General features: G+C 42.9%; 2 protein-coding genes across 2 annotated transcripts in view; both read left to right on the forward strand.

The window, feature by feature from the left end:
* Nucleotides 1-7,659: 7,659 nt before the first annotated feature.
* Nucleotides 7,660-87,179, forward strand: LOC106586282 (contactin-associated protein-like 5). Its single transcript, XM_014173412.2, has 24 exons — nt 7,660-7,890; nt 17,049-17,159; nt 23,381-23,574; nt 39,282-39,429; nt 41,327-41,530; nt 43,761-43,945; nt 44,068-44,211; nt 45,180-45,447; nt 46,274-46,417; nt 46,590-46,758; nt 55,087-55,193; nt 56,160-56,279; nt 57,511-57,711; nt 64,136-64,292; nt 64,775-64,902; nt 65,116-65,286; nt 65,967-66,185; nt 68,138-68,377; nt 69,917-70,141; nt 70,252-70,385; nt 71,389-71,476; nt 73,279-73,482; nt 85,084-85,158; nt 85,794-87,179. The coding sequence occupies exons 1-24, from the start codon at nt 7,806-7,808 to the stop codon at nt 86,027-86,029; spliced, it is 3,957 nt and encodes a 1,318-aa protein (XP_014028887.1). The 5' UTR covers nt 7,660-7,805; the 3' UTR covers nt 86,030-87,179.
* Nucleotides 87,180-143,923: 56,744 nt separating this feature from the next.
* Nucleotides 143,924-144,179, forward strand: part of LOC106586083 (leucine-rich repeat-containing protein 24-like) — a 633-nt gene continuing 377 nt past the window's right edge. The window contains exon 1 of the mRNA XM_014172945.1: nt 143,924-144,179. This exon is cut by the window's right edge and continues 377 nt beyond it. Within this exon, the coding sequence (XP_014028420.1) occupies nt 143,924-144,179 (256 nt within the window).

A 144,179-nucleotide genomic window follows, 5' to 3' on the forward strand; every position in this document is an offset into this window, starting at 1 on the left:
AAACATCTTCAAACTTTATTACATTGTAATCTGTTGGAGGAAAACGATTCCATCCGATGTCCATGAACTAATCCAATTTCCTCGAGAGGTAAATTCTTACCTTAGTAGTGGCTAACCTGGTCATTAGTTACTGAGAGCCAGCACAGGGGGATTGCAAATGTTCATAAACGCATGCCAAACATAAGTTTCTGCTTTTCAGACGTGGATCTTTGTTTGGGTGATTTGCCCATTTATTAGAAGAATAAATGGGAAACTGACGATCTTGTCCAACGCTGATTACTACTCCCTTTACAGAACAGAGCAAACTGGCCCTAACCAGAATAGAAAGAGGATTGGGAGGCCCCGATGCACAAATGAGCAAGAGAACAAGTACATTAGAGTGTCCAGTTTGAGAAACAGATGCCTCACAAGTCCTCAACTGGCAGCTTCATTAAATAGTAGCCGCAAAACACCAGTCTCAACGTCAACAGTGAAGAGGCGACTCCGGGATGCTGACCTTCTAGGCAGAGTTCCTCTGTCCAGGGTCTGTGTTCTTTTGCCCATCTTAATCTATTATTTTTATTGACCAGTCTGAGATATGGTTTTTACTTTGCAACTCTGCCTACAAGGCCAGCATCCCAGAGTCGCCTCTTCACTGTTGACGTTGAGACTGGTGAAGGTATCACGTTCATCTGTACAAACAATAGTACGCAAGTATAAACACCATGTGACCACGCAGCCGTCATACCGCTCAGGAAGGAGACGCGTTCTGTGTCCTAGAGATGAATGTACACTGGTGTGAAAAGTGCAAATCAATCCCAGAACAACAGCAAAGGAACTTGTCAAGAAGCTGGAGAAAACAGGTACTAAAGTATCTATATCCACAGTAAAACGAGTCCTATCTCGGCATAACCTGAAAGGCCGCTCAGCAAGGAAGAAGCCACTGCTCCAAAACCGCCATTAAAAAGCCAGACTACGGTTTGCAACTGCACATGGGGACAAAGAGTGTACTTTTTGGAGAAATGTCCTCTGGTCTGATGAAACAAAAATAGAACTGTTTGGCCATAATGACCATCATTATGTTTGTAGGAAAAAGGGGGAGGCTTGCAAGCCGAAGAACACCATCCCAACAGTGAAGCACGGGGTGGCAGCATCATGTTGTGGGTGTGCTTTGCTGCAGGAGGGACTGGTGCCCTCCACAAAATAGATGACGTCATGAGAGAGGAAAATATGTGGATATATTGAAGCAACATCTCAAGATATCAGTCAGGAAGTTTAAGCTTGGTTGCAAATGAGTCTTCTAAATGGACAATGACCCCAGGAATACTTCCAAAGTGGTGGCAAAATAGTCAAAGTCAAGGTATTGGAGTGGCCATCACAAAGCCCTGACCTCAATCCTACAGCAAATTTGTGGGCAGAACTGAAAAAGCGTGTGCGAGCAAGGAGGCCTACAAACCTGACTTCGTTACACCAGCTCTGTCTGGAGGAATGGACCAAAATTCACCCAACTTATTGTGGGAAGCTTGTGGAATGCTACCCGAAATGTTTTACCCAAGTTAAACAATTTAAAGGCAATGCTACCAAATGCTAATTGAGTGTATGTTAACTTCTGACCCACTGGGAATGTGATGAAAGAAATAAAAGCTGAAATAAATCATTCTCGCTACTATTATTCTGACATTTCACATTCTTAAAATAAAGTGGTGAGCCTAACTGACCTAAGACAGGGAATTCTTACTAGGATTAAATGTCAGGAATTGCGAAAAACTGAGTTTAAATGTATTTGGCTAAGATGTATGTAAACTTCCAAGTGTGTGTGTGTGTGTGTGTGTGTGTGTGTGTGTGTGTGTGTGTGTGTGTGTGTGTGTGTGTGTGTGTGTGTGTGTGTGTGTGTGTGTGTGTGTGTGTGTGTGTGTGTGTGTGTGTGTGTCACAGATCAGACACTAGAGGTCGACCGATTATGATTATTCAATGCCGATACCGATTATTGGAGGACCAAAAAAAGCAGATTTTTTAAATTTATTTGTAATAATGACAATTACAACAATACTGAATGAACACTTATTTTAACTTAATATAATACATCAATAAAATCAATTTAGCCTCAAATAAATAATGAAACATGTTCAATTTGGTTTAAATAACGCAAAAACAGTGTTGGAGAAGAAAGTAAAAGTGCAATATGTGCCATGTAAGAAAGTTAACGTTTAAGTTCCTTGCTCAGAACATGAGAACATATGAAAGCTGGTGGTTCCTTTTAACATGAGTCTTCAATATTTCCAGGTAAGAAGTTTTAGGTTGTAGTTATTATAGGACTATTTCTCTCTATACGATTTGTATTTCATATACCTTTGACTATTGGATGTTCTTATAGGCACTTTAGTATTGCCAGTGTAACAGTATAGCTTCCGTCCCTCTCCTCACTCCTACCTGTGCTCGAACCAGGAACACATCGACAACAGCCACCCTCGAAGCAGCGTTTCACATGCAGAGCAAACGGAACAACTACTCCAAGTCTCAGAGCGAGTGACGTTTGAAACGCTATTGGCGCGCACCCGCTAACTAGCTAGCCATTTCACATCGGTTACACCAGCCTAATCTTGGGAGTTGATAGGCTTGAAGTCATAAACAGCGCAATGCTTGAAGCACAGCGAGGAGCTGCTGGCAAAACGCACGAAAGTGCTGTTTGAATGAATGCTTACGAGCCTGCTGCTGCCTACCACCGCTCAGTCAGACTGCTCTATCAAATCATAGACTTAATTATAACATAATAACACACAGAAATACGAGCCTTTGGTCATTAATATGGTTGAATCCGGAAACTATCATCTCAAAAACAAAACGTTTTTCCTTTCAGTGAAATACGGAACCGTTCCATATTTTATCTAACGGGTGGCATCCCTAAGTCTAAATATTCCTATTACATTGCACAACCTTCAATGTTATGTCATAATTCCGCAAAATTCTGGCAAATTAGTTCGCAACGAGCCAGGCGGCCCAAACTGTTGCATATACCCTGACTCTGCGTGCAATGAACGCAAGAGAAGTGACACAATTTCACCTGGTTCATATTGCCTGCTAACCTGGATTTCTTTTAGCTAAATATGCAGGTATAAAAATATATAGTTTTGTGTATTGATTTTAAGAAAGGCATTGATGTTTATGGTTAGGTACAGTCGTGCAACAATTGTGCTTTTTTCACAAATGCGCTTTTGTTAAATCATCCCCTGTTTGGCGAAGTTGGCTGTCTTTGTTAGGAAGAAATAGTCTTCACAGTTCACAACGAGCCCGGTGGCCCAAACTACTGCATATACCCTGACTCTGTTTGCAAGAGAAATTACACATTTTCCCTAGTTAAAAGAAATTAATGTTAGCAGGCAATATTAACTAAATATGCAGGTTTAAAAATATATACTTGTGTATTGATGTTAAGAAAGGCATTGATGTTTATGGTTGGAGCAACGTGTACCTAAGCGATTATATGCAACGCAGGACAGGCTAGATAAACTAGTAATATCATCAACCATGTGTAGTTAACTAGTGATTATGATTGATTGATTGTTTTTTATAAGATAAGTTTAATGCTAGCTAGCAACTTATCTTGGCTTCTTACTGCATTCACGTAACAGGCAGACTTGGACTAGTTAACCGTAAGGTTGCAAGATTGAATCCCCGAGCTGACAAGGTAAAAATCTGTCGTTCTGCCCCTGAACAAGGCAGTTAACCCACCGTTCCTAGGCCGTCATTGAAAATAAGAATGTGTTCTTAACTGACTTGCCTAGTTAAATAAAGGTCTTAAAAAAATTATAATAATAATACTTTTTTTAAGCTAAAAAAAATACATTTCTTTTTTAAATCGGCGTCCAAAAATACCGATTTCCGATTGTTATGAAAACTTGAAATTGGGCCTAATTAATCGGCCATTCGGATTAATCGGCCGACCTCTATCAGACACGGACAGAGTAGGATTAGCTCAGTTTCAAAGGTGTTTATTAAAATAATAGTCCAAAAGCAAATAATAGGTCTCCCCCAAGAGACCATCTCCGGGATACCGTCTTCTGGGCTCCGGGTCTTGCTGTAACCTGTGGGGATCAAAAACTGAACTCCCTCATGTTACCTCTGGTACCGTCCCCAACTATACGGGAGTCCTTTCCTCCCCCAGTCTCTCTCCGGTGTGCTGCCTTTCTGGCAGCTTTATGGGACTTGTACAGCTGGTGAGCAATCAGCCCTTGATTACTCACCAATCCCCAATCAGCCCCAATTAGTCCTGCCGGATAGCCCGTCAAGACCTGACACGTCCAGCAGATGGAGCCATCGCCTCGTGATGTATTCTCCGTCTGTCACCAGGCCTCGACGAGTCTCCCCCTGGTGGCTGACCTGCTGTACGACACTAATTTAATGCATGCTTTTTTCTTCACATTTTCAAACAGTCCATTTATATTTTCCGACAGGGCTATACATTTGTTTTTTTCTCGCCTGAGTAGCCTCGTTTCACTGGCAAAATTAAAATTAAACATCTAGTGTTCAGCGAAATAACAACACAATGTCAAATACAGGTATTCAAGTCAAATAATTAACATCCAATCACATTAACCATTACTCTCTTGCGGGAATTCCACTAACAGTCCGTATGTAGCCAAATGTAGCTGCTGCTCATGTTGGTATCTGTACATGGCGCAAAAACCATGACAGGGAGACATAGTGGATTGGTAACGCGCGTGCAAGCACTCCTGGTGCTATTTGGGTACACTGCAGCATCCACCGAGAGGCTCTTGCTGCCAAGGGAATGCCTGACAGATTGAAAGATGTTTTGGACACTCCCGTGAAAATGGTTCACTTTGTTAAGCAAGGTCCCTGAACTCTCATGTATTTTCTGCACTATGCAATGATATGGGCAGCGAGCATGTAACGCTTTTACAACATACTGGTTATCAAGGAGCAAAGTATTGAAACGTTTTTTTGTATTGAGAGACGAGTTTAAAGTTTTCTTTACTGACAATAATTTGCACTTGTCTGACTGCTTGCATGACGACAAGTTTCTCTCATGACTGGCCTATCTGGGTGATGTTTTTCTCACCTGAATGATCTGAATCTAGGATTACAGGGACTCTCCGCAACTATATTCAATGTGGGGGACAGAATTGAGGCTATAATTAAGAAGTTGGAGCTCTTCTCTGTCTGCATTAACAGGGACAACACACAAGTCTTTCCATCATTGTAAGATTTTTTTGTGTGCAAATGAACTCAAGCTTACGGACAATGTCAGAAGTGATATAGCGAAGCACCTCAGTGAATTGGGTGGGCAAATCAGCAGGTACTTTCCCAAAACAGATGACACAATCAACTGGATTCATTATCCCTTTCATGCCTCGCCTCCAGTCCACTTACGGACATCTGAACAAGAGAGCCTGATCGAAATTGCAACAAGCGTTTCTGTGAAAATTGAATTTAATCAGAAGCCACTGCCAGATTTCTGGATTGTGGTGCGCTCAGAGTATCCTGCCTTGGCAAATCGTGATGTTAACTTCTTGTGGGACACTACCGTCCCATTTCGACAATTTCGGGTGAAATTACAGAGCGCAAAATTCAAATTAAATTACTATAAATATTAAACTTTCATGAAATCACAAGTGCAATACATCAAAATAAAGCTTAACTTGTTGTTAATCCAGCCGCCATGTCAGATTTCAAAAAGGCTTTACGGCGAAAGGAAACCATGCGATTATCTGAGGACAGCGCGCAGCACACAAATGCATAACAAATCATTTTCAACCAGGGAGTTGGGACACGAAAGTCAGAAATAGCGATATAATATATGCCTTACCTTTGAAGATCTTCTTCTGTTGGCACTCCAAAAGGTCCCAGTTACATAAAAAAAAGTATTTTGTTCGATAATGTCCTTCTTTATATCCATAAAAACTCAGTTTAGCTGGTGCGCTTCAGTCAATAATCCACTCGGTTTCCCTCCTTCAAAATGCATACAAAATGAATCCCAAACGTTACCAATAAACTTATCCAAACAAGTCAATCAACGTTTATAATCAAACAATAGGTACCCTAATACGCAAATAAACGATAAAATTTAAGACAGAGAATCGTTATTGTCTTTACCGGAGAAAAATACCAAAGAACGCACTCATTCACGAGCTTGGAAACACTACAGCCAAAATGGGAGCCACCTAGAAAAACTACAATTTCTGGCTTATTTTTCCAAAAACCAGCCTGAAACTCTTTCTAACGGCTGTTGACATCTAGTGGAAGCCATAGGAACTGCAACCGGGCATGATTTCCCCCTATTATAAAAGTGCCAGCCATTGAAATCAGTGGTCGGATGAATTTTTTTGGGGGGGAGGGTTTGTCCTCGGGGTTTTGCCTGCCATTTCAGTTCTGTTATACTCACAGACATTATCTTAACAGTTTTAGAAACTTTACCAATTATATGCACATCCTAGCTTCTGGGTCTGAGTAGCAGGCAGTTTACTTTGGGCACGCTTTTCATCCGGACGTCAAAATACCGCCCCCTATCCCAAAGAAGTTTAGACACTGATGCCCTTTGCAACCACGTACCTATGTGAGAGTGGATTCTCGGCCCTCACTAGCAGGAAAACTAAATACAGGCACAGACTGTGTGTGGAAAAGGATTTAAGACTGAGACACTCTCCAATACAACCCAACATTGCAGAGTTATGTGCATCCTTTCAAGCACACCCTTCTCAATAACCTGTGGTGAGTTATTCACAATTTTGAATGAACAAATAAGGTTTTATATTTAAGATAGTTAAATAAAGAGCAACATTATTGATTATTATTATATTATTATTTGTGCCCTGGTTCTATAAGAGCTCTTTGTCACTTCCCACGAGCCGGTTTGGGACAAAAACTCACACTCATTCTTATGTTAAATAAATGTATTGTGTGGCAGGCTTACAATGATGACAAAAAACAACATTTGAGAGTGTGCTAGCCCTAGTGCTAGAGGGGGTACACAGCTGGAGGTTGAATGTTTGAAGGGGTACGGGACTATAACAAGTTTGTAAATCACTGGACTAAATAATAACCCATGCCTGAAAACAGTGACCATCCACTGGAAGTGATGAAAGACCTGAGCTTATGAATGGGAAAGCTGGAAATAGCAGAAATACATTATGTTACCATGGTCTGTATCATGGTCTGTAATCAGAGCATCTAGGATGTTTAACATACAGCCTATCTGCTACCTGGAGGAGAGAGAATTATCCATAAAACTTAAATTCCTCCTAAATTCCTTAATGTAATTTCCTCATCTTATTTTACCATACACAGATATATTTTAAACGAATTGCATCAAAAACAATATTTTTTCCCCCTCATAGCCTCTTACATACATTTTAATGTTGACATACTCTTATCCAAATGAACATTCACTCATTTTGACTCCAGAGCCTCCTCCTGCTTGACAGTTTGTAGATGTCCAGCTACTTTGGTGCTGAAATGGTCTAGAGCGCAGCAAGAGGAGCGGCAAAACTAGTTACACTACTGTACAAAATCACTCACACACACGCACATACTTCAAGAAAAATACTAGAACGGCCATTACTTGAAACCAACTCATGAAATACTAGAGAGATATACGTTGAGAGAGGAGAGAAAGAGAAGGAGTGAGCGCGAGAGAGAGAGATTCTACGGGCTGAGCATCTATGAAGGACTGCTGATGGGGGAGTGGTTTACTTTTCCACTGGGCTTCAAACACACTGCATGATTCCGTCCGCGCTAGAGACACTTGAAGGCATCGCTTTCATGAGATTTACTCTCTTCCTACAACATAAGGATATATCACAGTAGGGAGAATGGAATTGCGAAAGCTGTCTCGGTTATATATCTTCATTGTCTGTCTTTTGAGTGTCTCCAGCTCTGCGTCCGCCGCCAGTCACTGTGAGTATCAGAAGTTGCTTACCAGTACCACTGGTTTTGGAAATGAAACCGCGCGCGCTTTGTGACACGCTTTTTGCTGTGTAGTCTTATGACTCATATGGATGAAAACATAGATGTATGCTGAAATGCCCGAAGAAGCAAAACCCTAGATAATAACGTTATAGCTATGTTTCTTTTTACAAGTAAATGTATAGGTGTAGGGCCGTGAGTTGCAAATATAACGTGATACATTGGATTCCTTTGTCAATTGTCTTTCTAGTGTAGCTTAAGATGACACTTTTTTGATTTGGCTACTGAAATATCAGTAAATTATATTCTATAACCTATTATTGCAGCATAATTAGCAGTAACATAATTTGGTGGAAATTATATTCACCCCTATTGTCATTCACAGCATCGTTGGCATTTGTTTCTCTCTCTGATATGTCGTATTAAATTAACATTCAATTGTCTTTGATTTGTTGTGCCAGCATCTGTTTAGTCCTGTTGTTTTGATGTTGTCGTCGCTAGTGGTCGTCCTTCCTCACCTGAGTTTTTAGGTGGAGGATAAGTGGTGTATTGTGCAAAATCGGTAAGGATTTGTTATAACTCCATATCAAACATGTTAAACAACTATATCATTGATTCGTGCATCATTCATTAAGTTATTGAAGGAAATTAACTGAAAATACTAATTGTTATCCAAAACATAGAATTGATGGGTGGCTTTGAGACCTGGTACCTGTGAGAAAGGCATAAAAGCAGTTTATTCTAGTGATGTAACCCAGTGAATTTAGCTAAACTGACAGCTAGATTATTAATTTATGACCTTCTTGTGGTCACTCAAATGTATCCAGTGATCAGAATTGACATGCTGCTCAGAGATGAAATGGCTAGATTCTCCTAGAGGACAAGCAAATGGTCGTTCTCATATTTACCTTTGAGAAACAAAAGGAGAAGCCCAATATCCATCATGGGTGGTTTGTGTGGCCCCTGTGTCAGGTGACAGAGATAATGGCAGCCACATCCTCCCAGAGGAGCATGTCCTCATGCTCCTAGGTCTAGTGTCCTATGAAGGCTACCGGATCCGTCTCTTGCAAACATTCATAATTGATACTGAACATCTACTAAATAACCTATTTCATCCAATGATTTCCAGCATATGCTGCTGGGCCCGTGGGCCTGTAATCTTAGTGCTATTCAAATGGTTCACAGTGAAATTCAGCAGGTGGTTGGACTTGCTTTATCATTTGCCTTATCTTATTTGTATAAAGGCCAAAGTGTGGTGCTTGAAAAGGAAAGTTTCCTGCTGGGAGTGAAATTATGATTTTGAATGTTGCCTTTGGATGAAAACAGAGGGGGCTTTCATTACCAGAGCTGTCTCTTGATATCACTCACTTCACCATGCCTCTGTGGGTGGAATATTGCTCCAGGTTTACAGTAATACTATCACAGCTACTATAGCCCACAATATTATCCACATACTTATATTACTAACAGTGTAAACAGTCACACGGACAACACCATACTATGTTTTATTTGCTTGGATTTTCCGTTCGGTTTCTGATTGTATTATCTTTTTGAGCAGACCTTTCAGAGTAAATTATATCCCATAGCAGAGGCACTTACTGAAGTACATTTGGTAAAGTACTGTACCATCCCACAATGCAGCAAAGATGACAGCATTATATTGACTATGCATGCGTGTGTAAAAGCAGTCCTGAGTCCACACCATATTCTACTTGCTGATTAATGCAAAGCAGGCACTCACTCAGTCTCTAGAATGAAAGGAACTCCTACTGTTGTAGAGATTCATAAAAGGGTGATGCATTCATCAAGAGATAAATGAGGCATAACACAGCAGTAGGGCGCTCCCACTTCCTCCAATGTGTAGATTGAATTCTCCAGTATTTGTATAATTTTTTTTTTTTAAATGTAAACCTTTATTTAACTAGTCAAGTCAGTATGGAGAAAGAGCTCAGCTAGCTAGAGCCTGGGAGATCCAAACCGCCATAGGCAATGAGTGTTCAAAAGTACATCACATGAATGGGTCGATGTACAGTGCATACTGTATGTAAGAACATGGAAAGGCCATGGGACACAGTAGAAGTAAAATTAGATGTTAGTCACTACACATATTATCCAATTAAATGTTTTCCCTTCTCGATAATGGTTCTGGATTTCCTTAGCATATCTGACTTCACGTAATGGTCCAATTATGGTAATTTATTAGACAGTATAGTGCTGTCATTACTGTTGCTGGTAGTGGATCAGAGATGGACAGCACACGTGCAGTTAAATATGGAAAGATAGACCAATATTATCTCCCCAGTGGTATGGTAGATGGCATACAGCAACACAGATTGACATTCAACAAAATATCCAAATGAAAGGGCACCCACTGATAAAGACAGCAGCATTTTATGAGCTACTCTGGTGATAGGGTTATTGAATGTGTGACTTGGGGCTGGTACACTCCTAAAGGCAACGGTACTCTCATCCATGTTCTGCTTTGTTCATTGTGTGGACCGACACACACAGCCAAGAATCACATAGACAATAAGAAGTCTATGAATCAGGTTGATTACAATAGATTTTCTTTTCAATACGCCTTTTTCATAGAGATTCCTACATGTTTCCCAGAAGTTAGAGTTCAATTACTACATGGTTAATTAAGTGAAACATGTTTCTCTGTCTTTTGTTCTATTTAGAGTGTGCATAGCTGGATGTGGATAGCTGGATGTGGATGGATGGGGCTGTTTTGCACTTCCTTTCATGTGTGACTTCGAGGAGCGTGTTGTTCATTTGAAATGCCAAGAAAAAAGACTGTGGTTCTTTCTAGGTGTTGGCGATCATCACATTAGAATGCAGTTCTTGGCAACCTCCGGCTTGTGCTATAGACGGGGGTTACGTTTGGTACAGGAGTCAACAGATAACTCACCCTTGAATGTAGCCTAATGTATTCAGAGATAGTATGGTCGAGGAGCATGCCTTGTTAAGCTAATGAATAAAGAAAGGGGTATGGCAGTATTAAACCAATGATATGTATGTATGTTGGAATATCTCCCTAGTTGTTGCTATGGTACACCCCATTATGTAAAAATATCTTTGTACGGTGTTGTTTTTTGCTCCCCAACAATACACTTGTGCTTGTTCATGTGATCGCCCCACGGCCACACATAATATACTGTATGTGCTGAATACTGTAGGGAGAATGAAGCCTATTTTATCACTGTAAATGTATTTAACCTTCATTTTGACAAGGAGTCAATGCTGAGACCAAGGTCTATTTTCCAGATGAGCCCTGTATAGCACCACAATACACTTCAAAATGCACATTCATATACACAATAAAATACATGTTATTATACACAACAATACACCAAAAAACAGAAGCATTTCTCAGTAAAAAGGTCCCCTAACAACTGTCGTAAATACACTAGAGGCACCAATTCCTCCAATTTAAAGTGTATTGTAGATCATTCCACACGTAAGGTCCAAGGAAATGATAGGCTAATTTACCTAACTCTCGAGACACCAAGGAGTCTCCAGAGTTAACCAACCTAGTGAACGGGTTTGATAACATGTCATTTTAAGTCTTAATAACAGTGATGTTAAGTAAGTTGGAAGTTTGAGGAGCAGGGCTTTGTAAACAAAAAGAGCGTAATGATGTGCTCTCCAGTCAACCTTTTGGTAAAGAATACAGTAATGACTAATAAAACTGTCTCCTGTGATAAAACGAAGGGCCCTATAAAAAACGTAATCCAAGGGTTTGAGAGTAGAGGCACTTTGATAAATAGTATCACCATAATAAAGAACAGGTAGAAGGGTTGACTGCCCAACCTGCTTCCTGTTGACTGGAGAGAGACAAGATCTATTTAAATAAAAAATTCAATTCTTAACAAGCTCAGTCATGTTTTTTTTAAACGATAAATCATTGTCAGTCAAAATACCAAGGTATTTTCATCTTGAATGCATCTCCAAAGTTTTTTTCCAGCCTGTGTGTTCACCTAAAATCATGTGAGCAGGATGTGCCACAATTGTATTATCTTAGGGTTGTTTATGATACATATATTTGGTCTGGACAGAGGAGAGCTAACTGCTTTTGCGCAATGCTAAAACCAAACCCTCCAAAAAACGAACAATATATGATATAAGGCTATTTAGAGCAATAATTTATTGCCCCCCCGGGAGAGGAAAAATCTATTTGATGAATGTGGCGCCAGTGGAGGCCTTTGCATTTCCAATCCTATCGCTCTCACACTGATGGTACACCATTCCCGATCTATAGAGTGCAATGAATATGCTACAAATAGCTGTATAGACCGTAAGTGCCATCTTCTGTTTATTTCTGGTGTTACTGGCAAAGGATTGCTAAGGATTACAAGTGACCACTTACTATTGACCGTGCCGATAAGAGAACACTGGTGCTATGCAGGGCTTTGACTGCAAAGTAGACCGAGCAGACAGGAAGCCCGGTTTAAACTTGGGAATACCGCCAGACATTTTCTGTCAGTAGCTATTACTCTGTAACTCCTCATTTCTGTGAGAAGGAATCTCATACACACAGTTTTCAATTGATGATCCAGGGCTTGATGATACAGGTGGATCGTGCAAACGTTTTGAGCAGGACTCATGATTGAGCCAGACAGGTAGCTATTGCAGCATAGCTTCCGTAACAAAATGACCAAATTAGGACAACTGGGTTTGGGAATTGATGTTCTGAAAGCCAACAGTCAAACATTTATCTAATCTGAAACCTGCTGTCTTTATTTTGACCATTTTGGACAGCTTTTAAATGTATTTCTCCAGAAAGTATTGTATGAGTTATTTCCCAGTTCTAATGAAGGTGAGCCTTCAACACTTAATCTGCATGTATTTAAATGTAAGCGGTCTTGGTGACATTTCCACAGGCAGGAGAGAGGATGGCCGTATCAGGCCCACCATCTGGGGCTGCTTGGATATAGAAGCCAAGCTGTCATTTTTGTCCAATGGGAGTCTCTCTTTTCCAATCTAGTATTCACCAGGGGCTAATGAGCCAGTAACCTCTGGTTTCTTTGCATAGTGACACACAGTGTTGGCTAATGGTGAGTTCAGTGTGGGGTAGTGTATCACACAGAGGTGACACAACCAGAAAGACTAATCAGAAAGGGATATGTATCAAAAGAGCAGCTACACCGCCATCTCTGCCAACTTGATGATGATATGAAAAATGAACAGAGTGGTTGACAATGCTTCACAGTATGTGTTACTTCTCCTTTGTGCATTGATTGAGAATTCTCACCAGCAGTGTAAAATCTCTTGAATTTATGAAGTGTGTGATGGTCATGTGATCGCTCGGTCTGTAAGTAAACCTAAACATATCAGCCTTCAGATCAGTTATCAACACTTTCTCTCTAAACTATGTTTTGCTGCTCACTCTATCAGACACATTATTGGAAATTAAGTGCTACAGTAGAGTGCTATGTTTCTCAATCACATGTATTGACCGGCACTTCCTCAAATTCAGCCTGCGTCTGTAGCTAATTGTCAACCGATACCTCAGCCATAGTCAATGTTTCTGCCTGAACAGAGATGAGATGGGACCAGTCTATAAATACATGTGAGGTATCGTATTCTGCTTTATCGATACTACCCGGAGGTATACATCCATTCTTTACTGGATCATGTCATTGTTCCTCTGGATCCTTTTGGAGTGATGCATCATGGGTAGACAGGGGGGTAGACGGTGCCTGCTGTGCCTAGCACACAGGAAGCTCATTTGAGCATCTTTGTCTTCTTCAAGTCTCTCCATATAGTTCCGTAGAGATAATAATGGATTTAGGATTTAAGGATCTTATTTGGATAGCCATTAGCTGTTGCAAAAGCAGTTTTTTTCTTCCATTTAGTCTCAGAATTTAAACAGCCCCACAACTTCTGCTCTGACCATGCTGCTAGTCATCGGCAGGTGTGCTGGGGCCTGAAACGGAGCTAAAAATATTCCAGCCGCATACGCTACAAAAGGCAGTTTGTTGGCGTAATTGAGCTTGATTTCTTTGTGGAGCGCTGTTTGTTTAGCACAAAGACTAGGAGAGGATGCTGGCTAATGAGCAGTGTGAGGGATGGAAGTCAACTCAGGGGCCTTTGTGTTGTAAAATGTTGTTGCACATTTTGAAGAGAGCAAGTTAGATGAAGTAGATTGGGTTTGGAAGTCGCGTTTGAGATCTACCAAAAAACTTGAATAAATATAGTGTGAAAAGCAGAATCAAGGGCAGTATTTTGTGGATTTGAATGAGCTAAATGTGGCCATCAAGTTTGACTAGATAATGTGGTTGTTTTTCCAAAACTGACAATAAAACTCACAAATTATGTTTGGTTTGGTACTCTAATTTGCAGTCATATTGATGTTGTCAACCTCAAAATAGCCTAACTTCCTTCCACTTGAATAGTCTTCCCACTAAATTAAGTATGGGTCATTGTGTTACATGACAAAAATATGTTCTTTATGGGCCTCGAGGAAGTGTATAGGCCAAGGAGAAAAAAGAGAGCTCACAGTGTGCATCTAAATGTGTTCACAGCCATCTATCTTATCATGCATCACTGCATGATGGCACACCTTGGGGAACAGAGGGAAGTGGAAGGGAGTGCAGGTTCTTTTATTTTTTTATCCCAAACACTATCACTGATAACCCCAGCTATGTTCTACTAGCCTGGAGGTGTCAAGATGTCTCTCACTGGTGTGGATACTAGAATCACGGTGTCGCTGTACCCTGTCAGGATCTACTGTACAAGCTATGAGTTTATAGAAAGGGCTGGTTCCTGGTTCAGCTTTCTTTTCCAACTTTGTTTGTGTTTGTTTCTGTTCATCTCTGTGTGTGTGTGTGTGTGTGTGTGTGTGTGTGTGTGTGTGTGTGTGTGTGTGTGTGTGTGTGTGTGTGTGTGTGTGTGTGTGTGTGTGTGTGTGTGTGTGTGTGTGTGTGTGTGTGTGTGTGTGTGTCTGCTTATGGGAGTGAGTGTTTAAGATTTAAGCCCAAGCACTTTGCATAGCGAGTGTGCCGTGGCATGATCGCATTCATAGCTAGGATAGATTTTCAATTATCCCAAGGCAAGGAGGCACTGAGCAGAGCAGTGCAGCTTTGCAGGCAAATCATCCTCTACCCATAATTCTTCCTGATTGACAGCCCAGCTATTGGCTCGGTGCCAAATAACTAGATGGAGGCTATAAACAGAAACACTGTTCATAAAACACACATTTTATAAGTGAGCTACCGTAATTGTCTTTGTATTCAGGGGCCTCTTAGAGTTATGTCCTTGCCGATTGCTTTACGTTATATGCTGCTGTGACATAAACATATTATTGGTGTACCCTTCCCACTGTACAAAGGTCTCATAGGTGTGTTAAGATTTGGTGTAACCATCAGATGAAATGGAGCAGGTACTTTTACAGAAGTGAAAGACTAACCTGACATTGATGAAGATGTTTGTGAGAAGGCTGTCAGGATCAAAGGTGCTTGCTTTGTTTCAAAGGGGTTGCATGATCCCCAGAGCCTGATGGATTGTGTGAGAGATAAAAAGAGATGGATAGATATAAATAGAAAGAGAGAGACAGAGTCATGCTTAGAGTGGTTAAGTAGTGGGCAGGGATGATTAAAACCTTTTACGACACTGGGCTAAATCAGAGTTGTAATGTATTACATGTTGAGGTTGCATCCGAATATTACACTTTATATACATCACAAAATAATGAAATATAACAAAACCATCTGACCAAGTTTATGAAATTAGGAAAAATAGGAATTACATTCCACCCATTAGGCCATTAGAGGTGATTTGGTCATTTGACTGCAGGAAATGGCTACAATGTAATATAAGGATTTTCACTAAACAGAAAACATATTTGCCACACAATGTTTAATAACATCAGGATAAAAATGTATATGTCCTTGTGAAATTATGGGATTTTTCTCAAAAGTTGGGCATCTGTGGCTATATTGCTGCATGTATATATCTGGTGTCTCTAAGCTGTTTTTTTATTATATCTATATCCTTTAAAAAAAAAAATGTATCCACTTGAGTCAATCTGTAAATCAACATTTAGAGACATCTGCTGGCAAGTGATATAAGTGCAGTCAATTCAGGTCTGCTGAAATGTGGTGGGCTGTCCTCAACGATACTTCCAAAGTGTCGCAAACAGGCTCCTGCTGTCATTTTCAACATGAAGTTGTTGTCTACCAGATGAATGTTCATTAGTTACTGCAGATGTTTCCAGGATAAATTCAACATGGAGTGGATGGCATCCAAAACAAAATGATGTAAAGAGAGAAATCGATGAATGAGTCACTGATGGAGAGAGTACTGTGATCATTGTAATCAAGCTGTTGCCAGTTATTTTTATGTCCTGAGATTCTCTTTAGCAGCCACACAGTGATGCTCCAGAAGCCACACAGTGATGCTCCAGAAGCCACACTGCTCAGTGGAAACGACAAAGGAGAGTTGTGGTGCAGTAGCTAGCTAAGTGAATGAGCTCCACCCCACTCACTGCTCTTATTGGGGCCCGGCAGGCAGGGCTGGATCAGTGGAAGATGAGGCCGACAAGTTCAGATCACTGACCTCTTAATCTCCTTCTGCCTGGTGGAAGTGATCTAATCTGATGGATTAGGAGGAACACTACTGACACTCGCACATGCACACACATGCACACACACACACACACACACACACACACACACACACACACACACACGCACACAAACACATAGGGCTGCCTAGGGTACTGTGGATTCTACTGTCCTCTTTTTAGGGGTCACTGCTTGAGTTAATGGACTGCTGGGGAGAGATGGGGAGAGATTTGTGGAGTGGTTAAGTGAGGCAGCCCCGCTATTTTAGCAATACTTGCGTTTAGACCCCATACTGTGCTGCGCTTGCAGACACAAACATAATTTTCCATAAAATTGCAAACAGACATCAATAAGTGATCATATATTTCACCTGGTTTCACCTGGTCAGTCTGTCATCCTAATGTTTTGTACACTCAGTGTATACAGTATATTATATATATATATGTATGTATTAATATTATTTTATTTTTTATTATGTATGTTTGACACCCCTGCTCTAGTAGATAATGATGGTGCTAAAGCTCTATATATTCTACCCAACCATGAACTTCATACAGCATACTCTCCTTTTTACTCTTACAGATATTTGTAATGGCCCATTGGTATCCATGCTACCCCCAGCTTCCTTAGAGAGCTCCTCACAGTCCTCTGTCAGTAACGCTCCACACTTTGCCAAGATCAACAGAAGAGATGGTGAGTTACAATGGAAAGTTATCTTTTTTTATTTAAAGTTTCTGAACAATGATGCTTTCTCTGTGACTGAGACTCTGGTTTAATATTCAGAACTCATCTGCTCCCATGGTGTTGAGTCCCAGCCCACAGCAGCTGAGTAATAAACATCTCTGTCGGAGCTGACCTGTTTCTTCTGCTTGATAACTGGGCGGCTTGTGGGGTCTGAATCTACTAATTGTACACAGCACCGCCATATCACACTTTCACATGAATGTTTGGATGTAGATACTGAGGTTATTATTCACCAGTGTATTTATCATATTAGTCCAAGGGCCATCCACCAAAAATGTTTTGTTCCGTGACCCAGGAAACAAAACGGCAAAATTTCAACAACATTATATAGATAATGTTATGAATATGAACACAGTGTGGTTCAAAACTTGTAAAAGTTGCACATTCATTTGTTATTGTTAACAAAAGTTATGATTTTTTTGCATCAAAATCATAGCGCATCTTGGGTAATTTGCTGCTATGGTTCACCTTCTTACCACTGGTGCACAGAACACAGATCTATTTGTGCGTTCGGTGTTTGCCCTTGCATAAGCTCAAGCAACAGGTTATCGGTCTTTGACTGATCCAGATGAACCCCGAAATGAGGAAATAGGTTTTAACCATGTTTTTCGTAGTTAATATAAGACATTTTAACAGTAGTATTTAGCCTACAAGGGCCATCATTTATTTTGTCTGTTAGCGAAACTAAAGACAGCAATGTTTGTTAGATAACACAGCTCTCAAAACATTCAAGGTACTGACAGCTACATCAGCGATGTTCTGGCATCTGAGACAAATTTATTTAGCACCTTTCAACAGCTTCTTATCTCGTATTATTTCCTCTGGTCCGGTACATACAGTATGTTGCTAACTGCAATTTTGGACAACAGAACGTGTGTAACAATTGTAACCAAGGTGTGACACTGCAACCTCATAATGTTGCTAGGGGAATTTACCCAAAATGTGCTATGATTTCAAAATCGTACTTTTGATTTATAATATTTCATTAATGTGCAACTTTTTTAAACGTTTTAACCACACAGTGTTCATATACATAAAATTATCTACGTAATGATGTTGAAACTTTGCAGTGTTTTTTCCCGGGTCACGAAATGCCTTTTCTGAAGCCTTTTTTGGTGGATGGCCCTTGGACTATATCAAGTACATTGATGCATTTCAAATAAAATAAATTGTTATTTGTCACATGCTTCATAAACAACAGGTGTACATTAACAGTGACACCACCACCTACGACAATGGATCAAATTCCAGTAGGCTACCAGAAACAACGGTGCCACAGAAGGGGCAGGCGGAGCGGCCTCCTGGTCAGGTTCCGTAGACGTGCACATCACTCACCACTTCTGAGTATACTACTCGCCAATGTCCAGTCTCTTGACAAAAAGGTAGACGAAATTCGAGCAAGGGTTGCATTCCAGAGAGACATCAGAGATTGTAACATTCTCTGTTTCATGGAAACATGGTTCTCTTAGGATATGTTGTCGGAATCGGTTCAGCATCCGGGCTTCTCCATGAATCGCGCCAACAGAGATAAACACCTCTCTGGGAAGAGGAAGTGCGGGGGTGTGTGCTTTATGATTAATGCCTCATGGTGTAATCATAACATCATACAGGAACTCAAGTCCTTCTGCTCACCGGACCTAGAATTCATTACAATCAAACGCCAGCCATTTTACCTACCAAGAGAATTCTCATCAGTTATAGTCACAGCTGTGTACATTACCCCTCAAGAGAACACCAAGACGGCCCTCAAGGAACTTCACTGGACTCTATGTAAACTGGAAACTATATATCCGGAGGCTACATTTATTGTAGCTGGGGATTTTAACAAAGCAAATTTGAGAACAAGGCTACCAAAATTATATCAGCATATTGATTGCACGACACGTAGGGCTAATGCTCTCTACCACTGCTACTCTAACTTCTGTTATGCATACAAAGCCCTATCCCCGCCCTCCCTTCGGAAATTCCGACCATGACACCATCTTGCTCGAACCGTCTTATAGGCAGAAACTCAAACAGGATGTACCAGTGACGAGAACCAGTCAACGCTGGTCTGACCAATCGGAAACCACGCAACAACATTGTTTTGATCACGTGGACAGGAATATGTTCCGGTCAGCCTCAGAGAACAACATTGACCTATACGCTGACTCTGTGAGTGCGTTTATAAAGAAGTGCATTGGAGATGTTGTACCCACTGTGACTATTAAAATGTACCCTAACCAGAAACCGTGGATGGATGGAGGCATTTGCGCAAAACTGAAAGCACGATCCCCTGCATTTAACCATGGAAAGAGGTCTCGAAATATGACTGAATATAAATAGTGTAGTTATTCCCTCCGCAAGGCAATCAAACAAGCGAAATGCCGGTACAGGGACAAGGTGGAGTCCCAATTCAATGGCTCAGACACGAAACGTATGTGGCAGGATCTAAAGACAATCACGGACTACAAAAACAAAAACAGCCACGTCACAGACACCGACGTCACGCTTCCAGACAAACTAAACACCTTCTTTGCCCCCTTTGAGGATAATACAGTGCCACCGTCGCGGCTCGCTAACAAAAACTGAGCCCCCCCCCCCGCTTCTTCTCTGTGGCTGACGTGAGTAAAACATTTAAACGTGTTAACCCTCGCAACGCTGCTGGCCCAGACGGCATCCCTAGCCGCGACCTCAGAGCATGCGCAGACCAGCTGACTGGTGTGTTTACAGACATATTCAATCGCTCACTATCCCAATCTGTTGTCCCCACATGCTTCAAGATGGCTACATTCTTCCTGTACCCAAGAAGGCAAAGATAACTGACCTAAATGACTACCGCCCCGTAGCACTCACTTCTGTCATCATGAAGTGCTTTGAGAGTCAAGGATCATATCACTGCCACCTTACCAGCCACCCTAGACCCACTTCAGTTTGCGTACCGCCCAAACAGGTCCACAGTTGACGCAATCGCCATCACACTGCACACTGCCCTATCCCATCTGGACAAAAAGAATACCTATGTAAGAATGCTGTTCATTGACTACAGTTCAGCATTCCACACCAAACTACCCTCCAAACTCATCATAAAAGCTCGAGACCCTGGGTCTCAACCCCGCCCTGTGCAACTGGGTCCTGGACTTTCTGACGGGCCGCCCCCAGATGGTGAAGGTAGGAAAGAACATCTCCACTTCGCTGACCCTCAACACTGGGGCGCCACAAGGGTGTGTGCTCAGTCCTCTCCTGTACTCCCTGTTCACCCCCTACTGCGTGGCCATGCACGCCACCAACTCAATCATCAAGTTTGCAGACGACACAACAGTAGTGGGCTAGATTACCAACAACAACGAGACAGCCTACAGGGAGGAGGTGTGGTGTCAGGATAACAACCTCTCACTCAACGTCAACAAAACAAAGGAGATGATCGTGGACTTCAGGAAACAGCAGAGGGAGCACCCCCCTATCCACATCGATTGGACAGCAGTGGAGAAGGTGGAAAATGTTAAGTTCCTCTGCGTACACATCACAGACAAACTGAAATGGTCAACCCACACAGACAGTGTGGTGAAGAAGGCGCAACATCACCTCTTCAACCTCAGGAGGCTGAAGAAATTTGGCATATCCCCCTAAACCCTGACAAACTTTAACAGATGCACAACTGCAAGGCTAACTGCAAGGGTGGTGCGGTCTGCACAACGCATCTCCGGGGGCAAACTACCTGCCCTCCAGGACACCTACAGCACTCGATGTCACAGGAAGGTAAAAAGATCATCAAGGACAAAAACCACCCGAGCCACTGCCTGTTCACACCGCTATCATCCACAAGGCCAGGTCAGTATAGGTGCATCAAAGCTGGGACCAAGAAATTGAAAAACAGTTTCTATCTCAAGGCCATCAGACTGCTAAACAGCAATCACTAACTCAGAGAGGCTGCTGCCTACATTGTGACCCAATCACTGGACACTTTAATAAATCGATCACTAGTCACTTTAAACAATGCCACTTTAAAAAATGCCACTTTATTAATGTTTACATGTCTTACATTACTCACATCACATGTATATACTGTATTTAATACCATCTACTGCACCTTGTCTATGCCGCTCGGCCATTGCTCATCCATATACTTATGTGTACATATTCTCATTCACCCCTTTAGATTTGTGTGTATTAGGTAGTTGTTGGGGAATTGTTAGATTACTTGTTAGAAATTACTGCACTGTCGGAACTAGAAGCACAAGCATTTCTCTACACTCGGATTAACATCTGCTAACCATGTGTATGTGACCAATACAATTTGATTTGATAATAAACCGTAGCAGCAGCGTGTCAAAAGAGCTAAATAACAAAAAGGGTAAATGCCGATAGTCCGGGTAGCTATTGGTTACCTATTTAACTAACTATTTAGCAGTCTTATGGCTTGGGGATAAAAGCTGTTCAGGGTCTTGTTGGTTCCATTCTTGGTGCATCGGTACCACTTGCCGTGCGGTGTCAGAGAAAACAGTCTATGAATAGGGTGGCTGGAGGGTTATTTAAACAAAATAGTGTTTTCACACTCCATTTCATACAGCATGATAGAAGGGGGTTATTAGACAGCATGATAGAAGGGGGTTATTAGACAGCATGATGGAAGGGGGTTATTACCGTAATTTCCGGACTATTAAGCGCACCTGAATATAAGCCGCACCCACTGAATTAAAAAATATATATAATTTTTAACATAAATAAGCCGCACATGTCTATAAGCCGCAGGTGCCTACCGGTACATTGAAACAAATTAACTTTACACAGGCTTTAACAAAACACGGCTTGTAACAAAAATAAATAAGCTTATACGAAACACGGCTTGTAACAAAAATAAATAAGCTTTTACGAAACACGGCTTGTAACAAAAATAAATAAGCTTTTACGAAACACGGCTTGTAACAAAAATAAATAGGCTTTAACGAAACACGGCTTGTAACAAAAAATGTAAAATTAGCAGTAAGCTTTAGTTGTCTTTTTGTCAATTCCTCACGCTACTGTTTCCAACATCTTATCATCGACTCATTAAGACCAAGCTCCCGTGCAGCAGCTCTATTTCCTTTTCCAACAGCCAGATCAATCGCCTTCAACTTGAAAGCTGCATCATATGCATTTCTCCGTGTCTTTGCCATGATGAGGGTGACAAAATTACTACCGTAATCAGAATGATGGGAAGTTTGAGAGCGCTCGATTTAATCTAAACAGTAAACAAAAAATGTTGTTTGACCTTAACCCGTTCGGCAATTTCATTGGTCTAATGAAAGCTTTCATGCCGCCAAAAAACTGAGCACGTCACAGAATGTGTTTTTTTGGAGAAAAAAAAATTGAAAGCGGGAAAAATCCATATATTAGCCGCGTCATTGTTTAAGCCGCGAGGTTCAAAGCCTGGGAAAAAAGTTGCGGCTTATAGTCCGGAATTTACGGTAGACAGCATGATAGAAGGAGGTTATTAGACAGCATGATAGAGGGGGTTATTAGACAGCATGAGAGAAGGGGGTTATTAGACAGCATGATAGAAGGGGGTTATTAGACAGCATGATAGAAGGAGGTTATTAGACAGCATGATAGAGTGGGTTATTAGACAGCATGAGAGAAGGGGGTTATTAGACAGCATGATAGAAGGGGGTTATTAGACAGCATGATAGAGGGGGTTATTAGACAGCATGATAGAAGGGGGTTATTAGACAGCATGATAGAAGGGGGTTATTAGACAGCATGATAGAAAGGGGTTATTAGACAGCATGAGAGAAGGGGGTTATTAGACAGCATGATAGAGGGGGGTTATTAGACAGCATGATAGAAGGGGGTTATTAGACAGCATGATAGAAGGGGGTTATTAGACAGCATGATAGAATGGGGGTTATTAGACAGCATGATAGAAAGGGGTTATTAGACAGCATGATAGAAGGGGGTTATTAGACAGCATGATAGAGGGCGTTAGTTAATATTCCACAGCAATCGAAAAACCTCACATACAGTATACAGAGGAGTCTAGCATTCACAGGATACTCCCCATGCAGACAGAAATGCAAGAATTCAGCATCAATTGCATGCAGGCAAGGCCTACAGGTTAAGGGTTACTGGACAAAACACCGACCACAATTCGATCCAAACTGTGCAGCGACAGAAAGCTAAAATATGATATTTTCTCTCTCTGGTCTCCCAAGGAGCGGGAGGCTGGTCTCCCCAGGTGACAGACAGCCAGCCGTGGCTGCAGCTGGACCTCAGGGACAGGATGGAGGTGACGGCCGTCGCCACACAGGGGCGCTACGGCAGCTCAGACTGGGTCAGCGGCTACCTGCTGCTGTTCAGTGACACAGGCCAAGCCTGGAAGCAGTACCGACAGGAGGACGGGGTGGGGGTGAGTTGCATCATACTGCAGATTTACTGTTGCCATTGTGAAGACTTCACTGATGTGCTATTCTGAGGTATTGCCTTGGCTTTAGCTCAATGGGCTAATACGGGTTTCAACCCAGTCAGTCACATCGATTTCAAAATAATAATCTAAGTTTTGACTTTTCTTTTCACTTGGCACACTAGGATGAGTGAGTAGCTGTGTATTGAGCTGTAACTCAGAGTAGGTCAGAGCTGCAAGGGTACACCTCATAAAATAAGACATTAGGTCCCTCTCTTGTACTTGAGTTAGTGTCCTCCACCTCTGGTGTGTGAGAGAGAGTAGATAGCTAAACATCTCTGTCTTTGTTTTGCTCTCCCCAGAGGTACCATGCTTTGTGGGAAAACGATAAGGAGAATTCAGACTCTGTAACTCAATTTTTATCTCATTGTTTCACATCCTTGTGAAGGAAACATTTTGTTAAGTCTGACAATAGTCTGGGATGTGTGGATGTACACTACACACTTCTGGCTACCTCCACATATATCCTATTCCTCCTCTACTATGATTTTATAGCTAGTACTTGGCTAGCATGTGTGCATAATTGAGTTAACATCTAAAAAAAATTGCCTGTTTGTACCTCATGATGTTGGTGTGCACATACATTCTTTATAAGCAATTGTGCTCGCCCCAGTTATGTCAAATAGTGTGACGAAATCTTAAATTGGAAGCACTGAAAAAGAATGAGGAGAGAAAATGGAGACAACTCAACATTCCTGCCATTTTTTTCTGAACAAGTTTCTCTCTCATGGTGGATAATGAATAGTAGTTGGAGTTACAAGGACAAACAGCGTGTCCAGTACGCTACAGCAGCCTGTCTTCTATTATTTATTCTCTTCTTTGACTTAAAAAAAATCATTGTTTACACTCCAGTATGGAAATGTGGCATGGTGTAGAAATGCTGGTGTAGTGTATAAACCCTGGGAGACGTGCTTTGAAATTGTTTTCAATGATTGCTAGGGACTGAACAATAATTGGGATCTACAGTGCATTCAGAAAGTATTCAGACCCCTTGACTTTTTCCACATTTTGTTACGTTACAGCCTTATTCTAAAATTGATTAAATAAAACAAATTCCTCATCAGTCTACACACCATACCCCATAATGACAAAGCGATTAAAAGATTTTAGACATTTCTGCAATTGTATTAAAAAATTAAAACAGAAATACCTTATTTACATAAGTATTCCGACCCTTTGCTATTAACCTCTCTGGGCTAGGTGGCACCAAATCGTCCCACCTACGCAACAGCCAGTGTAATCCCGTTGCGCGATTTTCAAATACCTTAGAAATGCTATTACTTCAATTTCTCAAACATATGACTATTTTACACCATTTTAAAGACAAGACTCTCGTTAATCTAACCACACTGTCCGATTTCAAAAAGGCTTTACAACGAAAGCAAAACATTAGATTATGTCAGCAGAGTACCCAGCCAGAAATAATCAGACACCCATTTTTCAAGCTAGCATATAATGTCACAAAAACCCAGAAGACAGCTAAATGCAGCACTAACCTTTGATGATCTTCATCAGATGACACACCTAGGACATTATGTTATACAATACATGCATGTTTTGTTCAATCAAGTTCATATTTATATCAAAAACCAGCTTTTTACATTAGCATGTGATGTTCAGAACTAGCATACCCCCCGCAAACCTCCGGTGAATTTACTAAATTACTCACGATAAACGTTCACAAACAACATAACAATTATTTTAAGAATTATAGATACAGAACTCCTTTGTGCAATCGAGGTGTCCGATTTTAAAATAGCTTTTCTGTGAAAGCACATTTTGCAATATTCTGAGTACATAGCCCAGCCATCACGGCTAGCTATTTAGACACCCACCAAGTTTAGCCCTGACCAAACTCCGATTTACTATTACAAAAGTTTGATTACCTTTGATGTTCTTCGTCAGAATGCACTCCCAGGACTGCTACTTCAATAACAAATGTTGGTTTGGTCCAAAATAATCCATCGTTATATCCAAATAGCGCCGTTTTGTTCGTGCGTTCAAGACACTATCCGAAGTGTAAATAAGGGTCACGAGCATGGCGCAATTCGTGACAAAAAAATTCTAAATATTCCATTACCGTACTTCGAAGCATGTCAACCGCTGTTTAAAATCCATTTTTATGCCATTTTTCTCGTAAAAAAGCGATAATATTCCGACCGGGAATCTGCATTTAGGTAAACAGAGGAAAGAAAATAAAGCATTCGGTCGACTCGGGCACGCGCCTAAGCCCAAGGTACTCTGATCGGCCACTTGCCAAACGCGATAAAGTGTTTCAGCCAGAGCCTGCCTCGATATCCTTCAGCTTTTTCCCGGGCTCTGAGAGCCTATGGGAGCCGTAGGAAGTGTCACGTTATTGCAAAGATCCTCAGTCTTCAATAAAAAGAGCCAAGATAAAACACAACTTGTCAGACAGGCCACTTCCTGCATGGAATCTTCTCAGGTTTTGGCCTGCCATATGAGTTCTGTTATACTCACAGACACCATTCAAACAGTTTTAGAAACTTTATGGTGTTTTCTATCCAAAGCCAATAATTATATGCATATTCTAGTTACTGGGCAGGAGTAGTAACCAGATTAAATCGGGTACGTTTTTTATCCAGCCGTGTCAATACTGCCCCCTAGCCCTAACAGGTTAAACTCGAAATTGAGCTCAGGTGCATCCTGTTTCCATTGACCATCACTGAGATGGTTCTACTACTTGATTGGGGTTCACCTGTGGTAAATTAAATTGCTTGGACATGATTTGGAAAGGCACACACCTGTATACTGCATATAAGGTCCCACAGTTAACAGTGTATGTCAGAGCAAAAACTAAGCCATGAGGTTGAAGGAATTGTCCATAGAGCTCCGGAACAGGATTGCATCAAGGCACAGATCTGGGGAAGGGTACCAAAAAAGGTCTGCAGAATTGAAGTGGCCTCCATCAATCTTAAATGGAAGAAGTTTGGAACCACCAAGACTCTTCCTAGAGCTGGCCGCCCGGCCAAACTGAGCAATCAGAGGAGAAGGGCCTCTGTGGAGATGGGAGAACCTTCCATAAGGACAACCATCTCTGCAGCACTCCACCAATCAGCCCTTTATGGTAGAGTACCCAGACGGAAGCCACTCCTCATTAAAAGGCACATGACAGCCTGCTTGGACTTTGCCAAAAGACACCTAAAGGACTCTCAGACCATGAGAAACAAGATTCTATGGTCTGCTGAAACCAAGATTGAACTATTTGGCCTGAATGTCAAGCATCATATCTAGATGAAACCTGTCCCTATCCCTATGGTGAAGTATAGTGGTGGCAGCATCATGCAGTGGGGATGATTTTCAGCTACAGGGACTGGGAGACTAGTTAGGATCGAGGGAAATATGAACGGAGAAAAGTACAGAGAGATGATCGGTCTATAATTTTAATGGTAGGTTTATTTGAACAGTGAAAGGCAGAATAACAACAAAAAAATCCTGAAAAACGCATGTCAAAAATGTTATAAATTGATTTGCATTTTAATGAGGGAAATAAGTATTTGACCCCTCTGCAAAACATGACTTAGTACTTGGTGGCAAAACCCTTGTTGGCAATCACAGAGGTCAGACGTTTCTTGTAGTTGGCCACCAGGTTTGCACACATCTCAGGAGGGATTTTGTCCCACTCCTCTTTGCAGATCTTCTCCAAGTCATTAAGGTTTCGAGGCAACTCAAACCTTCAGCTCCCTCCACAGATTTTCTATGGGATTAAGGTCTGGAGACTGGCTAGGCCACTCCAGGACCTTAATGTGCTTCTTCTTGAGCCACGCCTTTGTTGCCTTGGCCGTGTGTTTTGGGTCATTGTCATGCTGGAATACCCATCCACGACCCATTTTCAATGCCCTGGCTGAGGGAAGGAGGTTCTCACCCAAGATTTGACCTTACATGGCCCCGTCCATCGTCCCTTTGATGCGGTGCAGTTGTCCTGTCCCCTTAGCAGAAAAACACCCCCAAAGCATAATGTTTCCACCTCCATGTTTGACGGTGGGGATGGTGTTCTTGAGGTCATAGGCAGCATTCCTCCTCCTCCAAACACGGCGAGTTGAGTTGATTCCAAAGAGCTCCATTTTGGTCTCATCTGACCACAACACTTTCACCCAGTTGTCCTCTGAATCATTCAGATGTTCATTGGCAAACTTCAGACGGGCATGTATATGTGCTTTCTTGAGCAGGGGGACCTTGCGGGTGCTGCAGGATTTCAGTCCTTCACTGCGTAGTGTGTTACCAATTGTTTTCTTGGTGACTATGGTCCCAGCTGCCTTGAGATCATTGACAAGATCCTCCCGTGTAGTTCTGGGCTGATTCCTCACCGTTCTCATGATCATTGCAACTCCACGAGGTGAGATCTTGCATGGAGCCCCAGGCCGAGGGATATTGACAGTTCTTTTGTGTTTCTTGCATTTGCGAATAATCGCACCAAATGTTGTCACCTTCTCACCAAGCTGCTTGGCGATGGTCTTGTAGCCCATTCCAGCCTTGTGTAGGTCTACAATCTTGTCCCTGACATCCTTGGAGAGCTCTTTGGTCTTGGCCATGGTGGAGAGTTTGGAATCTGATTGATTGATTGCTTCTGTGAACAGGTGTCTTTTATATAGGTAACAAACTGAGATTAGGAGCACTCCCTTTAAGAGTGTGCTCCTAATCTCAGCTCATTACCTGTATAAAAGACACCTGGGAGCCAGAAATCTTTCTGATTGAGAGGGGGTCAAATACTTATTTCCCTCATTAAAATGCAAATCAATTTATAACATTTTTGACATGCGTTTTTCTGGATTTTTTTGTTGTTATTCTGTCTCTCACTGTTCAAATAACCCTACCATTAAAATTATAGACTGATCATTTCTTTGTCAGTGGGCAAATGTACAAAATCAGCAGGGGATCAAATACTTTTTTCCCTCACTGTATGCTTTTTGATTGGAAATGTACTTAATAAATAAGCTGTACCAGACAGTTGTAAATTCATCTCACACCATCTTTGATTTCCAGGCAAATAAACCCTCTCTCTGGCTCTGGTTCAACCTCTGGTCTGTCATTACCTTTCACTAACCACAAGCTTCTAACTGTAAATCACATAGTTTTCTCAGCAGCTTGTTTTCTCAGCAGTCTCCTATTACGAAGACACTATGGCAGCCCACAGTTTAGTGGCTGGCTACACTCTAGTCTATGTAATTAATATGGGTTTTATTAAGAATTAAAGCAAGGAAGGAGCGTGTGGTGTTAATTTGATTCGTTCTTCAGTGAGTTAAAGTAAGCGGATGTAGAGCCCATAGAATTAGAATGAGAGATGAGAATAAGCAGCCTATGGCTTTTAAGCTATCACCCCCCCCTCTACGCTTGGTATAAATGCCATGCAGTGCTTTGAAATCAGTCAAGTACTTTAGATGATACAGTTGTGGCCAAATATATTGGCACCCCTGCACTTTTCTTAAATAATTCCCTATTTCTTTAAAAAAATAAGTTCAAATTGAAGGAAAAAAGTGTTTGGTCCCCACACCTAGTTATTATATTTTTAACATTGCAGAACCAATTGCACAACCAACTTAAGTTTACCATTTTAATTGAAAAAATAAAGACAAATTCCATGGACAAAATTATTGTTCTGGAGTGGCCAGAGAAGAGTATAGATATGAATCACATCCATAACCAATGTCGAGAGCTGAAAGTGTTAGTGTCACGTCCTGGCCAGTATAAGGGTTAATTAGTATTGTAGTTTGGTCAGGACGTGGCAGAGGGTATTCGTTTTATGTGGTTCGGGGTGGTGTGTTTGTTAAAAGGGTGTTTGATTTAGTATTTCCGGGTTTTGGTTTATGTTTAGGTATTTCTATGTTTAGTCTAGTGTGTCTGGTTCTATGTTGAGTTAATTGGGGTTGGACTTCCAATTGAAGGCAGCTGTTTGGTGTTGCCTTTGATTGGAAGTCCTATATTAGTTGGGTGTGTTTGTCTTGTATTTTGTGGGTGATTGTTCTGTGTTAGCCTAGTGCCTTACCAGACTGTCAGTTTGTCAATCGTTCGTGTTTTTTTGTTATTTTTGTACGTTTGTTTTTTGGAAGTTAATAAACAAGATGAGCATACACATACCTGCTGCGTTTTGGTCCTCAATTTCCAACGACAACCGTGACAGAATCACCCACCAACTATGGACCAAGCAGCCGCAGAAGAAGGAGTAGAGGGAATTCGAGTTGGACTGGCGGGAGAAGTGGACCTGGGAGGAAGTTCTGGACGGGGCCGGACCTTGGCACCAGGCTGGGGAGTATCGCCGCCCGCAGTGGGAAATTGAGGCAGCCAAGGCAGAGAGGCGTAGGTACGAGGCCATGGACGCACTGAGGGAGAAGCACGAGAGGCACCCCCAATAATTTTTTTGGGGGGGGCACACGGGTAGTTTGGCTAGGCGTAAGAAGAGCCGGAAGCCAGCTACCCGTGGTTATATGGAGGAGCGTATGGGGTGGAGAGCGCTATGTTTCGCTGAGGAGCGCACTATCTCACCCATACGCACGCACAGTCCGGTGCGCGTTATTCCAGCCCCTCTCAGGTGCCGTGCTAGAGCGGGCATCCAGCCTGGTAGGAGTATGCCTGCGCAGCGCATCTGGTCGCCGGTACGCCTCCGAGGACCAGGCTACCCAACTCCCGCTCTACGCACGGCAACCATCAGGCCCCTGCACAGCCCAGTCTGCCCTGTACGAGCACCCCGCTCGTACAGGTCTACTAGTTCCATCCAGCCAAGGCGGGTTGTGCAGGAGGTAAGATCTAGACCGACAGTGCGCCTCCATAGCCCTGGGTTTCCAGCTCCTGTCTCTCGTGCGGACCCGGAAGTGCGTCAACCCAGTCCGACTTGTCCTGTTCCCGCTCCCCGCACTAGCCTGGAGGTGCGTGTTCATAATCTGGTAAGCCCAGTACCAGCACCACGCACCAGGCTACAAGTGCGTCAACCCAGCCACGCCAGTCAACAGTCACCAGAGCTGCCCGCCAGTCAACAGTCACCAGAGCTGCCCGCCAGTCAACAGTCACCAGAGCTGCCCGCCAGTCAACAGTCGTCACCAGAGCTGCCCGCCAGTCAACAGTCGTCACCAGAGCTGCCCGCCAGTCAACAGTCGTCATCAGAGCTGCCCGCCAGTCAACAGTCGTCATCAGAGCTGCCCGCCAGTCAACAGTCGTCATCAGAGCTGCCCGCCAGTCAACAGTCGTCATCAGAGCTGCCCGCCAGTCAACAGTCGTCATCAGAGCTGCCCGCCAGTCAACAGTCGTCATCAGAGCTGCCCGCCAGTCAACAGTCGTCATCAGAGCTGCCCGCCAGTCAACAGTCGTCATCAGAGCTGCCCGCCAGTCAACAGTCGTCAGAGCTGCCCGCCAGTCAACAGTCGTCAGAGCTGCCCGCCAGTCAACAGTCGTCAGAGCTGCCCGCCAGTCAACAGTCGTCAGAGCTGCCCGCCAGTCAACAGTCGTCAGAGCTGCCCGCCAGTCAACAGTCGCCAGAGAGGTCAGACTGCGCTGAACTGCCGGAGTGGCCAGACTGCGCTGAACTGCCGGAGTGGCCAGACTGCCCCGACTGCCCCGAGTGGCCAGACTGCCCCGACTGCCCCGAGTGGCCAGACTGCCCCGACTGCCCCGAGTGGCCAGACTGCCCCGACTGCCCCGAGTTGCCAGACTGCCCCGACTGCCCCGAGTTGCCAGACTGCCCAGACTGCCCCGAGTTGCCAGACTGCCCAGACTGCCCCGAGTTGCCAGACTGCCCAGACTGCCCCGAGTTGCCAGACTGCCCAGACTGCCCCGAGTTGCCAGACTGCCCAGACTGCCCCGAGTTGCCAGACTGCCCAGACTGCCCCGAGTTGCCAGACTGCCCAGACTGCCCCGAGTTGCCAGACTGCCCAGACTGTCCCGAGTTGCCAGACTGCCCCCCGGCGATGCCAGACTGGCCCGACTGCCCCCCGGCGATGCCAGAGTGGCCCGACAGCCTGGAACGGCCGGAACCAGAGCCACCTCCAGATATAGGTGGGTTGGGGAGGGGGGGTGTAGCACAGTGCCATCGTTGACGGCAGCCACCCTCCCTTCCCTCCCTTTAGTAGAGGGGAATTTTGGTTTTGTTGTTTGGGTTTTTTTTTTTTTTTTTTTTTTAAGGCGCTTCCGGGGTTAGCACCTTTAAGGGGGGGGTACTGTCACGTCCTGGCCAGTATAAGGGTTAATTAGTATTGTAGTTTGGTCAGGACGTGGCAGAGGGTATTCGTTTTATGTGGTTCGGGGTGGTGTGTTTGTTAAAAGGGTGTTTGATTTAGTATTTCCGGGTTTTGGTTTATGTATTTCTATGTTTAGTCTAGTGTGTCTGGTTCTATGTTGAGTTAATTGGGGTTGGACTTCCAATTGAAGGCAGCTGTTTGGTGTTGCCTTTGATTGGAAGTCCTATATTAGTTGGGTGTGTTTGTCTTGTATTTTGTGGGTGATTGTTCTGTGTTAGCCTAGTGCCTTACCAGACTGTCAGTTTGTCAATCGTTCGTGTTTTTTTTGTTATTTTTGTACGTTCGTTTTTTGGAAGTTAATAAACAAGATGAGCATACACATACCTGCTGCGTTTTGGTCCTCAATTTCCAACGACAACCGTGACAGTTAGGAGTGTGAATCGAAGGCGAAGTCAGGTGCAGGAGAGCAGAGTGAACAGGTGCACTTTTTATTCCGGTCAAAATGACAGCACAAAAATAACATAAAATGTGCCCAAAACACGGAACATAGACAAAAAGTAATGCGCGTAACAATATCCACAATATCAAAATATACGTAACACAAACAATCCTACACAAATACATGATGGGGAACAGAGGAATAAATACATATGAATTGATTGGGGAATGAAAACCAGGTGTGCAGGGAACAAGACAAAACAAATGGATACATGAAAAATGGAGCGGCGATTGCTCGAAAGCCGGTGACGTCGACTGCCGAACGCCGCCCGAACAAGGAGAGGAGCCGACTTCGGCGGAAGTCGTGACAGAAAGCAGCAGTTGGTGGAGTTTACCCCTCAAACATTGAAGAATTAGAGCAGTTTGCTACTGAAAAGTGGGCACATTGCCAGTAGAAATGTGCAGCAAGCTCATTGATGGCTCCAAGAAGCATTTGTTGGCAGTTATCTTGGCCAAAGGCTGTGCTAATTCCTGGGTGCCAATAATTGTGTCCATGCCATTTGTCTTTATTTTCTCAACAAAAATTGCAAACTTAAGTTTACAAAAATTAAATGGGTTCTGCAATGTTGACAATCCAATGACAACATGTGGAGAAAAAAACGTATGTTTTATACATTTTTTTTATTTAAAGAAAAATTGGGAATTAATTAAGGAAGGTGCAAGAGTGCCAAGCGGGTGATTCTACACATTTGTTGGATGCATTTGCTGAACTTGTTTTGGTTTTGTTTCAGATTATTTTGTGCCCTATAGAAATGAATGGTACATAATATATTGTGTCATTTTGGAGTCAACATTATTGTAAATAACAATAGAATATGTTTTTAAACACCTCTACATTAATGTGGATGCTACCATGATTATGGATAATCCTGAATGAATCTTGAATAATGATGAGTGAGAAAGTTACAGAGGCATAAATATCATACCCACCCATAAAATGCTAACCTCCTCTGTTATTGTAGGTTAGCATGTCTTTAGGGTGTGATATTTGTACGTCTGGAACTTTCTCACTCATCATTATATACGATTAATTCAGGACTATCTGTAATCATGGTAGAATAGACATTAATATAGAAGTGTTTAGAAACATATTCTTGTTTACAATAAAAGTGACAAAATGACATAAGACATTATTGACCATTCATTTCGATTGGGCACAAAATAATCTGAAACACAATCAAAACAAACAGCGAATGCATCCAACAAGTTTGTGGAGTCACAAGCTTGATGTAATCATTGTGTGCTAGGAATATGGGACAAAATACTAAACATTGGACGACTTTAATACACATACATATAAGTGAATTTGTCCAAAGACTTTTGGTCCCCTAAAATGGGGGGGACTATCTACGAAAAGTACTGTAATTTCTAAACGGTTCACATGATATTGATTAAAACACTCTCAAATTAAAGCTGACAGTGCACTTTAACCTCATAGTCATTGTATCATTTCAAAGTGCTGGAGTACAGAGCCAAAACAACAACAAAATAATCACTGTCCCAATAAAATCACTGTCCCAAAGCTTCCTGCCATCCAGAACCTCTATACCAGGCGGTGTCAGAGGAAGGCCCTACAAATGGTCAAAGACTCCAGCCACCCTAGTCATAGACTGCTCTCTCTGCTACCGTACAGAAAGCGGTACCGGAGCGCCAAGTCTAGGTCCAAGAAGCTTCTAAACAGCTTCTACCCTCAAGCCATAAGACTCCTGAACACCTAATGAAATGGCTACCCTGACTATTTGCATTGATCCCCCCCCCTTTTACACGGCTGCTACTCTCTGTTGTTATCATCTATGCATAGTCACTTTAATAACTCTACCTTCATGTACATATTACCTCAATTAACCGGTGCCCCCGCACATTGACTCTGTACCTTCACCCCCCTGTATATATTGTTATTTTTTTACTGCTGCTCTTTAATTACTTGTTACTTTTATCTCTCATTCTTGTCCGTATTTTTTAAAACTGCATTGTTGGTTGGGGGCTCGTAAGTAAGCACTTCACTGTAATGTCTACACCTGTTGTATTCGGCACATGTGACTAATACAATTTGATTTGATTTGACTTTAGGAGCTCACTGTATTTGGCCGCAACTGTATTTCAAGTCATATTACCGAAGTTGAGACTCATCAATCCTCAGTTAATTAATTAAAAAACGAAGAACATTCCAGTTGTTTTTTTGTCAATCAATCAATGACACACAGAATACTAAATCTAACTAACCTGTTAAATAGTCATAACATTTCTTCTGTTAATGTGAGAAGATAGCAGGTGTCATTTGGTTTTGATCCATGCCTGAAGAAACAGAAACGGTGGGATGAATTGGATGAGTGGCAGCTAATTAGTGAGACTTCCCTAATGAAGGCACTCCAAAGGTGGGCGACCAATTTGAACCTGCACGCCACACGGAGATATGAATTGACGTCAGTCTGGCATTTTAACAAGGGAAGTTCAAAGGTAATGGCCTGCTGACGGCGGTGCAGGCTGAGAAGGCTAATGAGAGAACACCAGCTGCCTGCGTCTGCCAGGTTGCAGCAACTCTGCACCTGTAAGGTTAGCCATTATTATGTGCTGTGTATGAAAAGAGTGGTTTTATAGCACTTAAGATACACACATGGGCAAAGGCACGTTCTCTAACACACCCACTCTCCCTCTCCTGCTTTCTCTCGCTTTCAATGACACATGCACACTTACACGCACACACACACACACACCTCACACACACACACAACTCTCACACACACACTCACACACACACACACACACACACACACACACACACACACACACACACACACACACACACACACACACAACTCACACACACACACACACACAACTCACACACACACACACACACACACAACACACACACAACTCACACACACACACACACACACACACACACACACACACACACACACACAAAGCTCTCTCTCTCACTCACACACACACACACACACACGCGCACACCAACACCCGCAGCCACAAGACACAGCCAGAGCTGCAGTCCTTTTATCTCTGCTCTGTGCCAGACCAGGTCACAATGGCAACATGATTATCTATTCTTGGAATTCTCCTCAGTCTTTGTCTCTTAGGAGTCACATAGCAAGGCTAGCACTGCAACGACACAACAGGGAGTATAGGCCATGTTGGGAACAACAGGGAGTATAGGCCATGTTGGGAACAACAGGGAGTATAGGCCATGTTGGGAACAACAGGATGGCACTCATGAAACAGTTGTTAATCATCCAATTAGACAAAGCCAGAGAGAAAGAAAGGAATGACTCATGTTTGTGGGTGACCAGCTAGCTATTAAGTTATGAAATGTTGTATTATTTTGTGCAATATAGTCTAACGATGTTGTTATTTTTTTGTACCATTGGGTTGTTGGAACTTTGTTTACTTTGGTATTTGTGTTTCCGTCAGTTTGTTTGAGAAGATTGATGTTCTCTGGTCCAAATACACATCATAAAGATATTTTCTTATTTCAAATTTCAGTTCCAATTTGTAGGTATTTTCATGTAAACCACTCTGTGCTTATTAAGGAAGTTGTATTTTCTGTCAATTAGCAAAAAAGTCTCTACCCCCGGAGTGAAATGGTGTGCAAAACACAATTTAAGGGTTGTTGAAAAAACTGTAGACTGCAGTAATGAGAGAAAATAAACATATTCAGATATCACCTCTTCAATCCGTCAGGAAGAGGGTGTTAAGGGTGTTTAATCAAGGATTGACATGCCTGTTAGCTATGGCTGCAGAAGTGTTTGTGGTGTTTAGGTTTGTGTCGAACATTAGGTTGGTGTTGATGAACAAGAGTGAAGTAAACTTTTGGGTAACTCTTTTAGATTAAGTTGCCCTTGTGCTATATCTCCTTTATAACTACTTTGGTAAAAAGAATGCAAATAATATACATCTGGTTAGGCGTGTATTGCACTGGGTGAAAGTTGATTGCGTTCGTTTTAGAACCGGTGCTGCCTCCCGTGGATAAGCCAGGTGCCCCGTTCAAAGCCCATGGCGAAGTCAATATTTACATTTGAGTCATTTAGCAGACACTCTTATATAGAATGACTTACATGAGCAATTAGGGTTAAGTGCCTTGCTCAAGGGCACTGACAGATTTTTCACCTAGTTGGCTCAGGGATTCAAACCAGTGACCTTTCGGTTACTGGCCCAATGCTCTTAGCCTAGATGTTGCCTAGTAGGTTCACATTAACAAGCAAGATAACTTAGTTGGTTAATTTTTACTCATGTGAAGAAGTTAGGCTAGCAAGCATTTTAGCTAGGTAGCCTAAGACAACAAAAACTAAAAGTGTGTACAGAGTCATAGATCATTTTGCCAACATGAAAGAGAGGAGGATGGCATTGGTGTCCAACCAGTCTACAAGTAGGGGGAGTCAACATGTTCTTTCTACTTGCACACACACAGAAATCAGTACCATGGACAGCCACATGTTATTTAGCAACATTGATTGGGCTAAATCGTTTTTGGTGTCTTTACATTTGTTTTCACTGTATTAGACAAAGCGTATATAGCCTAGTTGATTTAATGATGTTGAAATGTTTAAGTGTAAATGGTGCTGGAATAGCGGAGGCAGTTCTCCTGTTGTCTTTGTGTTGACTTGCGTTAACTCTCCATTGGTCTAAATCAGTAGTTGTTTAGTCAACTGTCAGAAACATTAACTTGCTTGAACATGCTGTACACCAGGGATGAGCAAATCCAGTCCTCGGGGGCCTGATTGGTGTCACACTTTTTCCCCAGCCCCAGCTGTCTCCAATAATCAACAAATCATGATCTTCAGTTTAGAATGCAATTAGTTGAATCAGCTGTGTTTGCTAGGGATGGGGAAAAAGTGTGACACCACTGGAATTGCCCATCCCTGCTCTACACTATGTAACTGTTTGTTACATGCAATATTTGCTTTGTGGAATCCACATTGACAGATGTTGCTCTCCGGCTTTGGGATGTAACAAACGTATACGTGGTTGAATTTATTCCACCATTGTGTGACCGTTGTCGTTTTGTTGTGTCTGTGTAACGGTGTCGTAGGTAGTGGACCAAAATGCAGCGGGTTGAGTGCTCATCTTAACTTTATTGAACACGTAACAAACAAAACAAGAAAACGATCGAACGACCAGGATTACAGGCTAAACACAGCTATGCAACCACAACTTCCCTCAAAACCCATACAAAAACCACCCCTCTATATAGGACCTTCAATCAGAGGCAATGAGGAACAGCTGCCTCCAATTGAAGGCCAAATCAATAAACTAAACATAGAAATAAAAAGACTAGACTAAACATAGAAATACACTAACATAGAACATAGACCAAAACCCCGGAATACTCTAAACAAACACCCCTCTACATAAACACATATAACAACAAACCCCGAACCACATAAACCAAACACCCTCCTGCCACGTCCTGACCAAACTACAATAACAAATAACCCCTTTACTGGTCAGAACGTGACAGTCTGCCTTAGTGTATATCATGGTGGTGTATGAACAAATAGGTTATAGAACAAACAATGCAATTATCACAACATAGGTTGCAATATGGATATTTTCCTGACTTGGCTTGGCTTCCCCAGGGATTTTACCCACACACTGCGACTGGTGGTACATGGATATTGACAAATAGCTTTTTCTCAGTAATGAATATGTATGCTACATTTTGGTGAAGCAAACGTTTATCAAATTGTATTTGCTAAATAAGTTACTTTACATTGTGGAGGATATGCATTGCAATAGCCTGCATGGTCTGAGTGGATGAGTAAACCCCAGTGAGTTTGCAAATGCTTATCTTGCACAGACATGAGTTACATTTGTAATTGCTTAGCTTGCACCTCTTCTAAAATACAGTCACCAGGCTCCACTTAAATGGACTCACAATAAAAAAGCATGGGTATAAATCAAAATAATAGCCTAAATAGTTACCTTGTAAGACTGCCTCTTCTTCATTATCTTCATTATCTACAGAGACCAATCTCTGTAGTCTATCCCTCAGAGAGGTAACACCATACTTCATGTGTGTGTAATTTGTGCTTCTTCTACTACCTCCCCCATCTGCTATTGTGTTTTCAGCTGCAGGGAGAAATGAATTGATGGCATTTCTTGACTCTGTTGAGCCTGGAGCTCCGGTGTCAACAATCCATCTTTCCTTTACTCTGTGATACACATCATTATCGATTTAGCTCGTCACCTGCCTCGAATCCGTTATGACGGCTTCTTGTGATCAGTCATCTGAGTTTCCTCTCTCTCTCTCTCTCTCTCTCTCTCTCTCTCTCTCTCTCTCTCTCTCTCTCTCTCTCTCTCTGTCTCTCTGTCTCTCTCTCTCTCTCTCTGTCTGTTCACCCCCCTAAGCCTCCATGGTGCAGATTATTGATGCAGTGGAGGGTAGGGGGACAGGGAGATGGAAATTACGAAGAATAATGACATCTCACAGTTTCAGTGAGAGATATTCATTGTTATCTGCCCGGGAGCAGACAATATGATAGCAATTGTTTTTTCCATCTACTTGCCACAGAAGTGTGTGTCTGTGCAGTGGTGGACATCCTCCCAGGATCCTCCCAGGATCCCCAACCCAGGCAACACATTTGATATGTTTTATCTAAAAGTAGGGTCAGGTGAAGAGAAACATATGGCACACGTTTTGTTTTGTCGCAGAATACTAATACCTTTAACAGTTCTTGGAAACTAACCCTCTTTAATGTTATGATCCAAAACATTAAGTCCTAGAAGACACAAAACCCTTTTTAATTCTTTGTTTTCCTCTGAAAGATACAAGGTCAGTTCAGAGAGCCATACTTGGTTAACAGTGACTCCCTTAATAACGGAGCTGTAATTTCCTGTTTTGTTTGATGAATACAGTTCCCTCAAGAATACCCTGCCCCCGTATATTAACACTTGGCATTGCATCTAACTCTTCTGCCTTTTCTCCCCTCCTCTCTCTCTGCTGTGTGTCTCCAGAGGTTTGTGGGGAACGTGAATGCTGACAGTGTCATCCACCACAAGTTGTTCCACTCTATCAGAAGCCGCTTCCTGCGCTTCGTCCCGCTGGACTGGAACCCCAGTGGCTGGGTGGGACTCAGAGTGGAGGTGTACGGCTGTGTCTACAGTGAGTGACCAGACCACCCCCACCTCTAACATACAGACCATACACATTAGGGTGTACCTGCAATAAAGGGACCACCAGGCTTTACACACAGACCATACACGTTCAGCTAATATAATAATGCCACAGTGAGTGACCAGAACACCCCTTACATCCAGAACACCCTACGTTTGTGTATACCCTTTAATGAAAGCAGGACGTTTGAGGACAACTGCAAAAATAGGGATAGCGAGTATTTTGATATTGATGCTATTCTCTCATTTATCACAAATGATCCCACCAGCTAACAGAGACAAACAGTGACTGTCAGGCAGGCGTGACAGTTGAGAGCCAGTCTCTGCCTGGGTAATGCTAAATACACTGAACAAAACTATGAATGCAACATGTAAAGTGTCGGCCCCATGTTTCATGAGCTGAAATAAAAGATCCCAGACATTTTTCATACGCACAAAAAGCTTATTTCTCTAAAATGTTGTGCACAATTTGTTTATATCCCTGTTAGTGAGCATTTCTCCTTTGCCAATATAATCCATCCACCTGACAGGTGTGGCATATCAAGAAGCTGATTGAATGGAATGATCATTACACAGGTGCACCTTGTGCTGGGGACAATAAAAGGCCACTCTAAAATGTGCAGTTTTGTAACACAACACAATGCCACAGATGTCTCAAGTGTTGAGGGAATGTGCAATTGGCATGCTGACTGTAGGAATGTCCACCAGAGCTGTTTCCAGAGAATGTAATGTTAATTTCTCTACCAACATCGTCCAACCGGCCTCACAACTGCAGACCACACGTAACCATGCTAGGCCAGGACCTCCACATCCTGCTTCTTCACCTGTGGGATGGTCTGAGGGGTGTGGGGGTGCTGAGTAGTATTTCTGTCTGTAATAATGCCCTTTGTGTGGAAAAACTCTGGTTGGCTGGGCCTGGCTCCCCAGTGGGTGGGCCTGGCTGCCAAGTGGGTGAGAATATGCCCCTCCAAGGCCCCACCCATGGCTGCACACCTGCCCAGTCATGTGAAATCCATAGATTAGGGCCTAATTTATTTATTTCAATTGATTGATTTCCTTATATGAACTGTAACTCAGTAAAATCTTTGAAATTGTTGCATGTTGCGTTTATATATTTTTTCTGTATAAATAAAGGGGAGTCACTGGGACGCTTCTCACACACATTCTGAAGCAGCATTAACTGGATCAGCCAGTGAATTACTGCTCTGTGAAAGACAGTTGCATTTAACCCTGAGTGAGCACTTTCATAATACCGAATTGTTCCACAGCATGATCCCTGTATTCATGTTGGATGAATGTGTGCTCTGCTAATAAATGCTGCGTGACATGCACCTCAATGCATCTCAATGTTAAAAGAAGAGACCATACACATCTCAATTCAAACTATAAAACAGGTTGATCAATTCACGACACAGAGAGCAGAGAGAGAAAGAGAAGAGAGAGAGATGAGAAGAGAGAGACTTGCTATGCAATGTCATTACAGTGCTGGAGTTACAGATTCATGTATCTATGCATGAGTCCTCTAGGTCTTCCAATGACTAAATTACATTGGAAAATCTGAAAATGCCCCCTATGACAAATTCATAACTTGCATTCTTGAGGACTTACAGGAATCCATTTTGTAGTATGACCGAAAGAGGTGAGCACTAGAGCATGTACTGTAATTATTAAAATAACAGGTGTATGTCAGAGATTGTTCCTATCCAGTTACACATGGATATGGCTTCCAGCATAATACATTTCAATACCATCACTGATATAGCCACATTACCGTAACAGGTATGAAGCCCTGAGAGCAATAGCAGTCAGTGAATAAATAGACTCATAGTGACAGGGGACAAGTATCCCAATGACAACCCATTTCACTGTCTGTTGATTGCCTTCAGAGTCAGACGTGGCAGACTTTGATGGCAGAAGCTCCCTGCTCTACCGGTTTAACCAGAAGTCCATGAGCACGGTGAAGGATGTGATCTCTCTGCGCTTCAAGAGCCACCAGGCTGAGGGGGTGCTGCTCCACGGAGAGGGTCAGAGAGGCGACTACATCACTCTGGAGCTGCACCGGGGCAGGCTGGCCCTCTACCTCAACCTGGGTGAGTTTGTCACACCGGGGCAGGCTGGCCCTCTACCTCAACCTGGGTGAGTTTGTCACACTGGGGCAGGCTGGCCCTCTACCTCAACCTGGGTGAGTTTGTCACACTGGGGCAGGCTGGCCCTCTACCTCAACCTGGGTGAGTTTGTCACACCGGGGCAGGCTGGCCCTCTTCCTCAACATGGGTGAATTTGTCACATTGGGGCAGGCTGCAGGCACGTGCACAGATAGGGCTCTAGTGGTGCTGGACCACCTGCCTGTTTTCCCTCCTAGGGAAAAAGTGCCCTTTTTGATTGGTGGCATTTAAAAATATACAGTGGGGGAAAAAAGTATTTGATCCCCTGCTGATTTTGTACGTTTGCCCACTTACAAAGAAATTATCAGTCAATAATTTTAATGGTACTCCTCTTTGCAGATCTTCTCCAAGTCATTAAGGTTTCGAGGCTGACGTTTGGCAACTCGAACCTTCAGCTCCCTCCACAGATTTTCTATGGGATTAAGGTCTGGAGACTGGCTAGGCCACTCCAGGACCTTAATGTGCTTCTTCTTGAGCCACTCCTTTGTTGCCTTGGCCGTGTGTTTTGGATCATTGTCATGCTGGAATACCCATCTACGACCCATTTTCAATGCCCTGGCTGAGGGAAGGAGGTTCTCACCCAAGATTTGACAGTACATGGCCCCGTCAAATGATGCGGTGAAGTTGTCCTGTCCCCTTAGCAGAAAAACACCCCCAAAGCATAATGTTTCCACCTCCATGTTTGACGGTGGAGATGTTGTTCTTGGGGTCATAGGCAGCAATCCTCCTCCTCCAAACACGGCGAGTTGAGTTGATGCCAAAGAGCTCCATTTTGGTCTCATCTGACCACAACACTTTCACCAGTTGTCCTCTGAATCATTCAGATGTTTATTGGCAAACTTTAGACGGGCATGTATATGTATTCTTGGGCAGGGGTACCTTGCGGGCGCTGCAGGATTTCAGTCCTTCACGGCGTAGTGTGTTACCAATTGTTTTCTTGGTGACTATGGTCTCAACTGCCTTGAGATCATTGACAGGATCCTCCCGTGTAGTGCTGGGCTGATTCCTCACCGTTCTCATGATCATTGCAACCCCACGAGGTGAGATCTTGCATGGAGCCCCAGACCAAGGGATATTGACAGTTCTTTTGTGTTTCTTCCATTTGCGAATAATCGCACCAAATGTTGTCACCTTCTCACCAAGCTGCTTGGCGATGGTCTTGTAGCCCATTCCTGCCTTGTGTAGGTCTACAATCTTGTCCCTGACATCCTTGGAGAGCTCTTTGGTCTTGGCCATGGTGGAGAGTTTGGAATCTGATTGATTGATTGATTGCTTCTGTGGACAGGTGTCTTTTTTACAGGTATCAAGCTGCGGTTAGGAGCACTCCCTTTAAGAGTGTGCTCCTAATCTCAGCTCGTTACCTGTATAAAAGACACCTGGGAGCCAGAAATCTTTCTGATTGAGAGGGGGTCAAATACATATTTCCCTCATTAAAATGCAAATCATTTTATAACATTTTTGACATGCGTTTTTCTGGATTTTTTTGTTGTTATTCTGTCTCTCACTGTTCAAATCAACCTACCATTGAAATTATAGACTAATCATTTCTTTGTCAGTGGGCAAACGTACAAAATCAGCAGGGGATCAAATACTTTTTTTCCCCCACTGTATATTTTTACTTATTTTAAGTCTATTTTGTCTTTTGTATTGTACATCTAAATGTTATGAATTGTGCATCAAACAAGCACATTTCTCATAAACTTTGACTGGAAAATAATGTGCACAGACCTGGCAGGCTGGCCCTCTACCTCAACCTGGGAGAGGTCACCAGAGAGGTCAGGGGGCAGAGGTAATGGGTAACAGGACACAAGGGTAAGTTCATGGGTAACAGGACACAAGGGACTCTGGGTATGAAGGAGTCTTTTGAACCATTTAAAATGAGTCTGGGGAGCAGTCTGGGAGGGTAACTGAATGTTTGTGTTCTGCTGCCCTTCCAATTACCACTGCACCTGAGCTCCATTTACTAGCTGGACTCAGACTGTTAAGGATCCACATTGTGAAGAGCTGAGTCTGGGGAAGACCATTCTCAAGTAGTTTGTTTTCAGAATGTCTATGAGAGCTCCCTCTTCCTCAATAAACCGTCCTGTTTTATGATCAATATCTATATCAATATTAAAGTAACCATATGATCTGTTCTCTGTTTTTTTGTCTACAGATGACACCCGGCTGCGGTTCAGCAGTGGTCGTGTTGCGGTAACTCTGGGCAGTCTTCTGGATGACCAGCACTGGCACTCTGTCCTCATCGAGCGCTTCAACAAGCAGGTCAACCTCACCATGGACACCCACACGCAACACTTCAGGACCAAGGGGGAAGGAGACTCTCTGGAGGTGGACTATGAGGTGTGTTTATCCTAACACATACTGTAGAATAGTCAGATACTTATTCAGACCAAGTAAATAGTTCAACCAAGTTATCTTACTCTAAGAGGATGTTGTCATTTCACCCTTTTTCCTCATCAAAGCTCAGCTTCGGAGGCATCCCACTGCCAGGTAAACCTGGTACCTTCCTGAGGAAAAACTTCCATGGCTGCATCGAGAACCTCTACTACAACGGGATCAACATCATCGACCTAGCCAAGCGACGCAAGCCTCAGATCTACAGTGTGGTAAGACAACTATTCTCATCCACCGTACCATAGATTATTAGTACATCCTTAAAATAGTATGGGGACAAAGTAGCTAGTCAACCAATGCCTATTAAAGGTCACAGACAGTCTGTTTTAATTGCACTGTTGCTGTGAGATTTCACATTTTGCTACAATGTGATTCTGTTTAATCACATTTGTATTTGAGTTAGTCACATAGACTTCTCCATGGTCCCTCAAACTGTGTGAGATCCAGGGCAGAGACACTGTCCGTAGAGATTTTTTTTTAGTTCTATCTGATCCTCACTACTGTGTCATTAAGTCTAAACCCATGAATAGATTCAGCCGTAGGCACACCCTATAATTTGGACACCCTCCCCCCAATCAAATCAGACAGAAGCCAAAGCGTCACATTGCATCACAGACACCCTATTCCCATCGGAAATCTGATTGCTATGTTAAAAGGCCTTTACTTACAAGTGAGAGAGTGACTGCGATGATGGAATCCGTAATGGAATTTCAATGTGGAATACTATCTGGTGAGGGATCACAATGAGAGTCAAAGTGCTGCCGATTGCTCTTCTCTGCCTCTGAGGCACTGGGACTGATGGGCCGCTGACCTCAATTGACATGGCTGCTCTTTTGGCCCATGTACCTCACAAGGGCCTCTGGATCACTTGGAATTAAGGTGTGTTCTTTCTCTGCCCACCTGACGGCTGACCTAGATTGGAGGGGAGAAACTCAGAATTTTATAGTTCGATATTATATGACATTTCTGCCTGTGGTCCTTTTGTACGGCACCTTTTGAATTCCAGATAGTCATTCAGCTTTATATGGCATTCTCAAGGAAATGTGTGGTTCTTGCAGGCAAGTTAGTTTTCTAAATATCATATTCAGTAAATCTCTTTATCAGCTCACTGTATTTTATTCTGCTCAGATGAATGGTACAGTAAAAATACAGTAAATCCAACATGTTGATGTGTCACCAGGGCAACGTGACCTTCTCGTGCTCGGAGCCCCAGCTGGTATCCACCACTTTCCTGAGCTCCAGCAGCAGCTTCCTGTCGCTCCCAGCCACGCAGTCTGCTTCAGCGGGCTTCGCGGTGCGTTTCCAGTTCAGAACATGGAACCCAGACGGGCTACTGCTCTCCACCCAGCTGTCCCTGGAGCCCCAGCGACTGGACCTGCAGATAAGCAACAGCCGGCTGCGCCTGACCCATCACACATCAGCCCAGCAGAAAGAAGAGGTCTCCACCGGTGAGGGCCAGGCCAACAGCCTCTAGCCTAGCTGACCCACACTATGGGCTGGAGTCAGTGTGTACACCCAGGGAGACAGAAAATATAAAACAGTCTTTATTCCAGTGAAGCAGACAGACAGTGAAAAGCTAATCCATCATCCAGGGTGAGACTGTCTGTGTTTGGTTGTGCACATCATTACATCAACATCATTCATATGACCTTTTGCCCCCGAGAAACTCAAAGCACATTTAATCTCCTTGGAATGGCTTGAGGAAAAATGTCATCCTTGTATTTTCGACGTGAGCGCTCCAGGATTGGAGTCAGAGAGAAATAACATGTATAATTACGTTGGATTGCAGAGCCCAGACTTTTAGCAGATGGCAGGCACAGAGGGAATTATAGACACACAGAAAGACCATTACAGCTAGGAAGCCCTTCACTATAAAGGACAATCAAAATGGATATACCACAATCTGCTGTTACGTCTGTTTGAAGCTTGAACCTACGGTCAAATGAATGTTTCATCCAATAATAACCATTACGTTCTGTCCTCTGGCAACGATTTAGCTTCAATCTGACCAGCCACACTTGTCGTTGATTTTCATTTCCGTGTCATCTTCCATTCTTGTTTAGTAATGTAGGACCGTTATTAAGACAAACCATGTGACCATACTGTAGCTTACACAGCGATTGATAGGCTCTGATTTACAATTTAATATGTAGCCTAGTACCTACATTATGTTGGAGATCCCAATCCCAGCAATCCCTGAATAAACATGTAGTTGGTGTTTGATGAGCCTGTAATAGTGTCTCACACAGAAAACACACTCTGCTGTCTCCACAGGTCACAGAGTGAATGATGGACTGTGGCACTCCGTGAGTCTCAGCTCCCAAGGTCTCCAAGTCACTACGACCCTGGACAACGAGCCGTCCTCAACCATCGAGCTGGGGGACCACATGGAGGCAGGAAACAGCCTCTACTTCGGAGGTAAGACCACACACAATGAGTCTTGTTGTCTGCATCACTCATCTCATGAAACCAGGACTTGATGGTCAGGTCTTGTTGCAGCATCTGAAGACATTATCTGAAGATGTATACAGGACATGTTGAATGATGAAAATGCAATTATTTAGCAACATTTCTTCAATCTGTGTCACAGGTTGTCCATCTCTGAACATCTTAGGCTGTGAGAACCCCACGTTGGCGTTCCAGGGGTGCATGCGTCTCATCTCCATCAACAGCCAGCCCATGGACCTGAACCGGGTGCAACAAGGACGGCTGGGAAACTACAAGGAGCTGCAGTTTGACACATGTGGCATCCATGACAGGTAAGCTTTTAGGTGGGGATCCAATCCCAAAATGTGTTTGAATGACGAACTAAACAGATTTAAAAGGTTCTGTCTTTATTTGTTGATGAGGTTATTCTGTCCACCACAGCCCATGCTTGAGTGTCACTGACAAGTCAACTAATAGAGATAGGCTTACAGACTGGATCTGCCAATTAAATCATGCAATGGAGTCTAGTACTGTAGCACTATCATCCTGGCTAAGGGCCCTGCTAACAAGTTGCTTCCTCTGTGGCGTGTGGCTTCCTCTCTGTCCCTCATTACCCCGCTCTGTTGTGGGACCGAAGGGTGGGATTAGTACACGCTAAATAGATGTCATGGCAAAGTTGAGGAAACCTGAAACACATACAGGGAGGATACAAACAAAGGACTTGGTGAGTTGGTGCTTCTTCTTTTATTCACCCTGAGGGGAATCCTACTTCTCTGATGTCAGATCGCAGCTATACCTGATTATTCTGTTTGGAATGCTAACCGGCAGATTTAAAGGCTGTTGGAGTGTGTGGAACACAAACAGATGAATAAGCCCTACAGCGCTGTTAGTAAAATACATGAAATATGGGAAATGTGTAAAAAGACGGAATGAGATGGTTCGCATGAAAACAAAACAGGTGACAGCTGTCTGTGTGCCCTATATTGGCTGCCTTTCGATGAGCCTTCCACAAAGAGATGTACGCAGAGAGAATGTTTTGTATATTTCACTACCATGCAATATTACCCCTTATCCCTTATTTTAGAGAGGCTAGCGCAACCAGATGGTTGGGGCAAGGTTTATGCTCAGTATTGTTCACCGTTCTATAAATCTCTTCATTGGACTGTAATTCATTGTCCATCACAGAGCCATGTCTTTGTGTAACGACCAGAACTATGCTTCATTAAAGGATTGGAAGATTAACCTTTACGAGTGTTAATCTACTTTTCTTTGTGTCCAATCAAACTCCATGACTACATTTTTTGCAAGTGTGCACTTCTGTGCCACGGCTTCTGTAATTTCATGACCTGTGAGGGCAGCCGTGAACACATCAATAGAAATAGCTCTATGGTAATTAAACCATGGCCTGCAACCTTATCCACGCCGCAGTCACTCTGCTCCATGGCAATTAATGGGAGAAAGATGAAAATGTATGAAATTATAGATGCACGCTTGAAACCCGGGCAATTATGTGAAACTGAAGGAGGCTTGAGGAAGGTACTATTAATCAGGAAAGCGTGGTTAGGAGAGAGATTTCCATGAAGCGCTGGGTGTTCAAAACCTGTAAATACGTGCTCTGGGTTTGACTTGATGCTGCTGCTTCTTCTTTTTGTAAACACACAACAACACAGTACTGGCAAGTGTTTGTTTACCATTTGCCTCAACAATTTGAGTTGGAATGGTACTCAATTCATTTGGGATTTACTGAGCGGCCTTGTAAATCGTAAATAAACAACGGCAAAGGAAATGCACAAACTGTGTTTGCCTCGCCTCTTGAGTACTCGGGTGCCAGACCGTGCCTTGATAATGGCAAGGAAATGAAAAAGGGAGTCTGCTTAACAGATAATGAAAGGCTGAGGATAGTAGGCTTTGACACAAAGACAAACCTTGTTTTTTTCCCTTTTTACCCTACAGAAAGGCTTGGCAAATCTGACAGATATGTCTTTATGCTTTTAAATAACTTTCATTCTTTTACCAACAAATCTCATTTTATCCTTCTCTGATATTTCCACAATCATGTTGTGCGATTTTTTTCTGTTTATCACTGCACAAAAGTCTTTAATTTTTAAAAACAAAGAACTAGTATAGATCATCAATCTCTGAGATGTTGTTGTTTTTTCTACCTTATCAATGTTCATCTTTTCAAATGTATTTATGTTTGCTTATGTCACTATGAATACCCTGACATTTGCTAATGCATAGTAAAGATGTGTATATACATAGTAATGTAATGTACAGGGCCTTCAGAAAGTATTAATACCCCTTGACTTATTCCACATTTTGTTGTGTTACAGTCTGAGTTCAAAATGGATGAAATCATTTTTTTTCTCTCTCACCCATCTACACACAATACCCCGTAATGACAAAGTGAAAACATGTTTTTAGAATTTTTTGCAAATGTATTGAAAATGAAATCCAGAAATGTATAATTTGCATATGTCTTCACACCCCTGAGTCAATACTTTGTAGAAGCACCTTTGACGGCGATTACAGCTTTGAGTCATCTTAGGTATGTCCGTATTTGCTTTGCACATCTGGATTTTGAGATTTTCTCCCATTCTTCCTTGCGCATTTTGTCAAACTCTGTTAATCTTTTACTGCTGTGGGCTAAATCAGGGTCTCGCAGAGTGTTTATAGTATACAGTACACACACATTTTTATAGGCTTAAAAAAAGAAGATACCTGTACCATGTCAAATAGAAATGTATTCAATTTTGAGTTTGCATCCCAATATTACACTTTGTATACACTGAAAAGTGGTGGAAAAAGTGCCCAATTGTCATATAATAACAATAATTTCAAATTTCTTATATTAAGCAAACCAGACATCACAATTTCTTTTACCGATAGCCAGGGGTACACACCAACACTCAGACATCATTACAAACGAAGCATTTGTGTTTAGTGAGTCCACCAGATCAGAGGCAATAGGGATAACCAGGGATGTTCTCTTGATAAGTCCCACTGGGCACACATTGGTTGACTCAACATTGTTTCCACGTCATTTCAATATAATTACGTTGAACCAACGTGGAATAGACGTTGAATTGACGTCTGTGCCCAGTGGGGTGTGTGAATTAGACCATTTTCTTGTCCTTCCAAGCATTCCAAATGTAACGAGTACTTTTGGGTGTCAGGGAAAATGTATGGCGTAAAAAGTACAGATACCCATAAAAACTACTTAAGTAGTATTTTAAAGTATTTTTACTTAAGAACTTTACACCACTGACACTTAGTATACAAAACATTAAGGACACGTGCTCTTTCCATGACATAGACCAACCAGGTGAATCCAGGTGAAAGCTATGATCCCTTAATGATGCCACTTGTTAAATTCACTTCAATCAGTGTAGATGAAGGGGAAGAGACCGGTTAAATAAGGATTTTTAAGCCTTGAGACAATTGAGATGGATTGTGTATGTGTGCCATTCAGAGGGTGAATGGGGAAGTCAAAAGATTTAAGTGCCTTTGAACGGGGTATGGGAGTAGGTGCCAAGAACTGCAACGCTGCTGGATTTTTCACACTCAACCGTTTCCTGTGTATATCAATGATGGTCCATCACCCAAAGGACATCCAGCCAACTTGACACAACTGTGGGAAGCATTGGAGTCAACATGGGCCAGCATCTCTGTGGAACGCTTCCGACACCTTGTAGAGTCCATGTCCTGATGAATTGAGGCTGTTCTGAGGGCAAAAAGGGTTAGGATTAGTGCAACTCAATATTAGAAAGTTGTTCTTAATGTTTTGTACACTCAGTGTACATCACAGACGACTGAAATATAACAAAACCGTTTGACATAAACACCGGATTTTGAGCTGTTTCATATTCTTGTTCTGAAGCCATTCCAGCATTGCTTTGGCTGTATGCTTGTGGTCATTGTCATTTGCACTCTGAAGAAGGTTCTCATCAAGGATTTGCTTGTATTCATTGTTCCCTCTATCCTTGCCAGTTTCCCAGTCCCTGCTGCTGAAAACATCCCCATTGCCAAATACCAAGCTTCACAGTAGAGATGGTGTTAGATGGGTGATGAGCTGTGCCTGGTTTTCTCAAGATATATCACTTTGTATTCAGGCCAAAGAGTAAAACGTTTGTCTCATCACACCACAGAATCTTTTGACTTACAATCTCTGAATGTTTGTGTTTTTCTTTGGCTTTTTTTGTTATTTTCCATATTATGTTTATCTCTGAGAAGCTACCCAGGAAAGGGCTGAACATTGCCATGTTAATATATTTAGCCATAGAAATAAGGTTAATGAAATCAATAACTTTCTAACATCAAATAACATAATATACACTGCTCAAAAAAATAAAGGGAACACTTAAACAACACAATGTAACTCCAAGTCAATCACACTTCTGTGAAATCAAACTGTCCACTTAGGAAGCAACACTGATTGACAATACATTTCATGTGCTGTTGTGCAAATGGAATAGACAACAGGGGGAAATTATAGGCAATTAGCAAGACACCCCCAATAAAGGAGTGGTTCTGCAGGTGGGGACCACAGACCACTTCTCAGTTCCTATGCTTCCTGGCTGATGTTTTGGTCACTTTTGAATGCTGGCGGTGCTTTCACTCTAGTGGTAGCATGAGACGGAGTCTACAACCCACACAAGTGGCTCAGGTAGTGAGCTCATCCAGGATGGCACATCAATGCGAGCTGTGGCAAGAAGGTTTGCTGTGTCTGTCAGCGTAGTGTCCAGAGCATGAGGGCACTACCAGGAGACAGGCCAGTACATCAGGAGACGTGGAGGAGGCCGTAGGAGGGCAACAACCCAGCAGCAGGACCGCTACCTCCGCCTTTGTGCAAGGAGGAGCAGGAGAAGCGCCGCCAGAGCCCTGCAAAATGACCTCCAGCAGGCCACGTTTGTCTCATCACACCACAGAATCTTTTGACTTACAATCTCTGAATGTTTGTGTTTTTCTTTGGCTTTTTTTGTTATTTTCCATATTATGTTTATCTCTGAGAAGCTACCCAGGAAAGGGCTGAACATTGCCATGTTTTTTATTAACAATCTATCTATAGTTTTGGCAAGTTGGTTAGGACATCTACTTCGAGCATGACACAAGTAATTTTCCCAACAATTGTTTACATACAATTGAATCAATATGTTTTGACTATTTCACGTTTAATTCACTGCATCACAATTCCAGTGGGTCAGAAGTTTACATACACTAAGTTTACTGTGCCTTAAACAGCTTGGACAATTCCAGAAAATGATGTCATGACTTTAGAAGCTTCTGTTAGGCTAATTGACATAATTTTAGTCAATTGGAGGTGTACCTGTGAATGTATTTGAAGGCCTACCTTCAAACATCAGTGCCTCTTTGCTTGGCATCATGGGAAAATCAAAAGAAATCAGCCAAGACCTCAGAAAAAAATGAGGATACATGTACAAAAGTATCTATATCCACAGTAAAACAAGTCCTATATCGACATAACCTGAAAGGCCGCTCAGCAAGGAAGAAGATTGTGGGAGCTGTACTGTTAGATTTCAGTAAAGCCGATATTATTGACCATAACCTGCTGTTGAGAACTTATTTTTTATGGCTTTTTAACCTCTGCCATATCGCGGATTCAGAGCTACAGTATCTATATAATAGAACTCAGAGGGTTGTAGGGTGTGATGTACCACAGGGCAGCTATCTAGGCCCTCTACTCTTTTATATTTTTACCAATGACCTGCCACTGACATTTAACAAAGCCTGTGTGTCCATGTATGCTGATGATTCAACTATATACATGTCAGCAACCACAGCTAATGAAGTCACTGAAATCCTTAACGAGGAGGTGCAGTCAGTTTTGGAATGGGTGGCCAGTAATAAACTGGTCCGGAACATCTCTAAAACTAAGAGCATTGTATTTGGTACAATACATTCCCTAAGCTCTAGACCTCAGATGAATCTGGTAATGAATGGTGTGACTGTTGAACAAGTTGAGGAGACTAAATTAAATGACCTTAGATTCTAAACTGTCATGGTCAAAACATATTGATTCAATTGTTGTAAAGATGGGGAGAGGTCTGTCAATAATGAAGAGATTCTCTGCTTTTTTGACACCATACTCCAAAAGAAAGTCCTGCAGGCTCTAGTTTTGTCTTATCTGGATTATTGTCCAGTCATGTGGTCAAGTGCTGCAAAGAAAAAACTAATTAAGCTGCTGCTGGCCCAGAACTGGATGGCACGTCTTTCTCTTCATTGTAACCAGAGGGCTAATAAAAATACTATACATTACAAGTTGTTTGCATAGTCAACTTATGCACAGCTCTGACACAGTAAGTTACCCCATCAGACATGCCACCAGGTGTCTTTTCACAGTCCCCAAATCCAGAACAAATTCAAGAAAGCGTGCAGTATTATATAAAGCCATTATTGCATGGAACTTCCTTCCATATCATATTGCTCAAATGAACAGCAAACCGGTTTAAAAAAAACAGATAAAGCAATACCTCACGGCACAACACCTCTCACCTATTTGACCTAGATATTTTGAGTGTATGTAATGATATATAGGCTGTGTGCCATTTTTATTTATGTCGTTTTTTCATTGAGCTGTTCTTGTCTGTTAATGTTCTGTAATACAGTATGTCATGTTTAATGTTTTGTGTGGATCCCAGGAAGAGTAGCTGCTGCTTTTGCAACAGCTAATGGGACTCCTAATAAAATACAAAAAAAAGTATTTCACGTGCCTTTTTGCAAACTCCAGGCATGCTGTCATGTGCCTTTTTCTCAGGAGTGGCTTCCTTCTGGCCACTTTCCTATAAAGCCCAGATTGGTGAAATGCTGTAGAGACTGTTATCCTTCTATCAGGTTCTCCCATCTCAGCCAAGGAACTCTGTAGTTCTGTCAGAGTGGTCATTGGGTGCTTGGGCATCTCCCTGACCAATGTCCTACTTACCCGGTTGCTCAGTTTGGTCAGATGGCCAGCTTTAGGCAGAGTCTGGGTAGTTCCATATTTTTTTTATTTCCCAATGATGAAGACAACTGTGCTCTTGAAATGTTTCAACACTCTAGAAATTGTTTTATACCCTTGCCCAGATATATACCTCATCACAATTCTATCTTGGAGATCTACAGGCAGTTCCTTGAACTTTATGGTATAGTTTCTACTCTGACATGCACTGTCAACTGTGGGACCATATATAGACAGGTGTGTTTCTTTCTAAATCATATCCAAACAATTGAATTGGTCCACAGGTAGACTCCAATCAAGTTGTAGCGACGTTTCAAGGATGATCAAAGGAAATTCGATGCACCTGAGCTCAATTTGGAGTGTAAGGGCAAAGGGGTGTGAATATTTATGTAAATTAGATCTTTCTGTATTTCACTTTGAAATGGGGTATCGTGTGTAAATAGTTCAGCAAAAAATATATTTAATACATTTTGAATTCAGGCTGTAACACAACAAATTGTTAAATAAGTCAAGGGGTACGAATACTTTCTGAATGCACTGTACATACCTGATCAAAAGTATGTGGACACCTGCTCGTCGAACATCTCATTCCAAAGTAATGGGCATTAATATGGAGTTATTCCCCCCTTTGCTACTATAACATCCTCCACTGTTATGGGAAGGCTTTCCCCTCGATGTTGGAACATTGCTGCAGGGACTTGCTTCCATTCAGCCACAAGAGCATTAGTGAAGTCGGCACTGATGGTGGGCGATTAGGCCAGGCTTGCAGACAGTGTTCGAATTCGTCTCAAAGGTGTTCGATGGAGTTGAGGTCAGGGCTCTATGTAGGCCAGTCAAGTTCTTCCACACCGATCTTGACAAACCCTTTCTGTATGCACCTTGCTCTGTGCATAGTGCCATTGTAATGCTGAAGCAGGAAAGGGCCTTCCCCATACTGTTTCCACAAGGTTTGAAGCACATAATGTCGTTGTATGTGGAAGCATTAAGATTTCCCTTCACTGGAACTAAGGGGCCTAGCCTTTACTATGAAAAACAGCCCCACATCATTATTCCTCCTCCAACAAACTTTACAGTTGGCGCTATGCATTGGGGCAGGTAGTGCTTTCCTGGCATCCGCCAAACCCAGATTCATCCATCAGACTGCCAGATGGACACGTTTCCACTGCTCCAGAGTCCAATGGGAGCGAGCTTTACACAACTCCAGCCGACGCTTGGCATTGCGCATGGTGATCTTAGGCTTGTGTACATTTTCTAGGCCATGGAAACCCATTTCATGAAGCTCCTGACAAACAGTTATTGTGCTGAAGTTGCTTCCATAGGCAGTTTGGAACTCGATAGTGAGTGTTGCAACTGAGGACAGACAATTTTTCCCATTCTGTGAGCTTGTGTGGCCTGTTTCTCCTAGACGTTTCCACTTCACAATAACAGCACTTACAGTTGACCGGGGCGGCTCTAGCAGGGCCGAAATGTGATGAACTGACTTGTTGGGATGGTGGCATCCTATGACGGTGCCATGTTGAACGTCACTGAGCTCTTCAGTAAGGCCATTTTACTGCCGATGTTTGTCTATGGAGATTGCATAGCGTTGTGCTCATTTTTATACACCTGTCAGCAACGGGTGTGGCTGAAATAGCCAAATCCACTAATTTGAATGGGTGTCCACATACTTTTGTATATATAGTGTATATTGCTGCTGTCTCTCCAGATGTCTGCCCAACTTCTGTGAACATGGAGGGCAGTGTTCCCAGTTCTGGAACACCTTCTACTGTGACTGCTCTGGAACAGGATACACTGGAGCCACATGCCACAACTGTGAGTTATCTAGACTTCCAACTTATATATACCTACAGTATACTATACACTTCCCACACTTTTCTCAAACTTGTTCTCAATGATACTGCACAATCCAACCCAAGCCAGGATATATAATGTATTAAATGCAGCACACAATCTCACAATCACATAGAACTGTTATCCCTGTGCTTCCATCCTTATAAAGTGCAATTCAAAAGGGTTGGTAACAACATCAATGGTTCAATGCCAGAGTGACCCTATAATAATCAATCCCCTGGTATTCTGCATGGCATAACTACCTGGGAATCTGGTAAACCCTGTTCGCTATATGTCAAGAGCCTCAGTTTAAAATATGGAAGTTTCACCTCTCATCTGTCGTCTCCAGACATGCACAGACTCCCCTTTGATATTCACCACTGAGCGCGCTCAGAATCCTTGTGCGAGAACCCTCTGCTCCTGAATACTGATTTCTTGTTTACTTGCCAGCGGATGCAGTTGTCCTTGCATGTTGGAGTGTACCTTGACATGAATATGCACCACATGAATGAAAATGTGGCCACTTACTTTGAACATCGTCTTTATATGCATAATGGTGTCTGGCTTGCTACCTTTTCTACAGTAAGTTATGCATATGTGTGCAATTTAAAATATGCAATATGGGGAAAAGTAGGGGAGGCTACAACATTAGTATTAAAAGGTGAAATTGTATGAAGTATGTTACTTATGTATATTAATGTACCATATATTATATTCATATTTTCTGAAGGTGCATTTCTTTGTGTTTTAGAGCTTGATCACTCAGTGTTTTAGAGCTTGACCACTCAGTGTTTTAGAGCTTGACCACTCAGTGCTCTTGCTAAATGTTTACCAGCCACTGTGCAATTATGTACATGCTACCCATTAAATTCGTTTTTAACTTCCTCACTGAGATTTCTGTCAGCCATTTTGGAGCATTATGTACAGTATATTTGTGTTTGTCTGTAGCCATCTATGAGGCATCATGTGAGGCCTACAGGCTGACTGGCAGCTCCTCGGGCTTCTTCTCTGTTGATCCAGACGGCAGTGGACCTCTGGGGCCGACACAGGTCTACTGCAACATGACAGGTAAACTGCCACTGGGGCACACAGCCCAGTCATCACCTCTCTGCACTCCCCTGAAACCCATAAGACCTCTGAGGTCGTGGCAGAGGAGAGGCAGAGTAAACAAGATCTGATTCAGTCACTTACAGACACATTGCATTGGCCCACAGCACAATTGATGACTGACAGCCAAGCTATCAAGTGGAAAATCATTAGGGTTACTTGATATGGAACCAGCCCCTGGTTACAATGATAGCTCTAAATACAGATTTGTCAAAATGTCTGCTCTAAATAAGACAATGTGCAAATGTGTGCAAAATGACACAATCTCAAAAGTGAACGCTCATAAAAAAATACCAGAGCTCTGATTCAAGTCTGTGTCATGTCTTCACCTTCAGGGCTCAGACTTTTCACAGAGTAAAGGAATGAGAGCTCAATGCCTGGATGCTGGCACACAAGACAATATCCATCACCTTGCTGTCATGAGTTTACAGCTCTGACCTTTCCGGAGGTTAATGCAACATTTAAGTCATTACGGAGGTGGCTGGCTGCTGCTGACTGTTGATAGTCTGGCTCAGGATCACAATATATTTTCCTTTTTTTATGCCACAAATCCTAATAATTTTACATGGAGCTGCCTCAGGTTGACCTCAATTAAAGAATCCATTAGAGATGTAAATAACTCTCAGCTTGACAAACTGGGATGTGAATAATCACAAAGTGAAATAGGATTTCCTCTCAGGCAAGGTAAACACAGAATTCCCCATAATACATAAAATGGGGGGATGGAAATGAATTGGAGTCCTCACCTCAATTAATCTCGCAAGCTATTAACCCTTGGTTAGAGAGCCTACTGGAAATCTGTGGATTACTGCAGTAGCGTGTCCAGAAAATGTTGAATGGAGTGACCAAGGTGGAGCACAGATCCAGTTAAGGGGGGCGATAACATTTTGAACCTTAATCAATGCAAGGTGGATTTTTTTCAATATAATTATGATGTTTCAACACATTAAATGCTTCAGCTTATGATTGGTACATTTCCCATTTCAAATAAATCATAAATCAATTACAAAAGTGTTTGCATTGAATGTCAGGATTTTATATAAGGGTGTTAGCATACAGCAGAAAATTTACTTGAAAGTGCCATCCAGAGTGCGAGTTACAGTGCATTCAGAGAGTATTCAAGCCCGTACAGCATGTTACACGTCAAAATGTCTTAAGGTTTGACATGTGTTTTGTTCCATGTTGTTTGTAGAAGACAAGGTGTGGACAGTGGTGACCCACAACAGCACAGATCCAGTCAGGGTCCAGGGTTCTACTCTCCAAAAGCCCTACGTTATGAAGTTCAACTATAGTGCCTCACCTGAACAACTGATGACCCTTGTGGCCGGGTCAGAGCAGTGTCAACAGGAAGTGATGTACGGCTGCAGGAAGTCCCGCCTCTTCAACACTAGAGGTGAGTTGGGATAACACCCTGTTTATCCTATGACGTCAAACTTAGACATGGTCCCAGACAGACCTGTTTCCTAATATAAATGTTTAGAATTCTGAGAATGAACCTGACTCTGACCTGAGCGTGTGAATATACAGTACATCTTCAACCATTTCTCCCGTTATCTTGCAATAACTTGAAAGGCTACCGCCGAGCATGTCTCTGAGCATTCATCTTCAATTGCTTTGGGAGCAAACGGTCTCCCAGACATCCCACATTTGCTCCTAAATCATGAAACATTCATGAAGTGCTGAATTCCCTGATTCCCCGGCTGTCATGTGCGTGCAAACAAACAAGTTCATTATCACAGTGGATCCAAGAGAGAAAATAAAAAAGTTATTGAATGGGCTATATATGAACAGTGTCAGATGGAACATCAATAGGTTGTTTCTGCTGGCTGTCGTGCTTGAACACATATATTCTCTATAGAAGATGAATGACGTTCAGCCCCTGTAGTGGTCTGGGTGTAGCTGGTGCAGAGGACTCAGGCGCAGGACAGCAGAGATGAGTAACACAAGTAACTTTACTCAAATATTCCAATAACATGTCGTAATACCGAGCCCACAATAACGGACCGAACATACATAAAATAATCACGCACAAAAACCATGGGGAAAACCGAGGGTTAAATAATGAACATGCAATTGGAGGTCTGCGCCCGCTCCAGCCGCGCATCGACACCGACCTCGGGGACGACCCGGAGGACGAGGCGCAGGGCAATCCTGATGGAGACGGTGGAACTCCCGCAGCAACGAAGGGTCCAAGACGTCCTTCAACGGCACCCAGCATCTCTCCTCCGGACCGTACCCCTCCCCCTCCACGAGGTACTGAAGGCCCCTCGCCCGATGCCTCGAGTCCAGTATGGCTCGAACAGCATACGCCGGGTCCCCCTCGATGTCCAGAGGGGGTGGAGGAACCTCCCACACCTCAGACTCCTGGAGTGGACCAGCCATCACCGGCCTGAGGAGAGAGACATGAAACGAGGGGTTAATACGGTAATCGGGGGGAAGCTGTAACCTGTAGCAAACCTCGTTCAGTCTCCTCAGGACTTTGAATGGCCCCACAAACCGCGGGCCTAGCTTTCGGCAGGGCAGGCAGAGGGGCAGGTTTCGGGTCGAGAGCCAGACACGGTCCCCCGGTGTGAACACCGGGGCCTCACTGCGATGGCAGTCGGCGCTCGTCTTCTGACGCCTCACGGCCCGTTGCAGGTGCACATGAGCAGCGTCCCAGGTCTCCTCCGAGCGTTTAAACCATTCGTCAACCGCAGGAGCCTCGATCTGGCTCTGATGCCGAGGTGCCAGAACCGGTTGATACCCCAGTACGCACTGGAAGGTTAGTGGAGGCGTGGCGGAGCGAGTTTTGGGCTATCTCTGCCCAGGGGATGAAGACCGCAGAAACCTACCAACATCCTGGTTTACTCTCCACCTGCCCGTTACTCTCGGGGTGAAATCCCAAGGTAAGGCTGACCGAGACCCCCAGATGTTCCATGAACGCCCTCCAGACCCTTGACGTGAACTGGGGACCTCGATCAGACACTATATCCTCAGGCACCCCGTAGTGCCGGAACACGTGTGTAAACAGGGCCTGTAGGGCCGTAGGGAGACCGGGCAAAGGAAGGAGACGGCAGGACTTAGAGAACCGATCCACAACGACCAGGATCGTGGTGTTACCCTGTGAGGGAGGAAGATCCGTGAGGAAGTCCACCGATAGGTGCGACCACGGCCGTTGTGGAACAGGTAAGGGCTGTAACTTCCCTCTGGGCAGGTGCCTAGGGGCCTTGCACTGGGCGCACACCGAGCAGGAGGAAACATAAACCCTCACGTCCTTGGCCAAGGTGGACCACCAGTACTTCCCACTAAGACAGCACACTGTCCGACCGATGCCAGGATGACCAGAGGAGGGAGACGTGTGGGCCCAATAGATCAAACGGTCACGGACAGCAGACGCAACGTACAGACGCCCAGCTGGACACTGGAGGGGAGTGGGCTCTGCACACAACGCCCGCTCGATGTCTGCGTCCATCTCCCACACCACTGGTGTCACCAGACACCGCTTCTCTGTGTCATACATCCGGGACAGTGTGTCTGACTTAGCGTTCTGGGAACCTGGTCTGTAGGACAGGGTGAAAACAAAACGGGTAAAGAACATGGCCCTGCTTGCCTGGCGAGGGTTCAGTCTCCTCGCCGCCCGGATGTACTTCAGATTGCAGTGGTCAGTCCAGATGAGAAAAGGGTGTTTAGCCCCCTCAAGCCAATGTCTCCACGCCTTTAGAGCCTTGACAACAGCCAACAGCTCCCGGTCCCCCACATCATAGTTTCACTCCACCGGGCTGAGCTTCTTCGAAAAGAAAGCACAGGGGCAGAGCTTTGGTGGCGTACCCGAGCGCTGAGAGAGCACGGCTCCTATCCCAGCCTCGGACGCATCCACCTCCACCATGAACGCCAAAGAGGCATCCGGATGAGCCAGCACGGGAGCCGAGGTAAACAGAGCCCTCAGGTGATCAAAAGCCCTGTTTGCCTCAGCCGACCACTGCAGTCGCACCGGTCCCCCCTTCAGCAGTGAGGTAATGGGAGCCGCTACCTGACCAAAGCCCCGGATAACCCTCCGGTAGTAGTTGGCAAACCCTAGAAACCGCTGCACTTCCTTTACCGTGGTAGGAGTCGGCCAATTACGCACGGCTGAAATGCGGTCACTCTCCATCTCCACCCCTGAAGTGGAAATGCAGTACCCTAGGAAGGAGACGGACTGTTGGAAGAACAGACATTTCTCAGCCTTGACGTACAGGTCATGCTCCAACAGTCGACCAAGCACCCTGCGCACCAGGTACACATGCTCGGCATGTGTAGCGGAGTATATCAGAATGTTGTCGATATACAACACTACACCCTGCCCGTGCAGGTCCCGGAATATCTTGTCTACAAAGTCCTGGAAGACTGATGGAGCATTCATCAACCCGTACGGCATGATGAGGTACTCATTGTGCCCTGAGGTGGTACTAAATGCCGTCTTCCACTCGTCCCCCTCCCGGATACGCACCAGGTTGTAAGCGCTCCTGAGATCCAATTTTGTGAAGAAGCATGGCCTGTGCATTGACTCTATCGCACTGGCTATGAGAGGCAGCGGGTAGGTGTACCTCACAGTGATTTGGTTGATACCTCGATAGTCAATGCACGGGCGCAGACCTCCCTCCTTCTTCTTCACAAAAAAGAAACTCGAAGAGGCAGGTGAAGTGGAGGGCTGAATGTACCCCTGCCCCAGGGATTCGGAGACATATGTTTCCATAGCCGCTGTCTCCTCCTGTGACAGGGGATACACGTGACTCCTGGGAAGTGCTGCGTCTACCAGGAGATTTATCGCACAATCCCCCCGTCGATGGGGTGGTGATTGAGTCGCCATCTTCTTACAGAAGGCGAGAGCCAAATCGGCATATTCAGAGGGGATGCGCACGGTGGAGACCTGGTCTGGACTTTCCACTGTAGTAGCACTGACGGAAACCCCTAAACACCTCCCCGAGCACTTTCGTGACCACCCCTTGAGAGCCCTCTGTTGCCACAAAATAGTGGGGTCATGACAGGCCAACCAGGGTAGGCCCAGCACCACGGGAAATGCAGGAGAATCAAAAAGGAAAAGACTAATTCTCTCCTTGTGACCCTCCTGCGTAACCATGCCCAGTGGAGCGGTGGCCTCCCTAATTAGCCCTGACCCTAATGGTGAACTATCTAGGGCGTGTACAGGGAAGGGCATATCAACAGGAACAATGGGGATCCCTAAACTATGGGCAAATGCTCTGTCAATAAAATTCCCAACTGCGCCTGAATCTACGAGCGCCTTATGCTGGGAATGCGGGGAAAACTCAGGAAAATGTATAAACAAAAACATGTGAGCAACAGGGGGCTCTGAGTGAGCCTGGTGCCGACTCACCTGGGGTGACACAAGAGTGCCCTGCCTGCTGCCTCGACTCCCAGAGGAACCTCCCCAGCACCAACCAGCAGTGTGCCCTCTGCGGCCACAGATGGTACAGGGAACGGCCCCTCCTCCGGTCGCCCTAAGCGCAGCACCTCCCAGCTCCATGGGCGTCGGAGCGGTGGTGCTGGGGGATGGAACTGACAGGCCCCAATCCGGACGTCCGCGGATAGCCAGCAGGTTATCCAGCCGGATGGACAGGTCCACCAGCTGGTCAAACGTGAGAGTGGTGTCCCTGCAGGCCAACTCCCGACAGACGTCCTCGTGCAGACTGCATCGGTAGTGATCGATCAGGGCCCTGTCGTTCCATCCCGCGCTGGCGGCCAGGGTCCGGAAGTCCAAGGCGAACTCCTGTGTGCTCCTCGTCCCCTGCCTCAGGTGGAACAGACGTTCACCCGCCATGTCCGAAACTGCTCGAAAGCGGCGGGTGAACTCTGCGTAATGGTCCAACACCGCTTCTCCTTCCCCCCATACTGCGTTGGCCCACTCCAGGGCTTTCCCTGAGAGACGGAGACGAGGGCGGACACGCTCTCACGTCCCGAAGGAGCCGGGTGGATGGTCACCAGGTAGAGTTCCAGCAGGAGTAGGAACCCCTGGCATCCGGCAGCCGCCCCATCATACTCCCTCGGGAGCGCGAGCCGAATCCCACTGGGACCGGGTGAAGGAGGGATGAACAGTGGTGCCTGTTGTAGTGGTGCCGGTGGAGGCGCTGGAAGAACTCCTCCTGTCTCCCATTGGTCCATCGTCTGCAGCACGCGATCCGTGGCGGTGCCGAGACGTTGCAACATGGTCACATGCTGCTGGACACACCGCCAAAGTGGGGTTGTCTGCTCCTGCTGACTCCATTTTTAGGTGCGTGATTCTGTAGTGGTCTGGGTGTAGCTGGTGCAGAGGAGTCAGGCGCAGGACAGCAGAGATGAGTAACACAAGTAACTTTACTCAAATATTCCAATAACATGTCATAATACCGAGCCCACAATAACGGACCGAACATACATAAAACAATCACGCACAAAAACCATGGGGAAGACAGAGGGTTAAATAATGAACATGTAATTGGGGATTTGAAACCAGGTGTGTAAAGCAAAGACAAAACAAATGGAAAATGAAAAGTGGATCGGCGATGGCTAGAAGGCCGGTGACGTCGACCGCCGAACGCAGGCCGAACAAGGAGAGGGACCGACTTCGGCGGAAGTCGTGACAGCCCCTCTGTCATACACACCATGTCTCTCAGCTGTTCAATAAATAGCAATTCACTAATTGTTTATTATTAGACCAAGTTGGCCCATGGATTATGTAAATTTACATGATTAAAAAGTGGCTTTTTGTGACACCACAATGTCATGCATGCGTAACCTACACCCATTCATGGAATATGGTTCCCTTTAGTTTAATATGTTTGATTATTGTTATTAATTTGTTTAATTGTCATTTTCATTTGTTTAATTATGTGGTTGTAGTGTTGGGCACAGACAACAGCTGCAGCTTGTAATATGACAAGAAAATACCAATTACCATCCACGATGACAATGTAATTTTAACTCGTCTTCTCTTTTCATATTACCGTTTCATTATCTGTCAACGTGCAGTTTGAATACTAAGGATTCACATTTGCACATTCTTTGTCATGACCACAAAAACAAAACAATAAACAACAACTAATTTGTCTAGTATTGATATGCTTTCAAATGCTTGCCCAACACTGGGACCTATTCTGACTAAATAAGCAAGCAACACTGTTACTGTCAATATTGTACTGCAGTTTATTTCAAGACCTCTTGCAGGTTAAGGTCAATGAGAGGGCATATATAATGTATGCAGGTTTAGCATGCAACATCACGAATCCGCAATGCACAATGCAGATGTGTTGATAGTAGCCTATAGCTGTGCTGAGAGCAGTGGGGCTGCTCTCTGCAGGCCTGCAGTGTCTCTAATGCAGAGTCACATTGTCTGATGGATGGCTGTAGCAGGGCCACTTACAGATGCTCCAGGAAATGAGCCCTGCCTCTCTGACTGGCATCACTGAGGGTTCATTGACACAATGCCATGGGATGCCAACAGATGCCAATGGCTCTAATCACAGTCACTGTGCAGATAGCCATACTGCAGAGATAACCCCTGGATTATTAGCTGGTCTCTAATAGGATTTGTCTGAGTCTCACTGACCAGCAGGGTATTGGGAATATTTGAATACAGATGACAAGGATTTCATTGCTAAAATGTTGGCATTTTTTCTTTTTCCTTTTTTCTATGCATCTGGCTAGTCTATCTGATCCAGTAGTTACACTTTTGAACTAACTGTATAACTAGCTACTGTAAAGCTTTTTCTCTTAATTGCATTTTTCCTATATTTATATATATTTTTCATTTACTGCATTGATATAATTGCTTCTTTTTGTATGAACTATGTTGTGCTCTGCTGTAGATGGTACCCCATTGTCCTGGTGGGTGGACCAGGGTGGAGAGAGACGGACTTACTGGGGAGGCTTCCTGCCGGGGGTTCAGCAGTGCTCCTGCAGCCTGGAGGAAAACTGCATGGACATGAACTACTTCTGCAACTGTGATGCCGACACAGACTCATGGTAACAATGCAAATATGGCTCTTGTGTATCTCTGTGCTGTTCATTAATGAATATGGTCTACAGGCCCTTGGGTTTGTCTAGTGACCATTATTATCGAAAAATATATATTTATATAGAACTGAATACAGGGATATTTCTATCACAATTCAACAGCTGAAATGCAAAAATGACTATATGAAGGTGTAAATTACTATCAAAACATATTAGGCTTCAACTGCAGATCTTATCATGATGTTCTTTATTACATACTTTATCTTTAACTTGAATTACGTTGCCTACATTTATTCTCACCCAGTGTGTCCCTGTGTAATTTTGCATTTGGGGAACCTCTTTTGCATATCTCCTGAGGCACCCGTCCACACCTTGATAGATCACCCCATCTTTATAGTGTTTACTCTAAAGTTCCAGGCAATGCTGACTGAGGAATGGATTAGTTTATCTGTTGTGAAATGAAGAGGCTTTTCTCTCTCTCTGTATTGGAGGGCTAATGACACAGGAGTCCTCTCCTACAAAGAGCACTTACCAGTGAGTGAGATTGTGATTGGAGACACCAACAGAACAGGCTCTGAGGCGCTCTACAGAATCGGCCCACTGCGTTGTTATGGTGACAGTAGGTGAACTCTCCTATTTTGTAAAAAAAAAAAATTCTTACAGATGGTCCCCTTGGGCATCCTTTTCCAGGCCAAATGCTGATTAAATATTGAGTATGTTCAAACGCTCCACTTAGTTCCAAGACATAAACCCTTTTTCACTCATCTCTGTATCCTTATTATGTGAGTCAAGACTTTCCTCAAAGAAGAAATGTGTATTTCCTGTTTTCTAGAGTCTGTGTGGAATGCGGTGTCCTTCTACCAGGAGTCATCCTACCTACACTTCCCGACCCTCCAGGCAGAGCTCAGTGCTGACATCTCCTTCTACTTCAAGACCAGCGTCCCATCAGGAGTCTTTCTGGAGAACCTGGGCCTCAAGCACTTCATCAGGCTAGAGCTCAGCTGTGAGTCTGTAGGCCCCACACACAAACATACACATACACACCAGAATCCATTTGGAGGAGGCCAGCAGTGTGAAATCATCAAGATTCTATTTTCTGATGAAAGCACTTCCCAGCTACAGTAGCCTACATTTGACATGCAGTTGAAACATTTTTTTGCAACATGCCACTCCTGACCTGCACTGCATAATATAATCCTAATGACACACACAGTGCTCTAAAATCAAGCTGTCAAATTAACCTCTAATAGCACTTCCCGCAGTAACCATATAATCAAAATATCCTCACTGAATATAGAAGTAACTGCTGAAGAAAATAATGGTCAAACTACATTATGAATGTACTAAAGAGCATAAAGAGGAGGACAACTTAGTTGTCGGGCTCAAAATGCATCTGAAAAAAGCTTCTCTTTAGGTCTTTTGTAAGAGTCCATTCTCTCACAGGACATTTGCAGAACTGAAAAAACTGCAGCTTCTGAAATGTGAGGTGCATTTAGAAGTATTGATAAGCTGTCAACACTGCCCTACATAAAACCATACAGGTCATCAAAGCCTTCTAAGTCTCAATGCATCACATTGCATGCCGTCGACATAAAACGAAATTGTGTATCATATAAAAGAGGAGTCTCAGATTCAATGCTAACCTGACTGACTGTTAGCTTGTGTCCCAATTTGTTTTCTCAGCTCCCTCTGTGGTGACGTTCTCCTTTGATGTGGGAAACGGGCCAGTGGTCTTGGCCGTTAAGTCCCACGTGCCCCTGAATGACAGGCAGTGGCACTATCTGAGAGCGGAGCGCAGCGTGAAGGAGGCTTCTCTGCACGTGGACCAGCTGCCCCTGCGCTTCCTGGAAGCCCCGTCTGACAGACACCTCCGCCTCCGGCTCAACAGCCAGCTGTTTGTGGGTAGGGATAGGGTGAACAGCCCCTCTGTGGTTAATATGTACATAGAGCAGTTAGAAATCAAATCAAATTTTATTGGTCACATACACATGGTTAGCAGATGTTAATGCGAGTGTAGTGAAATGCTTGTGCGTCTAGTTCCGACCATGCAGTAATATCTAACAAGTAATCTAACAATTTCACAACAACTACCTTGTTCACACAAGTGTAAAGGAATGAATAAGAATTGGTACATATAAATATATGGATGAGCGATGGCTGAACGGCACAGGCAAGATGCAGTAGATGGTATAGAGTACAGTATATACAAATGAGATGAGTAATGTAGGGTATGCAAACATATAAAGTGGCATTGTTTAAAGTGACTAGTGATACATTTATTACATCCAATTTTTTATTATTAAAGTGGCTAGAGATTTGAGTCAGTATGTTGGCAGCAGCCACTCAATGTTAGTGATGGCTGTTTAACAGTCTGATGGCCTTGAGATAGAAGCTGTTTTTCAGTCTCTCGGTCCCAGCTTTGATGCACCTGTACTGACCTCGCCTTCTGGATGATAGCGGGGTGAACAGGCTGTGGCTCGGGTGGTTGTTGTCCTTGATGATCTTTTTGGCCTTCCTGTGACATCGGGTGGTGTAGGTGTCTTGGAGGGAAGGTAGTTTGCCCCCGGTGATGCGTTGTGCAGACCTCACTACACTCTGGAGAGCCTTGCGGTTGTGGGTGGAGCAGTTGCCATACCAGGCGGTGATACAGCCGGACAAGATGCTCTCAATTGTGCATCTGTAAAAGTTTGTGTGTTTTTGGTGACAAGCTACATTTCTTCAGCCTCCTGAGGTTGTCCGTGATGTGTATGCCGAGGAACTTAAAACTTTCCACCTTCTCCACTACTGTCCCGTTGATGTGGATAGGGGGGTGCTCCCTCTGCTGTTTCCTGAAGTCCACGATCATCTCCTTTGTCTGTGACCTCCTTTGTCTTCAGTTTGTCCGTGATGTGTTTGTCGAGGAAGTCCACGATCATCTCCTTTGTCCGTGATCTCCTTTGTCTTCAGTTTGTCCGTGATGTGTATGCCGAGGAACTTAAAACTTTCCACCTTCTCCACTACTGTCCCGTCGATGTGGATAGGGGGGTGCTCCCTCTGCTGTTTCCTGAAGTCCACGATCATCTCCTTTGTTTTGTTAACGTTGAGTGTGAGGTTGTATTCCTGACACCACACTCCGAGGGCCCTCACCTCCTCCCTTTGGGGCCATCTCGTTGTTGTTGGTAATCAAGCCTACCACTCTAGTGTCGTCTGCAAACTTGATGATTGAGTTGGACGCGTGCATGGCCACGCAGTCATGGGTGAACAGGGAGTACAGGAGAGGGCTGAGAACGCACCCTTGTAGAGCCCCATTGTTGAGGATCAGCGGGGTGGAGATGTTGTTTCCTGCCCTCACCACCTGGGGGCGGCCCGTCAGAAAGTCCAGGACCCAGTTAAACAGGGAGAGGTTGAGACCCAGGGTCTCGAGCTTTATGATGAGTTTGGAGGGTACTATGGTGTTAAATGCTGAGCTGTAGTCGATGAACAGCATTCTTACATAGATATTCCTCTTGTCCAGATGGGTTAGGGCAGTGTGCAGTGTGATTGCGATTGCGTCATCTGTGGACCTATTGGGGCGGTAAGCAAATTGGAGTGGGTCTAGGGTGTCAGGTAGGGTGGAGGTGATATGATCCTTGACTTGTCTCTCAAAGCACATCATGATGACGGAAGTGAGTGCTTCAGGGCGATAGTAGTTTAGCTTAGTTACCTTAGCTTTCTTGGGAACAGGAACAATGGTGGCCCTCTTGAAGCATGTGGGAACAGCAGACTGGGATAGGGATTGATTGAATATGCCCGTAAACACACCAGCCAGCTGGTTATACATATTAGAACACTGAAAAGCCATATTAATTAGTTATAACCTGTGGTCCCTCCTCCAGGGGGAACAGCGGCCAGGCAGAGGGGCTTCCTGGGATGCATCAGAACTCTGACTATAAACAGCGTGACCTTTAACCTGGAGGAGCGGGCTAAGATGACCCCGGGGGTAAGCGTCGGCTGCCCCGGCCACTGCAGCGGCTCCAGCAGTCTCTGCCACAACAGAGGGAGGTGCATTGAGAAGAACAGTGGCTATGTCTGTGACTGCTCACAGTCTGCTTACGGAGGACCCTCCTGCAAGGAAGGTGTGAATCTTATAGTAACTTCATCATAGAGATTAAGCCTTGGGGTTAATTTAGCTGTAATGTACTTTCATCTAATCATTCTGATGCTGTTTTGACACCGAATCTATGATTCTAACATGCAGCATGTAACTTCAAGTATACACACAAAACCTGCACTGTTTGTAAAGTATAATTTTTAACACGTGGGTGTAAAAGTTCCCTAGTGAAATGCAATCGGCTGCAATCAGGGGAAGTTGATTAACATAGAGCTGTAAGATGTCACAACAGCCCTCTGTTGCAAAATATTGTGTTACATTAACAGAAATCTAACATCGCTCAGAGTAGAGTGTGTTATAAAATACATTTTACCAAGACAAATATGATTCTTCATGTTATGAATCGTAAGCTAATACTTCCAATAATAAGCACCGAGCTCTGTTGACATAGTGCCACTTCTCCCAGCGACTTTTGAAGATTTTACATGTTGTGGTGGTCTTCTGCAAAGTTGTTTCCGCGGGTCACAAAAAGCAACATTAACATGACAGGAGCTGAATTAAATGTAAAAGGCTTTGAAAATAAAACATCTTGCGTTTCACTCAGTGCTCCGTTGACATTTCACAGAGATATGCTTGTTATTCTGAGAAATATTAAAAAAATACAGGAATTTCGCATTAATATGAAAAGTGTACACTAAAATAGGAATTGTCATGTCTCAAATTCGATATCTATCTTACCTCTATATTGTTTTATGTCCTCCGGATTGGAGAAGAAAGATGACGAGTTCAGTGGTGAGCCTGTAAGTTAGCCTTAATTCTCTCACAGCATCCACTCTAGCTGACGCTATGCTATTTTCCAGATGTTTTACCACATTGTGTTCTCTGGGCTCCATTGATTTAGTCATTCTAATCTTGGCCGTCCTACAACGGTGAGAACTCAACAAAAAAAAAACTTTTAACGGGTTATGATAGGAACATGAGGTTTGGACCATTGGTTTTCGTAGAGGAGTATCTATACAATTAAACATACTGTATTATTTTACCCATTGGTCAAAAGATGTGTTTTTGATTGGACAGAGATGAAAACATTGAATATTTTGTGTTTTCTAGTGAAATATTCAACTGCAGCAAAGATCTTAGGCTGCTTCAGTCCTGATGATGTTCACTTGCTCTTGAAGTTTTGGAGTAGAGGTGCTGAGATCAGTGGCATTCAGAGTGCAGATTGGAAAAGAGATCAAAGAGGGAGAGGATGAGATGACTGCTCTGCTGTCTCTGGTCTGTCTGAGAGGATCCGGCTCTCACATTCACACTAATCTAGGCCTCCATTATCATGGAGCAGACCTGCCTGAAATATTCCACTGGTCTGAATTACAGTAGTCCCACTTTGATTCATTCCCACTTCCATGGAGTGGGGGTGGGGGTGGGGACTTATTTCATATTAACCGAACGGCAGATATTATAAATGTTGCTGGCCCTGGGGCTGAGGCTATCCTCAAGTAAAATGTGACTATCACCATGATATAATGCAGTACCTAACCCATCTTCTCTCTCTGCGTCCATGCAGAGGTGTCTGTTTCATTTGACAGAGATTCGTCAGTGACCTACACCTTCCAGGAGCCTTTCTCTGTGATGCAGAACAGGAGCTCCCTGGCGTCCAGAGTCTACAGAGAGAGCGGCAGGGCCAGAGAGAACATAGCTTTCAGCTTCATGACCACACATAGCCCTGCCATGCTGCTCACTGTCAGCACCTTCAGCCAGCAGTACATAGCAGTCATCCTGGCACGCAACGGTATGGAACCCTCTACTAATTTTTCACTACAATAAATAAGGTAGGATTATCAAGGTAGGATTCATACAACAGAATTCACAGTTTAACCCAGTTTGTGTTGTGATCAACAGGGAGTCTCCAGATCTGGTACCGTCTCCATGTGGACAGAAAGCCAGATGTGTTCAGCCCCAGCCCTAGCAGCCTGGCAGATAGACGCCTCCACCGTATCAGAATCCACCGTCAGGGGAAAGATGTCTACCTACAGGTGAAAGAAGGGGGATGTATAAACATATGGGATGTTAACATTTGCATGAGTCAAAGGGAAATGTAGATGCAGGAGAGTGAAGAGAGTGAGGAGCAGGGGAGTGAAGAGAGCGAGGAGCAGGGGAGTGAAGAGAGTGAGGAGCAGGGGAGTGAAGAGAGTGAGGAGCAGGGGAGTGAAGAGAGTGAGGAGCAGGGGAGTGAGGAGAGTGAGGAGCAGGGGAGTGAAGAGAGTGAGGAGCAGGGGAGTGAAGAGAGTGAGGAGCAGGGGAGTGAAGAGAGTGAGGAGCAGGAGAGTGAAGAGAGTGAGGAGCAGGGGAGTGAAGCGAGTGAGGAGCAGGGGAGTGAGGAGAGTGAGGAGCAGGGGAGTCAAGAGAGTGAGGAGCAAGGGAGTGAACAGAGTGAGGAGCAGGGGAGTCAAGAGAGTGAGGAGCAAGGGAGTGAACAGAGTGAGGAGCAGGGGAGTGAAGAGAGTGAGGAGCAGGGGAGTGAAGAGAGTGAGGAGCAGGGGAGTGAAGAGAGTGAGGAGCATGGGAGTGAAGAGAGTGAGGAGCAGGGGAGTGAAGAGAGTGAGGAGCAGCTGAGTGAAGAGTGAGGAGCAGGAGAGTGAAGAGAGTGAGGAGCAGGGGAGTGAGGAGAGTGAGGAGCAGGGGAGTGAAGAGAGTGAGGAGCATGGGAGTGAAGAGAGTGAGGAGCAGGGGAGTGAAGAGAGTGAGGAGCAGCTGAGTGAAGAGTGAGGAGCAGGGGAGTGAAGAGAGTGAGGAGCAGGGGAGTATAGAGGATATGTACAAGTTGTATTCAAACAGTTGGGGCTATATAAAAAGATGACATGTGAGCAGAGAGAGGAACTACACTGTACTTGGTCACCATGAGCAAATATCTTGTTGGGAAAAATGTTTTTACGGTAGCTAACGCTAACCAATGTGTTGGATTAACCAAGTATACTGTATGTGGTTGAATGTGTTCTTCACACCTCCTTGTCCTTTTTCCCTCTCCCACTCCACTAGATTGACAAGGACATGAACCTAAAGTACAGCCTGTCATCAGACGCAGAGTTAATCTCTATCAAATCGCTGACTTTGGGGAAAGTTATAGGTGAGCCCACCATAGAAACGAGGACCTGTTGGTTAATGTAGTTTGAAATGACGAAATGACTGGGGGCTACTGTCAATGTTATTTTTTGTTCTACATGGAGGAAATTAACAGCCTAGGACATGATTGCAGGGATTAGAAGAATCAGTCTGCAATAAAAGCAAAGCTTGTAAGCTGGAAGAGATAGAAGAGACGTGTCAGTGATATCACATGTGATATAGGCATTCTACAAATGAGATTTGGTCAAATATCTTAATCACTTCTCGCATCTGCTGTAGAACTGACAAACAGATGGGGAGGGGTGTAAGCCACTCCCATCACCACCCCACCAAGACATTGTATCTGTCTAATAATCAGTCTCACATGTTGCACGCACTGCAAATCTTGGGTGTATTGCACTCAAGCTTATCACTTTGAGCATTAGTCAGAAGCTAAATGGAACTCTTATGTAAATCATGCCTAATTTGTCTAACAAAGATTCTCAATAGCTTGGGGAACTAGCAAATCTATGCTAATTGACAACATAATTTGCATTTCAAAACAAATGTATTCATCTTATCATTAAGGTACCACAGATCCCCACGGATGAATACATTTTATATAGAGATTTTGAGAGCAACATTCTTTTTTGGACATTGGTCATTGGCAATGTATAAGATATTTTGAGCCATTGAACTATTAAACATAGGCCTATAAGCCTTAATCATTCTAATGGTAATTGCTGTATTGCCAACTTTTTCATCAAACTCAAGAAAAATCATGAGAGTAGAGACAAAATCAAATCTCCTTTATGTATGCCAAATCAGGGCTTTTACTATATAGGACATAACATTCATTCTAAGGTATGCTGTTTCTCACTCTCAGTCACATTGTATTCATATGACTTCAGCACAGCACAACAGCATCCACTTGTTCTCTAAAGGACCAAAGGAAAGACATTTACCTTCTTGGCTGGGTTATGTCTCCCAGGGATCTATTAAGTCAAAATGAATGCTGCAGCGCCACAAACAAAGATCAATGATAGACCATGGTGGCGATGATCATTGTACAACTTTTTTGGGCCAACTACTTCCTCTACAATAAATGTGTCCCCCATGGGAAGTATGCTGGTAATTATAGATTAGAATATTATTTTAAAGGGAAGATGCTGTTGAATGTTCACCCAGTCTGATTAGCTCCATTATTTAACTATAGAAAGTACTGTATAGGAAGAAGACAATAGTACATCTTTAAAGGAATGACAGGCACACTCCCATCTCTGTTGTATCTTATATTCCCATCTACTCTTGTCCTTAACACAAATCAAAACCGTAAATTGCATCTCAGCTCTCCTATCGCTGATGAATGATATTCAAGTGCTTTAAGCAGCCATGATGCTAGCTGCATATGTGGCAGTCGTTATTGATTACTTTCCTGCAAATGACGAGGAATCTTTAAATAAACGTATGGTGGAGCTCTAATTGCATTTGCATACATTTCCTATGCAATTACAGACTCTCCCGTTGAACACGACAAGCAGGGACAATTTTCATACAGTCTCAAAAGAGCCTGCTCAATGGGTCATATCTCACATTGACAAAGAGTGATTGCTATAAGGGATACTATACAACATGCCCTTTAGTGAAATGTATGCACGCATGACTGTAAGTCACTTTTGATAGAAGTGTCTGTTAAATGGCATATATTATATTACTATTATTCAAAGTTGGATGCTGTTGTAATTGTGGCAGTCGTGGATGTTTGAATGTTTTATGAACATTCAGATGAATCAACGAATAAGTGAGTACCTTACTTATTGTTTACAGGAGTGGATGCTGTGGATGAGGAAGTGATGCGGGCAGGATCTAAGGGCTTCATTGGCTGTCTGTCATCAGTCCAGTTTAATCACATGGCTCCACTGAAAGCAGTGCTACTAAATCGTGGCAGCTCATTGGTCACTGTCCGAGGTCACTTGATGGAGTCTAACTGTGGGACGTTGGCTGACTTGACAATATTACACTCTCAGTCAGGTATTGTATGATGTATTCAAAATATAATGTATTTCTGCCATTTTGGAAGACGTGGGGTACAAAGATTAGCTGTATTTAACTTCTAGAGTTTTAACTATGGAAAATGTCATTTAAAGTAGCTGTCCAGTGTTTCCAGATTTTTATGAAATATGAGCTATAATTAATTACGATATGAGTGAAATGGTTTTTCCTTCGAATTATTTCTTCACAAAAATTGTAATTAAGTACAGTATGTTAAAAAGCAGCTTTTCTGTGTTTGAATGGTGTGGGCGTACCCCAATAACAGAATGGTGTGGGTGTTAGTGATGCGCGTGTTCACTAGTAACCTGCAGTCCCCTTGATTATATCCGCGGGGCAGGCGGGTTTAGGGTCATGAATTATTTTGTGGATAAAAGGCGGGTGGGGGCGGTCGGGCTGAATGAAGAGAAAGCAATACCTTAAAAAATCCATAAATGTATAATTATTGTGCAATTTATATCTATAGACTACATTGAGGTTTTTCTTTCATTATTTTAGGCTATCTGGCATTAGTGCGTAAGCCTAAGCATCAGAGCCTAACTGTATGTGCGCCAAATAGCCTATACGCCAATCGCCAAATACTTTTGGTAACAGACAGAAAAAGTTAACTTCGATCCACGGAAGCAAAAAGCTGTGAAATGGAGAGTTGGAAATAAAGAGAAGGGAGGGCCTGAAAACTCATGTTTGGGAAAGAGTTGGTGAAGAGGTTTTTTATTGATTTATTTTTTATTTAACCTTTATTTAACCTCTTACATCTAGACGTTCCGCTAGCGGAACACCTGCTCCAATATCCAATGATAGGCGTGGCGCGAATTACAAATTCCTCAAAAATACAAAAACTTCAATTTTTCAAACATATGACTATTTCACAGCATTTTAAAGACAAGACTCTCCTTTATCTAACCACACTGTCCGATTTCAAAAAGGCTTTACAGCGAAAGCAAAACATTAGATTATGTCAGCAGAGTACCAAGCCAGAAATAATCAGACACCCATTTTTCAAGCTAGCATATAATGTCACAAAAACCCAGAAGACAGCTAAATGCAGCACTAACCTTTGATGATCTTCATCAGATGACACACCTAGGACATTATGTTATACAATACATGCATGTTTTGTTCAATCAAGTTCATATTTATATCAAAAAACAGCTTTTTACATTAGCATGTGACGTTCAGAACTAGCATACTTCCGGGGAATTTGCTAACAATTTACTAAATTACTCACGATAAACGTTCACAAAAAGCATAACAATTATTTTAAGAATTATAGATACAGAACTCCTCTATGCACTCGATATGTCCGATTTTAAAATAGCTTTTTGGTGAAAGCACATTTTGCAATATTCTAAGTACATAGCCCAGGCATCACTGGCTAGCTATTTAGACACCCGGCAAGTTTAGCACTCACCAATATCAGATTTACTATTATAAAAGTTTGATTACCTTTTGTTGTCTTCGTCAGAATGCACTCCCAGGACTGCTACTTCAATAACAAATGTTGGTTTGGTCCAAAATAATCCATCGTTATATCCGAATAGCGGCGTTTTGTTTGTGCGTCCCAGACACTATCCGAATGGTAAAGAAGGGTCGTGCGCATGGCGCAATCCATTACCGTACTTCAAAGCATGTCAACCGCTGTTTAAAATCTATTTTTATGCCATTTTTATCGTAAAAAAGCGATAATATTCCGACCGGGAATGTCCATTTAGCTAAACTGAGGAAAGAAAACAAAGCTTTCGGTCGACGCGGGCACGAGCCTGAGTCTCACAGTACTGTAACCAGCCACTACCCAAACGCGCTACTTTGTTTCAGCCAGAGCCTGCAAAGCCACGATTCAGCGTTTTGCCGCCTTCTGAGAACCTATGGCAGCCGTAGGAAGTGTCACGGGACAGCTAAGATCCTCACTCTTCAATAAACAGAGACAAGAAGAACGACACCTTGTCAGACAGGCCACTTCCTGCATGAAATCTTCTCAGGTTTTTGCCTGCCATATGAGTTCTGTTATACTCACAGACACCATTCAAACAATTTTAGAAACTTTAGGGTGTTTTCTATCCAAAGCCAATAATTATATGCATATTCTAGTTACTGGGCAGGAGTAGTAACCAGAATAAATCGGGTACGTTTTTTTATCCAGCCGTGAAAATACTGCCCCCTAGCCATAACAGGTTAACCAGGTAGGCTAGTTGAGAACAAGTTCTTATTTGCAACTGCGACCTGGCCAAGATAAAGCATAGCAATTTGACACATACAACAACACAGAGTTACACATGGAATAAACAAAACATACAGTCAATAATACAGTAGAACAAAAGAAAACAAAAAGTCTATATACAGTGAGTGCAAATGAGGTAAGTTAAGGCAATAAATAGGCCATGGTGGCGAAGTAATTACAATATAGCAATTAAACACTGGAATCGTAGATGTGCAGAAGATGAATGTGCAAGTAGAGATACTGGGGTGCAAAGGAGCAAGATAAATAAATAAATACAGTATGGGGATGAGGTAGGTAGATAGATGGGCTGTTTACAGATGGGCTATGTACAGGTGCAGTGATCTGTGAGCTGCTCTGACAGCTGGTGCTTAAAGCTAGTGAGGGAGATATGAGTCTCCAGCTTCAGAGATTTTTGCAGTTCGTTCCAGTCATTGGCAGCAGAGAACTGGAAGGAAAGACGACCAAAGGAGGAATTGGCTTTGGGGGTGACCAGTGAGATATACCTGCTGGAGCGCGTGCTATGAGTGGGTGCTGCTATGGTGACCAGTGAGCTGAGATAAGGTGGGGCTTTACCTAGCAGAGACTTGTAGATAACCTGGAGCCAGTGGGTTTGGCGACGAGTATGAAGCGAGGGCCAACCAACGAGAGTGTACAGGTCGCAATGCTGGGTAGTGTATGGGGTTTTGGTGAGAAAACGGATGGCACTGTGATAGACTGCATCCAGTTTGTTGAGTATTGAGTGTTGGAGGCTATTTTATAGATGACATCACCGAAGTCGAGGATCAGTAGGATGGTCAGTTTTAGGAGGGTATGTTTGGCTGCATGAGTGAAGGATGCTTTGTTGCGATATAGGAAGCCGATTCTAGATGTAATTTTGGATTGGAGATGCTTAATGTGAGTCTGGAAGGAGAGTTTACAGTCTAACCAGACACCCAGGTATTTGTAGTTGTCCACGTATTCTAAGTCAGAGCTGTCCAGAGTAGTGATGCTGGACGGGCGAGCAGGTGCGGGCAGTGATCGATTGAATAACATGCATTTAGTTTTACTTGCGTTTAACCTCTTACATCTAGACGTTCCGCTAGCGGAACACCTGCTCCAATATCCAATGATAGGTGTGGCGCGAATTACAAATTCCTCAAAAATACAAAAACTTCAATTTTTCAAACATATGACTATTTTACAGCATTTTAAAGACAAGACTCTCCTTTATCTAACCACACTGTCCGATTTCAAAAAGGCTTTACAGCGAAAGCAAAACATTAGATTATGTCAGCAGAGTACCAAGCCAGAAATAATCAGACACCCATTTTTCAAGCTAGTGTATAATGTCACAAAAAAACAAAACCACAGCTAAATGCAGCACTAACCTTTGATGATCTTCATCAGATGACAACCCTAGGACATTATGTTATACAATACATGCATGTTTTGTTCAATCAAGTTCATATTTATATCAAAAACCAGCTTTTTACATTAGCATGTGACGTTCAGAACTAGCATTCCCACCGAACACTTCCGGTGAATTTACTAAATTACTCACGATAAACGTTCACAAAAAACATAACAATTATTTTAAGAATTATAGATACAGAACTCCTTTGTGCAATCGAGGTGTCCGATTTTAAAATAGCTTTTCGGTGAAAGCACATTTTGCAATATTCTGAGTACATAGCCCGGCATCACAGGGCTAGCTATTTAGACACCCAGCAAGTTTAGCCTTCACCAAACTCCGATTTACTATTAGAAAAGTTTGATTACCTTTGGTGTTCTTCGTCAGAATGCACTCCCAGGACTGCTACTTCAATAACAAATGTTGGTTTGGTTCAAAATAATCCATAGTTATATCCAAATAGCGGTGTTTTGTTCGTGCGTTCAAGACACTATCCGAAGTGTAAATAAGGGTCATGACGCATTTCGTGACAAAAAATGTCTAAATATTCCATTACCGTACTTCGAAGCATGTCAACCGCTGTTTAAAATCAATTTTTATGCCATTTTTCTCGTAAAAAAGCGCTAATATTCCGATCGGGAGTGGTGGTTTTTGTTCAAAGATAAAACATGGAGTCCACTCGTGCACGAGCCTGAGTCTCACAGTACTGTGACCAGCCACTATCCAAACGCGCGAATGTTTTTCAGCCAGAGCCTGCAAAGCCACGATTCAGCTTTTTGCCGCCTTCTGAGAGCCCATGGGAGCCGTAGGAAGTGTCACGTAACAGCAGAGATCCCCTGTAATGGATAGAGATAATCAAGAAGGCCAAGAAATTGTCAGACAGGGCACTTCCTGCATGGAATCTTCTCAGGTTTTGGCCTGCCAAATGAGTTCTGTTATACTCACAGACACCATTCAAACAGTTTTAGAAACTTTGGAGTGTTTTCTATCCAAAAGTTAATAATTGTATGCATATTCTAGTTTCTGGGCAGGAGTAATAATCAGATTAAATCGGGTTCGTTTTTTATCCGGCCGTGAAAATACTGCCCCCTAGCCATAACAGGTTAAGAGCAGTTGGAGGCCACGGATGGAGAGTTGTATGGCAATGAAGCTCGTCTGGAGGTTTGTTAACCTCTATGGGCTAGGTGGGACGCAAGCGTCCCACCCGTGGTGCACTCCATCAACAGCAGATGCATTTCAAGAGCGGCAAATTTGAATCCAAATAAATGTCAAAATTCAAATTTTTCAAACATACAACTATTTTACACCCTTTGAAAGATAAACATCTCCTTAATCTAACCACGTTTTACGATTTCAAAAAGGTTTTACGGCGAAAGCATAAATTTAGAGTATGTTAGGACAGTACATTTACAAGAGTTGTGTGTAATGTTTTGTCAATTCAAAGACAGGGTCACCAAAACCATAAAACCAGCTAAAATGATGCACTAACCTTTTACAATCTCCATCAGATGACACTCCTAGGACATTATGTTAGACAATACATGCATTTTTAGTTCTATCAAGTTCATATTTATATCCAAAAACAGCGTTTTACTATGGCATTGATGTTGAGGAAATCGTTTTCCTCCAATAACCGGCAGTCAAGTCAGCACCACAAATTAAATAATTAAAATTAGAAAACATTGGTAAAATATTATATTGTCATTTAAAGAATTATAGATTTACATCTCTTGAACGCAATCAACTTGCCAGATTTAAAAATAACCTTACTGGGAAATCACACTTTGCAATAATCTGAGCACTGCGCCCAGAAAAATACGCGTTGCGATACAGACTAGCCGTCATGTTGGGGAGATCTAAAATCGAAAATACTATGTAAATAATCCATTACCTTTGATTCTCTTCATCAGATGTCACTTCCAGGTATCACAGGTCCATAACGAATGTAGTTTTGTTCAAAAAAGCTCATCATTTATGTCCAAAAATCTCCGTCTTGTTAGCACATGATCTAAGCCCGCCGGACTTCACTTCATGAACGAGGGAAAAAATATATTTACGTTCGTTCAAACATGTCAAACGTTGTATAGCATAAATCATTAGGGCCTTTTTTAACCAGAACATGAATAATATTCAAGGTGGACGAATGCATTCTCTTTTATAACGTATTGGAACGAGGGTACCCAACATGAACTCGCGCGCCAGGTGTCTAATGGGCCATCATCGTTCCATGGCTCTTGTTCGGTCAGATCTCCCTCCAGAAGACTCAAAACACTTTGTAAAGGCTGGTGACATCTAGTGGAAGCAATAGGAAGTGCCAAAATATTCCTCAGCCCCTGTGTTTTTCAATGGCATAGGTTTAAAGGTAATACAACACATCAGGTATCCACTTCCTGTCAGAAAATGTCTCAGGGTTTTGCCTGCCAAATGAGTTCTGTTATACTCACAGACACCATTCAAACAGTTTTAGAAACTTTAGAGTGTTTTCTATCCATATATAATAAGTATATGCATATTCTAGTTACTGGGTAGGATTAGTAACCAGATTAAATCGGGTACATTTTTTTATCCAGCCGTGCAAATACTGCCCCCTAGCCCTAACAGGTTAACACAGTGTCCAAAGAGGGGCCAGAAGTATACAGAATGGTGTCGTCTGCGTAGAGGTGGATCAGAGAATCACCAGCAGCAAGAGCAACATCATTGATGTATACATAGAAGAGAGTCGGCCCGAGAATTGAACCCTGTGGCACACCCATAGAGACTGCCAGAGTTCCAGACAACAGGCCCTCCAATTTGACACACTGAACTCTATCAGAGAAGTAGTTGGTAAACCAGGCGAGGCAATAATTTGAGAAACCAAGGCTGTCGAATCTGCCAAAAAGAATGTGGTGACTGACAGAGTCGAAAGCCTTGGCCAGGTTGATGAATATGGCTGCACAGTAATGTCTCTTATCGATGGCGGTTATGATGACGTTTTGGACCTTGAGCGTGGCTGAGGTGCACCCATGACCATCTCTGAAACCAGATTGCATAGCGGAGAAGGTACGGTGGGATTCGAAATGGTCGGTAATCTGTTTGTTAACCTCTCTTGGGCAGGTGGGACGCTAGCGTCAAAAGAGCTTCACGGGGAAAGCACACTTTGCAATAATCTGAGTACTGCGGTCAGAAAAAGACCTCAAGCAATACAGATACCCGCCATTTTGGAGTCATCTAAAATCATAAATAGCATTAGAAATATTCACTTACCTTTGATGATCTTCATCAGAAGGCACTTCCAGGAATCCCAGGTCCACAATAAATGTTGTTTTGTTCAATAAAGTCCATAATTTATGTCCAAATAGCTCCTTGTTGTTTGCGCGTTCAGTAAGCTACTCCAAGTGTAGGAAACGCGGCCAAAATGTCACAACGAAAAGTCAAAAAAAGTTATATTTACGTTCGTTCAAACATGTCAAACGTTGTATAGCATCAATCTTTAGGGCCTTTTTAACTTAGAACTTCAATAATATTCTAACCGGACGATTCCAATGTCTTGAAAAACGTTTTGGAACACAGCTACCCCTCACGTGAACGCGCACCAATGAACTCATGTGCTTTCCTGAGTCAACAACTTCCAACTTCCTTTGTTGGCTCTCTGTTCACCATAGATGCCTCAAACAACTTTCTAATGACTGTTGACATCTAGTGGAAGCCTTAGGAAGTGCAAAATGAACCCTAAGTCACTGTGTGTTAGATTGGCAATCACTTGAAAAAACTACAGCCTCAGATCCTCCACATCCTGGTTGGATTTTTTCTCAAGTTTTTGCCTGCCATATGAGTTCTGTTATACTCACAGACATCATTCAAACAGTTTTAGAAACTTCAGAGTGTTTTCTATCCAATAATATGCATATTCTAGTTCCTGGCCGTTTAATTTGGGTACGTTTTTCGTCCGGCCGTGAAAATACTGCCCCCTACCCAAGAGAGGTTAACCTGTTGGGGATAGGGGGCAGTATTTGCACGGCCGGATAAAAAACGTACCCGATTTAATCTGGTTACTACTCCTGCCCAGTAACTAGAATATGCATATAATTGTTTGATTTGGATAGAAAACACCCTAAAGTTTCTAAAACTGTTTGAATGGTGTCTGTGAGTATAACAGAACTCATTTGGCAGGCCAAAATCTGAGAAGATTCCAAACAGGAATCTCTCTCTCTGACTATTTCTTGGCCTTCTTGATCATCTCTAACCAAAACAGGGGATCTCTGGCATAACGTGACATTTTCTAACGCTCCCATAGGCTCTCAGAAGGTGCCAGAACGATGAATGGTGACTTTGCAGGCCATGGCTGAAAAACATTAGCGCATTTGGATAGTGGTCGATCTGAGGACAATGAGACTGGAGGCGCGTGCACGAGCCGACACCATGTTTACTTTCTCTCTCTTTGAACGAAAACAACGACTCCCGGTCGGAATATTATCGCTTTTTTACGAGAAAAATCGCATAAAAATTGATTTTAAACAGCGTTTGACATGCTTCGAAGTACAGTAATGGAATATTTTGAAATTTTTTGTCACGAAACGCGTCGGGCGCGTCACCCTTCTTTACCCTTCGGATAGTGTCTTGAACGCACGAACAAAACGCCGCTATTTGGATATAACTATGGATTATTTGGAACCAAACCAACATTTGTTATTGAAATAGAAGTCCTGGGATGTGCATTCTGACGAAGAACAGCAAAGGTAATCCAATTTTTCTAATAGTAATTCTGAGTTTGGTGAGTACCACACTTGGTGGGTGTCAAAATAGCTAGCCTGGGAACAACATGGTTGGTTAAGGCATATTGAGCAGGGCTAGAGGCTCTACAGTGAAATAAGACAGTAATCACTAACCAGGACAGTAATGGACGAGGCATATTGATATTAGAGAGAGGCATGCATAGCCAAGTGAACATATGGGTGGTAAAGAAGGATGATAGCAGTGCCGGCTATGTTATGTGTGATGATTGAGGCCCTAGACAAATTTGACAGTCACAAGACAGGGATCTCAAATAGGCCTACTGTAGCCTACTGTTCAGATGGGTTAAATGGAAACTGAAATCTAGACACTGACTGTAGGTCTATAACCTCTCACATAGCCTTAATATTTTGACAATGGAACAGAAGTAGAGAGATATGATTTATTTCTTTCAGCATCTTCAGATAATGTGAATGTGCCGTTAGATACAATCTGTAGAGGTATTGTCTTTATCAGTATCATCAAAGCTGATAGTATTACTTTCTTTTTCCTTACAACCAGTCAAACCGATGTCATTCGGACATTTTGTACAGAAAATCGTTCCCGTTGAATATATACTGCTCAAAAAAATAAAGGGAACACTAAAATAACACATCCTAGATCTGAATGAATGAAATAATCTTATTAAATACTTTTTTCTTTACATAGTTGAATGTCCTGACAACAAAATCACACAAAAAGAATCAATGGAAATCCAATTTATCAACCCATGGAGGTCTGGATTTGGAGTCACACTCAAAATTAAAGTGGAAAACCACACTACAGGCTGATCCAACTTTGATGTAATGTCCTTAAAACAAGTCAAAATGAGGCTCAGTAGTGTGTGTGGCCTCCACGTGCCTGTATGACCTCCCTACAATGCCTGGGCATGCTCCTGATGAGGTGGCGGATGGTCCTGAGGGATCTCCTCCCAGACCTGGACTAAAGCATCCGCCAACTCCTGGACAGTCTGTGGTGCAACGTGGCGTTGGTGGATGGAGCGAGACATGATGTCCCAGATGTGCTCAATTCGATTTACGTCTGGGGAACGGGCGGGCCAGTCCATAGCATCAATGCCTTCCTCTTGCAGGATCTGCTGACACACTCCAGCTACATGAGGTCTAGCATTGTCTTGCATTAGGAGGAACCTAGGGACAACCGCACCAGCATATGGTCTCACAAGGGGTCTGAGGATCTCATCTCGGTACCTAATGGCAGTCAGGCTACCTCTGGCGAGCACATGGAGGGCTGTGCAGCCCCCCAAAGAAATGCCACCCCACACCATGACTGACCCACCGCCAAACCGGTCATGCTGGAGGATGTTGCAGGCAGCAGAACGTTCTCCACGGCATCTCCAGACTCTGTCACGTCTGTCACGTGCTCAGTGTGAACCTGCTTTCATCTGTGAAGAGCACAGGGCGCCAGTGGCGAATTTGCCAATCTTGGTGTTCTCTGGCAAATGCCAAACGTCCTGCACGGTGTTGGGCTGTAAGCACAACACCCACCTGTGGACGTCGGGCCCTCATACCACCCTCATGGAGTCTGGTTCTGCCCGTTTGAGCAGACACATGCACATTTGTGGCCTGCTGGAGGTCATTTTGCAGGGCTCTGGCAGTGCTCCTCCTGCTCCTCCTTGCACAAAGGCGGAGGTAGCGGTCCTGCTGCTCGGTTGTTGCCCTCCTACGGCCTCCTCCACGTCTCCTGATGTACTGGCCTGTCTCCTGGTAGCGCCTCCATGCCCTGGACACTACGCTGACAGACACAGCAAACCTTCTTGCCACAGCTTGCATTGATGTGCCATTCTGGATGAGCTGCACTACCTGAGACACTTGTGTGGGTTGTAGACTCCGTCTCATGGTACCACTAGAGTGAAAGCACCGCCAGCATTCAAAAGTGACCAAAACATCAGCCAGGAAGCATAAGAACTGAGAAGTGGTCTGTGGTCCCCACCTGCACAACCACTCCTTTATTGGGGGTGTCTTGCTAATTGCCTATAATTTCCACCTGTTGTCTATTCCATTTGCACAACAGCATGTGAAATTTATTGTCAATCAGTGTTGCTTCCTAAGTGGACAGTTTGATTTCACAGAAGTGTGATTGACTTGGAGTTACATTGTGTTGTTTAAGTGTTCCCTTTATTTTTTTGAGCAGTGTATATATATATTTTTGCATTTTCTCCCGGTGCCTAAACATCTCCGCCAAAGAAGCCGAGATGACAGAGAATACTGTACTGATGTCAACTAGATAGAAGTATTCATTCTATCGATTTATTACATTATTCTCGTGAGCAAGGGTTCATTTTTCTTCAAGGGCAACATATAATGACAGGATAGAAGCTGCATGTATATTATTATTATTATTATATATATTTTTTTATTTAACCTTTATTTAACTAGGCAAGTCAGTTAAGAACAAATTCTTATTTACAATGAAGGCCTACCCGGCCAATAGATGGTGACACTGGGCCAATTGTGCGCCGCCCAATCACGGCCTAATGTGATACAGCCTGGATTCGAACCAGGGACTGTAGTGATGCCTCTTGCACTGAGATGCAGTGCCTTAGACTGATGCCGCTCGGGAGCTTATAGACAAGTTGACTAACAAATATCTTACCAAAATGTTGGAAATTATAAGGAGAAACATATCTAAATCAGGCCCCAAAAAAACGTGCACACCCTGTCAAAAAATCTTTCCGCAGTCTCTGACTGTAGCTTACAGCGCATTTTCTACATTAACAGGTTAGTGTCGGGTGCGGGCGAATACCGGTCATTTATAATATTAAAAAGCTGATTGGGCAGCTCAGCCACTGAGCCAGCATTTTGTCATGATAAATGTGGAAATAGCAAGCATTTTTTAAACAGTCTGTAAGTTTGAGGTGGGATTTTTTTTAAATAATTTTTGGTCTTATTTATGCTTTGTCTACAAGTGTGAGTATAGGAAGAGTCAACATTATTTGTGTATAAGTTAATAGAATATCAGCCTTCAAAAGTGTGATTTTCACCGGACACAGTTACTTTAACATTCCAATCTTGTCAACACCGAAGCAGTGATAGAGTTTTCAGTCTAACAGATTCTTACGTTGTCACAATGATGGTACCCAAGTGAATGTTGCTTATTCTTTTATGTTTGTTTTTCATCTATATCCTTCGGTCACCCAGTTCTAAAACAAATGACAGATCAATGATCTAATCCATTCCTCACTGCTCTCTCTTCCCTCCTCCGGTAGATCATTCAGAGACAGTCAGCAGAGGCAAGGGGCCATTAAGGAAAGCTTCAAAAAACAACTCAGTGGTAATTGGAGGTGAGTTTTCCAATTCAGAGTTGTTAAAGTGCTCAATTGCCAAAGTCAGTGTGATGTGAAATGAGCCCCAGCGATCTCTGCCTCTCTCATCAGACGTTTTCTCTGAATAATGTGTGTCTGTCAAGATAGGATAACATGCCACAGTTTAAGGTATTTCCAGCACTGGTGAGACTTCCAAAGTAATTACCCAGAAGCGATGTTATTTGAACTGTAAAGTAAAAGGTCTTGTAAATTGACTTTCAGTCAGATATGATTGTATGCCATGGAGTTAATGGATTGACTGATCTAAAAATATATATATATATAATTCCTGAGTAAATTCCTAGTGAGAGACATTTTTGTCAATGGATTTTAAGTTCAAACAATTATCTGTGCCACTGAAGTTAAAAGATATGGAAGGTCATTTTGCTGAGCCTAAACAGTCAAATTACAATCAAATCAGATGTTATTTGTCACATGCTTCGTAATCAACAGGTGTAGAACAACAGTGAAATGCTTACGGGCCCTTCCCAACAATTCAGAGAGAGAGAAATTACTTAATAGATATAATATAGACATAGAAAAACATTTATCCTAATAGAAGAAAGAACTTCCTCTGTGGTCCACTAAAGATGATTGCTATTTCTCCCCCACAGGAGTGGTGTCAGCGGTGGTCTTCATCACTCTGTGTGTGGTGGCGGTGATGACCCGTTTCCTGTATCAACACCGGCAAGCCCAGAGAGATGCCAGCATCAAGGAGAAGGAGCACCGTCACAACCTGGAAACAGCCTACCGGAGAGAAGCAGCCTACCAGGCAGAACCAGCGTACCGAACAGAGCTCCACCTCCACCACAGCTCCACCCTCAGGGACAACAGGGAGTACTACATCTGAACACCAGTGTCCCAGTCCCTTGGTCATCAGGGAAGGCCTCTTCTCTGTTAGTGGATTTGGAAGTAGAGATGTTGCTGCAGAATCATGGACAACATTCCGGAAAATCAAATGAACCCAGAGCCCATGCCCAGTACCCTTGCACAGGGATTCTGCCAGGGCCAATGTCTGATTGTTACAAAACATGTAGGTAGTGGACAGCGAGTTTAGACGATTTTTAGGGCTGTAAGTGTATTATGTGGTTGGTGGAACTGTTAAACAATATGGAGTGAATATGCAGGTGTGATTGTGAACCATTTCTCAACCAGCAGAAGTAATGACTGAGATAAAGAAGGAAGGGAAACATAAGTGAATTTCACCTGCCACACCTACTGAATGTGTACAAATTCCTGAATACATCATTATTCTTGTAACCCCCAATATTCTTCAAGATTTCCCTCAGAGTTCTTTGGAACGTCCTAAATTACATGTGAAAGATACGAACGTACTGTAGGTCTGTAAATGACGCCAACTGTGAACTTTCCAGTGTGGCAAGGGGCCTATACTGCCTTCTGTAAGAGTGCCTCTTCATATTGTTTTAACCTATTTTTTTAACAACCCTTTACAACTTGGTTTCAACTCATTAGTGTTAACTTGTGTTTTGAATTTTGTATAAGGGAATCAATCACACATCTGAACATGACGCACCTGTACTGTAAAATCATCCTCTGTTCGAACCTATAACAAATGGAAGGTGTATTTTGTTGTAATTATACAATGCTGTAATTTATGTTTAAATGATGCATTATGCTCAAAGGGGAGTATTTTGCTATCAGATGGATTGATAAGTACAGTTTATGTTCCACTTCAAAAGCTGTGCTGACCTAGATCATTTAGAGACATGCCTGTGACTGGAATTTACCTACAAATTTGCCATTCAAATCAATGCATGGTTGTGCGAAGATTCAAGTCACGAAGCTGTGTCTCAAGACAAGAAATGATCAGATGTCTCTATAGAAAAACTTTACTAACCACTAACAATGAGATTTTGCTCATTGTTTTATTACATTTGTCATTTATTTACCTTTCCTTCTTTATGATTTGTATAGTTGCAGTTGTACAGGTATATTGTATAGATGTATATTTATTAATAAACGGAAGACATTCTTAATTATATATTGTAATGTAGCTTTTTCCCTTCTTACATCCCTTGGAATAGTTCAGTTGACTGTGATGTCAATTAAAATGATGTGGATTTGCAAGTCAATCCAATCTTCAGAAATGTAGTAACCTACATTAAAATATGTTTATTGAAATATCAAAATGAAATGCATGATTATAGGATCATGTAATATTCCCCAAATCCTCATCTAACCTCTTGTGATCTTCCAGGCAAATAGATACAAACACTCCCCACTTTACATGCTCAATGGAGGGTTGATACAGTCAGTTTGAAATAAAACAACTAGGTCATGAGCCGCTTAAATAAAATATCTCTGACAGTGTATATGTAAAATAAGTTCAATCAAATCAAAATGTATCAAGACAAAGGTTGGGCTGTTGGGATGATAAATTGAGAGATATATCATTCATTCACTGATTGACATGTTCAAGAGAGATGTTCTTAAGCCATTTTGCCACAACTTTGGAAGAATGCTTGGGGTCGTTGTCCATTTGGAAGACCCATTTGCGACCATGTTTTAACTTCCGGACTGATGTCTTGAGCTGTTGCTTCAATATATCCACATAATTTTCCTCCCTCATGATGCCATCTATTTTGTGAAGTGCACCACTCCCTCCTGCAGCAAAGCACCCCCAGAACATGATGCTGCCACCCCTTGTGCTTCACAGTTGGGATGGTGTTCTTTGGCTTGCAAGCCTCCCCCTTTTTCCTCCAAACATAACGATGGTCATTATGGCCTAACAGTTCTATTTTTGTTTCATCAGACCAGAGCACATTTCTCCAAAAAGTACGATCTTTGTCCCCATGTGCAGTTGCAAACCGTAGTCTGGCTTTTTTATGGCGGTTTTGGAGCAGTGGCTTCTTCCAATTTGTGGGCAGAACTGAAAAAGCGTGTGCGAGCAAGGAGGCCTACAAACCTGACGCAGTTACTCCAGCTCTGTCTGGAGGAATGGGTCAAAATTCACCAAACTTATTGTGGGAAGCTTGTGGAAGGCTACCCAAAATGTTTGACCCAAGTTAAACAATTTAAAGGCAATCATACCAAATACTATTTGAGTGTATGTACATTTCTGGCCCACTGGGAATGTGATGAAAGAAATAAAAGCTAAAATAAATCATTCTCTCAACTATTATTCTGACATTTCACATTCTTAAAATAAAGTTTTGATCCTAACTGACCTAAGGCAGGGAATCTTTACTAAGATTAAATATCAGGAATTGTGAAAAACTGAGTTTAAATGTATTTGGCTAAGGTGTATGTAAACTTCCGACTTCAACTGTACATGTTACAAGCAGACCACCATAGTCTCCGTGCCCAAGAATGTCAAGGTAACCTGTCTAAATTACTTTTGCCCCATAGAACTCTGTAGCCATGAAATGCTTTGAAAGGCTGGTCATGGCTCACATCAACACCATCATCCCAGGAAACTTGGACCCACTCCAATTTGCATACTGCCCCAACATACTGTATCCACAGATGATGCAATCTCTATTGCACTCCACACTTTTCTCCCACCTGGACAAGAGGAACACCTACGTGAGAATGCTGTTCATTGACTACAGCTCAGTGTTCAACACCATAGTGCCCTCCAAACTCATTGCTAAGCTCAGGACCCTAGGACTGAACACCTTCCTCTGCAACTGGATCCTGGACTTCCTGATGGGCTGCCCCAGGAGCTAAGGGTTGGCAACAATACATCCGCCACACTGAACCTCAACACGGGGGCCCCTCAGGGGTGGGTGCTTACTCAACTCCTGTACTCCCTGTTCACCCACGACTGCATGACCAAGCACGACTCCAACACCATCATTAAGTTTGCTGACAACACAACGATGGTAGGCCTGATCACTGAATATGATGAGAAATCATACAGGGAGTAGTTTAGTTACCTGGCCGTGTGGTGCCAGGACATCAACCTCTCCCTCAACGTCAGCTGATCGTGAACTACAGGAAACAGAGGGCCGAGCATGGGCCGATCCACATCCTGTAGTGAAGCGGGTCGATAGCTTCACGATCTATGGTGTCCGCATCACTAAGGAATTAACATGGTTCAAACACAGCAACACTGTTGTGAAGAAGGCACGACAACGCTTCTTTCCCCTCAGGAGGTTGAAAATACATTTTTTTTATTATTTTAAAAAATATATATACACTGCTCGAAAAAATAAAGGGAACACTTAAACAACACATCCTAGATCTGAATGAAAGAAATAAGCTTATTAAATACTTTTTTCTTTGCATAGTTGAATGTGCTGACAACAAAATCACACAAAAAGAATCAATGGAAATCCAATTTATCAACCCATGGAGTTCTGGATTTGGAGTCACACTCAAAATTAAAGTGGAAAACCACACTACAGGCTGATCCAACTTTGATGTAATGTCCTTAAAACAAGTCAAAATGAGGCTCAGTAGTGTGTGTGGCCTCCACGTGCCTGTATGACCTCCCTACAACGCCTGGGCATGCTCCTGATGATGTGGCGGATGGTCTCCTGAGGGATCTCCTCCCAGACCTGGACTAAAGCATCCGCCAACTGCTGGACAGTCTGTGGTGCAACGTGGCGAAGGTGGATGGAGCGAGACATGATGTCCCAGATGTGCTCAATTGGATTCAGGTCTGGGGAACGGGCGGGCCAGTCCATAGCATCAGTGCCTTCCTCTTGCAGGAACTGCTGACACACTCCAGCCACATGAGGTCTAGCATTGTCTTGCATTAGGAGGAACCCAGGGCCAACCGCACTAGCATATGGTCTCACAAGGGGTCTGAGGATCTCATCTCGGTACCTAATGGCAGTCAGGCTACCTCTGGCGAGCACATGGAGGGCTGTGCGGCCCCCCAAAGAAATGCCACCCCACACCATGACTGACCCACCGCCAAACCGGTCATGCTGGAGGATGTTGCAGGCAGCAGAACGTTCTCCACGGCGTCTCCAGACTCTGTCACGTCTGTCACATGCTCAGTGTGAACCTGCTTTCATCTGTGAAGAGCACAGGGCGCCAGTGGCGAATTTGCCAATCTTGGTGTTCTCTGGCAAATGCCAAACGTCCTGCACGGTGTTGGGCTGTAAGCACAACCCCCACCTGTGGACGTCGGGCCCTCATACTACCCTCATGGAGTCTGTTTCTGACCATTTGAGCAGACACATGCACATTTGTGGCCTGCTGGAGGTCCTTTTGCAGGGCTCTGGCAGTGCTCCTCCTGCTCCTCCTTGCACAAAGGCGGAGGTAGCGGTCCTGCTGCTGGGTTGTTGCCCTCCTACGGCCTCCTCTACGTCTCCTGATGTACTGGCCTGTCTCCTGGTAGCGCCTCCATGCTCTGGACACTACGCTGACAGACACAGCAAACCTTCTTGCCACAGCTCGCATTGATGTGCCATCCTGGATGAGCTGCACTACCTGAGCCACTTGTGTGGGTTGTAGACTCCGTCTCATGCTACCACTAGAGTGAAAGCACCGCCAGCATTCAAAAGTGACCAAAACATCAGCCAGGAAGCATAGGAACTGAGAAGTGGTCTGTGGTTACCACCTGCAGAACCACTCCTTTATTGGGCGTGTCTTGCTAATTGCCTATCATTTCCACCTGTTGTCTATTCCATTTGCACAACAGCATGTGACATTTATTGTCAATCAGTGTTGCTTCCAAAGTGGACAGTCTGATTTCACAGAAGTGTGATTGACTTGGAGTTACATTGTGTTGTTTAAGTGTTCCCTTTATTTTTTTGAGCAGTATATATTCTTTACACAGAAGCATCCAGATTCAATGCCCTGCTCAAGGGCATGTTGACCGATCTACCACCAGGCCAAAAAACGTGAATCCGAACACTCCAAGATCCCCCCACAGTTCCCCAATAGCTGTCCTTCAACCATGCGAGACCATCCCACAGTCCCAAATAAAAATAAAAAATACAATTTATTCCATTCCCCACCCCCAAGAACCCCCCAATGCACCAACATCCAATAGAGAATGAACTAAAGAGAAAAAAGGAAAAGAGAGAAGAAAACCGCAAACAACAATGCACACATTTAAAAAAAAAAAAAATTACATCAAGGACAACTAAAATCATAACAGTAATGCCAACTGTATATGTGTGTGTGCATGCCTGCCACTATTACATGTATGTGGGTGTTCTTGTATATGTTTATTTGAATGAGAGTGTGAGTATATGCATTTATTTTGACTTTTAAAATGTATTTATTTTTTACTTTGACCATCATTATATCTCCCACACAGCAACTCCACTCCCACTTGTCTCCAATTCCACATACCAACCCTCAGCTTCCCTCAGCCCATCCCATCTATCTCTGCTGGCCACCCACTTCGGGTTTCTACGCAACACATATCTTTCAACTATGCTGTGATGTTTAACGTACAATTTCAATCTATCTAATCGAATAGATTCCACAGATTGCGAGTTGAAGATAAATACTTTTACTAAGGATATTAGTATATTAGTAATTGACTGACCCGGTCTCTCCAGATCTCCAAACAGTACTATTTCTAGGGTCAATTTTAGATCAGTGCTATGCATTTTCAGCCATTCATCAACCTGTGACCAGAAACAGGCTACCGAAGGGCAATACCAAAATAAATGGTCTATTGATTCTGTATCCTCACAACAAAATCTGCAGTGCTTCGATGATTTTATGCCCCAAATATTCAACATTTTGTTGGTGGCAAGAATTCTATGTAATAATTTTAGCTGAAAAGTACGAAGTCTTGAATCTTGTGTTGTTTTATATATCATACACCCTGTACCATGGAATCGGTACATCAAAAATCTCTTCCCAACTATTTTGCAATCTGTATGGCACAGTTGTCAACATCCTGGTCCTCAAATGAAACTGGTATACTTTCCTATTTATGCTATTTTTATTCCTCTGCCAGTTTTGATCCTTTATATTGGGCAGACAGACCAGTTGTAACGCCCTGGCCATAGAGAGGGGTTTTTGGTTCTCTATTTTGGTTAGGCCAGGGTGTTACATGGGTGGGCGTTCTATGTTTATTTTTCTATGTTGGTTTGTTTCTTTGGTTTGGCCGTGTGTGGCTCTCAATCAGGAACAGCTGTAGTTCGTTGTTGCTGATTGGGAGTCATACATAGGCAGCCTGTTTTTCCTTTGGGGTTTGTAGGTAGATGTATTCTGTTAGTGTGTTTTCCTGACAGAACTGTTTCTGGTCATTTTTGTTTCGTTTTGTATTGTGTTCATTCAGTCAATTAAAATTCTAATGATGAACACATCCTCCTCTGCACCTTGGTCTCCTACTTTCACCGACGACGGCCGTTACAGAATCACCCACCAACACCGGACCAAGCAACGGAGGAAGGAGCAGCACCAGGAGGGGATGAAGCAGCGTGCTCGGGAGGTAATGGCATCCTGGTTGCTGGAGGTTTTGGAGTCAAGGATTGACTGGACATGGGATCAATTATTTGACCACTGCAGCAACCTGCCGAGGGAGCGCGACGGACACGAGAGGCAGCCCCCCCAAAATAATTGGAGGGGGCACACGGGGAGATTGGCGGAGTCAGGCGTTAGACCTGAGCCAACTCCCCGTGCTTACCGGAAGCAGTGTGGTACTGGTAAGGCACCGTGTTATGCTGTGAAGCGCACGGTGTCTCCAGTGCGCGTTCATAGCCCGGTGTGCTATAGGCCAGCCCCCCGCAAGTGCCATGCGATTGCAGGCATCGAGCCAGGACGGATTGTGCCAGCTCAGCGCGTCTGGTCTCCAGTGCGCCTTTTCGGTCCAGGTTATCCTGCACCGGCTCCGCGCACTGTGTCTCCAGGGCGCTGGGAGGGCCCAGTTCGCCCAATGCCTGCGCTCCGCCCGTGCCAGGCCAAAGTGGGCATTCAGCCTGGAGTGTGGGTAAAGAGCCTACGTACCAGAACTCGAGTGCTCCCCCACAGCCCGGTTTATCCTGTGCCTCCTCCTCGGACCAGGCCTCCAGTGGGTCCCCCCATCCTGGTCAGTCCTGTACCTCCTCCACGGACCAGGCCTCCAGTGGGTCTCCCCATCCTGGTCAGTCCTGTGCCTCCTCCACGGACCAGGCCTCCAGTGGGTCTCCCCAGCCTGGTGAGTCCAGTGCCTGCGCCCAGGGCCAGGCCTCCTTCATGTCTCCCCAGCCTGGTGAGTCCTGGTGCGGAGCCGCCAGAGCCGGCCGCATGTCCGGAGCCGCCAGAGCCGAACGCCTGTCCGGAGCCGCCAGAGTCGCCCGCCTGTCCGGAGCCGCCCACCTATCCGGAGCAGACAGAGTCGCCCGCCAGCCGGGCGCAGCCAGAGTTGCCCGCCAGCCGGGCGCAGCCAGAGTCGCCCGCAAGCCGGGCGCAGCCAGAGTCGCTCGCCAGCCGGGCGCAGCCAGGGGCGCCACCTAAGTGGGCTAAGCCAAGGGTGGAGCAGGGTCCACGGCCCACACCAGAGCCGCCGCCGTAGGAAGGCCCACCCGGGCCCTCCCCTTTAGTGTCAGGTTTTGCGGCCGGAGTCCGCACCTTTTGGGGGGTACTGTAACACCCTGGCCATAGAGAAGGGTTTTTGGTTCTCTAGTTTGGTTAGGCCAGGGTGTTACATGGGTGGGCGTTCTATGTTTATTTTTCTATGTTGGTTTGTTTCTTTGGTTTGGCCGTGTGTGGCTCTCAATCAGGAACAGCTGTAGTTCGTTGTTGCTGATTGGGAGTCATACATAGGCAGCCTGTTTTTCCTTTGGGGTTTGTGGGTAGATGTATTCTGTTAGTGTGTTTTCCTGACAGAACTGTTTCTGGTCGTTTTTGTTTCGTTTTGTATTGTGTTCGTTCAGTCAATTAAAATTCTAATGATGAACACATCCTCCGCTGCACCTTGGTCTCCTACTTTCACCGACGACGGCCGTTACACCAGTTCCCTACCTCCTCCCGCTGCCACCTGCCTCCTCCATTTTTGGGGTAATGCTGTAATCAATTGGTTGTACTCTTGGATTGAGCAGACCTTTCCGTACAATTCTGATAACTACATGAAGGACATAACTCTACCATTCCAATTTAAAATATCATTTAAGAACAAAATACCCCTTTCTAACATCTTTCCCATAAATACAGGTATTTTATCAACCAACACATTTGAGTTCAGCCATAATATTTGTTGCAATATTTGTTCTATCTTTTCAGGGGGGTGAAATTGAAATTGTAGCCAGCTCTGCAACGCTTGTTTGAAAAAGAGAGAATCTTTGAAAATTGTGTCATTTTCAATTAATCGAAAATGAGACATGACAATCTGCACAAAGGCAAAAAGGCCATTTTTAAACAATGGATGAGCTTTTCTTAGTAATCTACTTGAGAACCATTTAGGGTTCAAATAAAACTTTTGAATGAGTGAAGCTTTTAGAGAGAGGTTAAGTGCTTTTGTATTTTATCATCTCAACCTACCCAATTCATATTCATTATATAGATAGGCACATTTTATTTTGTCTGGTTTAGCATACCAGATAAAGCGAAATATTTTTTGCTCTTATGATTTGAAAAATGAATCATCATGAGTAGGCAGCGCCATAAGTAAGTGAGTAAACTGAGATATGACTAAGGGGTTAATCAGGGCATTTTTTCCATAAATAGACAGGTATTTACCTCTCCATGGTTGCTGGATCTTGTCTATTTTTCGATTGAAATTCATTGTGGAGAGCTTATTTATATCTTTTGTGATATGAATACCGAGTATGTCTACTTCACCATCAGCCCATTTTATAGGTAAACTTCAGGGTAATGTAAAAGTTGTATTTTTTAAGGATCCAATACGTAATATTGTACACTTATCATAATTAGGTTTTAGTCCAGAGAGTACAGAAAAGTTATCTAGATCTTCAATGAGACATTGCAGGGATCTAGCTTGCGGACTTAATATAAAACTTGAGTCATCGGCATACATGGACACCTTTGTTTTTAAGCCTTTCTACTCCTCTAATGTTGTTATTGGATCTGATTTTAATGGCTAGCATTTCGATGGCAATAACGAATAGATATGGTGACAGCGGACACCCTCGTTTAACTCCTCTTGACAATTCAAAACTCTCTGAGAAGTTGCCGTTATTTACTATTTTACGCCTGGGGTTGCTATACATTATTTTTACCCATTTTCTAAGAGAATTAACGAAATTGAAAAAATCCAGGCATTTATAAATAAAATCAGTCTAACTTTATCAAATGCCTTTTCAAAATCTGCTATAACTACCATTCCTGGCTTCTTATATGTTTCATGATGTTCTATTATTTCTAGTAGTTGTCGTATATTATCTGCAATGTATCGTCCATGTAAAAAACCTGTCTGATCAGGATGAACAATACCTGGTAAAACCCTTTTAATTCTGAGTGCGATGCATTTTGCTAGTATTTTTGCATCACAACATTGAAGTGTAAGGGGCCTCCAATTTTTTTAGATAGACTGGGTCTTTATATTTACCATCTGGGTCTTGTTTTAATAATAGAGAAATCAGACCTTCCTGCTGAGTACCTGACAGACTAAAAATTTCTATATCAATCAATCAAATGTATTTATAAAGCCCTTCTTACATCAGCTGATGTCACAAAGTGCTGTACAGAAACCCAGCCTAAAACCCCAAACAGCAAGCAATGCAGGTGTAGAAGCATGGTGGCTAGGAAAAACTCCCTAGAAAGGCCAGAAGCTATGAAAAAACCTAGAGAGGAACCAGGCTATGAGGGGTGGCCAATCCTCTTCTGGCTATGCCGGGTGGAGATTATAACAGAACATGGCCAAGATGTTCAAATGTTCATAGATGACCAGCAGGGTCAAATAATAATAATCACAGTGGCTGTTGAGGGTGCAACAGTTCAGCACCTCAGGAGTAAATGTCAGTTGGCTTTTCATAGCCAATCATTCAGAGTATCTCTACTGCTCCTGCTGTCTCTAGAGAGTTGAAAACAGCAGGTCTGGGACAGATAGCACGTCCGGTGAACAGGTCACTGTTCCATAGCCGCAGGCAGAACAGTTGAAACTGGAGCAGCAGCACGGCCAGGTGGACTGGGGACAGCACGGAGTCATCAGGCCAGGTAGTCCTGAGGCATGGTCCTAGGGCTCAGCTCCTCCGAGAGAAAGAAAGAAAGAAAGAAAGAAAGAAAGAAAGAAAGAAAGAAAGAAAGAAGAAAGAAAGAAAGAAAAAGAGAGAGATAATTAGAGAGAGCATACTTAAATTCACCCAGGACACCGGATAAGACAGGAGAAATACTCCAGATATAACAGACTGACCATAGCCCCCCTGACACATAAACTACTGCAGCATAAATACTGGAGGCTGAGACAGGAGGGGTCGGGAGACACTGTGGCCCCATCCGATGATACCCCCGGACAGGGCCAAACAGGCAGGATATAACCCCACCCACTTTGCCAAAGCACAGCCCCCACACCACTAGAAGGATATCTTCAACCACCAACTTACCGTCCTGAGACAAGGCAGAGTATAGCCCACAAAGATCTCCGCCACGGCACAACCCAAGGGGGACGCCAACCCGGACAGGAAGATCACGTCAGTGACTCAACCCACTAAAGTGACGCACCACTCCTAGGGACGGCATGGAAGAGCACCAGTAAGCCAGTGACTCAACCCCTGTAATGGGGTTAAAGGCAGAGAACCCCAGTGGAGAGAAGGGAAACAGAGGGGAAACAAGTTAAAACAATCTAACAATGGAGCTTTTAGTATATCAAAAAATACTTGATATACCTCTACCGGTATGCCATCAAGCTCTGGGGGTTTTCCAGACTGAAAGGATTTTATATTTGCCTTCTCACTGATCTTTTTGTACATTTGTTAATTTTCCATTTTTTATATTATTTGGAAAGAATTCCTTACCATAATCTTCATTCAGTGGGAAAGGATGAGATGGAATTGAGAACATCTGCCAAAAATGTTAGTTTCCTCTTTTAAAATATAGTTCGGAGAATCATAGATGACTCCGTCTTCAGTAACGAGTTTCTGCAAATTATTTTTGTTAGCGTTCCTGTATTGGAGATTCAGGAAGAATTTTGTTTATTTTTCTCCATATTCCATCTAGTTTGCTTTATTTTTGTAATAGATTACATTAGATTGTTCTTGAATAAGTTCCTCAAGTTCTTTATGTTTTTCCTCTAACTTATTTTGTATCTCAGTAGTATCGCTTTTATTGCTATCTACCTGTACTATTAGTTAATGGATTTCCCTTGTTAGTCTTGTCTCTTTAGCCAGAAACTGCTTTTTTATTATTGATGAATATTGAATTGAATGACCCCGAAGGTACATTTAAAGGTATCCCAAACAACAAGAGGATTTGCTGAACCTATATCATACTGGAAAAATTCAGTTATGAATTATTTTGTCTTAGTTAACCTGTTGGGGGTAGGGGGCAGTATTGACATGGCCGGATAAAAAACGTACCCGATTTAATCTGGTTACTACTCCTGCCCAGTAACTAGAATATGCATATAATTATTGGCTTTGGATAGAAAACACCCTAAAGTTTCTAAAACTGTTTGAATGGTGTCTGTGAGTATAACAGAACTCATATGGCAGGCCAAAACCTGAGAAGATTCCATGCAGGAAGTGGCCTGTCTGACAAGTTGTGTTTCATCTTGGCTCTTTTTATTGAAGACTGAGGATCTTTGCTATAACGTGACACTTCCTACGGCTCCCATAGGCTCTCAGAGCCCGGGAAAAAGCTGAACAATATCGAGGCAGCCTCTGGCTGAAACACTTTATCGCGTTTGGCAAGTGGCCGATCAGAGTACTATGGGCTTAGGCGCGTGCCCGAGTCGACCCCATGCTTTATTTTCTTTCGTCTGTTTACCTAAACGCAGATTCCAGGTCGGAATATTTACTCATTTTTATGAGAAAAATGGCATAAAAATTGATTTTAAACAGCGGTTGACATGCTTCGAAGTACGGTAATGGAATATTTAGAATTTTTTTGTCACGAATTGCACCATGCTCGTCACCCTTATTTACCCTTTCAGATAGTGTCTTGAACGCACGAACAAAACGCCGCTATTTGGATATAACAATGGATTATTTTGAACCAAACCAACATTTGTTATATGAAGTAGAAGTCCTGGGAGTGCATTCTGACGAAGACAGCAAAGGTAATAACATTTTTCTTATAGTAAATCTGACTTTGGTGAGTGCTAAACTTGCTTGGTGTCTAAATGGCTAGCCGTGATGGCTGCGCTATCTACTGAGAATATTGCAAAATGTGCTTTCACCGAAAAGCTATTTTAAAATCGGACATATCGAGTGCATAGAGGAGTTCTGTGTCTATAATTCTTAAAATTATTGTTATGCTTTTTGTGAACGTTTATCGTGAGTAATTTAGTAAATTCACCGGCAGTGTTCGGTGGGAATGCTAGTCACATGCTAGTCACATGCTAATGTAAAAAGCTGTTTTTTGATATAAATATGAACTTGATTGAACAAAACATGCATGTATTGTATAACATAATGTTCTAGGGTTGTCATCTGATGAAGATCATCAAAGGTTAGTGCTACATTTAGCTGTGGTTTGGGTTTATGTGACATTATATGCTAGCTTGAAAAATGGGTGTCTGATTATTTCTGGCTGGGTACTCTGCTGACATAATCTAATGTTTTGCTTTCGTTGTAAAGCCTTTTTGAAATCAGACAGTGTGGTTAGATTAACGAGAGTCTTGTCTTTAAAATGCTGTAAAATAGTCATATGTTTGAAAAATTGAAGTTTTCGGATTTTAGAGGAGTTTGTATTTCGCTAGCGGAACGTCTAGATGTAAGAGGTTAAGAATTATAGATACAGAACTCCTTTATGCAATCGCTATGTCAGATTTTAAAATATTTTGCAATATTCTGAGTACATAGCTCTGCCATCACGGCTAGCTAATTTGACACCCGCCAAGTTCGGCGCACACTAAACTCAGAATTAGTATTAGAAAAATGGTATTACCTTTGCTGTTTTTCGTCAGAATGCACTCCCAGGACTGCTACTTCCACAAGAAATGTTGTTTTTGTTCCAAATAATCCATAGTTATGTCAAAATATCTCCGTTTTGTTCGTGTGTTCAGGTCACTATCCAAAGGGTAACGCGCGAGCACATATCGAGACAAAAAAATAAAAAATGTTCCATTACCGTACTTAGAAGCATGTCAAACGCTGTTTAAAATCAATTTTTATGTTATTTTTCTCGTAAAATAGTGATAATATTCCAACCGGACAATAGTGTATTCATTCAAAGACGAAAATAAAAAATGGCGTGGTCTCGTGAATGCGCATATCCAATCTCTTAGTCACCAGGCGGTCCACTGACAAACTGAGTTGCTATACTCTGCCCAGAGACAGGAGACGCCTCAATCCGGTTTCTGAAGGCTTTAGAGAGCTAATGGAAGCCTTAGAAAGTGTCACATAACCCCACAGATCCTGTAGTTTCGATAGAGAAGCAAAAGGAGAACTACAAATTGTCACACAGGCCACTTCCTGCTTGGAATTTTCTCAGGTTTTTGCCTGGCATATGAGTTCTGTTATACTCACAGACACCATTCAAACAGTTTTAGAAACTTCAGGGTGTTTTCTATCAAAATCTAATAATAATATGCATATTCTCGTTTCTGGGCAAGAGTAGAAACCAGTTTAAATCGGGTACGTTTTTTATCCGGCCGTGAAAATACTGCCCCCTAGCCCAGACAGGTTAACCACGGTGATGATAGTTTATTGAGTGATTACCTTTATGGTCCATTGAGGTACTTAACACTGTGTTATAGTCTCCTATCATAATGATTAGATCATTTGTTGCCTGTAAGTTCAATAAATTGGTATAAATGTTTTCAAAGAAGTGTGGATCATCCTGATTTGGACCGTATAGATTAATGAGCCAAAGCCCTTTTTCGTCCACTTTCATATTCAAAAGAATCCACCTTCCTTGCAAATCATTCCTGACTATTTGCACATTCAGATCGAATTTTTTGTTAATTAATATCATCACATCCTTTGAGTTCCTTTGTCCATGACAGAAAATTATTTCACCACCCAATTCCTTTTTCCATGCAACTTCATCTAAGGATGTAGAGTGAGTTTCCTGTAAACAGTATATGTTATATTCCTTTTCTTTTAGCCATGTAAAGACCGATCTTCTTTTTTTATAATCTGCTAAACCGTTACAATAATAACTGGCTATGCTTATTTCACCCTTTACCATAACTAGATACTATTCTCAGTCTAAATTGACTATAATTAGTGCTTGTGAAGTTACTGCCATCAGAGGGATTATGAAGTTCAAAACTAGAGCTTTCAAATGTCTGATATTTAGAATTCAAGAAATAGGTTCTAGCAATATTTGTTTTATTGCCTTGCCTGTTTGCCTGTGAGCCAACGCCAGAGATGTTAGAAAATTGAGACAAGATTTTGTGTGTAGCAAATTTTGAGTAGGTTGATGTGTATGATATTGGATGTGACATAGTGAGAGTGTGTACGATGTCTGCATAAGAGCAAGACTATAATGTGTGATGTCCAAATAAATAATAACTCTGCCAATTTTCATGGTTGAGTGTCTATGTGTGTAACATGTAGTGCGTATAGCCTTAATATTCATGATGATAATTGTAATCCATATCGTATCACCATCATAGTTGCATCATAATTACCTTTAACATAATTGATAACATCCCAGCATTTCCATAGCAATTGATGTTTCACATGATCATGAAAGAGACCTTGCAATATTCTAGACGGCTTCACTACAGTACAAATGTATTCCGTACAATATGTTATTATTCCCCAATGCCCCTATTCTGATATCTTCTCCTTACTTGCTGTAAACATATATAAACTTGTAGACAAATACATAAAAAAGATAGACAAACAATAAACACATTAAATTATAAAACAGTTCTCGACAATAGAGAGAGAGGGAGAGAAGAGAAGAGAAAAGAGAGAACGAGAGAGTGAGAGAAGAGAACGAGATCAGGTGTGTGTGTATGTATAAGTCCGTATGTGTAAGCAGGCATGTAATTGAGTACGTGTGTTCATATCCACTTCATAATGTTCAGATATTTTTACAGTTCCCATACATTCTTTTTATTCGTAACCTGAAGTCCCTGTAGAATTTAGTACAGCCACGGTGTTATGGAGCTATCTCGGAATAGCTGTCCATCTATAAAGAGTTTGTCCACAATGATAAAGGCACGCTTACCATTCTCCCTTTGTTGTCTTTGTACCGGATACAGTCTCTTACGACGTTCATTTATCTCCCTTGGAAATTGGTCATTGAGACCGAATTTGGTCCCTTTAAGCTCCCTTTCCCTGCTTTTGATCAGCTCCTTTTGTTGGTAGTGTTCAAATTCTGCGATGATCGGTCGGGGACCCTTGGTCTTGTGGCTCCGAGCTCCAAGTCTGTGTACTCGGTGTTTACAGTCTCTATAGGAAGTTTCAAGGCGGATTGCATGAATTCTCTGATCGCGCCCTCTGGATTATTGGATGCGTCCTCAGGAATCCCAGAAAAAAATTGATTTTCATGCATGCTACGACTTTGTATGTCTAGTAGCGACTCCTTCATCACCCTATTTTCTCTGAGTAGGCAATCCATGTTGGAATCGTGGATTTTTACCTTGGCTGTGAGTGTCTTGTTTTCTCTTTGGAGCGTGAGAATTTCACTCTGGCTGAACTCCAAACTCCCCCTCAGCCCTGCTACCTCCTCACACAACTTTTCCAGTGTTGCATGGATTCCAGCCAGAGCACTAGCCTCTACCTCAATGGTAAGTAAATCGTCCGTGTTTATAGATTAATCTGTTTTTCTTTTTTTTGTCGGGTTAAAGTTATTTTGTGAGGTGGTCGGATCTTTCCATGATGAAGTATGTTGTTCCTCCATAGCGTAAAGCTGTTGGTACTCATCGATTTCCCTCAGGATCTCCTTCGTATCCAGATTGGCTCTTTACTGCAACCAGTTGTTTTACGAAAGATAACAATGAGTCTTTCCCACGACGACGACAGGTGTCTGTAGTACAGCCAGCTAGCACTCGCGGAATCCACGCAAAAAAAAGGAACACAAACTTGCAGTCCCAGCTGTAAAGGCTAACCACATCGTGGAATCCTTAGCAACAAAACTTTCGTTCGGAATAAAATGTTTTTAATATAAACAACAAACCGAGTCTAGACAGTACAGTGTTCTGTTGCACGCTCTGATGATGTATCTGATGGTTGAAAAGATTTGGTATGGGCCCTCAGATTCTCAAACAGTTCTACAGCTGCACCAGTGAGATCATATTGACTGGTTGCATCACCGCCTGGTATGGCAACTGCTCGGCCTCCGACCGCAAGACGCTACAGAGGGTAGTGCATATGGCCCAGTACATCACTGGGGCCAAGCTGCCTGCCATCCAGAACCTCTATACTAGGGGGTTTCAGCTGAAGATGCTAAACATTTTCTGAGACTCCAGCCACCCAAGTCATAGACTGTTCTCTCTGCTACCACACGTCAAGCGGTTCCGATGCAAGTCTGGAACCAACAGGACCCTGAACAGCTTCTACCCCCAAGCCATAAGACTAGTAGATACTTAACCCCGCCCCAAAAAACGAATGATCTGCATTGACCCCCCTTTTGCTGTTATTTTGGCTGCAGAGGTTGATGTAACTGTGTTAGCCTTAGTTGGCTAGCTAGCAAGCAAAGAATAAAAACATTGCCAAACAGCATGGCAACCGAATAAAAAGAATGAACGACTGGGTCCCATTCATAGATATAGAACAGAAAGAATGAACAACTGTGTCGTGTCTTTGGCAACAGACTAACAATCAGGTTTGGTGGGAGGATGAAAAATCATGAATTTACCTTTTTTTTACTGGTACTGTATATCAATAAAACATGTACTTAATCAAAAAAATGAACAATCCAATGCCTGTTACATCCAATACCTGTTTGCCTGAGGCTGATGCAGCGCAGGTGCTTGTTCTTGTGTACACATGCATATAAACACAAACACATTCAAACGCACACGTATGCATTTTTGTTTTTGGTTGTTGGTGCATTGGGGGACTGTGGGGGGGGAGAGGGGGGCAGCTCTCGGGGAACTGTTGGGGGATCTTGGATTGTTGGTGACCTGGCGGTTGGGAGCTTGGGCCGGTGGACGATAGGTCGCTGGTTCGGGTCCCCGTTTTGACTTGGTGGGAGATCTGTAAATGTGCCCTTGGGCAGGGTGCTAGACCCTGGCTACTCCTGTGGGTCGCCCTGGATGGGAATCTGTTAGATGACTGAATGTAATGTAAATGTTCAGCGGCTTCACTGCAGGTAGATTGAAAGTTTTAATATTCTATAATAAATAAAAAATATTTAAATAAATAAAACATGTCGTTTCTATGGGTAAATGTGTGCTTTAGTATTGTTTTGTTTGGCAACGGTAGTATAAGAGGTATAAACACCTCCGTTATGTACTTTACCTTGGATAAATTCAACCGCACTCATCTTCATCCTCATCCATTATTTCCAAGGTAATGTACAGAACATCAGTGTTTATCCCTTACATAAATGATGGATTATGCTCAAATGGGAGCATTTTGCTGTAAATGGAAAGATGAGTAAAGTGTATATCCCACTTCAAAAGTAAAGAAAACTGCAGACAAAATGTGAAAACCTGATAGGGTCAATTCCCAGTGGGGAGGATTTGCAAGTCAACCTGAAACTTTCCAAAATGTAGTAACTTACATTAAAATATTGATTGTAAAATCAATGTCAAATGCAAGATCATAGGATCATCTGCTTCAAATTCCCCAAATCCTCATCTAACCTCTTGTAGTCTTCCTGGCAAATAGATACAAACACTCCCCACTTTACATGCTCAATGGAGGGTTGATACAATCAGTTTGACAAAGAACAACAAGGCCATGAGCTGCCTACAAAAACATGTCTCTGTTGACACTGCAGATGTAAAATAAGTTAAATCAAATCAAATCAAATATTATCTAGACATGGGTTGGGCTGTTGAGATGACAAACTGACAGAGCTGTCATTCATTCACTGATTGAGTTGTTCAAGAGACATCTCAAGAAAACAGCTGTTCTGAAGATGCTATAGTGCTGAACATGGTCTTTACCTTTGTCTGCTATGTCCTCAGACTGGGCAGGGGGCGAGAATTCAGTCTCTGAATATCCTTCCTGAATTCGTCCCACCTACGTAACAGCCACTTGAAGCCTGTGGCACGATTTTCAAAACCTTAAAAATCCTATTACTTCAATTTCTCAAACATATGACTATTTTACAGCTATTTAAAGACAAGACTCTCATTAATCTAACCACACTGTCCGATTTCAAAAAGGCTTTACAACGAAAGCAAAACATTAGATTATGTCAGCAGAGTACCAAGCCAGAAATAATCAGACACCCATTTTTCAAGCTAGCATATAATCTCACCAAAACCCAGAAGACAGCTAAATGCAGCACTCACCTTTGATGATCTTCATCAGATGACAACCCTAGGACATTATGTTATACAATACATGCATGTTTTGTTCAATCAAGTTCATATTTATATCAAAAACCAGCTTTTTACATTAGCATGTGACGTTCAGAACTAGCATACCCCCCGCAAACTTCCGGGAATTCGCTAACATTTTACTAAATTACTCACGATAAACGTTCACAAAAAGCATAACAATTATTTTAAGAATTATAGATACAGACCTCCTCTATGCACTCGATATGTCAGATTTTAAAATAGCTTTTTGGTGAAAGCACATTTTGCAATATTCTAAGTACATAGCCCAGGCATCACGGGCTAGCTATTTAGACACCCGGCAAGTTTAGCACTCACCATAATCATATTTACTATTATAAAAGTTTGATTACCTTTTGTTGTCTTCGTCAGAATGCACTCCCAGGACTGCTACTTCAATAACAAATGTTGGTTTGGTCCAAAATAATCCATCGTTATATCCGAATAGCGGCGTTTTGTTTGTGCGTTCCAGACACTATCCGAAATGGTAAAGAAGGGTCGCGCGCATGGCGCAATTCGTGACAAAAAAATTCTAAATATTCCATTACCGTACTTCGAAGCATGTCAACCGCTGTTTAAAATCAATTTTTACGACATTTTTCTCGTAGAAAAGCGATAATATTCTGACAGGGAATCTCCTTTTCGGCAAACAGAGGAAAAAATCACAAAGGCGGGGGCGGTCGGGTCACGCGCCTAAGCCCAGAGTCCCTTGATCGGTCACTTGAGAAAGGCGATAATGTGTTTCAGCCTGGGGCTGGGATGACGACATTCTGTTTTTTCCCGGGCTCTGAGCGCCTATGGACGACGTAGGAAGTGTCACGTTAGAGCAGAGATCCTTAGTAAAAGATGGAGATGGAAAAGAGGTTCAAGAAATGGTCAGACAGGCCACTTCCTGTAAAGGAATCTCTCAGGTTTTGACCTGCCATTTGAGTTCTGTTATACTCACAGACACCATTCAAACAGTTTTAGAAACTTTAGGGTGTTTTCTATCCATATGTAATAAGTATATGCATATTCTAGTTACTGGGTAGGAGTGGTAACCAGATTAAATCGGGTATGTTTTTTATCCAGCCGTGTCAATACTGCCCCCTAGCCCTAACAGGTTAATCCACCAAATCGCAATAATGGTCTTTGTTTATGAGGTTATCATCCCTTCAATGGCTTAACTGGATGAGGCCCTTCATCAGATCTGTAACTTCACCAGTGGGGTGAATCTGCCTTCAGTGAACGTCTACTACATCAACATCGTGCCCAACAATGGGCACGATGTTGTCTGGCTGAAGAGACACATCAAGAATGTGTTATACATTGGTCTCATTGTGGACAGAATCGTGCTTCTTGGCAGAGTTATTTGGCTATACTCATCATCAATTCATCATCCTACTTCAACATCACTGCAGAATTAGGCACTGATGTTTTCTTGATCATCTACTTTAGGACTATGAATCTGTCTTGGAGCAGCACCTACATGTATCTGAGAAGGCACATGAAGAAGATGGAGGAGAGCAGTGGCCCTTTCTCCCAGCCACAGCTACAGAGCCAGATGAGGGTCACTGTTATAGGTTTAGTCCATGCTGTTCTGTATTTGCCCTGCTGTTTATGGACAACGAGTGTGATGTTTCTTGTCAGTCTGGCAATGTATGAGGACTTTGATCCCCATTGATTTATCCAGGTCACAGTTTCCTCTCTGGTTGCCCTAAGCAGCTCTGTGTGTCTGGGGCTCTTCCAAACTGTCTTTAGACCGAGGGCAGTGTTTATATTTGAGGGAGTTTTCAAGCAATGTAATAAGGGAATTTTCAAGGGTAATGGGGAACTGTTTTGTGTTCCGGTTTAACAATAGGCAGGTTTCCATTGATCCAAGTTTATTTATCAAAAGCAATCTCGCAAAACAAATCGTTGCGATATGTGTAATGGAAACAGCAGATATAGGAGACATTTTAACCACTACATTTATATTCAACACTGTATGTTTTTGCGAAAATTATTCTTTTTCTAGGTGTGATGTCATTTCGTCCAGCTGTTTTTATTGTCACAAGATAGTTAAATGGAAATGCATCCTAGCAGGCAATTGTCACATCTATTTTCTAAATGATCACGTTTCAGGTATGACCCAAATGTAGACTGTGTTGAAGTAACAATGTTTATTACAGCAACAGGGGCAGGCAAACGACAGGTAATCCAGAGTAGTGGGGCAAAGGTACAGGACGGCAGGCAGGCTCAGGTCAGGCAGAGGTCGGTAATCCAGAGTGGGGCAAAGGTACAGGACAGCAGGCATGATGCAGGCAGGCTCAGAGTCAGAGTCAGGACAGGCAAGGGTCAAAACCAGGAGGGCAAGAAAAAGAGAGAGTGGGAAAAAGCAGGAGATGAGACAAAATGCTGGTTGACTTGACAAACAAGACGAACTGGCACAGACAAACAGAGAACACAGATATCAGTACCCAGGGGATAATGTGGAAGATGGGCAACACTTGGAGGGGGGTGGAGACAAGCACAAGGACAGGCGAAACAGATCAGGGCGTGACACTAAATGTTGACCAAAATATCCCTGGGCAAGTAATGGAAACATAGCTAATGTAATTTCCAATACTCTATGGGGCTGTTTCCCGGACACAGTTTCAATCTAGTACTAGACTAAAAAGCATGTTCATCTGAGAATCTCCCGGGCTACGCTTTATCAGTGTCTGGGAAATTGACACTAAATGTTCCATGAATTAACTTTCTTAGTAATTATTTTTGGTGACGGTTGCATGTAATAGAGGATTGTTTGTAATAGCATTAGAACTGGCCTAGACAAATAAGGTATGTTTATTTTACATAAGGCACATATGTTGATTTATTTATTTTGTATTTTTATGCAATGCGATCTCCTCAAAATGAACAGTGTCCTGACGAGAAAGCAAATTGTCTATGCCATGCAAAATCGTGTACCATCAGCTTATTGTTATCAATGTATCCAAATGAATGTCACTAGAAAATAGCTTAAACAAATGCTAATGCACCTACTTTGCTGTTATTCTGTCTGCAAAGGTTGACTTGACTGTAAGGGTTGGTACAGTCAGTTTGAAATATCACTATCTTAATGAGCCACCTACAAAACATGTCACTGTTGAAACTGTAGATGTGAAAAATGTTAAAACAAATAACATTTTATCAAGACAAAGGTTGGGCTGTTGGGATGATACGTTGACAGAGATGTCATTCAATCACTAATTGATTTGTTCAAGAGAGATTTCAAGAAAACAGTCATTTTGAAAATGCTATAGTGCTGAAAATGGTCTTTACCTTTGCCCTTTACCTTTTGTCTGCTATGTCCTCAGAGAGGTTGTAACGGAGTCGTAACCTCACTCCCTATCATGTGAGTACGCAGACCCGCAAGCAACTGTGGTCCCCACCGCCATCAAAGTTGCCCATCCCTGATCTGTACCTTCACTGGAGTGGGAGACCTGCCTTCGGTGACTTAGCTCAGCATTCTCAATTAACCTCTCGTGACATCCTCTAAGCTAAAGATACAAACCATTCCCACTTTACATGCTCAATGGCGACACCATTGGTTCAATTTAACAAAGCAATGATTCAACTAAAAATACATGTCTGTGTTGACACTGTAGATGTAAAATAGGTTGGGTTGATTCATCGCAAGACCTATCATTCATTCAATGATACATTCATTCTAGCGAGATCTCAACAACGGACGTTTTGAGGATGCAGAATGTTGTCTTTGCAGCAATTAATGGACCCATTTCATTCATAGCGATTTTGCTGAACATTGTCTTTGCTCTTTGTCTGCTATGTCCTCAGAGTGTGCAGGGTGCGAGACTTCAACAGCCTCTGAAAGTCCTCCTGATTTCTATGGTGTTATTTTGTTTTATCCACCAAATAACAATAATGCTCTTGGTTTGTGAGGTTATCATCCCTTCAATGGCTGAACTGGATGAGGCCCTTCGTCATATCTATATCATTCTGAAGGTCGCATAATCCGGGAATCTGCACAAACCCGGGTCCCATCAATGACTTCGTACCACACCAATTTGAGTTGATTATTTATTTACTAGAAAGCTAAAATGATGATAAAAGATACACATACACAAAACACAGTCTAGGCTATTGATTAGAACTTAGTATAACGGGCCAACACACTATGGCGCGTGTTACCCAAAATGGGGATTTAAAAGAGAGAGAAAAAGAGAAAGTACACGAGAGAAATATACATTTGGGTGCATTTGTCAGCTATGCTATTTCAACCCTAGCCTTGCCCCGAACTGCCGCTCTTATGGGTCAGAATATAATGATGTAATTACGTGTTGGTGGTCTCAGATGGGAAACTCCGCGTGGGTCGTTTAGGCTTCTCAATGAAGCACTTCTCCGGCGCAACTCTCTGGTTGTCCTCACGATGTCAGTGTCCTTTTGGCTTAGTGGTCTGATTCCTCGCCCTTGCTCTGGAAGGGGTCTTCTGAGGACAGACAGCTCTGTAGCTCAGAGCTCACAGCGTAGGAATGAAACAGCGGAGATACCACGATTTGATGGAGAGTGGAGGCTAGGTGGTCCGGCTTGAATTCACCCGCTTAGACACAGCTACTCATCCGTAGCATGGGTAGAAAAAAGATTTCTTTGTCTTCAACCTTGTGTTGTGTTTTGCGTTCGTTGACTATTCAGACCATGGCTGCAGCTCGGGTCACTTAGTCTGATATGTTAATTCTTAACTCACATGTCTTATATCCTCAGGTCAGAAGTGTGAGTAACTGTCTTTAGGGCAATTCTCTGGGCATACCAAGTTAACCTCTCTGGGCCAGCAGAACGTTTGCGTCCCACGCTATTCAACAGCCAGTGGAATCGCGTGGCGCGAAATACAAATACCTCAAAAATGCTACAACTTCAATTTCTCAAACATATGACTATTTTACACCATTTCAAAGATAAGACTCTCGTTAATCCAACCACACTGTCCGATTTCAAAAAGGCTTTACAGCGAAAGCAAAACATTAGATTATGTCAGGAGAGTACCCTGCCAAAAATAATCACACAGCCATTTTCAAAGCAAGCATATATATCACAAAAACCAAAACCACAGCTAAATGCAGCACTAACCTTTGATGATCTTCATCAGATAACACTCCTAGGACATTATGTTATACAATACATGTATGTTTTGTTCAATCAAGTTCATATTTATATCAAAAACCAGCTTTTTACATTAGCATGTTATGTTCAGAACTAGCATACGCACCGAAAACTTCCGGTGAATTTACTAAATTACTCATGATAAATGTTGACAAAATACATAACAATTATTTTAAGAATTATAGATACAGAACTCCTTTATGCAATCGCGGTGTCAGATTTTAAAGCACATTTTGCAATATTCTGAGTACATAGCTCAGCCATCACGGCTAGCTAATTTGACACCCACCAAGTTTGGGACAACCTAAACTCAGAATTACTATTAGAAAAATTGGATTACCTTTGCTGTTCTTCGTCAGAATGCACTCCCAGGACTTCTACTTCAACAACAAATGTTGTTTTGGTTCCAAATAATCCATAGTTATATCCAAATACCTCCGTTTTGTTTGTGCGTTCAGGTCACTATCCGAAGGGTAACGTGCGAGCGCATTTCGTGACAAAAAAATTCAAAATATTCCATTACCGTACTTAGAAGCATGTCAAATGCTGTTTAAAATAAATGTTTATGCTATTTTTCTCGTAAAATAGCGATAATATTCCAACCAGACAACGTTTTATTCATTCAAAGAGAGAAAGAAAAAAAATGGCGAAGTCTCGTGAACGTGCATCTCCAGTGTCACTGTCCCCAGGCAGGCCACTTACAAACTCTGCTGCTGTACTTTGCCCAGAGACTGGAGACGTGTTCCACTTTGGCATTATGGGTTATTGTGTGTAGGCTAGTGACAAAACACTCATGTTGATACATTTTAAATTCAGGCTGTAACACAACAAAATGTGGACAAAGCCAGAGGGTGTGACTATTCTCAGAAGGCACTGTATGCATATTGAACTTTGTTTCTCACACACACACACACACACACACACACACACACACACACACACACACACACACACACACACACACACGCACACGCACACGCACACACACACACACACACACACACACAGTAAACTTGTATCCAAGAAACCAGAGGAATGAAATGGAGTGATTAAAATCACTTTCTTTGCTTATTTATTAGATTCAGCAATTACTTAATGACTTCAGGGCCATCCATTGTAACTTTGGGGGACACTGCTCATCTCGTTATTTTACTGCATTATGAACACTTAGAGGCAAAGTTTTTCCAAAACATCCCGACTAATGAGCTATGGTTCAAATATCTCCCTGTGAGGGCAGTTTAAAAAGTTTCTTAGTGTAAGTCTATTTCACATAATTTTGATGTAATCGAGTTTCAGGGACTGAAAATGTACTTAATTCTTTGGGGGGGGGGTGCTAAATTGAAATATGTAATTGTTTTATAATGGTCATACTACAGATCATTTAGCTATATTTGATTTTGAATTTTAGAACCCCTTTAGGTATAGAAAAAATATTTTGTAAAATATAAATTTCAGCCTTTACCCCTAAAGTCCATAGAAATGCATTGAATAAAACATTAATAAATGGAAAAAAGGTACCGGTTACCTTGAGACGAGTCCCGTGCTACAGAGAACACCATCGTGTTTGTGAGAGTCTCCCCGTTCAATAGAGTGGTCATAATAGTTTGTAGGTCAAACCGTTCAGACGCTACAGGCGTTTTCGTGAGAATAATGATTTTCGGGATGTCTCATGGTCTGACAAACACCGCTCGAGCTATGCCACATTTCACCGCAGATGCGGGGGGGATTTTGTTGTGGTGTTGGCATTCGGAGTCTGCACCTTTGTAGTTCTAGTTTGTCTAATTCTAGGTTGGGTTTTTTTGTGTTGACCTTCGATTGGAGGCAGCTGGTCCTCGTTGCCTCTAATTGGAGGTCATATTTAGGAGGGGTGTTTCTGCATGTTGTTTGTGGGTGATTATATTTTGAGTAGTGTGTTTTATTCCCTCGCTGCGTCACGGTTTGTTGTTTTCTGGTTAGTTTAAATATTTATGTATTGCATCACGTTTCACTATTAAATAAAGATGTGGAACTACGAAAACGCTGCGCTTTGGTCCACTCCTTATCACAGCCGTGATATGCAGTTTATCTAGGGCCTGGATTCTAGGCATTTAGATGGACTGTGTCTTCAAATTGTACTCTACTTTTCTATACCCTGTATCGTATGACTGTGTACAAAACAGAAATGACCTTTGTTTTCTGCACAATGACTTCAGCTATTTGGTAACTGTAAACATATAATAACTCTAAACTACGACCATAACCTGCAGTTAATTTAGAATTCACGTCAATAAAATACAGTTGAAGTCAGAGGTTTACATACACCTTAGCCAAATACATTTAAACTCAGTTTTTCACAATTCCTGACATTTAATCCTAGTAAAAATTCCCAGTCTTAGGTCAGTTAGGATCACCACTTAATTTTAAGAACGTGAAATGTCAGAATAATAGTAGAGAGAATGATTTATTTCAGCTTTAAATTCTTTCATCACATTCCGAGTGGGTCAGAAGTTTACATACACTCAATTAGCATTTGGTAGCATTGCCTTTAAATTGTTTAACTTGGGTCAAATGTTTCACGTAGCCTTCCACAAGCTTCCCACGATAAGTTGGGTGAATTTTGGGTGAATTTTGGCCCATTCCTCCTGACAGAGCTGGTGTAACTGAGTCTTTGTGATGGCCACTCCAATACCATGACTTTGTTATCCTGAAGCCATTTTGCCACAACTTTGGAAGAATGCTTGGGGTCATTGTCCATTTGGAAGACCCATTTGTGACCAAGCTTTAACTTCCTGACTCATGTCTTGAGATGTTGCTTCAATATATCCACGTAATTTTCCTCCCTCATGATGCAATCTATTTTGTGAAGTGCACCACTCCCTCCTGCAGCAAAGCACCCCCACAACATGATGCTGCCACACCGTGCTTCACGGTTGGGATGGTGTTCTTCGGCTTGCAAGCCTCCCCCTTTTTCCTCCAAACATAACAATGGTCATTATGGCCAAACAGTTCCATTTTTGTTTCATCAGACCAGAGGACATTTCTCCAAAAAGTACGATCTTTGTCCCCATGTGCAGTTGCAAACCGTAGTCTGGCTTTTTTATTGCTTTTTTGTAGCACTGGCTTCTTCCTTGCTGAGCGGCCTTTCAGGTTATGTGAATATAGGACTCGTTTTACTGTGGATATAGATACTTTTGTACCCATTTCCTCCAGCATCTTCACAAGGTCCTTTGATGTTGTTCTGGGATTGATTTGCACTTTTTGCACCAAAGTACATTCATCTTTAGGAGACAGAAGGCGTCTCCTTCCTGAGCGGTATGACGGCTGCGTGGTCCCAAGGTGTTTATACTTGCGTACCATTGTTTGTACAGATGAATGTGGTACCTTCAGGCATTTGGAAATTGCTCCGAAGGATGAACAAGACTTGTGGAGGTCTACAATTTGGAGGTCTTGGCTGATTTCTTTTGATGTCAAGCAAAGAGGCACTGAGTTTGAAGGTAAGCCTTGAAATACATCCACAGGTACACCTCCAGTTGACTCAAATGATGTCAATTAACCTGTCAGAAGCTTCTAAAGCCATGACATCCTTTTCTGGATTTTTTCAAGCTGTTTAAAGGCACAGTCAACTTAGTGTTTATAAACTTCTGACCCACTGGAATTGTGACACAGTGAATTATAAGTGAAATAATCTGTCTGTAAACAATTGTTGGAAAAATTACTTGTTTCCAGCACAAAGTTAATTTCCTAAACGACTTGCCAAAACTATAGTTTGTTAACAAGAAATGTATGGAGTGGCTGAAAAACGAGTTTTAATGACTCCAACCTAAGTGTATGTAAACTTCCGACTTCAACTGTATTTAGCGGTGTACGTGGGTGACAAACATATCATTAAATATCTTTGCGGGTGTTAAGTAATTTCTACGGCATGCACACACGCATGCACAAAGCAACCCCCCCCCCTCCTCCCCCAAAAGCACACACAGTGTATCAACACATTTACTCCATCAACTCCATTGCCATAATGGTAGTAATTACAGCTATAGTTGGATCAGGTTTGCACAATTTACCTCTGATTGATTCCAATGTGTGTGTGTGTGTGTGTGTGTGTGTGTGTGTGTGTGTGTGTGTGTGTGTGTGTGTGTGTGTGTGTGTGTGTGTGTGTGTGTGTGTGTGTGTGTGTGAAGCCCTCTGAGAAAGCCAATCAGAGGTCTGTCTGGGCCTGTTGGCCTTGGGAATATAGCACTCTTTTTATAATAACAAGCGTCAGTCTAATTTATAGGGAGACTGCATCATCGCTACAGCTGGAGAAAAATTCTACAGCCAAAAACTTGGATCTTTGTTAAATGCATGGAAGTCAAGTTAATCCAATGCTAGTATTAGTGTTCATCTGTTGGTTGTATTGGTATAATGACAAAAACAGCATTTTACTAGAGTAAGACCTACAGTGCATTTGTATAATATTCAGAGCCCTTGACTTTTTTCAGATTTTCTTACGTTACAGCCTAATTCGAAAATGGATGAAATAAAACAATTATTCTAAAATTAATTAAATAGTTTTTTCCCGCTATCAATCTACACGCAATACCCCATAATTACAAAGCAAAAACAGATTTTAAGAAAAATGTGCACCAAAAAAAAACAAAAAAAACGGAGATATGTCATTTACATACTGTAAGTATTGAGACCCTTTGGCAACGATTACAGCTTCGAGTCTTCTTGGGTATGACGCTAAAAGCTTGGCACACCTGTATTTGGGGAGTTTCTCCCATTCTTCTCCACAGATCCTCTCTGTCAAGTTGGACTGGGAACGTCGCTGCACAGCTTTTTTCAGGTCTCTCCAGAGACGTTTGATCAGGTTTAAGTTTGGGCTCTGGCTAGGCCACTTAAGGAAGTTCGGAGACTTGTCCCGAAGCCACTTCTGCGTTGTCTTGGCTGTCTGCTAAGGGTTGTTGTCCTGTTGAAAGGTGAACCGTCACCCCAGTCTGAGGTTCTGAGCGCTCTGGAGCAGGTTTTCATCAAGGATCTCTCTGTACTTTGCTCCGTTCATCTTTCTCCCAGTCCCTGCCGCTTAAATCCATCACCACAGCTTGATGCTGCCACCACTATGCTTCACCATAGGGATGGTGTCAGGTTTCCTCCAAACGTGACGCTTGGCATTCAGGCCAAAGTGTAAAGTCTTGGTTTCATCAGACCAGAGAATCTTGTATCTCATGGTCTGAGAGTCCTTTTGGTGCCTTTTGGCAAACTCCAAGCAGGCTGTCATGTGATTTTTACTGAGAAATGGCTTCCGTCTGGCCACTCTACCACAAAGGCCTGATTGGTGGAGTGCTGCAGAGATGGTTGTCCTTCTGGAAGTTCTCCAATCTCCACAGAGGAACTCTGGAGCTCTGTCAGAGTGACCATTGGGTTCTTGGTTACCTCCCTGACCAAGACCCGATTGCTCAGTTTGGCCGGGCGGCCAGCTCTAGGAAGAGTCTTGGTGGTTCCAAACAACTTCCATTTAAGTATGATGGAAGCCACTGTCTTCTTGGGGATCTTCAATGCTACATAAATATTTTGGTACCCTTCCGTAGATCTGTGCCTCGACACAATCCTGTCTCGGAGATCTACGAACAATTCCTTTGAAAAGGTGTGTGCCTTTTCAAATCATCTCCAATCAATTGAATTTACCACAGGTGGAATTGAATCAAGTTGTAGAAACATCTCAAGGATGATCAATGGAAACAGGATTCACCTGAGCTCATTTTTGAGTCTGATAGCAAAGGGTCTGAATACTTATGTAAATTAGGTATTTCTGTTTTATTTGTAGTACATTTTCAAAAATTCTAAAAACCTGTTTTTGCTCTGTAATTATGGGGTATTGTGTGTAGATTGATGAGGGAAAAAATAATGTAATCCATTTTAGAAATTTGGAAAAAGGGAAGGTGTTTGAATACTTTCCGAACGCACTGTACTTTGGTTTCTACTATACAAAACATGCTACAACAGGCTATGACAACTAACAAACCGTCAGACAGAAAGGGCCTGTTGTCTATTGAAAAGTTATGTGAAAGTTCATGTAGGTTAAGTAAATCCATAGTCAGAACTGCATTGTAATGATATTGAATAATACAAATTAGTGCCTGCAGCTGACTATCAAGTGGCAATGAAAAAGGGAATCATGCGAATAGATATACTCATTCTAGTGCACTCAGTAAATAGACCTATCTGATGTTTTATGCATATACTACATTTCACTAAATGTGTAATAAACAGGGTAGGCAACAATCTGTAATTCACAGGGTAATCTACAACATGTAATGCACAGGGAAGACTACAATCTGTAATCCACAGAGTAGGCTACAATCTGTAATTCACAGGGTAGACTACAATCTGTAAATCACAGGGTAGGCTACAATCTGTAAACCACAGGGTATGTTACAATCTGTACATCACAGGGTAGGCTACAATCTGCAATACACAGGGTAGGCTACAATCTGTAATTCACTGGGTAATCTACAACATGTAATTTACAGGGTAGGCTATAATCGGTAATCACAGGGTAGGCTACAATCTGTAAATCACAGGGTAGGCTACAAATCTGCAAATCACAGGGTAGGCTTCAATCTGTAATCACAGGGTAGCCTACAATCTGTAAATCACAAGGCAGGCTACAATCTGCAATACACAGGGTAGGCTACAATCTGTAATTCACTGGGTAATCTACAACATGTAATTTACAGGGTAGGCTATAATCGGTAATCACAGGGTAGGCTACAATCTGTAATTCACAGGGTAGGCTGCAAATCTGCAAATCACAGGGTAGGCTTCAATCTGTAATCACAGGGTAGCCTACAATCTGTAAATCACAAGGCAGGCTACAATCTGCAATTCACAGGGTAGGCTACAATCTGTAATTCACAGGGTAGGCTAAAATCTGTAAATCACAGGGTACGCTACAATCTGTAATACATAGGGTAGGCTAAAGGGCTTCTAGAAGGCAAGGGGTACCAGTTGTTTTTCGGTTTTTCATTGGGGTCTGGTCCTAATTGTTTTTGCACTTCGGTGTTTTAAAATCGCATCTGATTAAAGCTGGGAGCCATTAAAGCAGGGAAGATTGCAGGGATATTCATCAAGTTGAAGTTCAGCCTCATTGCATTGTTTATCATTTTCAACAGGTTCATTTGATTAGAAATAAAAAGGCTTTTACTAAGGATGGAAAGAGGCTGAGCGATATTGAAGATGTAAAGTAATTATACTTTGGGTCATAATTTCATATCCTGTCATTGTCAGAAATATATATAAATGTATATAAACTTATAGAGGCCAAGCAGGAGAAGCGGATGGTTCATGTTTATGTATGTGTGATTGTGTGCCTGTTGATAGCCAGGGTGTGTGTGTGAGAGAGATAGCTGGCAGCTAAATGTGTTACCCTTTGCCACAACCAGAGAGAGATGGGATAGCCTTTGCGGTTGTTAGTGTTTTTGTTTTGTTTCGATGTGTTTGTTTTGGTTTTGTGTTCTTATTTAATTATTTTACTAATTTCATTTCGACATACTCACACACAACACCTCATGTATACACTCTAAAAACGCATTAAATAATACATCAAAGAACATGTAATACACACACACACACATACACACAGACACTACTGACATCTGCATGCACACCTACATTCCATAGATTATCTCATTGTATGTCATAGTACGTATTCAATGTTGTTACACTTATACCTGCAGCCATTTACAGTAGACGACATGATCTCATTGTACCGACATCTCTCATTAAATATTTTAGAAAAAGGCTGTTATCATTGAAAGGGTAGGGTGCTGGAGTACTGAAAACAGGGCTGCCAATCATTTTGAACCCTATCTTTTTTGTATAGTTTTGTATTTCTTGTTAAACAAAATATCTTACTCTGAGCAATTTTATTAGTATAAAATCACAACAATATAGCTCAGTATATGTATTAATTATTTTATACAATTTTTGTTGTTGTTGCTTATGATGATCAAGGGCAAATAATGATGGTCCAAAGTGTATCTTCTTTTTCCTTAATATTTTGTTTCCTTTTACATTTGTTTTAGATTATCAAATTATTATTACTATATTTCTTTCTATAAAAAAAAATATCTTGAAATATATATATGTACTGTGGTGTCCGAAATGAATGACACCCTTAATAAAGACTACATAAAATAAATAATTAAAATCTACACTACATGGTCAAAAGTATGTGGACACCTGCTCGTCGAACATCTCATTCAAAAACCATGGGCATTAATATGGATTTGATCCCCATTTGCTGCTATAACAGCCTCCATTCTTCTGGGAAGGCTTTCCACAAGATGTTTGAATATTGTTGCGGGGACTTGCTTCCATTCACCTACAAGAGCATTAGTGAGTACGGGCACAGATGATGGGCGATTAGGCCTGGCTCGAAGACGACATTCAAATTCATCCCAAAAGTGTTCGATGGGGTTGAGGTTAGGCCAGTCAAGTTCTTCCACACCGATCAAACAAACCATTTCTGTATGGACCTCGCTTGGGGGCATTGTCATGCTAAAACAGGAAAGGGCCTTCCCCAAACTGTTGCCACAAAGTTGGAAGGACAGAATCATCTAGAATGTCATTGTATGCTGTAGCATTAAGATTACCCTTCACTGCAACCAAAGGGCCTAGTCCAAACCCTAAAAAACAGCCCCAGACCATTATTCCTCCTCCACCAAACTTTACAGTTGGCACTATGCATTGGGGCAGGTAGCCAAACCCAGGTTCAGCCGTCGGACTGCCAGATGGTGAAGCGTGATTACTCCAGAGAACGCGTTTCCAGTGAGTCCAATGGCGTCGAGCTTCACACCACTCCATTCGCTGCTTGGCATTGCGCAATGTGATCTTAGGCTTGTGTGCGGCCGCTCGGCCATGGAAACCCATTTCACAAAGCTCCCGACGAACAGTTCTTCTGCTGACGTTGCTTCCAGAGGCAGTTTGGAACTCGCTAGTGAGTGTTGCAACCGAGGACAGACCATCTTTATGTGCTACGTGCTTCAGGACTCGGCGGTCCCGTTCTTTAAACTTATGTGGTCTACCTCTTCGCAGCTGAGCTGTTGTGACTCCTAGATGTTTCCACTTCAAAATAACAGCACTTACAGTCGACCGGGGTAGCTCTAGCAGGGCAGAAATTTGATGAACTGACTTGTTGGAAAGGTGGCATCTTATGACGGTGCCACGTTGAAAGTCACTGAGCTCTTCAGTATGGGCCATTCTACTGCCAATGTTTGTCTATGGAGATTGCATGGCTGTGTACTCAATTTTATACACCTGTCAGTAACTGGTGTGGCTGAAATAGCCGAATCTACTCATTTGGACGGGTGTCCACATACTACTGCCTATGTACTGTATATTGTACAGTCCAAAAAATTGGGAAATTATATTATTTTATACTAATACAATTGCTCAGAGAAAGAGATTTTGCCTGACAAGTAATAAAAACTTGGCCGCAACTGGATCCTGATAAACGCAACTGGATAACAGCACTGAGGCCTTTTCTAAAATAATTAATGAGTTGGACAACACATTGGGAGGTATCTGAGACCATTCCTCCATACAGAATCCTTACAGATCCTTCATATCCTTCATCTGTACTTATGGACGGCCTCTTCAATTTAATCCACAGGGTTTCAAGTCCGGAGACTGAGATTTTTTTATTATGTGCCAATAAACGATTTCTTTGAGGATTTTGATGTGTGCTTCGGGTTATTGTCTTGCTGGAAGATCCAGTTGCGGCCAAGTTTCAGCCTCCTGGCAGAGGCATCCAGGTTTTTGGCTAAAATATCCTTGTACACTGTAAATTCCATGATGCCGTTGACCTTTACAAGGGCCCCATAGTAAAAAAACTAAATATACTCAAGATCGTGCATTTTATGATACAATTATCAAACTTGGTACACTAATATTACATACCTTAACCTCTATGGGCTAGAGCCAGCCTACTCAACAGCCAGTGTAATCCCGTGGCGCGTTATTCAAATACCTCAAAAATGCAAAAACTTCAATTTTTCAAACATATGACTGTTTTACACCATTTTAAAGACAAGACTCTCGTTAACCTGTTAGGGCTAGGGGGCAGTATTGACACGGCTGGATAAAAAACATACCCGATTTAATCTGGTTACCACTCCTACCCAGTAACTAGAATATGCATATACTTATTACATATGGATAGAAAACACCCTAAAGTTTCTAAAACTGTTTGAATGGTGTCTGTGAGTATAACAGAACTCAAATGGCAGGTCAAAACCTGAGAGATTCCTTTACAGGAAGTGGCCTGTCTGACAATTTCTTGAACTTCTTTTCCATCTCTATCTTTTACTAAGGATCTCTGCTCTAACGTGACTTCCCACGTCTTCCATAGGCGCTCAGAGCCCGGGAAAAAACAGAATGTCGTCATTCCAGCCCCAGCCTGAAACACATTATCGCCTTTCTCAAGTGGCCGATCAAGGGACTCTGGGCTTATGCGCGTGACCCGACCGCCCCCGCCTTTGTGATTTTTTTCCTCTGTTTGCCAAAAAGGAGATTCCCTGTCGGAATATTATCGCTTGTCTACGAGAAAAATGGCGTAAAAATTGATTTTAAACAGCGGTTGACACGCTTCGAAGTACGGTAATGGAATATTTAGAATTTTATTGTCACGAATTGCGCCATGCGCGCGACACTTCTTTACCATTTCGGATAGTGTCTGGAACGCACGAACAAAACGCCGCTATTCGGATATAACGATGGATTATTTTGGACCAAACCAACATTTGTTATTGAAGTAGCAGACCTGGGAGTGCATTCTGACGAAGACAACCAAAGGTAATCAAACTTTTATAATAGTAAATATGATTATGGTGAGTGCTAAACTTGCCGGGTGTCTAAATAGCGAGCCCGTGATGCCTGGGCTATGTACTTAGAATATTGCAAAATGTGCTTTCACCAAAAAGCTATTTTAAAATCTGACATATCGAGTGCATAGAGGAGGTCTGTATCTATAATTCTTAAAATAATTGTTATGCTTTTTGTGAACGTTTATCGTGAGTAATTTAGTAAAATGTTAGCGAATTCCCCGGAAGTTTGCGGGGGTATGCTAGTTCTGAACGTCACATGCTAATGTAAAAAGCTGGTTTTTGATATAAATATGAACTTGATTGAACAAAACATGCATGTATTGTATAACATAATGTCCTAGGTGTGTCATCTGATGAAGATCATCAAAGGTGAGTGCTGCATTTAGCTGTCTTCTGGGTTTTGGTGACATTATATGCTGGCTTGAAAAATGGGTGTCTGATTATTTCTGGCTTGGTACTCTGCTGACATAATCTAATGTTTTGCTTTCGTTGTAAAGCCTTTTTGAAATCGGACAGTGTGGTTAGATTAACGAGAGTCTTGTCTTTAAATAGCTGTAAAATAGTCATATGTTTGAGAAATTGAAGTAATAGGATTTTTTAAGGTTTTGAAAATCGCGCCACAGGCTGCAAGTGGCTGTTACGTAGGTGGGGCGAATTCGTCCCGCCTAGCCCATAGAGGTTAATCTAACCACACTGTCCGATTTCAAAAAGGCTTTACAACTAAAGCAAAACATTAGATTATGTCAGCAGAGTACCCAGCCAGAAATAATCAGACACCCATTTTTCAAGCTAGCATATAATGTCACATAAACCCAAACCACAGCTAAATGCAGCACTAACCTTTGATGATCTTCATCAGATGACAACCCTAGGACATTTTGTTATACAATACATGCATGTTTTGTTCAATCAAGTTCATATTTATATCAAAAACCAGCTTTTTACATTAGCATGTGACTAGCATTCCCACCGAACACTGCCGGTGAATTTACTAAATTACTCACGATAAACGTTCACAAAAAACATAACAATTATTTTAAGAATTATAGATACAGAACTCCTCTATCCACTCGATATGTCCGATTTTAAAATAGCTTTTCGGTGAAAGCACATTTTGCAATATTCTCAGTAGATAGCCCGGCATCACAGGGCTAGCTATTTAGACACCCAGCAAGTTTAGCCTTCACCAAACTCCGATTTACTATTAGAAAAGTTTGATTACCTTTGGTGTTCTTCGTCAGAATGCACTCCCAGGACTGCTACTTCAATAACAAATGTTGGTTTGGTCCCAAATAATCCATTGTTATATCCAAACAGCGGCGTTTTGTTTGTGCGTTCAAGACACTATCCGAAAGGGTAAATAAGGGTGGCGAGCATGGCGCATTTCGTGACAAAAAAATTCTAAATATTCCATTACCGTACTTCAAAGCATGTCAACCGCTGTTTAAAATCTATTTTTATGCCATTTTTCTCGTAAAAAAGCGATACTATTCCGACCGGGAAAGCCTGTATACGTACAAAGAGAGAGAAAATAAATACATCTCGTGCCCTCGTGCACGAGCGTGAGTCTCAGAGTACTCTGACCAGCCACTATCCAAACGCGATAATGTGTTTCAGCCTGGGCCTGCCTCGATATCATTCAGCTTTTTCCCGGGTTCTGAGAGCCTATGGGAGCCGTAGGAAATGTCACGTTACGGCAAAGATCCTCAGTCTTCAATAAAAAGAGCCAAGATGAACAACAACTTGTCAGAGAGGGCGCTTCCTGTTTAGAATCTTCTCAGGTTTTTGCCTGCCATATGAGTTATTTTATACTCACAGACGCCAGTCAAACAGTTTTAGAAACTTTAGGGTGTTTTCTATCCAAAGCCAATAATTATATGCATATTCTAGTTACTGGGCAGGAGTAGTAACCAGATTAAATCGGGTACGTTTTTTATCCGGCCGTGTCAATACTGCCCCCTAGCCCTAACAGGTTAAGGAACATTTTAAAGATTGGAGGAAGTCTGGGAAGGCTGTCAGTCAACCAGGGCAGCCATTTGAATACAATTTCCTGTTAGAAGAAAAGCGGGTAAAATCAAACAATATGAAAATGATTTTGTAATGTTATCTACCCAATAAATAAACCCCACAGATAATATAGACAATCATACTAATCAGAAAGTACTAATAAGATGTTCATGGGGTCATATTGAGATCATTAAGACCATAGTCCAGAGGTTACGCAAAAGTTTTTGGGACTTTGTGATAGAGCCAAGAAATTTCACACACAACTAGGGCATGTATAAATATGTTTTCTTTGGCTATAGTGCCATTTCAGATTTTGTCCATTACCCCACCGAAGGCCATTTCCAATATGGCCGTCAACCAGCTGCATGAGGCCATATTGAAAATGATTTACATGGCTATATCTCGATAAATAATTGGTACATACAGCCCAATGACGGCATAAAATCTTCGAGAGGGTCTGGAAAACACAATAAAATGTGCCAAATATCCCATATAAATGTCAATTATTTTTTGGGGTCAATGTTTTCAATGCTAGTTCCAATAGTGTACATGTAAACACTCTAAAAAGTTACATAACATGATGTTTATCCTGTTGGGGCTCGGGGGCAGTATTGAGACATTTTGAAAAAAATATGTGCCCATTTTTAACTGCCTCCTACACCAACTCAGAAGCTAGGATATGCATATTATTAACACATTCGGATAGAAAACACTCAGAATTTTCTAAAACAGTTTGAATGGTGTCTGTAAGTATAACAAAACTCATATTGCAGGCAAAAACCTGTGAAAAATAGATCCAAAAAAATGTGAATTTTGTGACTGTACTATTTAGTGTCATTGTTTTATAGATACCATAGTGAGAAAGGATTCATTTCGCAACACCTACGGCTTCCACTAGATGTCAACGATCTTTATAAAGTTGTTTGAAGCGTCTATGATAAACAGAGAGCAAATTAGAATCCAAGGAAGTTGACATGTCATCACTTCATTTTTTTGCGCCTGCGCATAAATCTAGACATAGGATAGGTTGTGTGAAAATATTACTGATGTTTAACGTTAAAAATGGACCAAAAGATTAATGCTAAACAACATTTGACATGTTTGAACGAACATAAATAGATTATTTACTAGTTTTTTTAGCTTTTCGGCGTGATTTTACAGTCCCCCCACCACGTTTTGTGGGAGCATAATGAACGCTAAGTACTTGGTGTTATTTGGACATAAATTATGAACTTTGTCAAAAGAAACCACATTTGTTCCGGACCTGGGATGCCTTCCGGACCTGGGATCCCTACTTCCTGATGGAGATAATCAAAGGTAAGGGGATATTTACAATGTTATTATCGATTTTAGATGATGCTAACTGTATAGCATAGCCTGTTGTTCTTAGCATAGCACCCCGTTTATTGCAAAATGTGATTTCCCAGTAAAGTTATTTTGAGATCTGGCCATTCGGTAGCAATTACGAGATGATAATATATTATTCTTTGAATGACAATATTATAATTTACCAATGTTTTCGAATAGTAATTTTGTTATGTTCACCGGAAGCATTTCAGAGAAGAAAAAAATCTGAATTTCACGCTACTGTAAAATGCTGTTTTTGGATATAAATATGAACTTGATGGAACAGAAAATGCATGTATTGTATAACATAATGTCCTAGGAGTGTCATCTGATGGGGATTGACAAAAGTTAGTGCATAATTCAAGCTGGTTTCTGCTTTTGGTGACGCCTGACCTTGAATTGAAAATGGATGTTTGTACTTTTGTGGCTATGTACTGTCCTAACATAATCTAACTTTATGCTTTTGCCGTAAAGCCTCTTTGAAAATCGAACAATGTGGTTAGATTAAGGAGATGTTTATCATTTAAATTGTGTAAAATAGTTGATTGTTTGAGAAATTGAAATTATTAGATTTTTGATGTTTTGAATTTCCAGCCTTGTTAGCAATCCCGGCTCGGGGTTCATTGCTAACCTGTAGCCCCAACAGGTTAAGAAATATGACAGGAAACCTTCCCTGTACACGTCACTTTAAGTGAAATCCCATAGGAATGCATTATGTCCAGCAGAGAGACAGGTAACCCATTTTAACCAAATGCTTTTATGATGAGACCTTTCAGCCTTCAAACAAAGTAAGTAAAAGTCTAAATAAATAAATGCCATTGCAGATTTAAAAAACCAAGCCATGAGGTCGAAGGAATTGTCCGTAGAGCTCCGAGACAGGATTGTGTCGAGCCACAGATCTGGGGAAGGGTACCAAAATATTTCTGCAGCATTGAAGGTCCCCAAGAACACAGTGGCCTCCATAATTCTTAAATGGAAGAAGTTTGGAACCATCAAGACTCTCCCTAGACCTAGCTACCCGGCCAAATTGAGAAATCGGGGGAGAAGGGCCTTGGTCAGGGAGGTGACCAAGAACCCGATGATCACTCTGACAGAGCTCCAGAGTTCCTCTGTGGAGATAGGAAAACCTTCTAGGTAGACAATCATCTCTGTAGCACTCAACCAATCAGGCCTTTATGGTAGAGTGGCCAGACGGAAGCCACTCCTCGGTAAAAGGTACATGACAGCCCGCTTGGAGTTTACCAAAAGGCACCTAAAGACTCTCAGACCATGAGGAACAAGATTCTCTGGTCTGATGAAACCAAGATTGAACTCTTTGGCCTGAATGCCAAGCGTCACATCTGGAGGAAACCTAGCACTATCCCTACTGTGAAGCAATGGGTGTGGCTGAAATAGCTAATTTGAAGGGGTGTCCACATACACTGTATATACAAAAGTATGTTCAAGTCATCTTCACCAATCAACTGCATTACAGTCTAAAACAACTTTGACTACAACCACCAATTTCTGTATGCTAGCTTCACTTGAAAATGACAGCTTCTAAATGTTATGCAGCGGAAACAGCCAAAAATATCAGAATCAGACTTATAGTAAACACATTGTGGGCCTGTTACATTATACAAATCATGAACGATTTGACAAACAGTTAGATCAGATTTGTTGAATGTGCGCCAATCCTGCATGCCATTGACCCCTTTACCGCATCTATGGACAGAAGCCAATCCAATTGAACTCTACCTTTTTAAGTGGGATGTATGGGACATGATACTAAGGCAAATATTACTTTATATGCAAGGACTGTTTTGGTACATGTTATATATCATTCTAATCCACAGATGTCACACAATGTTTTGAAATCATTAGGAGCATGCTGAAATGTGATCCTCTCAATCGAGGGATCAAAATGTCAACAAAAATCTGTGATTTGGTTGCCATTTCGGTCCAATTTTTTGTAATAATTTCAAAAATGTGGAAAAAGGGAAGGGGTCTGAATACTTTCCAAATGCAATGTTGTGAGGCTCGGGCGTCGTGGGTGAGGAATCAAAATGCAGGAAGCAGCGAGCACAGGGTAGTGGCTTTTTAATGGGTCAAGAGGCGAACACACACAAGCCACCCCAAACAGCGAATAGCGAGCAAACAAAACAAAGTGCCCCAAACACAGGGGAAAACACATGCGGCGCAAAACTAACGCACAAGCGTAAACACAAACACACAAACAAGAATGACAATCCCGCACAATGAGAAGGCGGACCAGCTGATAATTATAGCCCCGCTAATCACCGCCACTACGAACAGGTGCAAACAATCACAAAAGGGGGAAAACAAAAAAGGGAATCAGTGGCAGCTAATAGGCCAGTGACGACGACCGCCGAGCGCCACCCGAGCAGGAGGGGGCGCCACCGTCGGTGGGAATCGTGACAAATGTATATATATACAAAAGTAAACTCAGCAAAAAAAGAAACAACCCTTTTTCAGGACCCTGTCTTTCAAAGATAATTCGTAAAAATCAAAATAACTTCACAGATCTTCATTGTAAAGGGTTTAAACACCGTCTCCCATGCTTGTTCAATGAACCATAAACAATTAATGAACATGCACTTGTGGAACGGTCGTTAAGACACTAACAGCTTACAGAAGTTAGGCAGTGAAGGTCACAGTTATGAAAGCTTAGGACACTAAAGAGGCCTTTCTACTGACTCTGAAAAACACCAAAAGAAAGATTCCCAAGGTCCCTGCTCATCTGTGTGAGCATGCCTTAGGCATGCTGCAAGGAGGCATGAGGACTGCAGATGTGGCCAGGGCAAGAAATTGCAATGTCCGTACTGTGAGATGCCTAAGACAGCGCTACAGGGAGACAGGATAGATAGCTGATCGTCCTCGCAGTGGCAGACCACGTGTAACAACACCTGCACAGGATCGGTACATCCGAACATCACACCTGCAGGACAGGTACATGATGGCAACAACAACTGCCTGAGTTACACCAGGAATGCACAATCCCTCCATCAGTGCTCAGACTGTCCGCAATATCAAATTTATTCAAATGTATTTATAAAGCCCTTCTTACATCAGCTGATATCTCAAAGTGCTGTACAGAAACCCAGCCTAAAACGCCAAACAACAAGCAATGCAGGTGTAGAAGCACGGTGGCTAGGAAAAACTCCCTAGAAAGGCCAGAAGCTATGAAGAAACCTAGAGAGGAACCAGGCTATGAGGGGTGGCCAGTCCTCTTTTGGATGTGCCAGGTGGAGATTAGGCTGAGAGAGGCTGGACTGAGGGCTTGTAGGCCTGTTGTAAGGCAGGTCCTCACCAGACATCACTGGCAACAACGTCGCCTATAGGCACAAACCCACCATCGCTGGACCAGACAGGACTGGCAAAAAGTGCTCTTCACTGACGAGTCGCGGTTTTGTCTCACCAGGGGTGATGGTCGGATTCGCATTTATCGTCAAAGGAATGAGAGTTACACTGAGGCCTGTACTCTGGAGCGGGATCGATTTGGAGGTGGAGGGTCCGTCATGGTCTGGGGCGATGTGTCACAGCATCATCGGACTGAGCTTGTTGTCATTGCAGGCAATCTCAATGCTGTGCGTTACAGGGAAGACCCTTCCTGCAGGCTCATCCTGACATGACCCTCCAGCATGACAATGCCACCAGCCATACTGCTCGTTCTGTGCATGATTTCCTGCAAGACAGGAATGTCAGTGTTCTGCCATGCCTAGCAAAGAGCCCGGATCTCAATACCATTGAGCACTTCTGGGACTTCTTGGATCGAAAAGTGAGGGCTAGTGCCATTCCCCCCAGAAATGTCCGGAAACTTGCAGGTGCCTTGGTGGAAGAGTGGGGTAACATCTCACAGCAAGAACTGGCAAATCTGGTGCAGTCCATGAGGAGAAGATGCACTGCAGTAGTTAATGCAGCTGGTGGCCACACCAGATGCTGACTGTTACTTTTTATTTTGACCCCCCTTTGTTCAGGGACACATTATAAAATTCCTGTTCGTCACATGTCTGTGGAACTTGTTCAGCTTATGTCTCAGTTGTTGAATCTTGTTATGTTCATACAAATATTTACACATGTCAAGTTTGCTGAAAATAAAAAAATAAAACGCAGTTGACAGTGAGAGGATGTTTCTTTTTTTGCTGAGTTTATCAACTGAATGTAGTGTATGTTGCATTTCTTTGGTCTCTTCTCAAAATGACAGAAAAATTCAGTTTGATCACTGAATTAATGTTTTATTGATTAAATAAAAGTTTGCTGAGACAATGTGAGACAAACAAATTGAGAATTAAATATATTTTTCTTCTTTCACAAACTAAACCTTCAGCTATGACTATATGCTCACAGTGTATCACAATCTCTTGTTCCTTATTGCTATATTGATCTCTCCTACACATCATTTTTACATCTTTGTAATGTCAAATCCATCAATGTTAGACATTGTTTACTTTCTCTCATTTGTCATAATAGGCAGGACAAAGACAAACAATGTATATGTTTAGAATTGTTTTAATTAAGTACACTGATGGATATCACACTTGCTTATATCATCAAATCAAATCAAATCAAATGTATTTATATAGCCCTTCTTACATCAGCTGATATCTCAAAGTGCTGTACAGAAACCCAGCCTAAAACCCCAAACAGCAAGCAATGCAGGTGTAGAATCACGGTGGCTAGGAAAAACTCCCCAGAAAGGCCAAAACCTAGGAAGAAACCTAGAGAGGAACCAGGCTATGAGGGGTGGCCAGTCCTCTTCTGGCTGTGCCGGGTGGAGATTATAACAGAACATGGCCAAGATGTTCAAATGTTCATAAATGACCAGCATGGTCAAATAATAATAATCACAGTTGTCGAGGGTGCAGCAAGTCAGCACCTCAAGAGTAAATGTCAGTTGGCTTTTCATAGCCGATCATTGAGAGTATCTCTACCGCTCCTGCTGTCTCTAGAGAGTTGAAAACAGCAGGTCTGGGACAGGTAGCACATCCGGTGAACAGGTCAGGGTTCCATAGCCGCAGGCATAACAGTTGAAACTGGAGCAGCAGCACAGCCAGGTGGACTGGGGACAGCAAGGAGTCATCATGTCAGGTAGTCCTGAGGCATGGTCCTAGGGTTCAGGTCCTCCGAGAGAGAGAAAGAAAGAAAGAGAGAAAGAGAGAATTAGAGAGAGCATACTTAAATTCACACAGGACACTGCATAAGACAGGAGAAATACTCCAGATATAACAGACTGACCCTAGCCCCCGACACATAAACTACTGCAGCATAAATACTGGAGGCTGAGACAGGAGGGTTCAGGAGACACTGTGGACCCATCTGACGATACCCCCAGACAGGGCCAAACAGGAAGGATATAACCCCACCCACCTTGCCAAAGCACAGCCCCCACACCACTGGAGGGATACCTTCAATCACCAACATACCATCCTGAGACAAGGCCGAGTATAGCCCACAAAGATCTCCGCCACGACACAACCCAAGGGGGAGCGCCAACCCAGACAGGAAGACCACGTCAGTGACTCAACCCACTCAAGTGACGCACCCCTCCTACGGACGGCATGGAAGAGCACCAATAAGCCAGTGACTCAGCCCCTGTAATAGGGTTAGAGGCAGAGAATCCCAGTGGAGAGAGGGGAACCGGCCAGGCAGAGACAGCAAGGGTGGTTCGTTGCTCCAGAGCCTTTCCGTTCACCTTCACACTCCTGGGCCAGACTACACTCAATCATAGGACCCACTGAAGAGATGAGTCTTCAGTAAAGACTTAAAGGTTGAGACCGAGTCTGCATCTCTCACATGGGTAGGCAGACTATTCCATAAAAATGGAGCTCTATAGGAGAAAGCCCTGCCTCCAGCTGTTTGCTTAGAAATTCTAGGGACAATTAGGAGGCCTGCGTCTTGTGACTGTAGCGTACATGTAGGTATGTACGGCAGGACCAAATCGGAAAGATAGGTAGGAGCAAGCCCATGTAATGCTTTGTAGGTTAGCAGTAAAACCTTGAAATCAGCCTTTGCCTTAACAGGAAGCCAGTGTAGGGAGGTTAACACTGGAGTAATATGATCAAATTTTTTGGTTCTAGTCAGGATTTTAGCAGCCGTATTTAGCACTAACTGAAGTTTATTTAGTGCTTTATCCAGGTAGCCGGAAAGTAGAGCATTGCAGTAGTCCAACCTAGAAGTAACAAAAGCATGGATACATTTTTCTGCATCATTTGTGGACAGAAAGTTTCTGATTTTTGCAATGTTACGTAGATGGGAAAAAGCTGCCCTTGAAACAGTTTTGATATGTTCTTCAAAAGAGAGATCAGGGTCCAGAGTAACGACGAGGTCCTTCACAGATTTATTTGAGACGACTGTAGATTAATTGTCAGATTTAACAGAAGATCTCTTTGTTTCTTGGGACCTAGAACAAGCATCTCTGTTTTGTCCGAGTTTAAAAGTAGAAAGTTTGCAGCCATCCACTTCCTTATGTCTGAAACACAGGCTTCTAGCGAGGGCAATTTTGGGGCTTCACCATGTTTCATTGAAATGTACAGCTGTGTGTCATCCGCATAGCAGTGAAATGTAACATTATGTTTTCGAATGACATCCCCAAGAGGTAAAATATATAGTGAAAACAATAGTGGTCTTAAAACCGATCCTTGAGGAACACCGGAATTTACAGTTGATTTGTCAGAGGACAAACCATTCACAGAGACAAACTGATATCTTTCCGACAGATAAGATCTAAACCAGGCCAGAACTTGTCCGTGTAGACCAATTTGGGTTTCCAATCTCTCCAAAAGAATGTGGTGATCGATGGTATCAAAAGCAGCACTAAGATCTAGGAGCACGAGGACAGATGCAGAGCCTCGGTCTGACATCATTAAAAGGTCATTTACCACCTTCACAAGTGCAGTCTCAGTGCTATGATGGGGTCTAAAACCAGACTGACGCTTTTCTTATACATTGTTTGTCTTCAGGAAGGCAGCTTTTTCAAAAAAAATTTGAGAGGAATGGAAGATAGTTTTTTATATTTTCTGGGTCAAGGTTTGGCTTTTTCAAGAGAGGCTTTATTACTGCTATTACTGCTATTACTTTAGTGAGTTTGGTATACATCCGGTGGATAGAGAGCCGTTTATTATGTTCAACATAGGAGGGCCAAGCACAAGAAGCAGCTCTTTCAGTAGTTTAGTTGGAATAGGGTCCAGTATGCAGCTTGAAGGTTTAGAGGCCATGATTATTTTCATCATTGTGTCAAGAGATATAGTACTAAAACACTTTAGTGTCTCCCTTGATCCTAGGTCCTGGCAGAGTTGTGCAGACTCAGGACAACGGAGCTTTGGAGGAATACGCAGATTTAAAGAGGAGTGCGTAATTTGCTTTCTAATGATCATGATCTTTTCCTCAAAGAAGTTCATGAATTTATTACTGCTGAAGTGAAAGCCATCCTCTCTTGAGGAATGCTGCTTTTTAGTTAGCTTTGCGACCGTATCAAAAATACATTTTGGATTGTTCTTATATATTTCTCATCCATCCTTGCCATTTTTATTGACACACAAACCTCCTCAGGAAACCAGTGAGAAGGTCAAATAATGTAAGATATGTAAGATAGCACAATATATGCTACTGCATTCTTTTCGTTCAGTTATTTGATATCATAGAATGGCAATGAGCCAAATTGATCCATTATAGATATCACAGTGCCACTCAGCAGATTGACATTTCTCATACTACTTTCTGGCATTGTATTTATCATTAGAATTTAGAATTTTCAACATTTGAAATAAAGTTATCATAACGTACTATGTAAATCCCACCGCATACTTTTACATAATAAGTGAAATACATAATTTAATTAATAAGAGAATAGGTTAAATAGATATCCTAACTCACTAAGAGACTCCTACTTCAAAAGTTAACATCACACGTTGCAAAAATACACTTTACTGAATAATAAGTGAAATACATACAGTGTATGCAAAATATGCACACTACCATATTCTACCTCAATCACATCAGCACAAAGTCCCAAGTCTCACACGACATTCTTCCCATGTCTAATGATAGCTGCAGCATTATAATTTCACGCCTAACATGGGAAGGGTAAAACGAGCTGGGAGAGAATGCATGGGAGCTGAGAGAAGTGCTGTACGTTGTCAGTCATGGAGCTTAGTACTCATGTTCTATAGGAAGCAGCCTACGCTTTGTTCTCTATCTATGCGAGAGGGCTCTGTATTTCAGAGGGCCGTTCAATAGGCAAGCACTTTTTTAAACGTCCCTCTAAAGTCCTTGAGAACAAATGAGGAGTCAGCGTTAGATCGTTCCTCGTTTAAGAGCTCAGATGAGCGGAAATGAAAAATCCACCCACAGCCCCAATTATCAGAAGAAAGAGATGCTTTATCGTCATTCATCTCATGCTGCTATTGCTCCTGCAGCATAAGGAGAACTAATATAAGAGGGTGAGACGCAAGGTAAAAAAGATAAGGAAATAACTGGGAAATTACATTTGCCCAATGTGATCATTCATATCAGTCACAAGATAATAAGGAAAACGTACATTCATTTTCATCCTTGTCATATCCAGATTGATCAAGAATTTAGGAATGCAAATGAACTCTGTTTAAAGATTGAAATGTGCATAATTAACATCAAATTATCAAGGAGGGAATGTTTAAGACTTGCAAGTCTTGTAACGTTTGTCCAAAGGAGTAGACCAAGGTGCAGCGTGGTATGTGTTCATCTTGATATTTATTAAACACTGAACACTTAAACAAAATAATAAACAATGGAACACGACCGTCACGTCTTGCAGGCTTTACACAGCAGTACAAAAATAAGATCCCACAACTCAAGGAGGGAAAAAGGCTGCCTAAGTATGGTTCCCAATCAGAGACAACGATAGGCAGCTGCCTCTGATTGGAAACCATACCTGGCCAAAACATAGAAATATAAAGCATAAAATGCCCACCCCACACCCTGACCTAACAACATAGAGAAATAAACCGTCTCTCTCAGGCCAGGGCGTGACAGTACCCCCCCAAAGGTGCGGACTCCCAGCCGCAAACCTGAACCTATAGGGGAGGGTCCGGGTGGGCACCTATACTTGGCGGCGGCTCTGGTTCGGGGCGTAGCCCCCACACCGCCCGCTGATCCCCCCGCTTCTGTGTCGCCGGAGGAACCAGACCGTGGATCATCGCCGGAGGCTCTGAACTGCCGACCGCCGCTGAAGACTCTGGGCTGCAGGCCGCCACTGAATACTCGGGGCTGCGAACTGCCACTGAATACTCGGGGCTGCTGAAGACTCGGGGCTGTGGACCGCCGCTGAAGACTCTGGGCTGCGGACCGTCGCTGACGACTCTGGGCTGCGGACCGTCGCTGACGACTCTGGGCTGCGGACCGTCGCTGACGACTCTGGGCTGCGGACCGTCGCTGAAGACTCTGGGCTGCGGACCGTCGCTGAAGACTCCGGACTGGGGAGCGTCGCTGGAGGCTCTGGACTGGGGAGCGTCGCTGGAGGCTCCGGACTGGGGAGCGTCGCTGGAGGCTCCGGACTGGGGAGCGTCGCTGGAGGCTCCGGACTGGGGAGCGTCGCTGGAGGCTCCGGACTGGGGAGCGTCGCTGGATGCTCCGGACTGGAGAGTGTCGCTGTAGGTTCCGGACTGGGGACCGTCACTGTAGGCTCCGTGCCATGGATCAACACTACAGGTTCCGCGCCATGGATCATCACTGGAGGCTTTGTGCCGTGGATCATCACTAGAGGCTCCGGGCCATGGATTATCACTGCAGGCTTCGTGCCATGGATCATCACTACAGGCTCCAGGCCATGGATCATCACTGGAGGCTTCGTGCCATGGATTATCACTGGAGGCTTCGGACCATTGATCATCACTGGAGGCTTTCTACAAGGAGCTGGAACCGGTCTCACCGGACTGGGGAGACGCACAGGAGACTGGGTGCGCAGAGCAGGCACAGGGTATACTGGGCCGTGGAGGCGCACTGGAGGTCTGGATGGTTATTTTAGCCCAGCAAGGGTGGAGCGCTGGCACAGGACGAACTGGACTGTGCTGGTGAACGAGGGGTACCGTGCGTAGAGCTGGCGCAGGATAACCTGGGCCGAAGAGACGCACCGGAGACCAGGAACGCTGAGCATGCACACTCCTTCCTGGCTGAGTGCCAACTCTAGCACGGCAACGGTGAGGAGCTTGCACTGAGCGCACTTGGCTGTGAGTGCGCACTGGCGACACAGTGCGCATCACCGCTTAACACGGTGCTTGCTCGGTCACTCGCTCCCCACGGTAAGCACGGGGAGTTGGCTCAGGTCTCAACCCCGACTTCGTCAATCTCCCCGTGTGCCCCCCCCCCAAAAAAATTGTTGGGGCCGCTGCCTCTCGGGCTTCCGTTGTTTCCTTGCCTGTTCCTCCCAGTATCGCCGTTCCGCTTTCGCTGCCTCTATCTCTTCTTGCGTACGGCGATACTCCCCAGGCCTTGTCCAGGGTCCTGCCCCATCCAGGATTTCCTCCCAGGTCCAGTCAATCGGCCCACGCTGCTTGGTCCTTTGGTGCTGGGTAGTTCTGTTATGGCTGTCAAAAGGAGGGGACCAAAGCGCAGCGTGGTGAGTATTCATTATATTTATTTAGACAATGAAAACACTATAATAAAGAAACAAACCCGAAAACAGCCAAACAGTTCCTTCAGGTCACAGAATAACAAAACAGAAAATAACTACCCACCCCACACCGTGACCTAACAACATAGAGAAATAAACCGTCTCTCTCAGGTCAGGGCGTGACAAGTCTGACTAAAGAGTCTTTCTTGAAACCTTAATCTAGATCACATGCAAATCTACAGTGCCTTCGGAAAGTATTCAGACCCCTTAACTTTTTCCACATTTTGTTAGGTTACAGCCTTATTCTCAAATGTATTAAATTGTTTTTCCTTATCAATCTACACACAAAAAACACAATGACAAAGCAAAAAACATTTTTGCTAATTAATTATTTTTTTTTAAACTGAAATATCACATTTACATAAGTATTCAGACCCTTTACTCAGTACTTTGTTGAAGCACCTTTGGTCGCAATTACAGCCTCGAGTCTTCTTGGGAATGACGCTACAAGCTTGGCACACCTGTATTTGGGGTGTTTCTCCCATTATTCTCTGCAGCTCCTCTCAAGCTCTGTCAGGTTGGATGGGGAGCATTGCTGCACAGCTATTTTGAGGTCTCTCCAAAATGTTAGATCGGGTTCAAGTCCAGGCTCTGGCTGGGCCACTCAAGGACATTCCTAGATTTGTCCCGAAGCAACTCCTGTGTTGTCTTGGCTGTGTGCTTAGGGTCGGTGTCCTGTTGGAAGGTGAACCTTCGCCCCAGTCTGAGGTCATGAGCGCTCTGGAGCAGGTTTTCATCAAGGATCTCTCTGTACTTTGCTCCATTCATCTTTTCCTTGATCCTGACTAGTCTCCCAGTTCCTGCCTCTGAAAAACATCCCCACAGCATGATGCTGCCACGACCATGCTTCACCGTAGGGATGGTGCCAGGTTTCATCCAGATATGATGCTTGGCATTCAGGCCAAAGAGTTCAATCTTGATTTCATCAGAGCAGAGAATCTTGTTTCTCATGGTCATAGAGTCTTTAGGTGCCGTTTGGCAAACTCCAAGCGGGCTGTCATGTGCCTTTTGCTGAGGAGTGGTTTCCTTCTGGTCCCGCTACAAATTTGTTAATAATTCTAAAAACCTATTTTCGCTTTGTCATTATGGGGTATTGTGTAGATTGATGAGGAAATGTTTTATTTAATCCATTTTAGAATAAGGCTGTGATGTAGCAAAATGTGGAAAAAGGGAAGGGGTCTGAATACTTTCCGAATGCACTGTATATATATATATATATATAAAGGTATGTGGACAACCCTTCAAATTAGTGGATTTGACTATTTCAACCACACCAGTTGCTGACTGGTGTATGAAATTGAGCACACAGCCGTGCAATCTCCATAGACAATCGTTGACAGTAGAATGCCCTTACTGAAGAGCTCAGTGACTTTCAACGTGGCACCGTCATAGGATGCCACCTTTCCAACAAGTCATTTTGTCAAATTTCTGTCCTGCTAGAGCTCCCCTGATCCACTGTAAGTGCTGTTATTGTGAAACATCTAGGAGCAACAACGGCTCAGCCGGGAAGTCGTAGACCACACAAGCTCACGGGGGTATTGGTAGGCCACACAGGCTCACAAAACAGGACTGGCGAGTGCAGAAGCACTTACAGCGTAAAACTCTGTTTCGCTTTGTCATTATGGGGTATTGTGTGTTAATTGCTGAGGATTTTTTTCATTTATTCCATTTTAGAATAATGCTGTAACGTAATAACATTTGGAAAAAGTCAAGGGGTCGGAATACTTTCCCGACCCCTTGACTTTGTACGTCTGAAAGGATGAAATATGTTCAAGATTATTCACAGGGCAAACACCGTTCATGTAAACAAACCTGCAACATTCTGGATCATTTCCTATAATGAGCAGCACCTTAACATTATTTTCTCCAACAGTAGAATTATGAAGTATCTCTAAATCCATTCACATTCTCATCACTTGCCAAAAAGGACCAGACATCATATTGATTAGTCATCCTTTGAAATGTGCAATGGGATGAAACATGTCCCAATGCCCTGGATTCCTGTCTGAACAGACAAAGAGAGACTACAAGCATTGTATCCCGGTATGAGACTCCATCACTCTATGGAGAGCTCATTCTCTCTTCGATTCTGTGTTTTACACAAAAGAACTGCCACGATCATCATCCCTCCCCACAGACTACAGACAGTATACCCAAACCTGCCCAGGCTCCAGTGCAGTCAGAGCAGAGCGGAGCTGGGTGAAAATACTCCACTCTCCACCCAGAGGGATCTTTTCTTCCACACAGTCAGTAACTAATGCACAGACAGAGAGAAAAGTGTTGTAATTCTGAATCATTTATGGGCCTGTTTCACTTGAAATGACACAGGGTGCTGCAAAGATGCAAAATCATAGATTTTGTGAAAAGTAGACTTTAATGGTAAATAAATGGATTTGATAAAACTTTGCAAGGTAGATAATATCTGTCAGAAAGGATCACAGTGGCTCTGTTTTTTTCTATTTTTTTCTGAAAGTAAAGCTAAAGTCTGTGCTTATAGTCTTGAAATTCACTAACTGAATGCCAAGAAGCAGCTGTAGCCTCTGCCCATAGTTCACCCTGCAATTATCATCTTAATAATCAACTGATTAAAGTGTTGTATGTATACCACATATCTCAGGTTTTATTGATGTTGTGTAGCCTTGTCTTACAGCTACCTCACTAATTTGAATGTGTTGGTGAGGGTCGACTAATGTAATATTATTGATGTCAATTTTACTCCCAAACATTTTGTTCTACGTAGGCTACTGTATGGTTCTTGACACAGTTGTTTCTCTGAGGACGAAAACAAAAACCTAGCTTTTAGTTCAAGGTGCCCTGAACAGCTATTTTACACAATACAGGTCTATTTGGAACTAAAAGCTAACTGAAACCAAACCTGCCACATAATGTGATGCATGTCATAGTACACAGGAATACTGACATACTACCAGTAGGGCCTTATCACTCACACATCATATGAGCCTAGGATCGAAGGGCCGGTGCTGACAGATTATCAATAAGGCTATTATATGACCTGCCAAAGGAGATGACAGAGAGCAATATCACCATGTCAGACCACAACAACTGAAAAAAACAGGATGTCGAGTTTAGTCTATGCTTTTTCCATTTAAACCTTGACAGTGGCAATACGTTGAATTACATTGAATTAAAACAATACTGTTTTCTGTTTGCATAATAGAAGATGGCATAAGTTGTAAGAGTAGTTGTTTTATTTTGGTAATAACAAACTAATAATAAATAGCCTTTGTTAGTGCCTAATGTATAGGAATAACTATTGTTTCTGAAGAACTACTGCTGTACATGGACCAAAGGTTGTTCTGAAACAAACAGTTATTCTCTTTCTCAAAACAAATCATTTTGGAGGGGGCAGTGCTTTGCATACTGGTGCTACTCAAAAGTCCTATTTGCATAGAGCTACAGTTGAAGTCGGTAGTTTACATACACCTTAGCCAAATACATTTAAACTCAGTTTTTCACAATTCCTGTCATTTAATCCTAGTAAAAATTACCTGTCTTAGGTCAGTTAGGATCACCACTTTATTTTAAGAACGTGAAATGTCAATAATAGCAGAGAGAATTATTTATTTCAGCTTTTATTTCTTTCATCACATTCCCAGTGGGTCAGAAGTTTACATACACTCAATTAGTATTTGGTAGCATTGCCTTTAAATTGTTTAACTTGGGTCAAATGTTTCGGGTAGCCTTCCACAAGCTTCCCACAATAAGTTGGGTGAATTTTTGCCCATTCCTCCTGAGAGAGTTGGTATAACTGAGTCAGGTTTGTAGGCCTCCTTGCTCGCACACACTTTTTCAGTCTGCCCACAGATTTTCTATAGGATTGAGGTCAGGGCTTTGTGATGGCCACTCCAATACCTTGACTTTATTATCCTTAAGCCATTTTCCCACAACTTTGGAAGTATGCTTGGGGTTATTGTCCATTTGGAAGACCCATTTGTGACCAAGCTTTAACTTCCTGACTAATGTCTTGAGATGTTGCTTCAATATATCCACATAATTTCCTTCCTCATGATGCAATCTATTTTGTGAAGTGCACCAGTCCCTCCTGCAGCAAAGCACCCCCACAACATGATGCTGCCACCCCTGTGCTTCACGGTTGGGATGGTGTTCTTTGGCTTGCAAGCATCCCCCTTTTTCCTCCAAAGATAACGATGGTCATTATGGCCAAACAGTTCCATTTTTGTTTCATCAGACCAGAGGACATTTCTCAAAAAAGTACGATCTTTTTCCCCATGTGCAGTTGCAAACCGTAGTCTGGCTTTTTTTATGGTGGTTTTGGAGCAGTGGCTTCTTCCTTGCTGAGCGGCGTTTCAGGTTATGCCAATTTAGGACTTGTTTTACTGTGGATATTGATACTTTTGTACCTGTTTCCTCCAGCATCTTCACAAGGTCCTTTGCTGTTGTTCTGGGATTGATTTGCACTTTTTGCACCAAAGGACATTCATCTCTAGGAGACAGAACGCGTCTACAATTATTTTTCTGAGGTCTTGGCTGATTTCTTTTGATTTTCCCATGGTGTCAAGCAAAGAGGCACTGAGTTTGAAGGTAGAACTTGAAATACATCCACAGGTACACCTTCAATTGACTCAAATTATGTCAATTAGCCTATCAGAAGCTTCTAAAGCCATGACATAATTTTCTGAAAGTTTCCAAGCTGTTTAAAGGCACAGTCATCTTAGTGTATGTAAACTTCTGACACACTGGAATTGTGATACAGTGACTTATAAGTGAAATAATCTGTCTGTAAACAATTGTTGGAAAAATTCCTTGTGTCACGCACAAAGTAGATGTCCTAACTGACTTGCCAAAACTATAGTTTGTTAACAAGAAATTTGTAGAGTGGTTGAAAAACAAGTTTTAATGACTCCAACCTAAGTATATGTAAACTTTCGACTTCAACTGTATGTATTGCCAGGTAATGTCTTCCATAGCTTATCTGTACCAGCTTTGTCATTGTCTCATTGCTCTCTGCAAATCAAGTGCTACCACATGCTACAATACTGCCATCTGCTGTATTTGTCTCTTATTGAGACCCACTCAGTAAACCAGTACAAAAGCCTTCTGTCTGAAAAAAAAGACATCAAATGAAATTTGATAGAGGGGTTACATGTCATGATTAAATAATGTGTAATTACACCTGATCCTTGTTTATCACACAGGTAGCAGTTTCCTGGGTAGTCTGCATGCTCTCACTGACAGTGCCTGGTTTGATAGAACTTATCTGTTCACATGGTGTTGTGCCCCAGCTCACAGCAATTGAGTAATGAACCTCTTTTCCAATCATGTTTCCTCCTCTTGATAGCTGGGCTGGGTTTAGCTGAGGGGCTCAACACATCTTTAATGCGCAGAGGAGCAGCAGACTCCAGGTAGTAGCATCCTACTGGTCCTTGTTGGGTTTACACAGCAAGCCTGTGACTTTTGAATGAGACGGAATGGAATAAGGTCTAGTCAATAAGGAGTGGAATAATAGTCTATCTAGTGTTTTTCTTAATTTTTTACTACTTTCTAACAACACACATGGAATCATGCAGTAACCAAAAAAGTGATAAACAAATCAAAATATACTTTAGGTTTTAGATTCTTTAAAGTAGCCACCCTTTGCCTTGGCATTCTCTCAACCAGCTTCACCTGGAATGCTTTTCCAACAGTTTTGAAGGAGTTCCAACATATGCTGAGCACTTGTTGGCTGTTTTTCCTTCACTCTGCGGTCCAAGTCATCCTAAACCATCTCAATTGGGTTTGAGGTCAGGTGATAGTGGAGGCCAGGTCTTCTGATGCAGCATTCCAACACTCTCCTTATTTATCAAATACCCTTACACAGCCTGGAGGTGTGTTGGGTAATTTTCCTGTTGAACAAAAAATTATAGTCCCATTAGGAGCAAACCAGATTGGATGGTGTATCACTGTAGAATGCTGTGGTAGCAACACTGTTTAGGTGTGCCTTGAATTCTAAATAAATCACTGACAGTGTCACCAGCAAAGCATCCCCACACCATCCACCTCCTCCTCCATGCTTCAAGGTGGGAACCACACATGCAGAGATCTTCCGTTCACCTACTCTGCGTCTCACAAAGACACGTCGGCTGGAACCAAAAATCTCAAATTTGGACTCATCAGACCAAATTACAGATTTCCACCATTCTGATGTCCATTGCTCATGTTTCTTGGCCCAAGAAAGTCTCTTCTTATTGGTGTCCTTTAGTAGTGGTTTATTTTCAGCAATTCAACCATGAAGGCCTGATTCACGCAGTCTCCTCTGAACAGTTTATGTTGAGATATGTCTGTTACTTGAACTCTGTGAAGCATGTATTCTTCATTTGGTCTGCAATTTCTGAGGCTGGTAACTCTAATGAACATATCCTCTGCAGCAGAGATAACTCTGGGTCTTCCTTTCCAGTGGCGGTCCTCATGAGAGCCAGTTTCATCATAGCGCTTCATGGTTTTTGCGACTGTACTTGAAGATACTTTCAAACTTCTTCAAATTTTCCGTATTGACTGACCTTCAAGTCTTAAAATAATGACGGACTGTCGTTTCTCTTTGATTATTTGTGGACACCTGTATGTGGACACCTGCTTGTCAAACATCTCATTCCAAAATCATCAATGTGGAGTTGGTCCCCCCTTTACTGCTTTAACAGCCTACACTCTTTTGGGAAGGCTTTCCACTAGATGTTGGAACATTGTTGCGATGACTTGCTTCCATTCAGCCACAAGAGCATTATTGAGGTTGGGCACTGATGTTGGGCGATTAGGACTGGCTCGCAGTCAGTGTTCCAATTCCCCCCAAAGGTGTTTGATGTGGTTGACGTCAGGGTTCTGTGCAGGCCAGTCAAGTTCTTCCACACCGATCTCGACAAACCATTTCTGTATGGACCTCGCTTTGTGCGCGGGGGCATTGTCATGCTGAAACAGGAAAGGGCCTTCCCCAGCACAGAATCGTCTAGAATGTCATTGTATGCTGTAGCGTTAAGATTTCCCTTCACTGGAACTAAGGGGCCTAGCCCGAACCATGAAAAACAGCCCCAGACCATTATTATCCTCTATGTATTTGAGCCAATAGCGTTTTCCTGGCATCCGCCAAACTCAGATTCGTCCATCGGACTGTCAGATGGTGAAGCGGGATTCTTCACTCCAGAGAATGCGTTTCCACTGCTCCAGAGTCCAATGGCAGTGTGCTTTACACCACTCCAGCCAATGCTTGGCATTGCGCATGGTGATCTTAGGCTTATGTGCGGCTGCTCAGCCATTTCATGAAGCTCCCGACAAACAGTTCTCCTGCTGACGTTGCTTCCAGAGGCAGTTTGGAACTCGGTAGTGAGTGTTGCAACCGATGACAGACGATTTTTACGCGTTACACGTCTCAGCACTCGCCGGTCCCGTTCTTTGAGCTTGTGTGGCCAACCACTTCCCGGCTGAGCCATTGTTGCTCCTAGATGTTTCCACTTCACAATAATAGCACTTACAGTTGTCAGGGGAGCTTTAACAGGGCAGAAATTTGACGAACTGACTTGTTGGAAAGTTGGCATGCTATGACCGTACCACTTTGAAAGTCACTGAGCTCTTCAGTAAGGCCATTTTACTGCCAACGTTTGTGTATGGAGATTGCATGGCTGTGTACTTGATTTTATACACCTGTCAGCAACGGTGTGGTTGAAATAGTCAAATCCACTAATTTGAAGGGGTGTCCACATACTTTTGTAGATATATACAGAGTCAAAACAGAAAAAGTGTGTCAGTCTGTCTCTTGTGAAAACAGTGAACAACTTGTGAACATTTCTGATATGTGTGAGATGATGATCACAGGAGGTGGAACTCCTTTGCTAGGTGCCATATGGGACAGCGATCAACATACTGTAAATGTTGGTATGATGTTACTTAGAACCTTCCTTTTAATTCTTCTGCAGTGACAGAATAGTCTGAATATTGACATTGGTCATTCCTATGTTGAAGTCTTTACATGTGTTCTATTAGATGAGAAATTATTACCTCTGAATGCAATGGTATGATTGAAACTTCTCTTGTAAGAACAGTCCAGCAATTAACCAATATGGTGTACATAAAAGTGAGAGGAGAAACTTAAAGGGGCGTGGTCTCAGCATGCAAGCACACAACAACAACGTAACAAAAAAAAAACATTTTAAAAAGAGTGAAACAACCAGACATGATCCAACCACCAAGATGAACATTCAGCCATTTTTTTCTGTTCCCTGTCCGAGCCACTGACTTGGAGAAGAGATGTATGGAGAGCTGCTCATGACGAGACGTGCTTTTCAATGGATAGTTGTTGGCTCAATGACTGGAAGTCTATGGGAACAGCTAGTCTGTGATTACGCTAACAGCTTCATCACTCTGCTGTTTACCGAAAATGTGGCGGGGGTAACAATTTCATTATTGTTTGCAACCCCTCTTTTACGCTGCTGCTACTCTCTGTTTATCTTATATGCATAGTCAGTTTAACTATACGTTCATGTACATACTACGTCAATTGGCCTGACCAACCAGTGCTCCCGCACATTGGCTAACCGGGCTATCTGCATTGTGTCCCACCACCCGCCAACCCCTCTTTTTACGCTACTGCTACTCTCCATTCATCATATATGCATAGTCACTTTAACCATACCCACATGTACATACTACCTCAATAAGCCTGACTAACCAGTGTCTGTATATAGCCTTGCTACTCTTATTTTCAAATGTCTTTTTACTGTTGTTTTATTTCTTTACTTACCTGCACACACACAGACACAACTTTTTTTCAATTTTTTCCCGCACTATTGGTTAGAGCTTGTAAGTAAGCATTTCACTGTAAGGTCTACACCTGTTGTATTCGGCGCACGTGACAAATAAACTTTGATTTGATTTGATTTGAACTGTCCTTTAATGACGGTTGTAGCTGGAGAAAACAGACGGCTCCTGTTTCTATCATGGGCTAGTCTACTATAGACCTGGGTGTACTGTAACTCCTGGGTACTATCGTAAGTGTTGTTTATTGATGAGGTGCCAAGGCTTCCTCCTTTCTCTCAGCTGCTGTGACTTCCATATCCCTGGGTGCTGTGTGTGACCGTGACCAGGCATGGGCAGGAGGTCGTCTCTTTTCCTGCCTCTGTGTGAATTATTCACACTGCCATTGTCAGAGTGGCCCTCACCTGTCAACAGGTGCACTAGAGGGGAGTGGAGGGGGAGGTAGAGGGGTAGAGGGGTGGAGGGGATGTAAAACGACCCCTTCCCGCCTGACAGACGGATCAGGTCAGCTGTCTGGTCTGTCTGCTCCGTGTGGTTTAACTTTTGGCAGTTTGGGCTCTGTGCAGACGGATGCTACATGGCTCCCTTACAGAGCTCCTGCTGGATCACAACTGTCTCACAGTCCTGGAGAGCGGGACCTTCAAGAGCCTGGACAACCTCCAGAAGTTGAACCTTAGCAGCAACCTCATCTCCATAGTAAAGCACCGAGCCCTAGGTTACCTGTCTGCCCTGCGCCAGCTCAACCTGGAGGGAAACCATCTTATTTCCCTGGGCTCGGGCCGCTTCACAACGCTGCACTCCCTGGTGGAGCTGTGCCTTCGGGGAA

This window comes from Salmo salar, chromosome ssa25 (assembly GCF_905237065.1).
Source record: "Salmo salar chromosome ssa25, Ssal_v3.1, whole genome shotgun sequence".
NCBI classification, from domain to species: Eukaryota; Metazoa; Chordata; class Actinopteri; order Salmoniformes; family Salmonidae; genus Salmo; species Salmo salar.

Coding starts and splice junctions, on each gene's coding strand:
- LOC106586282 (XM_014173412.2), top strand. CDS start 7,806: ATGGAATTGCGAAAGCTGTCTCGGTTATATATCTTCATTGTCTGTCTT. Junction 39,430..41,326: donor GGTGTACGGCTGTGTCTACA/GTGAGTGACCAG, acceptor GATTGCCTTCAG/AGTCAGACGTGGCAGACTTT. Junction 45,448..46,273: donor GAAAGAAGAGGTCTCCACCG/GTGAGGGCCAGG, acceptor CTGTCTCCACAG/GTCACAGAGTGAATGATGGA.